This window comes from Tasmannia lanceolata, unplaced genomic scaffold (assembly GCF_043159265.1).
Source record: "Tasmannia lanceolata isolate RefF3 unplaced genomic scaffold, GAP_Taslan_0.1 ptg000037l, whole genome shotgun sequence".
Classification (NCBI taxonomy): domain Eukaryota; kingdom Viridiplantae; phylum Streptophyta; class Magnoliopsida; order Canellales; family Winteraceae; genus Tasmannia; species Tasmannia lanceolata.
Genome location: NW_027518714.1, coordinates 44,669,238 through 44,813,416, shown reverse-complemented (window position 1 = coordinate 44,813,416; position 144,179 = coordinate 44,669,238). Strand labels below are relative to the sequence as shown.

Genomic DNA, 144,179 nt, shown 5'->3' with positions numbered 1-144,179 from the left:
TCAGGTCCTTACATTGTTGATGAAGTCCTGCCTGGAAAAGCCGTTAGACTCCTTGATCAAAATGGTGAAAAGCTAATAGAACCCACAAACATTGATCAACTTAAAAACTATTATGCCTAAGACACCAGGAGGCCGTCCTTGAGCGATTTGAGCTTCAAAGCCAAAAACCCAAATGAAAAAAAAAGAGGAAAGTCAAAGACCATTTGCAAACCCTTTGAGCCAATAAGTGAAATCAAAATTTCTTTGCCACCCTCAAACTAGGGGCATCTTTTATGACTTGCGTCATAAAAGATACAGGACCTGAACTACGTTCAACCCTGATTCCTTTCTACAGGATACGTAGGCAACCTGAAAACGTCAGGTTCGGTCAAATCTTTCAAAGCTGTTTAAAAGAAAAGAAAGAAATGAAAAAGGAAAAGAAAGCAAATCCTTCAAATCTGTGGAGGAGAGAGAAAAAATCAATCAAACCAGTCAATTCAAAAACCTTAATCCAATTCTTTCGAACCCTAACCCACCTAAAAGTCCTCCTGGTGTGATAAGGCAAAGGTTTGTGGAGAAAAAAAATTAAAAAAAAATAAAGTCTTAGACCTGCTAGACTGAAAACCCGAAAGGGCGGTCTAGGCAAAAGTTAGGGTCATTCGCCCGCTAAGCTGAAAACACGAAATGGCGGTTTAGGCAAAAATCAGGGTGCGGAGCCTGCTGGATGGAAAAGCTGCAAGGGCAGGCGGTCCAGGCAAAAATTAAGGCAAGCGGTTCGCCAGATTGAAAACCCAAAAGGGCAATCTGGTCATGGCAGTGACTTCTCGTGAAGGACTAAATTTCAGAAGCTACCGAGACCTTCATATCTGTATCGGCATCACTTGCGAGGTCTGAATAGTGCCGGCAAAGCTTCCTTTGATATTCCTCTAAGCTAGGGGTTAAAACCGAGCAATCCAAAGGATATAATAACCAAGACTAAATACCGGAAAGAGGCGGAATCACCTTAAAACATGTTATTCAAAGAATTCTAAGAGTGGTAAGCTATACCATCTTAAAACAATTATCAAATTAAGAAGCAGATTCAGTCCTTCTTGAAAGTCAGTTTCGTAACTCGGTCGAGTACTCACCAAGAGTCCTCTGTCAAGCAGTTGTCAAGGTCATTCTTTGTCAAGTCAAAGTTATGTACTCAGTCAAGTCAGGTGTGTCCCAAATGACCTGTGTGGTCCAGTATCCTTTCAAAGGCTGGGGTAACACGTACCAGAAAATGGAGTCGTATCTCTAGAAGGTGAAATGACCTATACATGGTCCAGAAGCGCGGCAAGCTCTCAGACCCATTTGAAATTCCTGCAGCAGGCAGAAGGTTGAAGATGTGGCGAGCAGAATCAGTCTGTTGGGAAGTTGAAAACCATTGTAACCTGAAATTCTGACAGCTAGCAGAAAGTTGAAGATGTTTCAGGCAGAATCAGTCTCTTGTACATTTGAAAGCCTTTGAGGCCCGAAACCCCTGCTATTGCCATAAAAGTTGTAGACCTTTCAGCGAGAATCAGTCTCTTGTACTTTCAAAAGTCTTTACAACCCAAATTTCATGAAAGAAAGCTTGAATCTGTTCGAGTTTTCTTAAGACTCCTGAATTGGAAATGAAATTATACCAGGGGCATCTTTTATGTCCTGATGAAAGCTGGGCCATAAAAGATACCTAGCGTGCGATGATAGTTGAGATAGCAGTCTTGGCAAATCAAGATTTGAGAAACTTGAACGCGTTTTCTAAGTCAAATTTTCAAATTGGGAATGATCCTGATAATTATCTAATCATTTCGCTTTGTTGATCTGTCAAGAGGCCGTCTTCTCAGATCCTGGAATGGCTTGATCATGATGATGGTCTAATTGTTCCGCTTTGTTGATCTGTCAAGAGGCCGTCTTCTCAGATCCTGGAATGGCTTGATCATGATGATGGTCTAATCATTCCGCTTTATTGATCTGTTAAGATGCTGTCTTCTGAGATCCTAGAGTGGTTTGATCGCAATAATTGTTTAATCATCCCGCTTTGTTGATCTGTCAAGAGGCCGTCTTCTCAGATCCTGGAACGGTTTGATAATGATAATTGTATAACCATTCTGCTTTGTTGATCTATCAAGAGGCCATCTTCTCAGATCCTGGAATGGTTTGATCATGATAATTGTCTAATTATTCCGCTCTATAATCCTCAAAATTCCTTAGTGGCTTAATTAAAGGCCGTCTAATCATTCCTTTGTGTCATCTGTGAGAGTCTGTCTCATTATCCCCTTGAGAGTCTGTCTCACCATTCCATTGAGAGTCTGTCTACCATCTCATTGAGAGTCTGTCTCACCATCAATTGAGAGTCTGTCTCGCTATCCCTCGAGAGTTTGTCTCGCTGTCCCTCTGAGAATCTGTCTCGCTGTTCCTTCGAGAGTCTGTCTCGCCTTCCTTTCGAGAGTCTATCTCACCATCTATTGAGAGTCTGTCTCACCATTCTATCGAGAGTCTGTGTCGCCATCCTTTCGATAATCTGTCTCATCAACCCACCTTGTTGTCCCCTTGGATCCCTTTTGTTTGAAGCCTTGGGCCAGTCAAAATGTGTTGTCTGTTCGGCTTTGGCTTTCGTACGACAAATACACTCTGCCAAAGAGGGGCATCTGTAGACACCCCATTTTGATCGGACCCTAAAGTCCCCAAAATTGAATAAGAACTTCAAAAATTGAATAAAATTCCCAAATTTCGAGTCCCAAAATATCCCGAAATTAATCTCAAAAATTCCTGAAGGACTGGGCCCAAAATGAGAAGAAGGCTCGATTTTTGGGCATCTTGTTGTGCGCATTTGTGGGTACAAATTTCCCAGGAGATTGTTAGTGCTCTAGGGGATACCCCTGCAAAATTTCATGGCAATCGGGCGAAAAATGGAAAATAAGACAGGCGAAGTTTGTGCAATAATCAAACTGTGTTGTGTTAGGGTATGAATTATCAAAGGTTGGTTGTGTAGATATCACCCTCTTTTTTCTATAAAATACAAGAGATTTTGTTGAGTGAAAAGGTGATTTGCCATCTTTAGAAGGGTGATGTTGTAATTCTAATATTACTTAAGGTGTAAGCAATCTTTATTGGCCTTTGGATCGAATTAGATGGTTAGGATCATCTAAAGAGAAGAAAATTTCCGCCCCGTTGTAGTCATAAATCACTATGGGGCTGTCCAGGGCGTATAAAGGGGGGGATTTATCATTTTCCCTTATATATCTATCGGATTAGGGTTTAGAGAAGGGGTCTCTTCATTTCTCTTTGATATAGATAGCAGAGGAGAAAACAGAGAGAGGGAGAAGAAGGAGCCGCTGGCCATCCTTCCTTTCTCCGACAACCCCCACCACCATTGCCATACCCAACCCACTTCACCCCACTTGAGAACCCAAGTTGATTCCACCTCCGACCCATATCCGGCCGTGCCTCCCACCTTGCTCGACCCCCATTAGATCCAGATCCATCACCCCCAAACCCCCCACCACCATCTTCATAAAAACCATTTCGTCTTTTTTATCCCCACCATCACAGCCACTGTACCCCCATCAAACCCATTTCCCCCATTCCATTTCTCAGATCTTCATTTTTGTAAAACCCATCATCCCCATCTCCGACCAGCCTCTCCACCATCAAACCTTGTTTTGTAAACCCATTAAACCCATATCAATTCACCATCTCTTCCCTTGATTTCCACCTCCTCATTTTTTCCATCTCCACCATCTTCTCCTAAACCCCCACTTCAATTTTCATCTCAAAAACCATTTTAAAACCCAAACCATTCGTCTTCTCTGGCGGTTATCACCGGAATCCAACCACCCTTTCCTCTGCAAATTAAACCCCATTAGACCTCATTCCCAACACAACCCATCTCTAACCCCATCTGCTGCCTCTGCCATTTTTACCAAACCCTCTCTCGTTACAATCAAAACCCATCATCCCAACATCATCTTCCCCACCGAATCCGACCACAATCTCTGCAATCGTGGTGATTTCACGCGTAATCCGACAACCTCACGGAATCCACCCAATCTCGTAAATATCAATTCCAATTTCGTCAAAGGGGAGGAGAGAAATCATCTCAGTCAGGAATAGGTATTCCCCCATGCTTAGCTCTATTTCCTCTGTGATTAGTTATTTTCTACTCACTTTTCTATATTGGCTTGCTTAAATCTGCTATATCATGAGATATCCATCCCCTAGGATTTCAATTTTTCCATGAATCTTTTAGTTCTTACTTTAAAAAATGGTTGTGTTTTTGTCAGTCGATTGTATTTGGTTTAGTTTTCTTTTCTTTCTTTTTTCTTTTTCTTTTTTTTTTTTTGTTCTAAGGCTTGAATAAGGCAATAAGATTTTTGTCCCTTAAATGGTCCTTTCTATCTTGATCTTGATAACCCTGTACTTGAATACCAAGAAATTAAGAACTAATTTCATACTTCGTTTCATTTCGATCAAGCTTCTGTGTCATAGGGTTACAGTTGATTTGCATTCAAAAGATAAATTAGAGGAAGCTTCTTCTAGGGCATGTCATTCGAATTTTATTACATTCTAGAATTGATTTTCGGGTATCTAAAGAAAGACATGGAAAGCAATTTGTTCTACGATTCAGTTCTCTTTGTATGATTGATCATTGAGATCCGAGGTAAAGAGGGAGTGTAATCAGGATTCTATTCAGAATTTGGTTTTCGGGGTTTTGCGCTCGTAGAACATTAGAGGTGTGGTTGGAGATTCAAGATCACTCTTTACTTTGATTTCTTCTGAATTATGAGTGTGGTTTCAGCTTATGTTTTCCATACAGGTAGTAGAGAATGTTTGAAGTTTAGTTGTGTGGGTTCATCTCGCTGTTTCTTTTCTCATCTTTTATTAATGATTCTTGCTTTCTTAACATCATAGGATTAATTGTTGAGGCTGTACAATCGCCCCTACATTTCGAGTAGTGGCCTAAGAGTTCCCTATTGGAACTTCGTAGTTGGGCATGAATGGCTGGTAGAAGATAAGAATATTTGTTCCCTCCATAGAATTTCTTTTGCAAATCACCCTTAAGGTACATTTGCAGACAGGTTGTTAAGCAGGTTTCATGTGCAATCAGGGGAATGTCCTTTTCTCTGCCCAATCCTGTCTCTAGCAGGTTTCATGTGCAATCAGGTTTCATGTTAAGCAGGTTTCATGCACAATCCTGTTGATAGCATTATGTCAAAAACTCATGTCCTTATCTTCTTTTGGCATTTTGGGCTTTGAGAAATCGAAAGTATATATATATGTGATTAAGTGGTAATGGTTTTGAAGTTGTCCAGTAAATGCAAAGTGAGTGGGATTGGTAATAGTTAATGGTTAGGCTGAGAATCTAAAAGGTTTGTATAAGTGTGGGACCCGATCCCGCGAGAGGGGTGGGGCGTGAGCCGCCACGATCTCCCTTGGTCTCTCGTACCCACACGATTGGCGTGTGCATTTTTATTATTGATTTTAATTCATCTTTTATGTGAACTTGGGATCACTAAGGCAATCTGAATTCCACACAAAAGAGACTGACAGAGTCGCCACCTAGATGTGGGATCTAGGACCCATAATTAACCAGAAATCTAGACTCGCTACCTGGTTACAACAATGGAAGGTATGGGGATTTATCCACCACATGCATCATTCCTGCCCAATAATCGGTCTTCGATTCCAAAAGTTAACTCTTTTAAATTTATTTTAAATGGCTCATTCAACTCTTTGTTAATATGCGAACTATGTGACATGTATCCTATGATCTAATTTCAATATGAATCCTAAATGTGTATCTTGATTTCTTAATTTGTCTGGATTCAATCTAAGTGAAAGTTCTCCTAAAATTTTAATTTCATGGAAAATCCTAAGTGATTTGATTAAGCATTTACAAGAAAATTAATATACAAAACCCCACAATTTGTTGTGGAGCCGACTCGCGGTTGGTATGCCATCAGACATCCAAGCTGCCTACGTACCCAAGCCTCACTGGGATCAGAGTCGACGTAGTTCGGTGCACCTAAGCTAAGCTACTTATGCCTAACTCAACTAAGACACCGACCTAGACGGGATTGACTGTTTCAACAGTTTTAAAAGAAGTTATTTTAATTCAAGTTGAGGATTTTATTATCCTAGGATTTCATCTAAGATTCTATATGATTCTTATCTAAATGCAAGTTGTTCCTTAGACTAATGCAGGTTAGCCTACATCCTAGTTTACTAGGCTTGTCCTAGGGAAAGATTGGGTGACTAGTGTAACTAGACCTAGGGCACGGTTGCTATCCATAGCAAACGTACGTGATGAGGCTGGACTCCTAACTCTGGGACTCCTAAAACCTAAGACTCCCTAAAACTTAGGATAAGACACGACACCAGTGTTCCTAAATTGGGCTCTAAGGGTTCTTATGACAGAAACCGTAATCCAATGGTTCCGAAAGACATGAGATGAATCGATTTCAGTTCTTGAAGTTAATTAATTTTAGATTTCAAGGATTTTTGGTTTTTGGACATTTAAGGAATACCAATGGTTCTAGGGTTCACCAATTTCGGCCCAGAATGGCATCCAAGGAAGGGAATCGTGCGCTCTTTCCTTGTACAATTTAATACTTAGGTTATATCATCTTATTGCCTGGCATATCTCAGGATTTCCGTAGACAGTGAACCTCGGAGCCAACAACATGCTATAGCTTAAATATTCAAATTGTCAAAGAAAGAGCGCACGATTCCCTTCCTTAGATGCCATTCTGGGCCGAAATTGGTGAACCCTAGAACCATTGGTATTCCTTAAATGTCCAAAAACCAAAAATCCTTGAAATCTAAAATTAATTAACTTCAAGAACTGAAATCGATTCATCTCATGTCTTTCGGAACCGTTGGATTACGGTTTCTGTCATAAGAACCCTTAGAGCCCAATTTAGGAACACTGGTGTCGTGTCTTGTCCTAAGTTTTAGGGAGTCTTAGGTTTTAGGAGTCCTAGAGTTAGGAGTCCAGCCTCATCACGTACGTTTGCTATGGATAGCAACCGTGCCCTAGGTCTAGTTACACTAGTCACCCAATCTTTCCCTAGGACAAGCCTAGTAAACTAGGATGTAGGCTAACCTGCATTAGTCTAAGGAACAACTTGCATTTAGATAAGAATCATATAGAATCTTAGATGAAATCCTAGGATAATAAAATCCTCAACTTGAATTAAAATAACTTCTTTTAAAACTGTTGAAACAGTCAATCCCGTCTAGGTCGGTGTCTTAGTTGAGTTAGGCATAAGTAGCTTAGCTTAGGTGCACCGAACTACGTCGACTCTGATCCCAGTGAGGATTGGGTACGTAGGCAGCTTGGATGTCTGATGGCATACCAACCGCGAGTCGGCTCCACAACAAATTGTGGGGTTTTGTATATTAATTTTCTTGTAAATGCTTAATCAAATCACTTAGGATTTTCCATGAAATTAAAATTTTAGGAGAACTTTCACTTAGATTGAATCCAGACAAATTAAGAAATCAAGATACACATTTAGGATTCATATTGAAATTAGATCATAGGATACATGTCACATAGTTCGCATATTAACAAAGAGTTGAATGAGCCATTTAAAATAAATTTAAAAGAGTTAACTTTTGGAATCGAAGACCGATTATCGGGCAGGAATGGTGCATGTGGTGGATAAATCCCCATACCTTCCATTCTTGTAACCAGGTAGCGAGTCTAGATTTCTGGTTAATTATGGGTCCTAGATCCCACATCTAGGTGGCGACTCTGTCAGTCTCTTTTGTGTGGAATTCGGATTGCCTTAGTGATCCCAAGTTCACATAAAAGATGAATTAAAATCAATAATAAAAATGCACACGCCAATCGTTTGGGTACGAGAGACCAAGGGAGATCGTGGCGGCTCGCGCCCCACCCCTCTCACGGGATCGGGTCCCACAGTTTGGCGACTCTGCTGGGGACCACCTAACTTCATTAAAATTTCAAAAGATAACTCATTTGAATTTAATTTAACTGGCTCATAAAAACTCTATCCTTTCTATGCTTATTAGATTAGTTTGTATGCTTTATTTTCTCATCACATTTTACTCAAACTTAATCTAACAAAACCTGAAGGCATCATTAGATTGCACGAACTTATTGCACACACTTACATCACTCGCATCTAAACCCTTGCATCTCACGTGCACACACATCCTATTTTAGGAACCCGGAGTGTTATCTAGCATGGTTGACTGGGATTTCATCACCTGGTGCCTCTGTGCTAGAGAAGCATTCCACCCTTAGCCTAGCACCTTATGGTGCGTAAACGGATCTCTTGTTCACGTACTGATACGCCGGACACTGGTACAGTATATCGAACATGGATTCGCGCTAAGGGAACTCTTGGCCTACCCCTAGATTAACCCACACATGCATGTAGTATACGAACACATGTGCATCACGTGTGTGAGCCTAGCTTAGGATATCCTACCCTTTTATGTCTAGATTAGGCCGTAGTCTATCTTCCAATGGCTACGATCGGTCCTAGATACACAAACAAAGTCATGAGTCGAGATCCTATCTCCACTCCGCTAGATTAGGATTAGGGTTGATGCCTTCAGGTAACACTGTTAAAATGTGCGAAGATTAAAAACTTTCCCTTTGGGGTTAGGACATAAATCCCATCAGTTGCAAAGATCTCATAGGATTAGTCATTCATGATCTATCCGTCGAAAGCAATCTTATGCTATCTCATCTAATCTTTTGATCGTGCGTCTTTCGTTCTTCTGTCATACGATTCGATCGTATCTTCATGCCATCCTCTAACTGGCAGGAGCGGAATCTCACAATCTTTCGGTTATGCAATCTCATGATCTGATCATACCTGGTCCAGATGATCCGATCTGGCTTGTACCCTTGGTCTCTTCCTCCTCTAGGGGCTACCTTTTTCAAGATTATTTTGCTAAGTCCTTCAGAGTTCACTCTCATAATCCTTGAGCTAGGGGCATTCCCCACGTGCTATCATGTCATCATTGTTGTGTTTATTTGTTTTGAGGAACCATCACTTTACTTCCCATTCCTTATCTAGTCGTATCATAATTATCATGTCAATCATAGAAAGGAAAAATTTCCTGAATGTCAAGCTTACATCTCGCGTTTATTGTTTCTATGTCAGGATTGTTCACTGCTGAAAATCCAAGAAAGCTTCTTGGGTTTGAATCTATTCGTGGCCAGTGAAGAAGCTAATTCCCCATTTTCTTTGGAAGTCTCTCTATCCACTTTTTCCTACCTATGGTAGATTCTATGAAAAATTTTCAACTCTTTCATGTCACAGAAACCCTGGCCCAGCTAGTCCAACAGGTGAAGGAATTGAAGGAAGAAAATTAATTCATCAAAGCCCAACTTACTAAGAAATTTGGTCCAACCACTATTGTTTCTAAGGGCAAAAATCCGAGCCTCTCCATGGTCATGGGTTCGGAAGAACTAATTGTGAACCTCTCTAGACAAATGGTGGCGCTAACAGAAGAAGTTCATCAGATGAAGCAACAAATGCAAACCTGGTATTGTCAGTCCCAAGGTTCTGAACTTTTCGCTGGCAAAAATACCAAAGTCCAGGATGTTGTTACCGGAAGCTCTGTCTCCCAGCACCAGCAAGATTCTGTTGGGCCCTTAGTTCTTGAATATGACCAAGAGTCACCATCTGAAACTCCTAAAAAAGAATTCACTGATTTGCCTACCCCACGATCTGGTATCCTGAAAGGGTTTAAGGAAAAGGAAAAGGGAGTTAACTGGTCACAGGAGCCTATGGTAATCGAATATGATCAACCAATACCTATACCTCAGCAAAAGCCAGGTAGGCAATTCGCCCCCCTCCCGCTTCCACCATCTGTTATATTGCAACAAGGGTTGGCTTCAGGTGATGTCTATTTACCTCGCATTAGGGATCCTCCCAATCCACTCCCTAGGACGTGGAAGGCAGATGAACACTGCGACTTTCACTAAGGATCAGGGCACACCACCGATCGGTGTATAACTTTGAGGCGTGTGATCCAAAAATTGATTGATGAGCGCAAGCTATCATTCCAGCAAACGCCAAATGTTGTGTGGAACCATGTCGCACCATCGCCGGATAAGGCTTAGGCGCATCGAAGTTTGAGAAGCTCAGGTCTAGCTGCAGTAGAACAGGAATAATCCAAAATTGAAAGTATCAGCCATAATGATGATTCAGAACGAACCAGCCTTCGCCGAGCCTTCAACGCCAAACAGTTGCAGCAGTTAAAGTTTTAGTCACTTACTATTTTATGTTGAGTCAGTCATCATGGTCAGTACAATTGTTGAGTCCGGTCTTACAGTTCAAGGTTAATGCCTAGTCCAGGCAAGTTATCTTTTGCTTTTCTTTTTATTCAGAGTTATGAATCCTGAGCATGTTCAGGATAGGTCGTCAGATGTAATAGCTTTTTCTTTAAATAAAATTTCAGTTCCAATAGTTCACTTGTGTCTATTTCTTAAGTGTGCTTCTGATCTTAAAATAAGACTCCCTCCTCAAATGAAGACAAAATTGACGAAACTCCACTTGAGTCACAGCAATTACTTGAACAAGAGGAGGAGCGCCAATCACAGCCTTTCAAAGATGAAATTGAAATGGTAAACATTGGCACTGAAACTTTGATTCAGTGAATGCCGATTAAAAGTACATTACCCTCTGAAGAGTGTGAAGAATTGATAAACTTATTTCAAGAATAAGAAGATTGTCCAGAAAAGCTACAACCGATACCAGGGGCAAGACATATATCGAAAGCTCAAGAGAATGAAGAAAGTGAGAGACATATGCTGTACAAGGGGCATAGAGTGGAAACAACTTTCATATTTCCAATCAATGACCTTGGTTCTCAAATTCATAGCATGAAGCCAACAAATTCAAGATAAGAAGTTCAAGAGCAAGCATTGAAAAGTGATCATCAGATATCAAAAGTTACAAATCCATAGATGAAGGATGTCAAAGAACAAGTTTCGCTCTATGAAAGTCGAATGCACATATTAGAACCTTGAAAGAAGAAGATCCATTATCTCTTACCTGGAAATGCCGTCAAACTCCGTGAAAAAAAAAAGAAGAGAAAAAAAAATAATAATAAAAGAATCAGTACCAGAGGGACTCTAGTAACCTAGATTGATTCCCAATCTGAACATCGGAAGGCCTCCTTTGGCCGAATAGATCCCAAAATCAGAACCCAATGTCAAAAGAATACTGGTTTGCAAACCCTTCGAGCCTAAATAAAATTTTCTTGAAAACCCATCAAACTAGGGGCATTCGCCCCGAACTACGCGAGACCTGATCCCTACACTGGGGTACGTAGGCAGCTCGGTTAAACCGAGTTCGGTCGATTCAAAAAAAAAGAGGAAATTCAATCATTTCAGAAAAAATGAGGGACAAGTTCCAAAAGAAGAGAAGTCAATTATTCCAGAAAGAAAAAAAAAGAAAAATCAATTAACCTTCAAACAAGTTATCTTCAAACTAGGGGCATTCGCCCTGAACTACACACGACCTGATTCCTACCTTGGGATATGTAGGCAACCTGGTCACAGGTTCGGTCGAAATCTTTGTTGAACCTTAAGCCATTCTTTGAAAAGCCCTATCCTACCTATAAAGTCCTTCTGGTGTTCAGAATTAATGATATAGGTCCCGAAACACAAAAAGTAAAAAAGAAAAAAAAAACAGAACGGAGTTTGAAGATCTGCTAGACTGAAAACCTGAAAGGGCAGTCTAGGCAAAATTTAAGGTCCTTCCCCTGCTAAGTTAAAAACCCGAAAGGGCGGCTTAGGCAAAAGCTAAGGGGATAGCTTGCTGGATTGAAAACCTAGAAAGGTGGTTCAGGCAAAAGTTAAGGCTAGCACGGTCCGCCAAGTGAAAAATCCTGAAGAGGTGACTTGGTCATGGTAAGAGAATCATTATAAGAAGGCTACAGCCGGTATCAAGACTGAAGATCAACTGAAGTTCAAACAAATTCAAGTGACATCCTCAAAACTGGGGGCATTGAAGCTAAGCAATCTTAGGGGTCGTAATTAAATCCTTAAGGCATTACTGTTTTAAGGAAAAGGTCCAGTGTTTACCAATTGAAAAAAAAAAAAAAACATTCCTCGAAAGGATAGACTTACCAAATAAAGCGTTGACTAAGTCAGAAGCATTACTGTGTCTGTCAGTGTATTTAGTCATCTTTGTCATTCTATGTTCACTCCTTCAGAGCTGCTCAATCCTTTGAGTAGTGCCTTTTATCTAAATTTTCTCTTTAAAAAGAGTCAATCGTCGTTCTTATGTCTAAATGATGCAACTGTCTCGGTGAAGGAGGCCCGGCCTCGGCAGCTCCCTGCGATCGTATGAAAGAGCTCGGTAATCTAGTCAAGCAGCCTCATTTCAAAGAAGATCAACTCAGAAAAATTCAGAAGTAGAAACATCAGAAAGCCCAGCTTCCGTAAAAAGATCATACCCCAGGAAGGCACCTTAAGCTTGGAAGAGCCTCAGATGCAATGGTGGTTGAGCCAATTTCTCAGAAAGATGAACCATTAAAATTCAAAATCTCCTTCCAGTTAGTTAAATACTATCCTGGTCAAGAAATGTTTATCTAAACACCTGTCAAGAAGCAGATCCCGCTTTTCCATGTTAGTATCCAAGAGAGCCTTTGTTCTAAATTACCAATTTCAAGTATCTTGTTCAAGGTTGCAGTTATCAAAATCCCCAGAAGACAAGACCAGCAGTCTCTTTGAGAAAGATCTTGTTGAAGTTTCATAAAAGTGTCCCTAATCCATTCTTGTTAGTAATGGTTCTTCGTTCCTAAGGTTTGCCATTTCATCATTCGTCAAAGTCCTAGTTTCCAATATCTTTGTCGGGCACGATCCATAATATCCCCGATTTCATTGAGTTCAAAAAATCAAAAATTCATCAAATCCAATCTTACGTCAAATTCAAATTCATGAAAAATCTCTAAATTCTTCGTTGTTGAACTCATCAATCGAAGCTATCTCGTTTCTTTGAACCCGTTTGTGAACGGTGTCTCATCTTCCGGGTTCATTTGGGAATGGCCTGTTATCTTCTTCTAACCCGTTTGGGAGCGGTGCATCATTTTTTAAATCCATTTGGGAATAGTTTCTTATATTCTTCGAGCCCGTTTGTGAACGGTGTCTCATTTTCTGAGTCCATTTGTGAATGGTCTCGTGGTCTCTTTGAACCCGTTTGTGAACGGTGTCTCATTTTCTGAGTCCATTCGTGAATGGTCTCATGTCCTCCTTGAGCCCATTTGTGGACGGTGCCTCATTTCCCAAAAATAAAAAATTCATCAAATCCAATCCCCGATTCAAAAAATCCAATCCTACGTCAAATTCAAGTTAATGAAAATCTCTAAATTCTTCGAGCCCGTTTGTGAACGGTGCCTCTTTTCTCGAGGCCATTTGTGAATGGTCTCGTCTTCTCCTTAAACCCGTTTGTGAACGGTGTCTCATTTTCTGAGGCCATTTGTGAATGGTCTCGTCTTCTCCTTGAACCCGTTTGTGAACGGTGTCTCATTTTCTGAGTCCATTTGTGAATGGTCTCATGTTCTCTTTGAACCCGTTTGTGAACGGTGTCTCATTTTCTGAGTCCATTCGTGAATGGTCTCATGTCCTCCTTGAGCCCGTTTGTGAACGGTGCCTCATTTCTCAAAAATCAAAAATTCATCAAATCCAATCCCCGATTCAAAAAAAAATCCAATCCAACGTCAAATTCAAGTTCATAAAACATCTCTAAATTCTTCGTTGTTGAATTCATCAATCAAAGCTATCTTGTTTCTTTGAGCCCGTTTGTGAACGGTGCCTCATTTCTTGAGTCCATTTGTGAATGGTCTCGTCTTCTCCTTGAACCCGTTTGTGAACGGTGCCTCATTTCTCGAGTCCATTTGTGAATGGTCTCGTCTTCTCCTTGAGCCCGTTTGTGAACGGTGCCTCATTTCTCGAGTCCATTTGTGAATGGTCTCGTCTTCTCCTTAAGCCCATTTGTGAACGGTGCCTCATTTCTCGAGTCCATTTGTGAATGGTCTTGTCTTCTCCTTGAGCTCGTTTGTGAACGGTGCCTCATTTCTCGAATCCATTTGTGAATGGTCTCACCCTCCTTGAGCCCGTTTGTGAACGGTGCCTCTTTTCTCGAATCCATTTGTGAATGGTATCGTCCTCCTTGAGCCCGTTTGTGAACGGTACCTCATTTCTCGAGTCCATTTGTGAATGGTCTCGTCTTCTCCTTGAGCCCGTTTGTGAACGGTGCCTCTTCTCTCGAGTCCATTTGTGAATGGTTTTCTATCCTCCTTGAGGCCGTTTGTGAACAGTGCCTCATTGTCTAAGTCCATTTGGGAATGCTTCTTATCCTCGTCGAACCCGCTTGTGAGCGGCGTCTCATCTCCTTCTAAAAACCGTTTGAGAACGATCTTTGTCCTTTCCCTTCAGAATCCATTCGAAAATGATATCTCATTCTGTAATTGCCCGTTTGTGAACGGCGCCGCATCGAGTTTTTTTTATTATTATTCCAATTCTAGGATTTCATCTAGGGTCTTGCATTATAGTAGGTTGCATTGTGTCTAGGGAGTCCTTTGTCGATTAAAGCTACGCAAAATGGCTCTGTCAATTTTACTTTGGTATTCGATGATTACGTCATCTCTACCAAAGAGGGGCATCTGTAGACACCCTCATTTTGCTACACTTTAACCAATAATAACCTAATATATTGATCCGTGGAATTTCATTGGTAAAGTATGCATCCTTAAATTTTCTGAAAACCGAAATGATAAAGAGATGTACCTGGTGAGATGATTAGATCCGAAAAATTGAAAAATACCCTGATTGGTGAATTTAGTGTGTTAAATCCATGTGAGAGCCCTTCTATCATGGATTTATATGTTTTAGGTCATTAATATCTCGATCTGACTTTACGAATCATCAATCGGGACAAAATAAGCTAGGGTCACTTCACAGCCCGGGACCTGATTCCATTCCGAGACCCGATTTCCGTAAATCGTTAGATCAAGGGCAGATCTTAACCTGGGTGTCTTTCCTTACTAAGAATTTGTGATCATTTAGTCAAAATAGGATCGATCAAGGTTAATCTCAAATTCAGATTAAACATTGTGTCACTTAATTGAGCAAAAACCCAGTGAAAAATCACGGATCAATGTGGGTGAACGAGAGCCGTCGAAATAATTTAACCAAATTATCAACAACAGTGCTTTCAGTACTTTAATTGTTGTCAAAATTCATATTTCAAAGGTTAGGATCATTCATCAAAAATTGATTAAGTTGGTTGGATCAATCGAATCGTCAATTTGATCAACGGTTGGAAAAACGATTCGCTGTTAAAAACCGACGGCTCGCATTGGTCAAAAATTCTGAAAATAATATTTCTATGGCAACATTGGGCTTAAATGAAAGAGGAAAAATCAACGATTTTAATGGCGAAAGAATTATCGAAATCGGACTTCAAAATCTCCTGAAAACCGCGTTTTTCGATTTTTACATTCAAAATATTTGAAAAATCTTTTACAAGATTCTAGGAGATTTGGAGGCATCATCTCATCCATTCTTTCGATCGAAATTGATCTCAACCACCCAATCTTATTCCATATCATTGCAAAGATTTCAGGATATTTGGAGACCCGATCTCGCCCGTTCTTTCGATCACATGGAGATTGCAGTTAATCGCAACCATCCAAATCGTTGTCATTCTCTACAAAGGCAACCAAATTGGACATTTCCATTGCCTTGAAATTTGCTTCCAAAATCTACAAAGATTCCAAGGACAAATGGCATCATCTTGGACCTTGAATTGTTCCTAAATCTTTAGTACTTGATCCTGGCCGCATAAGTGCCTGCCATTTTTAACATAGCAATGGCTTAAATGGAAGATGTCAAAGAAGAGGGAGAATATTCTAGAAAAATCCGATCTTGGCCATTCTTTCCCCTTCCTTTTTCCATCACTCAATCTCCATCCTACACCTCTAGGCCCTAAAGATGGCAACCTGGCTCATCCCTCACCTATAAATACCCATGCTCTCTTCTTTCAAAAAGGAGAAAAAAAGAGGAAGAAGACTCAAAGAAAACTACTAGAGAAATCCTTCATATCCCCGCCTTCAAATCTTGTCCAATTCAAAGGATACCCAAAATCTCCATCACAGGTAGGTGCACTATTCTTAGATTTTTTCAGGATTATTTGATATTTTTTTATGTATTTTTGCACGAGTTTTAGCATTTAATTGAATTTAATTCAATATTATATGTGTGTGCTCAAAATCACGATCTACATGAGTGTTTCAATTCCGATTCGTCCCGAAATTTAATACACTGATCTATTTAAATAGACTAAAATAACCATCGGATTGGATTGGACATTGAATCAAAGAATTTTGAAAATTTGAGTGATGAGTGGAATTTTATTTAAAATAATGGCTGAGAAATTACAAAATTCGAAAAAATAGCCATCTCAGGATGATCTATTTTTTGGAATTTAAAATTTTTCTTGTGTTTATCATATCAGAACAAGATTAAAGGACGTTTTTCGGAGTCGTAATTTTCTCGAAAATCGTGTTTTAAAAATAGAAAACTCTTCAAAAATATCTTTTTGACGAAGAAAAATAAATTATATACTAAACGGATTCGAAAATTAATGGAATTTCGTGGGAAAATAATATGATACTGGTATATTCTACCATGAATTTGTGAGAATTTTTGGAATTGGTTTGGTATATTATTTTATGCTTTCTTTGAAAATTATCAGATTTTGGGAGAATTTTTACAGACATCCGATCACAGATAAAATTCCCAAAATTTTTATAGTAGTCTTATATTTCATATTTCTAGTTACTGTAAACTTTTTAAGTGATTTAGATCTTTTTTCATATGGGATGTAGTGTTAATTCATAATCTGGTCTGAAAATTGAAAAATCCGAAACTGATAGTAAATAGGTTCCAAAATTCATGAAAATCTCACAGCATGCTATATTTACTCATATCTTATTTCTAAAGAAATTTCATTGAATTTAGATTTCTATTTCTAGTAGTTTCTGTGTTATTTTTGCAATCTGGTCAATTAATTGTTAAATCAAAATTAAATATGAGCTTAATTTAAAAATCTGTAAAAATCTTCCAGTAAGCTACATTTCATCATATCTTGCTGCTGTAGAAGTTTCAACTCATTTCGGATTCGTTTGCAACAGTTCCACTTGTAAAAATCACTCATATGTTTAAAATTGATAAAATTCATTGAAAATCCGAAATTAATTGAAAATCATCTAAAAATCTCTAAAGAACCTTAAATCTCTGTCACATATTAACTCCTTAATCCATTAAAACAGAAATTTTATGGTCTTTAGATTTCCATGGAAAAATGGCCACTGCATCCATAATCGTATCCCAATTGCACTCGATCTTTGACAATTTGAATATTTAAGCTATAGCATGTTGTTGGCTCCGAGGTTCACTGTCCACGGAAATCCTGAGATATGCCAGGCAATAAGATGCTATAACCTAAGGATTAAATTGCACAAGGAAAGAGCGCATGATTCCCTTCCTTGGATGCCATTCGAGGCTGAAATTGGTGAACCCTAGAACCATTGGTATTCCTTAAATATTCAGAAACCGAAAATCCTTGAAATCTGAAATTAATTAACCTCAAGAACTTGAATCGATTTACTTTGTGTCTTTCGGAACCGTTGGATCACGGTTTCCGTCATAAGAACCATTAGAGCCCAATTTAAGAACACTTGTGTCAGGTCGTGTCCTAGGTTTTAGGGAGTCTTAGGTTTTAGGGAGTCCTAGAGTTAGGAGTCCAGCCTCATCACGGACGTTTGCTATGGATAGCAACCGTGCTATAGGTCTAGTTACACTAGTCACCCAATCTTTCCCTAGGACAAGCCTAGTAAACTAGGATGTAGGCTAACCTGCATTAGTCTAAGGAACAACTTGCATTTAGATAAGAATCATATAGCATCTTAGATGAAATCCTAGGATACTAAAATCCTCAACTTGAATTAAATAACTCCTCTTAAAACTGTTGAAACAGTCAAATCAGTCTAGATCGGTGTCTTAGTTGAGTTAGGCACAAGTATCTTAGCTTAGATGCACCGAACTACGTCGACTCTGATCCCAGTGAGGCTTGGGTACGTAGGCAGCTTGGATGTCTGATGGCATACCAACCGCGAGTCGGCTCCACAACAAATGTGGGATTTTGTATATTTATTTGATTATGAATTCTTAATTAAAATATGTAGGATTTCCTTGAAATTAGAATTTTAGGAGAACTTTCACTTAGAATGAATCCAGACAAATTAAGAAATCAAGATACAGTTTTAGGATTCACATTGAAATTAGATTTTAAGATGCATGTCACATAGATAGCACATTAACAAAGAGTTGAATGAGCCATTTAAAGTAAATTTAAAAGAGTTAACTTTTGGAATTGAAGACCGATTATCGGGCAAGAATAGTGCATGTGGTGGATAAATCCCCATACCTTCCATTCTTGTAACCAGGTAGCGAGTCTAGATTTCTGGTTAATTATGGGTCCTAGATCCCACATATAGGTGGCGACTCTGTCAGTCTCTTTTGTGTGGAATTTGGATTGCCTTAGTGATCCCAAGTTCACATAAAAGGCGAATTAAAATCAATACTAAGAAGCACACGCCAATCACGTGGGTACGAGAGACCAAGAGAGAGCGTGGCGGCTCGCGCCCCACCCCTCTCGCGGGATCGGGGTCCCACAATAAGATTATTTTTTCCTTCATAATGTCTTGCAAGAGCTTAGGTTGAGGGCGAGAAGTACTGTTATCGTCATGATGTGTTTGGGGCGAATACTCACGCTTCCCTTCTGACTTTTAGAGTTTCCTCATACTCTCTCGGGACCTTCATTAAAGTTTGAGATTGTTATCGGCGCTTGACTTCTTCATCGGTTTTCGGATTTTCTCTTGGGACAGGCTATGACGGAATGTATCTTGAGCCAACCCCTTCCCTTCCTGCCTTAGAGTTTACACAAGTTCAGGGGTTTCTTTCTTTCTTGGGGTCTTTCATAGAATATAGGAGTCTGCCCTACCCTACCCTAGAGTTAGGAGTCCGTCCTGCAGTCATAGAGCATTAGGAGTCTGTCCTACCGTCATATAGATTTAGGAGTCTGTCCTGCCTTTTATAGAGTTTAGAATTCTGTCCTACCTCTATAGTGTCATGGGATCCTGTCCAACCTTTATAAAGTTATAGGAATCTGTCCTATTTTCATAGAGTCATAGGATTCTATCTTACCTTTATAGAGTTTAGGAGTCTGTCCTAACCTTTTAGAATTTAGGATTCTGTCCCTCCTTCATAGAGTTTAGGATTCCATCCTTCCATCTTTCAGAGTCAGCCTTTGCATGTTCCTAGGCTTCGTAGTTTAGAAAAATTCCGAACTACGGATGGCTTGATCCTTAACTGAGGCGTACGTAGGCAGCTCAGGCTTGCAGCTGGCATCCTGAGTTCAGTCACAACTTCAAAAACTTCTATAAGCTTCAAAACCTTTCAAACTTTCCAAAACTACAAAAAATCTTCAAAATAACCTTGCAATTCATTTTTTCAAAAGATCTTCCCATAGAGTTAGGAGTCTGTCATAGGCGTGTGGGGTGTCTTAGAGTTAGGAGTTTGTCCTGGATGTTTTGATTTGCCGTGTCTGGTCGTGTGAGTGTCCCTAGAGTTAGGAGGCCTCGAGTCGTGGTCGGTTAGACACTTAGTCGAGCCGATGGCTAGACTAGGACGCACTTAGATAGCCCATTGTTCTCCTTAGGACACACAGCCTAGTCACACATAGGGTGTAGGGACCCCCTGTATTAGTTTAAGGTTAAAACTTGTAGTAGTTAGGGCATATAGGGTGTCCTAAAAATTACAATTCATTTGAACTTAAGCAATCTCATAAGAAGCTTTAAAACCTAGTCGAGTCTAGTTGATCGAGTCTAGGATAGCAGTCCTAGATGGTTAGGCATTGTAGTTTAGAATAGGCCGCCGAACTACGTCGACTCTGATTCTTCCCGAGGCCGGGATACGTAGAGCAGCCGGGATGGACGGATATCCTGGTCCGAGTCAAGTATCACATTAGAGTCTAGGGTTTGTCGTATCGAGTCGTGTGTGGAGTCGTGTTGTGTTGTGTTTTTTTTTTTGCTGTGTATTCTTACTTTCATGTACAGACCCTATACATTTAGCTTTAGCATGCATGTGTTTGCCCATCAGAACTTAGACACCAATTAAGCATGACACTCATAACCTAGCTATTCTTAGGTGGCACGTCTTTCATTTCTTTTGTGTGTGCTTATTGTTCCTCTCCGAGACATGCATGATTAGTTAGACGTTATCTCGGGGATATTCGTTCCAATTTCACATGATTTTCGCCCAAACTCTTCAAAGTTAATAATAAATGGCATAAGAGACCAAGTGGTTGCACTTGGGCGAATTGGGGGCGCCTAACCCCTTCCCCATTCGTCATCAGGGACGGACCTTTTGTATCTCTAGTTATCTGTTGCGACAGAGCACAGCATGGGATCCAGGGCCTACTTCCTTGGATGGCGACTCTTTATTTGTTTAAGGTACGCCTCGAATCAGGACTAGTCCCCGAAGCGAGAGGTATCTCACTTTACATCGCCACTCATGCTGTGAGAGGCACTCTTTCTAGAGTTCCTTGGTGGAGCTCTCCTTCACGTGGATGATCTAGAGACTTTCTAGGGGGCTCGTCTCCCGCCTCTCTCGGATTGGGGTCCACAATTGTATTCTGATCTAAATCAGAATATGTATATGGGAAAACACCTTTAAGATGATGGAGCTATGCTTGTTGAATGCCTTGAGTTAAAAACTCAAAAACTAGTTGAAGAGAGAGAGAGAGAGAGAGAGATGAATTAAGGGGTGTCAATATTAATTCCAGCAGTTTGGGCAACCCAATTCGTCCACCTTTGTGTTTGAATAATGTTGTGTGTTGCTTTTTACAATTCCCAAAAGTTGCTTTCACTAGTACCCAAAAATTGGAAACTAGTCAATGTTAGAAAAGTCAACAATGGAAACATATAAGCTAAATATATGGCTACCCAAAAAGAACGTGGCTTATTTCCCAACTCTCTTGAGTTTCCATCTTATATTAATTTTTGTTTCCAAAACTTTTGGTCAAAGATTCCATTCCTCTCTCTTTCCATTCATACAAGCTTTTTCTTTCCTTTTCATCTAACAAAGATATGATATGGACCAAGATATTATTTTATTTAAATAATACGATATTAATAACAATAATATCTTCCAAATCCACCCCTTAATTAATGGAAGAAATTCCATTTTTAGGGCACGTAGTCTAACAGGTTACTGTGTATCGAGTAGAGTTCCAATCTAGTTTTTCATTGAGGAACTTATGACCCTCATTGTAACTCTACAAAGTTAGGCATATATCACATGAGTTAAGCTATAGTCCCTGGTTATGAAATGGGAAGGGATTAGACACCAAATTTTACCCAGGACAGTATTTACTCCGTCGTCATATGATTTTTTATTTTATTTTTTAATGATAAAGAATGGAATTAATAATAGAAAGAAGAAGAAACAACGATAGGGGGACTCACGACGATCGAGATGATCACAAGCGATACAAGAGAAATAAAGAGAAAAGAACAGAAAGTTAGAAGAGCCACACAAAAATGAGAGCTTCAAGGGGGGAGAAAGTCGAAGACTTCCAGCTCCGCCGAACAGCCCTCTCTAGCTAGCCTATTGGCCTCCAAATTAGCCGATTGCCTCACATGATGATATACGATAGAAGATTCTGCTACCGATCAAAAATTTTGTCAATCCAATGAGCAAACCGCCTAGGAGTAGTTACCTTCCCTTCTAACCACTAAGGACGTTCAACGAGTCTCTAATGTCATATTCAAACATGCTTAGCTAATTGCTCTCTAGAACAGGCCTATAAATTGAGATATGAATGCTCATTAAAAGGCTAAATCAAATATAAAAAGAAAATTAAAGAAAACTTAGGCTAAACCACAGAATTATGCACTAGAATCTTACACATCGAGCTCCAAAAAGGTGGCCAACTATGCTTCCTGGGCGACCAACCCTCTTCTCAAGACGGTCTCTTTCCCAATCAAGATGTGTTAAAATCGGTCTGAAATTCTATTTTTAAACAAAACCTTCATCAAAACATTAATGAAAAACTATTTATTTGCATGTTATTGATGCACGAAAAATATGAACTTAAGCAAAACAAATGCTATATGAAATAAATGAAAATCAAAGATTTGAAAGGTAAAAAGAAAGAGGAGATTGTAATATGGACCATGTTTTTTGTTTGAGATTGCTCTCCTTTAAGGACAATGCTCCCCTGAAGGCTTTCAAATGGACCAAATTACGCCCTCTCAGAATTCAAATTGAAGTGCCAAAGTTTAAGTTTCTCTCCTCCAAAAACATTCAACTCCACCCTTCAGGCCATGTTTGACAACCATGAAAAATTATTCCATGGAATAATCGTGGGGCACAAGTGTGTGAGACTGGCATAGGAGGGAGAGGGAGAGACTTGACTTGCCCTCGCCTATCTCTCACAACTGGCCCACAAATATTCCATGGAATATTTGCTTCACGGTTGCCAAACATGGCCTTTGTCTACTCAAAACATCATCCTTAGTGTACCTTGACATTCATTCTATCATTGGATTACAACATCAAGGTTCCAACTATTGTTTAGGTCAGGCATTAACAAAATGAGGGGTCTAGAGGGTGTTGTTTGCGTAGATAGCCAGGGAAGATTCTTATGGTGGTTTTCTCTTTGGGTTCTGAATTTGGCCTCCTTTTGTCATTTTGCATCCATATTTTCTATCTAGAAAGCTCTTATGTTCGTGTAAAAGAGCAAGTGGTTTGGTTTTAAAAATCAATTCAAGAACCATAAATGACTTATAAATCCCAACCTCTAATGCAAACTTGCCTTCCTCTTGTAGTAAAATTTCTTAATCTTCCAATGTGCCACACATTCTTTTAACTATTTTATTTCCTAAAATCCCCTTTCTCAAATATATTTTGGCCCACACTATGGTAGCAAGCTCTAGCAACTTCATCTTCAATTGTTCTCAATTTTGGTACTTATTTTTTCTGAATAAAACTAATAAGGGCGATGATAAATCTGCACCCCCCCCCCTGTGGAATAATTCGTACCCTTTCACGTCAAAAAGCATTAAAGTTTGCCACATATGCTCCTTTAGAGGGGTGCGAATTATCCTACAAGGAGTGCGAATATATCATTGCCCAACTATAATTATTGGAATTTTTAAATGGAAGACCTTCATCTTCTAAGACAGCACTTTAACTCTTTTTTTTTGAATTGTAGGACAGCACTTGCATCATTAACACAAGAGAAGCAAAAAGAAAGAGGAAAACATAAAGAGTTGTGAAGGCTTCACTTCTCATCCAACAAGGGGTAAGCAAAACTATCTTCCCCTAAATTTTGGCTGCAACTAATTGGAAGAATCCATATCATCCTATGGAAAAGAAATTCTCTAGAGTTCTTGGCGTTACTGCATAAAATTAGAAGTAGTGAATATTATTCAAAATAGGAACTGTATGATTGGAATCAAAGTAGTACTGTTAATTTGGATTTGAGACATTCCAAGTCCAGCTTAGATATGAAAAGAGTGGGATAGTTGAGGCTTACAACCAACCTCACACGGGCACCCTTAACCAGGAATTGGCATTGGCAGTTCTCATACTGGTTTTGCCACTAGCTTATACTATACCAAGCAAGTGTTGGTTTGGATGTAACTTATCTTTTTGTAGGTAACAAGTGTCCTTGGAGGCATTTTGGCAGTTGTAATCTTGGCCTATTTATAGGCTAGAAACCCATGCATTGATGGGCATTGGGTATGGGGGATTTCCCAGGTGTAAGGGCAATCAGATGTGTTGCTTTTGATTTTGAAGAATTGAAGGACTGTAAAGTCCAAAGGAGATTTTACAAATTTATTAGCAGCATAGGTATGTGTCCTACATACAGCTTCAATATCGGATTATTCTAAAATACTCTGATTTTAAGCTACTCCCTTTCCATGGAAAACGCAATAACCAGATGTAGGGTTCAATCATTTGGCCTTCTTGCTCAATCAGCATCTGAAAAAATATATGCTTATTTATTGTTGATATGAATTTTATGTACCTTAAGATTCTGCAATCAAATGTTAAGACGTCATTTTATAGGAGAGTGCATAATATGGCACCCCTCATGATCATAGTAAAGGAATTTTCCATTATAACTATCAAGTAGATCAAGCTATCAACTACTCACCCAGAAAATATCGATATGATATGTGGATTCTTCTGAGAGGGTGAAATACCAATGTATGAAAGTGGCTTTCATCTATTCTTTTCGAAATTCTATTACATATTTACATTTACCATGGTTTTTGAGTTTTATATGTGTTGGTGGGATTTTCTAAAATATAGAAATACTTAGAGTTGCTTCAAGGCGCGTAATCGCTTTCCTTAAGACAAATTTAGCCCCCACCAGTTGTGTGCAAAAGGGGATCCATTAATTGCCTCCAAGATACAATGAAGCCTTAGTAGGAATATCCTACAAATGTTTGATGACACTTTGCACAAGTGGAATCAAACCCAAAACGTCTTTCAAGAACTTCAAGCCTTCGAGAAAAACACAGACACTGTTTCTGCAGAAAAGAGTCTTTTGTGCACTGTTTAATGAAGAAAACAACTTGATAAAACAAGGGAGTAGGAGATTGCTAGAGAGAGAAAAGAAAAATACAACAATAACTGATTTTCAGTATTTTGAAAAGACAGATTTCTGCTCTTTTTATAGAACATTAGATGTCTATTCATACATCCCTTTAAGACATATCTTGGATTGGTTTGAATGATCACCATTTGATCATATCCCTTTGTGATTTAAGTGGTTTGGATAATGCACAAGGTGTCCCTTGTGTTTGAAAATTATTCATGATTGTTGGGAAGCAAAAGACATGAAAAAATGTTGAAAAACGGAAGTGAAAAGTCATGTACATTTCTTCCCAACGGATAGTTTTTTAAACAGTCGCGGTCGACCGTGCTTCCGCGGTTCGCCCGCCGGCATGCTTCTGTCCACTTTATTAAATACGATCCAAGAAACCGCGATCTCCCGCCCATACCTTTCTGGAAATCCCTCAGAATTCCAGATACCAATCCGAGGTCACCCGGGATACCCCGGTCGACCGGCCGTGTCTTAGAATTGTTTTTATATTTTAAATAAAACTTGTGAAAACTCACTTGATTTTTTCAATATCATTTTGCAAAATCTCTAACAATCTCTCACAATTTTCAAAATGAAAATAATTTTCTCATCAGGCTTGGAAACCTTATGCATAAATGAAGGTATCTCTCGATTTGAACCTTCCACTTAGTGTAAACACATCAAAGTTAGTCAGAATTGCATAGTAGACATATCTTTGAATTAGCTATTCTATTTGACTAACCGGACAAATCTTCACACACAAGATTTCGTCTCTATAGGCAGTTTCTAAGAGTCGACACATGTATTGGCCGTGTGTCTATATCTTGGTTTCATGAGCGCTTTAGAGACTAGCAAAATCTCATAAGAAGCGGCACCACTTCCACACTCACATAGGTAGACTTATCAAAAGTGTCCCTGTAACTAAAACACTCCAACACCCCGTTATAAGCCTATTAAGGGCCTATTTGCTCATCCTTACCTTTAATCATTATAGGTACCAAGCACTTTACCTTGGAATGAAAATAATGAATATTATAGTGCTTGCAGTCACTCCATATGATGTACTTGGACTCACCGAACTCAAGACTTGATGTTTATTCAAGTGTTAAGTCTGTTTATTCAAGTGTTGAGTCGAGGTTCCATCATTGATGACTATTGGTTAATGGCTTTAACCCCATCCCTACTGACGTTTTACACATAAAATCTCTTTTGCAAGCGCTTTAGTCAACGGATCAGCCAAATTTTGGCTCGATCTCACATAATCAATGGTTACAACCCCATTGGTCAGTAACTCTCTTATAGTATTATGTCTAAGTCCTATATGTCTGAACTTACAATTATAAACATGATTATATGCCCTTGATAGTGTGGCCTGACTATCATAATGGACATAAATCGATGGCATTGGTTAAGGCAAAGTAGAACTGGAATTTACATCCGGCAAACGCCTTACTCTTACCGATATTTTTCATGTACCTGAAGTGAGAAAGAATCTAGTTTCTGGAAGCATTCTTAAGAAGAATGGCTTCAAACTTATATTTGAATCTGACAAGTTTATACTTTCTAAAGAAGGTACTTTTGTTGGAAAAGAATACATGTATGAAGAGATGTTTAAACTCAATATTAATAAAGTAAATGTCTTTGCTTATGTTGTTGACTCTTTATCTTTATGGCATTATCGTTTAGGACATGTTAACACTAGAAAAATGAATGATATGGTTTAGTTAGATTTAATTTCAAAATGTGAAATTGATTCAGTAGATAAATGCAAAATATGTATGCAAACTAAATTAATAACTAAACCATTTCCCAAAGTAGATAAAACTACTAATCTGTTAGACCTAGTACATAGCGATGTATGTGATATACATAGTGTTCCTATCAAGGGAGGCAAAAAGTATTTTGTTACTTTCATAGATGATTATTCTAAGTTTAACTATGTATATTTACTTAGTTATAAAGATGAAGTGTTGGAAAAGTTTATGATTTATAAATCAGAAGTAGAAAATCAATGTGAAACAAAGATTAAATGCCTAACATCAGATAGGGGTGGTGAATACCACTTTCCTCTTTTCTGTGAATCAGATGGCATAGTTCATGAAACTTCTGCCCCTTATACACCACAACAAAATGGTGTAGCAGAAAGGAAGAATAGAATTTTAACTGAAATGGTAAATGCTATACTTTTTAATTCAGGTTTGAATAAAAGTTTTTGGGGTGAAGCATTACTTACTGCTTATTACATATTGAATAGGGTACCAAATAAGAAGTCAAACGTAACCCCTTATGAGTTATGGAAGAAAAGAAAACCAAACTTGAATTATCTTAAAGTTTGGAGTTGTAGGGCCATAGTTAGAGTTCCTAAACCTAAATTAAGAAAATTAGGTGAGAAATGTATAGAGTGTATCTTCCTAGGATATGCTAACCATAGTAAGGCATATACGTTTCTAGTTATAGAACCTAATGATTTTCTAGAAATTAATACAATAATCGAATCTAGAGATGCCTTCTTCTATGAGAATAGGTTCACTTCAATTCCAAAAGAAGTTCAACCTAGGACTTCTGTAGAACCTCCTTTAGAACCACAAATAGAAGTTGGTGAACCAAGTGAAACAAGAAGTAAAAGAGATAAAAGGGAAAAGGGTTTTGGTCTTGACTTTGTTACTTACCTAGTAGAAGGGACAAGAGGAAAACTCAATTCTTCTATAATGTTAGATTAAAATGTAGAAAGAGACTCTCAAACCTATGAAGAAGCCATAAAGTCACAAGATGCTGCTTTTTGGAATGAAGCAATTAATGACGAAATGGATTCAATCATGGAAATAAGACTTGGATTTTAGTTGACCTACCATCTGGGTCAAAACGAATAGGTTGTAAATGGATCTTCAAGAAGAAGATGAGAGTAGATGGATCAATAGAGAAGTTTAAGGAAAGACTAGTTGCCAAAGGGTTTACTCAAAAATCCGGAATTGATTATTTTGACACTTATGCACCGATTGCTAGGATTACTACTATTAGAGTCTTGATAGCTCTTGCTTCCATATACAAACTTCACATTCATCAGATGGATGTTAAAACCGCATTCTTAAATGGTGAACTTGATGAAGAAGTGTACATAGAACAACCTAAAGGCTTTGTTCTGCCAGAGCAAAAACATAAAGTGTGTAAGTTAGTCAAATCTTTATATGGCCTTAAGCAAGCTCCCAAGCAATGTCATGAAAGATTTGATAAAGTTTTAGTGTCAAATGGCTATAGAATACATGAATCAGATAAATATATATATAGTAAATTTGAAGGTAATATAGGTGTTATAATATGTCTATATGTTGATGACATGTTAATTTTTAGTACAGATATTGAATGTATTCAAAGTACTAAGTTATTTTTGTCTCAAAACTTTGATCTGAAAGACATGGGTGAAGCAGATGTAATCTTGGGAATAAGATCATAAAAAATAACAATGGCTTGATTCTAACCCAATCTCATTACATAGAAAAAGTGTTCAAAAGGTTTAATCATTGCCCATGTAAAGAACAATTTCGTCTTCAACCGTTTCATAGGTTAAAAACAGATTTCTGTCCTTACAAACATGCCTCGTCGCCCCTGAGTCAATCCACCAATCATTATCATCTTCAAGGACATTCGCCTCAGAAATCATGGCAACAAACTTGTTGTTATCTGTTGGTGTTCCCGACTTCTTATCTTTAAGAAGTCGACATTCACTCTTATAGTAGCCTGGTTTGCCACAATTGAAACAAGCACCCTTCCTTTTCTTATTCTTATTATTCTTCTTTTCAGGGTGTTTGTTTCTTTTCCGATTGCCTTTCCCTTGTTGGTTCGATTTATTGTCACTTTCCACCAAATGGATTTTAGAGGATAGAGGTTCATGCTCTTCTTTATGATCTCTAATTCTTGACTCTTCCTCAATCCTGAGGCATTGAGCCAAGTCATCTAGAGATATTTCATCTGTTTTGTGTTTGATACTTTTTCTAAAGTCTTTCCAACTTTGTGGAATTTTGTCAATAATCGACGGTACAATAAAGGAATCACCAAGTAAAATGCCTTGCAAATGAATTTGACTCACCATGTGTTGAATTTCATGCAGTTGATCAATTACCAGTCTATCATCTACCATGCGATAATTCAATAAATAACTCACTGAAAACTTTTTGCTACCCTCTGCCATGTATTTTGCTTCGAGTGCATTCCAAATCTCGCTGGCCAATCCCATTCCCTGATATACGTCGAATAAAGTATCCGACATAGCGTTGATAATGTGCCATTTGCAGATGTAGTCATCTTGTTCCCATTTCAGCTTTGCACGAGCATGCGCTAGAGTGTCATTTTCAACAGCCACCGGCCTTGGACTTGTGAGAACTCGAACAAATTTCAGAGATGTATGGATGAAGTGCACCTTTTGCCACCGCTTGAAGTTTCATTTGTCAAAGTGTTCTAGTTTTACGAAATCTTGGGTCATTTGACGAACCGAAAACAACACCATTGAAGCAAGAAGAGATTTGTCTTAAGATTGTTTGTGGGATTTTCTAAAATATAGAAATATGTAGAGTTGCTTCAAGGCGCATAATCGCTTTTCTTAAGACAAATTTCACCCCCAACAGTTGTGCGCAAAAGGGGATCCGCGAATTGCCTCCAAAATACAATGAAGCCTTGTAGGAATGTCCTACAAATGTTTGATGACACTTTGCACAAGTGGAATCAAATCCAAAACGTCTTTCAAGAACTTCAAGCCTTAGAGAAAAACACAAACACTGTTTTTGCAAAAAACAGTCTTTTGTGCACTGTTTAATGAACAAAACAACTTGATAAAACAAGGGAGTAGGAGATTGCTAGAGAGAGAAAAGAAAAATACAGCAATAACTGATTTTCAGTATTTTGAAAAGAAAGATTTCTGCTCTTTTTATAGAGCATTAGATGTCTATTCATTAAGGGAAACATCCCTTTAAGACATCTCTTGGATTGGTTTGAATGAGCACCATTTGATCATATCCCTTTGTGATTTAGGTGTCCCTTGTGTTTGAAAATTATCCATGATTGCTGGGAAGCAAAAGACATGAAGAAAGGTTGAAAAACGAAAGTGAAAAATCATGTACATTTCTTCCCAACGGATAGTTTTTTAAACAGTCGCGGTCGCCCACCTGCATGCTTCTGTCCACTTTATTTTCTACGATTCAAGAACCGCGGTCGCCCACCCATACCTTTTTGGAAATCTCTCAGAATTCCAGATACCAATCCGAGGTCGCCCAGGATACCCCGGTCGACCAGCCCTGTCTTCAAATTGTTTTTATATTTTAAATAAAACTTGTGAAAACTCACTTGATTTTTTCAATATAATTTTGCAAAATCTCTAACAATATGTCCTACTAGTAAGATTTTTATATGAAAGTGAAACATTATAGTTAATTAAAATTCATAATAAAAACCCACTATACAATATTGTTTCATAAAAGTATTAAATTCTAAAAACTGATTAAAATAACTTTCCGAATTCACGGATCCTTCTTAGGTTTATCAAATTTGACACCGAGTATTTGTGTCAGATTCTGTCACTTGTACCCATACCATGCAACATAGTCATACACGGTAACACAGTTGTCTCTTTTTCCTTGATCAATTTAAAGCAAAAACAAAAAAAAGAAGAAAAAAAAAGAAGGATTATAAAGGAACACTCCAACATTAAGATAACGAATATTAGAATTTGACATAATATTCATGTAATGTTGGCCCATTTGTTTGCTTCTCCATGTATACAAGACATGTGAACTGGTGAATAGGGAAGGAAGATCTATTTCTTTTTCTAGAACTCAAGGAAGAACCAATATAAAGCGAATCCATCTCGAAATACCACATGACATTGAGCGTATCCCTTTTGATCCTAAGAGTTATTTTCTCTTCCGTACAAGAAAAGTCGAATCTCATAGAACAAATCCAACACATCCACCACAATTGCATATTTCTCCTGCTGGACTACAGGCGATCCTATAATTTTATTTTATAGGAGGTAAAATGTCCTTACAGGCTAGCATTCCATGCTTCTCTATTAGATACAGTTAATATTTCCTTCAGTCGAGAAATTATAAAGTGTAAGGCCATACAACAATAAGGCCCTTGTACCGTGGAGGTACCATCCTTGATATTTGATCCAACAGCAGCTTCTCAGAATGTTATATACGTGTCTAATCTATCTAAGTCAATAAAATGTTTAAAAAACTCAGATTTGGGATTTAACTCACTCAATGGCCAAGGCGAAAGATTTGGCGAAGTCAAATATTGACGACAAAGTCACAGGAGGCATCGGTTTACATTTCACAAAAAAAAAAAAAAAAAAAAGTCACAGGAGATAACTAAACAGCTTGACTGAGTTTTTGAACCTTTTTGATTCACTAGAACCAAAACAGAGTTTATGGGACTATGACAACAAGTAGAAGCGTGTACACTTCTCCAAATCACGGGAAAATTAAATTCCTCACGCTAAGTGGGAACAATAATCAGCGTTTCATGGTAGCAATAGAAATAATGTACTAAGGGGCATCCATGAGGGAGCAAATATCCCTTGTAATGGACACCATATTATCATGTGAAGCCTAAGCCACTATTCTAACATTCAAACATCCAACCATCCAATAAGAGTAAAGTGTTTCCTTGCTGATCTAAATTCTACTTAGAGCTTCTTAGATCTAGGTAGTGGAACAATGTCCCATGTATGACTCAATTCTAATGGTAATAGTTCATCAGGCTTAACTTATTCCGGCCTTGGTGATAAATAACTACGGTAAAAGATTCAGGCTCCGCAATAGAGACAGAAATGATAAGGAGGCATGTTAAAAGATGAAGAGGTAGGTAATGTTGTAAGCTCTTTATAGTTATAGCTCTAAGTATAATCACAACTATCATTAGCTACAATAGAAGGAAGAATATTGGAATCTAATTTCCATATTTGAGTGGTTAGAAAAGTGTCATTGAAGTTGGTAGCAGCATATATAATGTTGGTGATAATGTCAATACATTTCTGCAAAGAGAGGAACAGAAGCAGTAAGAGAAGAGAACCTAACTGCACAGATAATTATCAGCTTCCTTAAGTTATATTTATATACAATGAGTGGAAGGGTGAGTTGATAGAGGAGTTAGAACATGAAAACTAGAAATATGGTTAGAACATTAAGGTTTGCTACTTTAAGAAAGCCTGGGTTGGTCCTTGGCAATATATATACTTCCCCTCTCCTCTAAGGAGACAAAATAGAAGTATTTTATATTGATACTCAAAAAGAAAAATGTCCTTAGTGTAAAAGAAGACTGAAGCTTGTTGGAGATACCAACATACTTTCTCACTTTCCATTTTATTATGGCTAATAATCTGAGGATGCAGATTCAATTCCATTTATTTACTAAAAACAAGATATCCACAAAACATAAGAATCCAGCTGACTTTTATGCTCTCAGTATAACTAAATCAGATAACTTTTTTTTCATTTTTTTGAGCAATTAGATTCATCACGATCTTGAGGAGAACATTAAACAAACACTTGTGTATGACACCATTATCAATGTAAGCTACTTGAGAGCTTTGACTCAGATTGGGCAGCACTAACCATGGAAACTAGCCATAAAAATGCAAGAGATAGTAACTAATTATACAATTAGTGAATTTATTTTATTTAATATCGAGGTATGACATACAAAATTTTAATGTTTCATATTAGCATTCTTCCCTCGTATCCATATCTTGCATTATTTTCTTTTTAATACATATTATCACTATGACCACAGGAGAAAAAGACAGATGCATGTGACGATTAACTCTGAAACGGAGAAGAGAACCTCCAATGACAGTTCTTTGGGATGAAAGAGAATAAATAATAAGTTCACTTATTCTGGAGGAGAATCCATTTTCTTAAACACTAAAAAGCATTGAGTTTAACTCCCAACACAGTGCAAAATAGAGAAAAAAGAGAAAAATATCTGTAACAACAGCATAAATTTCACCAACTACGCAGAGTTCATTTTCCTAAAATGTGTTGGGTGTATCTCCCAACCCATTGCAAAATAAAGAAACAGAAATGGAAATATCAGACTATCAGTAACAACAAGATAAAAGTTCCCCAAATGTGCACACGCAATTGAAGCACCATTTCAGATTTTCATACAATAAACGATTTGTTGTCCTAATCAAGCTTCAATTAACTTAAGTACCAAGCAACAGAGAAACAGAATTACATTGATTCATCATGCATTTGCCAAATAATCTAAAGCAAAAAACAACACATAAAGCAAAAGAAGAACAAAACTGAAAACTATATAACATGAATGTAACATGGGTTCTTCCATCACTCACCAATTATCATCAAATTCAGCACCACTGACATCTAAAAAAACGCATTTTGCTCATTCAATAATAGACTGGATGACTCCCGCCCCAACTGTCTTGCCACCTTCCCTGATCGCAAACCTCATTCCTTGCTCACAAGCAACCGGCATAATAAGCTCCACCTCCATCTTAACCCTGTCCCCTGGCATCACCATCTTTGACTCCTCGTCCTTATCATTCATAATTTTCGTTACCTTTCCAGTAACATCAGTAGTCCTCATATAGAACTGAGGACGATAACCCGCGAAGAAAGGCGAATGCCTACCCCCCTCCTCCTTCTTAAGCACATACACAATAGCAGAAAACTTAGTATGAGGAGTAATAGTTCCAGGCTTAGAAAGAACCATCCCTCTTTGTATATCAGCCTTCTGGATACCTCTCAAAAGAAGCCCCACATTGTCACCAGCCAGCGCCTCATCAAGAATTTTCTGAAACATCTCCACGCCAGTAACGGTAAGATTCCGGGTCTCACGAAGACCCACAAGATCCACAGTTTCCCCCACTTTAACAGTCCCTCTTTCAACCCTTCCCGTGGCCACGGTCCCGCGACCAGTGATCGAAAAAACATCTTCAATTGCAAGTAAAAATGGTAGATCAGTCTGCCTTTGGGGGATTGGAATGTAACTATCTACTGAGTCCATTAACTCATAGATTTTATCCACCCATGGGTTATCCCCCTTCTTAATAGCAGGATTTGCCATTAAAGCTTCTAGAGCTAAAAGCGCAGACCCAGAGATAATCGGAATATCGTCACCGGGAAATTCGTAAGACGATAAAAGCTCCCTCACTTCAAGGTCAACCAATTGAAGAATTTCCTCATCATCAACCTGGTCTTGCTTGTTTAAAAAAACCACCATATTTGGGACCCCAACCTGTTATATTGTTTTTCGAGAATTAATAATGAATAATTAATAAGAGAAAAGGAATATACAACATTGAGAAGGTCAGTTAAGAGAAAGAACAGAAAAGTACAAGCCAAGGAACATAGTTTTAAATTTAGGCCCAAATCTGAAATTTCGGCCGAAATATTTTGGTGTCGGTTTGGACTGTAACAGAAAGTACATTAAATCAGAAAAATACAGGATTAGACCAAAAATCCAAAATTCCGAAATTTCTCCTTTTTCACCCTTATTTACAAAATTTCCCCTGAAATCAGGAGCGGATCTACGTGTAGAATAAGGGGGGCAGCTGCCCCCCTTGAGTTGGGCAAAAGCTCCTTTATACTAAAGAGGGCTGTCTGAAGTAATATACGGGGGGGTGGATTTATGAAATAGAAAGGTCGACCAAAACTGAAAAAGCCCTAAAGGCCTAAACCTCAAAACGCCGTTGCCGTGGCCCATGAAGAAGAAGAAGAAGGAGAAGAAGAAGCTCGCCGTTACGTCGCCATCGCCGTTTCCCTGTGAAGAAGAAGAAGAAGAAGACTCTGTCACAGGTACTTATTTTTGGGTTTTTTTCTTCTTTTTGGGGTATATTTCTCTGATTTCCAGTCTCTCTCTCTCCCTTTTCTGTGGAATCTGTTTGTAGGGTTTTTTTGCAACCCTAATCAATGTCAAGCTTGATTTTATCAACTAAAACCTGGATTTTACAATCTTGGATTATAAAATCACAGTTTTCAACAATGAGCTTTCTGCCCTGGGCAATTGCTACTGCCATGGTTGATACTATTGCATAGATTTTGAAGAACAATGGGTTGGCTATTGAGAAAAGTGTAGAAATCATCTCTAATGGTTCTGTTCTCTCTGAATCTTGTTTCTTTTTGAATCTTGTATTAGAACATGTTTGTTTCAGATTATGACAACTGATTGTCAGACCTAATACTATCATTGGACTCAAATTTAAGTGTAATTTTGAGCCCAATAATAGGTTTTGGACTTACAATCGGTTGTCATAATCTGAAACGATCAGGGCATTAGTTTTCCCCTTAAGCTAGTTGTTGGGTAAAAAAAACTGGTTTCAATTTATTAATTTTGGTAAATTTAACATGCTCATGTTGGTGGAAGAATCATTGAAAGATTTTTTAACATTCTAGCAATTGAAACTAAAAGTGACAGTTCTATAGGTTTCTAGATTTTTATAAACTATCCATGTAACAAGTTCTGGTTACCTTTACCTGGACATCCTGGTAGTGTAAAAATACAGCATGATCTAACTTGTGAAAAACAAGAGTATGAGTCTAAATATAGGATATAATTTTGTAGCTTATTAAATGGATGCCTATTATATGAAGTGGGCTATTTTCACGATCTTGCCTTTCATTTTTTAAGATGCTTCTCAAATAAAGCTTGCATAATCCATTTTTCTATTGATTGCTCTCAGTGCACATTTCATAGTCTCTGTAATCAGAAACTGTCTTGCATAATCCCTGATGCTACACGTAGCTTAGCTCCGTCCATGTATAAAAGGGATTTGTTCATTTCATAGAATTAACTTCTATTTTTGAAGAGTTTGGATTAAATATATTATCTTATTTTGCCCCCCTTATGTATAAATCCCGGCTCCGCCACTGCCTGAAATGTTAAAGATTTCAACGGAAATTTTAACCAAAATTTTATATATTTTAGGGCACGATTGGCTGCCAGGAATTTGTTTTCATGATAAATGCATGAAATCCCTAAAAATCAGGAAACCAAATCCCAGTGTTTGTGATGAGTTGCTGCTTAAAAATCCGGAAAAGGTCGTTCTGGTTTTGAGTAACTTTTCCTTTTCTGGATATTTAGCAGGATTTGGTATCCTGATTTTTAGGGATTTCAGGGATTTCAGCCACTTCTTCCCTTGGGAGATACCGATTTATCATGAAAACAAATTGCTGGCAGCCAAACGTTCTCTTATGTGGAAATTTTTAAAAACCCAAAATTTTTTATCAAGGGTTCACATGATTTCCGCAGAAATTTCAAACCAAACTGACCAAAACCAACACCAAAACCAACATTTAAATCCTTGACAAGGAAAAAAAACAAACTATTTAGGACCCGACCTGTTTGGCTAAAAGAATGTGTTCTTTAGTCTGGGGCATGGGGCCATCAGCACCAGAGACCACCAAAATCGCGCCGTCCATTTGAGCAGCCCCAGTAATCATATTCTTCACATAATCCGCGTGACCAGGACAATCCACATGAGCATAATGGCGATTTTCAGTCTCATATTCAACTGTAGCAGTATTGATTGTGATTCCTCTAGCTCTTTCTTCTGGTGCAGCATCAATTTCATCATATTTCTTAGGAGCACTATTTCCCATGGAAGCTAAGGCCATGGTTAAGGCCGCGGTTAGAGTGGTTTTGCCATGGTCTACATGGCCTATTGTACCTATGTTGACATGGGGTTTTTTGCGTTCAAATTTGCCACGGGCTGCGCGAATTGGTAAATGAGAGGGGGGTTTGGAACGATTTTGGTTTTGGGTTGGGTTTAATAGGCGGAGTGAGGAGAGGTTTGTGAAGGAGGATGAAAGGAGAGGGGAGAATGAGGGTTTTTTAAAGGATTGTGTTCTGTTTTTGTTTGGTGTTAAAGATGGAGATGAGGAGAATATGAACTTGGAAGAAGATGTGGATGATGATGATGATTGTGGTGCTCGTAGCATGGATGCCATGGCCGATGGTTTGTTTTAGAGAGAGGAGAAAAAGAAAAAGAGAGATGCAGTGAGAGCGTCGGAACAGATGATTGAGTTTTGTTAGGTTATGAGAGGATAATGAGACTGGAGCGTGCGAGTGTTACAGCCACACACATAGAGCAGGGATAATATAATACTCTATATTTTAAGGAAGGGAAATGATATCGTCACTAGTGTTCTGAGATTTCCGCCATAGGTTACAGCTGTCGTTTAGTGTTTAAAGGGCTGTCAAAAAAGGTTTTTACCCTTAGGAAAAAGCTCTCACAAACCCTTTAAATAGGTTTTACCTGGACTCAACCCGACTTAACCTGACCCGATTTGGATAAAAATAGGTTAGACAGGTTGGCGTTGCACCCCCACTTGATCTCGGCACACTAATTAATGATAGGCCCTATTTGGATTGAAGGAAAAACATTTTTAGGCTGTGTATGGCAGCCATGATAATTTATTCCATGGAATATTAGGGTCAGATTTTGTCTTATTCATTTAACTAGTGGGTTGGAAAAATATTTTCATTTGAAAAGAAATGCCAAGAAATTAAGTTGAGTGAGCTAAAGATGATAGCAAATGCATGTTCCACTATCCCCATCTGGATGATTTTCTTTCTTCCCTATTGATCACCTGAGTGGCCATCTGATGCTGCAGCTGGCTATGGCTTGGGCTGGGTAGAATAAAATTTCCATGGAACAAAAAATTTGTAGTTAGAAAGAGACGAAAAGATACTTGTATAGAGAGGGAGAGGGGAGAGGAGGGTGGGAGTTATATTACGACAGGAGATGCGTTTGAAAAGAGATCCTGAGAGAGCCTTAGAATGGGGTGCAACTCGGGTCGGGTTGGAACAGGTTGAGGCCAAGCCTAACCCAACCCGAGATAGCACTCCCTCAACCCTAACCCAACCCAACCCAAGCCTCGGGTTGAGGATGGTCAACCCTAACCCAACCCGCCTCTAAATCTCTCAATCATAACTGAACCAATCTAACCCGAAATCAGGTCGGGTTGGTTCTGGTTCACCTTGGGCCAAACAGAAAAAATACATTAACACAAAGAAAATCAAGATAAAAATAGAGGACGGAGGTCCGGTTCGGGTCGGGCCGGGTTGCCAAAGCCTCAACCCTAACCCAACCCAAAATTAAATTTGGTTGGCTTTTCCCAACACTAAGCCATCCCAACACGAGGAAATGCCAACTCAACTCGGGCAAAAATCGGGTTGAACCCGTCAGGTTCGGGTTGAGCCCGACCCAAGTTGCACCCCTACTTAGAATAAATGGGAAAGTCTTTATGGGAGTTTACTATTAAATAGGGAGATAAGAGCATCCCAAAATCTTGATATTCATAGGGCCGACCCTTAGTGGCTGTAATTGTTCATCAAGTGAGCCCCTCAAGTGTACATGGTGCAAATAAATGGGAAAGTCTTAATGGGAGTTTACTATTTAATGAGATAAGAGCTTCCCAAAATCTTGACATTCATAAAGCCCACTCTGAGTTAAGTTCGAGAGATTGAGATAAGGACGGACCTTTTTAATCGGAAAGATAGGGAGATAATTTTGCTAGAGAAATAGTTGGTGTTAAAAGGAATGAAATTGTGTAGAGAGAGAAATTCGGGATTCGCAGAGATTTTCCTTTTATTGAAATCCTTTTGCGTTATGTGAAAAGGATGTCACGTAGGATTGAAGGGAGGATGGGGAGGCTGTCCACGTCGGCATGAACAGTGAAACCCATCTTGCTATACTATAATAGATTTATTTGAGGTGGTTGCACTCTCATGCAACAGCCGTTCCATGAAATACCTTCTGGGTAACTAGCAAATCCCTTTTTCTAATTTTGAGCAACCGGTTTTGGACTGCGAGAGCCCCCAAAATTGTGGACCTTCAATCGCCTTTGTATGTGGTATGTGGCATGCATCTGTTCATCTTGGCACATTGAGCACAATTACTAGGGATCAAGGTAGAAATTAGGTGGTTAATGTTAGGCCCTAGACATGGAACTAGACAGTGTGATCCGTTTAAAATGGAATTTGGACACTAGTTTTAATCCAAGGTAGTCTCTGGCTAGTGTGATCCGTTTAAAATGGAATTTGGACACTAATTTTAATCCAAGGTAGTCTGGCTAGACCAGATTTGGTCCAAATCGTTTGAACCAGAACATCCTACCATTTTGAACCCAAGCTCACCTAGAAAGTCCTTCTAGTGCAAGCGAAAGTTGAGACGAGTGGTCTTTTAGACTGAAAACTTGGAAAGCAAAAGTTGTGACTTCTTTTGAAGAAAGAAATCAAGGAGACGGAGAAGTAACCTCTACGCAGAGCAGGATCCCGGAATCCGAGTAGTGTCGATAAGACTTACTTTGATATCCTTTTAAACTAGGGGCATTAAAACCGAGCAACCCAAATGGGTAATAACCATGACGGATTTCCGATGGAGGAAATTAGAGCCTCTTGACATTGTTTTCTAGAGTACTCTAAGAGTGGCTAGCCTTACCATAATAAAATAACACATTTTATCTAAGGGTGAATCAAAAGTGAGTCAAGTCCCTTGAGTAATTTGAGTCTTCTTTGATTGAGTCTTTGGAAGTCTTTTTTTTTTATCCTTTTTTCTCTCAATATCCAAAGTGTTTGGCACTGGAAGAGCGAGAGTACATCTTTTGAAATGTGAAGAGAATTCAAAGTGGATCCTGGTTAGGAATCACAGAAGGGCAAAATACATTTTGTTCAAACTTGCCAGGACATCAAGCCTCAAGTAGTGAGCAGGAAAGAGGAAATTTACAGACTCATCCATTGTGGATATCCTTTTACTTATAAACAAAAGAAAGAACCCATGCAAGCTTAAACTTTCTTCCTAATCCTGGTTTTGTTCTCCTATGAATCCTGTCATGGAAGTAATCATACTAGGGGCATCTTTTATGACTTGCGTCATAAAAGATATCAAGCATGTTGATAATTGAGATCGATTTTCTCAGCAGATAGGCTTGAACACTCTCTTGAATCAAATTCATCAATTGAACACATTCTTTGAAAGAGTCAATGTTTCAAAAAATCTAGTCCCCAGCAGAGTCGCCAGCCTGTGGACCCCGATCTGAGAGGACCGGTGCCGAGAGACGCGAGATCCCTCCTGCAATCATCTAAGATCTCCACAACGTGAATGAGAGCTCTACCAAGAAACTCTCGAAACGGTTGCCACCCTCATAGCATAGCACGAGTGGCGATGTATGAGATAAAAGAGATACCTCTTGATCCAAGGATAAATCCCCAAACCAAGACGCACTTAAAAATAACTCAGAGTCGTCATCCATGGATAGGCCATGGAACCCCAAAAACAAATGCTTTGCTTGCAACAGATAACCAGAGATACAGAAGGTCTGTGCCTGATGACGAATGGAGAAGATCCGAAGAGCACCCCCGATTCGCCCGAGTGCGAACACTTGGTCTCTTATGCCATTTATTTATTAACTTCGAAGAGTTTTAGGCGAAAATCATGTGAAATGGGAACACGCATCTCCGAGAAAACGTCTATCTAATCATGCATGTCTCGGAGATGAAAATAAGCACACACAAAAGGACCGAAATAAATGTCACCTAAGAATAACTAGGTTATGAGTGACATGCCTAATAGGTGTCTAAGTTCTGGTGGACGAACACATGCATGCTACAGCTACAGGTATAAGTCTGTACTGAAAATGAAATCTAAAATTAGCAGTTAATCATGAATAGTAAATGAAATAAGGAACAAACAAAAATGCCAGGCAAATAATAGAATAATGACATAAAACCTATGGCGTGCACATAGCGCCTATCGACATTGGGGCGAATACATAGCGCCTAATATAAAAAGCTAACACATCCCATCTAGAAAGCAGTAAATGACAGATAGAAAATGCAGTAATAAAAACCTATGGCGTACACATAGTGCCTATCTACATTGGGGCGAGTACATAGCGCCTAATATAAAATCCTAACACATCCCATCTAGAAAGCAGTAAGTGACAGATAGAAAATGCAGTAATACAGTAAAGTGTTACAGCTAAGAAGATAAAACTGTGCAATGAGCAAACGTCAATAGATGATAGTAAAAAGATAATAACCAATAACCTAATAACGATAGAGAATTACAGCTAAGCACGTAAGAACTACAGCTAAGCAGGTAAGAACTACAACTAAGCAACTAGGTAAAACACATAAGCAGGTTAATGCTACAGCTAAGTACGTAAGTAAGCAAGGAAATGCACACACGCTGCTATGATCCTACGCGAAAATCATCAACAAAATGCAAACACAAGCCCTAAAGTACTATCAACAAAACCTAAGACTCTAATGCTTCAGCCCGAGTCTTTAGATGATCTGATATTCATCCAAAGAAGCCTACGTATCCCCGCCTCCACGAGAATCAAGGCAACGTAGTTATTCACGCCTATTCTAAGCTAGGATGCCTAAGACACCTAAACCTCTATCCTATACTCGACCTAAAAGACCGGACTAGTTATTAAAGCTTCTTGAGCGATTATTTAAATTTCAATGAATTGTAGATTTTAGGACACCCTATATGCCCTAACTAAATGCAGGTTAGCCCTAAGCTAATGCAGGTGGTTCCTACAACCTATGTATAACTAGGCTGTGTTTCCTAAAGAAAACAAAGGGTAGACTAACGTATCCTATTCTAATCATCAATAGGCGATGTTGATCGCCGACTGACCGGACGGAGGCACTCCTATAACTCTAGGACGAACCCCTAACTCTAAAACGAACACACACAACCACAACAAATCAAGGACAAACCCCCTAACTCTAAAAGAAACTCTCTATCTAGGAGAAACTCCTAACTCTAAAGGAAGAGCTTTTTGAAAACACGGTTTTAAAGAAAAAGGGTTAAAGCATATTTATTTACAAAGTTTGGCTGAACTTAGGACATGGATCCCAAGCTGCGCTACGTACCTCGTGGAAGAGGATCAAGCTAACGTAGTTCGAAACGAAAGATTGTTGCCGTATGTATACACTAGTGCGTTTCAGTGTTACTTTGGTAACACTATGGCCTATATATATATATATATATATATATATATAGAGGAAAGTGAAGCTACACCGCCGGTGTAGCTAACTTAGCTACACCGCCGGATTAAAATACAATGGGCCCACATTGTTTTGGTGATCCAAACCATTCATTTGATTGGCCCTCACATAGATAGGGTGTCCACCAAAAATCAGCTCCATAGGATCATCCTAACCCTTCAAACTGTGGAGGCAAAAATGGACAAATTTGTGAAGGTTTTTACACGTTCATTTTTGCCTCCACAAATCGTAGGGTTGGGATGATCCTATGGAGCTGATTTTTGGTGGACACCCTATCTATGTGAGGACCAATCAAATGAATTCTTTGGATCACCAAAACAATGTGGGCCCATTGTATTTTAAGCTGGCGGTGTAACTTCACTTTCCTCATATATATATATATATATATATATATATATATATATATATATATATATATATATATATATATATATAGTAAACTTACCACATGCAAAAGCATGTGAGGTTATGAAGAAAAAAGAAGAAGAAGATTATATATAACAGTGTGTATACATGATGCAAATAAATAAGAAATTGTTAGTCTCTTGATTTAATGTTTCTTTTCATCTATTTGATATTGTTTTGACTACTGTGGGACCCGATCCCGCGAGAGGGGGTGGGGCGTGAGCCGCCACTGCCCTCTCTTGGTCTCTCGTACCCACGCGATTGGCGTGTGCCTTTTATTATTGATTTTAATTCATCTTTTATGTGAACTTGGGATCACTAAGGCAATCCGAATTCCACACAAAAGAGACTGACAGAGTCGCCACCTAGATGTGGGATCTAGGACCCATAATTAACCAGAAATCTAGACTCGCTACCTGGTTACAAGAATGGAAGGTATGGGGAGTTATCCACCACATGCACCATTCCTGCCCGATAATCGGTCTTCGATTCCAAAAGCTAACTCTTTTAAATTTATTTTAAATGGCTCATTCAACTCTCTGTTAATGTGCAAACTAAGTGACATGCATCCTATAATCTAATTTCAATGTAGATCCTAAGTGTGTATCTTGATTCCTTTATTTGTTTGAGTTCAATCTAAGTGAAAGTTCTCCTAAAATTCTAATTTCATGGAAAATCCTAAGTGATTTAATTAAGAATTTCAAGAAAATTAATATACAAAACCACACAATTTATTGTGGAGCCGACTCGCGATTGGTATGCCATCAGACATCCAAGCTGCCTACGTACCCAAGCCTCACTGGGATCAGAGTCGACGTAGTTCGGTGCACCTAAGCTAAGCTACTTATGCCTAACTCAACTAAGACACCGACCTAGACGGGATTGACTGTTTCAACAGTTTTAAGAGAAATTATTTAATTCAAGTTGAGAATTTTATTATCCTAAGATTTCATCTAAGATGCTATATGATTCTTATCTAAATGCAAGTTGTCCCTTAGACTAATGCAGGTTAGCCTACATCCTAGTTTACTAGGCTTGTCCTAGGGAAAGATTGGGTGACTAGTGTAACTAGACCTATGGCACGGTTGCTATCCATAGCAAGCGTCCGTGATGAGGCTGGGCTCCTAACTCTAGGACTCCCTAAAACCTAAGACTCCCTAAAACCTAGGACACGACCTGACACCAGTGTTCTCAAATTGAGCTCTAATGGTTCTTATGACGGAAACCGTAATCCAATGGTTCCGAAAGACACGAGACACATCGACTCAAGTTCTTGAGGTTAATTAATTTCAGATTTCAAAGATTTTCTGTTTCTGGACATTTAAGGATTACCAATAGCTCTAGGGTTCACCAATTTCGGCCTAGAATAACATCCAAGGAAGGGAATCGTGCGCTCTTTCCTTGTGCAATTTAATACTTAGGTTATAGCATCTTATTCCCTGGCATATCTCAGGATTTTCGTGGACAGTAACCTTGGAGCCAACAACATGCTATAGCTTAAATATTCAAATTGTCAAAGATTAGTCGCAATTGGGATACGATTATGGATGCACTGGCCATTTTTCCAGAGAAATCTAAAGATCCTAAGATTTCTATTTCAATGGATTAAGGAATTAATATGTGACAGAATTTTAAGGTTCTTTAGAAACTTTGTGATGATTTTTAATTAATTTTGGATTTTCAATGAATTTTATCATTCTTATACCAGAAGAGTGATTTTACAAGTGAAATTATTGTGAACAAATTCGAAATGAATTGAAACTTCTACAGCAATAAGACATGATGGGATGTAACTTATTAAAAGAGTTTTGCAGATTTTTACATTAAGCTCATATTTAATTTTGATTTAACAATAATAAGACCAGATTGCAAAAATAACACAGAAACTACTAGAAATAGAAATCTAAATTCATTGAAATTTCTACAGTAGTAAGATATAAGTAAAAAGAGCATGCTGTGAGATTTTTATGAATTTTAGAAACAATTTACTATCAATTTCGGATTTTTCAATTTTCAGACCAGATTAGGAATTAACACTACATTCCATATGAAAAAAGATCCAAATGAATTGAAAATTTTACAGAAACAAGAAATATGGAATATAAGATTACTGTAAAAATTTGGAGAATTTTATCTGTGATCTGATATCTGTAAAAAATCTCACAAAATCTGACAATTTTCAAAGAAAGCATCAAATAATATACCAAACCAAATCCAGAAATTCTTAAAAATTCATGGTAGAATGTATCAGTACCATCTAAGTTTTCCACAAAAGTTCATTATTTTTGAATCTTTTTAGTATATATTTTATTTTTCTTCGTCAAAAAGATGTTTTTGAAGAGTTTTCTATTTTTAAAACACGATTTTCGAGAAAATTACGACTCCGGAAAATGTCCTTTAATCTTGTTCTGATATGATGAACGCAAAAAAAATTTAAAATTCCAAAAAATAGATCATCCTGAGATAGCTATTTTTTCGAATTTCGTAATTTCTCAACCATTATTTTAAATAAAATTCCACTCTTCACTCAAATTCTAAAAAACCTTTGATCCAATGTCCGATCCGATCCGATAGTTATTTTAGTCTATTTAAGTAGATCATTGTATTAAATTTTGGGACGAAACGGAATTGAAACACCCATGCAGATCATGATTTTGAGCACACACATATAATATTCAATTAAATTCAATTAAATGTTTAAAAATCATGCAAAAATAGAAAAAAATACCAAATCATCCGAGAAAAATCTGAGAATAGTGTACTAACCTGTGATGGAGATCCTCGCCGAATCCGAGAGCCGAAAAGTCCGAAAATCCCGCCTACGTGCGATCCGATCCCCTTTATTCTCTATATTTTTATTTTTTTTGTTTTTTTCTTTGAACTGTTTCTCTCACTGTGGATAGGGAGAGAGAGATAGGGAGGGAGAGAGTGAAAGTGATTGAAGGTGAGAGAGTGAGAGTGATTGAGGAACGATAGAGAGAGTGATAAAGGGATACATAAATGGTGAGTGAGAGAGATGGAGAGTGAGAGAGAATTGAGAGATCGAGAGTGAGAGAGACAGAGAGGTGGTGAGTGAGCGTGAGAGAGCAGAGATATTGAGAGTAAGAAAGATAGAGGGGTATTAAGTGAGCGTGAGAGAGCAGAGAGGGAATGAGAGTGAGATTGAGAGAGAATGAGATTGAGATTGAGAGAGAGAATGAGAGTGAGGGAGACAGAGAGATTGATATTGAGAGACAGATAGAGAATGAGAGTGAGGGAGTGCAACTTAGAATCAAGAGCCTCGCCACCGGAATTCTGATTTGTACCTCCAATTCGGTTCTTGACTAGTTGAGAAGTCGATCCAGCCTCTATGACCTTCTTAAGTTTATAATAACAATCATCACAAACACGATAAGGCTTGTTAATGTTTGGAGCCAAAGAAGCTTTTATAGATTTTCGGCTGCTACATGCTTTGCAAAAGACTAGCCCACAATTATAACAGTTATGGCGTTTTCTTCTGAAACCAAAAGGATTACGGCAACTAGAGCATATGGAAAGATAGAGAGGGAGTGAGAGAGAGAGAGACAGATAGGAAGTGAGACGGAGAGAGATATAGAGGGAATGAGAGTGGAAGAGACAGAGAGAGGATGAGACACTCTGTTTTTTTTTAGAGAGATCGAGAGGGCTGTTGAGGCGGGAGATCAACGTTGAAAGGCCGCTGCTGTGGGTGGTTTGTGGAGATGTAGAAAGGGGGAGAGTTGGCTGGTGATCAAGGTGAAACCGATACTCTGTTTTTCTCTTCTTTTCTTAGAATCCTTGTTGGTCTAACCAAGGAGATGGTAAGAGAGCAAGAGACTCCAAAAAACAGAGTATCCTCCGAGAAGGGATAATATAAGCCCGGCTATAAACATAAGCATCCATCCTCTAAAAAAGAGAGGGTCGGTTTTTTCCTTTTTTTCAAAATCACAGCGAGATGGTTGCCCTTTTTTCCTTGACCGAAAGAATCCCGAAAATCAAACTTTCCTCGGATGGCAATTATCCTCCTTGTCTTCAGTATTCCTTGCCCTTTTTAAGCTTCAATTTTCGGCAACCAATAAGTGAATAGTTTATTTCCTCTATTAGCTCATGTAATTGATTTGCTTCCAATTCTCATTCACATCTAATATAGAAGCGTAGCCAATTATAGCAACAGGATAAGGGCATGTTGATGAATTAAAGGCCATTATTCCCCAATATCATTCTCCATTTCCTTTTTCTTTTAACATGCAAAAGAGAATAATTCCCTAAATGAATGCCATATTATTGCACGTTATTAGAAGCTTTCTATCATGGCGGGTCCCACTCAATTTTGGACAAATTCGTATGCCCCTTGGCTTCAAATATATGGACTTGTTCAATACTAGCTAAATTATGCATCTTCCCCCATGATTCTCAAAATCAGTAGGGCCCACTCCAAGCTTGGCCGAATGACCTAAGATCATTATGAGTGTGCACTCATAGGCTAGACGCATGGGCTGATCCGACCCGTCCAAATAATGCGAGCCTTAATACATGAGCTAGTTGCTCCCCCCTCCAATCGATTTCATGGGTTGATCCAAACCGCTCAATTGATGCATCACAATTTAAATTGGTTGTGCTCCCAAAATGATCTCCATTGACTAATCCGAGCCATCCAATTAATTGCACCTAGCAACCCACCTCCATAAGATAAACCGAATTATCTGTTTGATGTGCCACAACACAATACATTGTGCTCCAAGAGTCTTCTCCATGGGATGATCTAAACCGTTCATTAGGTGGACCACTTAGCACAAACGGCTTGCGTCCCATAAACTATTTTTGCGGGCTAATCCAAGCCGTTCAATTACTAAGCCATGACACAAATTGGGCTTTGAAGTGATTTAGCAGGGCACTCCCCTAACCCTTTTTATAAGATGACCCTAACTGTTCGTTTAATGGGCCATAACACAATTTGGGCATGCCCCCACTCTGAACCATTTCCGAAAGATGATCCGAACCATCCAATTGATGGGTCACAACATGAATGGTCATACCCCACAAATCAACCATTGGATGATCCAATCCGCCCCATTAGTGGGCTGCAATACAAATGGGTTGGGCCCTCAAATCATTTTTCATGGGATGATCTGAACCAACAATTTATAAAATTATGCCTCAAAATTATTTCCTTGAATGGCATTAGATCGAAGTAGGCTTAACACTCATTTTTCATTAAAACAATATGCGGGCCCCCTGGTTGATCCGAATTTAAACAAATGTTCAATGCGGGCCCACCGAACGGGTCCAAATTCTCCCTTGCTCGGATTCTTTTGAATAACCCTTCTCAATACTTGGCGAAAAGAAAGATGCAGAACATTGCGGAAATGATCGGAAAGATCGAGAAAACATAAGAAGCGGACACAGGAATAGAAAATACTGAAAAAAAAGACTGATAATATAAAACATTAATTTCTTTGTTGATTAGAGCGGAGCAAAATGGGGTGTCTACAACTACTATATTCCTTGGCATGATATAGTGACCTTCTTGTTTCTCATATTGTACATATCTTTTGGGTAGTCTAAATGCTTCTTATAGAAACTTTGTATTCTTGTTTTGCTTCAATTCCTTTATATATCCTGTTAAAACCTTATTATAGTACAAGCTCATTAAATTGACTTTTATTTTATGAGTCAGCTTTGCTCAGTTTATACTGACCCCAAATTCATCCACAGGCGAAAATGATGAAAATAATGAAAACGATGGAGCTTTCGTAGACGAACAAATCTAAAATCACAGTAGGATGGGGATGAGCGATCCGTTTTGGGAATGACAGTATAGTCATACCCTAGAGATTTAGTGTTTGTTGAAAATAAGTGTTTGTTGAGCTTCCGCTGTTTTATTTTAAAACTATGTACTGTTGTGTGAAACAAAGATCGCTCACTCTCTTCTTTTCTTTTTTTAAAACTGTCCTTTTATCGATATTTTCTCCGTAGTGACCCGATGTGGAAATTGGGTCTTTATAATATTTTTTTGAGGTTTGGAATATCTTGGGTTTTCCCGTCATCTATTCCGGAATTGATGCATCAATGGGAGTTTGTGCCGTGGAGAAAGAAAGGAAAATTGTTGTGAAGAATTTGTTTGCTTGCAGCATGGTGGGTGATTTGGAAAGAGAGAAATTCTAGAGTCTTTGAGGGGGTTGCCAAATCCCTGTATTGGCTATATATGAAAATTATTGACCTCTCTATATCGTGGGCGAGATGTCTTCCAGCATTTCGATTTGTTTCGGCCTTTTGATTTATGGGAGGGGTGGAGGGAAGTTTGCTTTAGTAGGGAGATTAGGTCTCAGATTGTTCAGATTCCCAAATGGAATGTTCAAAATTAACTTCGATGGGTCGAGTTTTGGGAATCCGGTCCCGGCTGGGGTAGGCGGTTTGTGTCAAGATGATTGTAGCAAAATTGAGTGGGCTTATTCTAGCCCTCTTAGGGTTTGTGATGCTTCAGAGGCTGAGGTGAAGGAGGTATATCATGGCATTAAAAGAATTGATAGAAATAGCATGGGTCGCTTTATTATAGAGGGTGATTCTCTCAATGTGATTCGTTGGTTGAGGGGGGTAGTGGTGCTTCTTTGGAGATGTTCTACTGTTTTTGATGAAATTGATTATCTAACATCGGGCTCTGCGATTGTTTTCAATCGCATGCGAAGATCTGCTAATGGGGAGGAGGATAATCTGGCTAGGGGTGGGGTTAGTCATTTGGATTTGGAGTGGTTTGACTTCCTCCCTCCTTGAGAGGTTTTCTGTTTTTATTGTTGTTTTGTTGTTTTTTCTATTGTACTTCCGGGTGTGATCCTACTGTCCGCTCCCCTTTTTAATGATATCATTCTGCCATTTCAAAATAAAATAAAAATGATAGTGTAAATGTTTTACTTCATTCGACTGGTTACACATTGCAAAATTTGTGCAATAGGCTCCGTTTCTTTCGATGTAAAATGTAAAACAAATTTTATGGTCATTTTTAAGTGTAAAAATGGGTGTATAATCAACTTTTATGCCCATTTTCATTAAGGCTCTGTTTCTTTCGACGTAAAAATGGCTGTAAAATTTGTTTTATGTTGTAAAAATGAACATAAAACAATTTTTTACATCCAATTTTACTTCTTTTACAACATAAAACAAATTTATTGTCCTTTTTTACGTCGGAAAAATAGTTTTTACTATTGCTCTTGGATCCGAATGGAATTGCAAACACAGCCTAGGATCTGAGGAATTCTCTAATTTGGATTTGAAAGAACCAGAATGGAATCTATTATTGGCTAATTCAAGGAATGTATTATGTGCTTATTTCTATTGAATACATATTTGCACTACTTAACAATGTAGGAATGCCATGACCAAAATGTGTAAAATGGCAATGAAGGCATTTTTGTCTGTTTTTGGTAGGGCGCTTAGGTGAAACCGTGAAATCAAATAAACCACCACCCACCTGTCGTTTCATAAATAAAAACAATGTTTTTGTAAAGGGTAACAATAAATTCGCACCCCTTTAAGGGACGGTATGTGGCAGACTTTACTGCTATGGGGTTGCGAATTTATCATTGCCCTTTCGTAAATTACCGAAAATTTCTTGTAGCTTTTTCCAAGGCCATGTTTGGATTGGAAGAAATTTTTTATTGATATAATCATAAATTAAATATAGATTAAAGGTCCTTGTATATAAAACCTGAGATGCAGTAGTTCAAGCTATTTATTTTTCATCTGTAATCAAACAATGTAAAAACATGAAATTTTGGAAAAGTTTTTCTTTTCCAAACTTTTACATAAAAAAATAAAATAAACACTCCTGCAATCCAAACAGGGCCCAAGTGTAAGGGTAGTTTCCATATCTAATAAGGAATTCTTTCTTTCTCGTTTGGCTAATGAATGTCTACAGAATGACCCAGTTCAGTTTCACAGAATTGGAAGTCCTGAGAAACGGTTTCACAAGGTAGGTTGAATGACTTCATCAATAAAAGCCATAGAACATGTTTCTCTTAATGCCGTCCCAGAGGACAAGCAGTGACATTCCCATGTATAATGATATTCAGCTGATATTTGGCATCCTTAAACCTCTCTCAAATCACCACCTAATCTCAATAGATGAACTTTCTGCCAAGCATATATTTCCCATGATTAACAAAATCAACATTAACAGAATAATAACCATGAACAATGCTGGGCATGTTCTACTTACAGTTTGGTTTCTTTTGAGGTAAAATGGGCGTAAAACAAAATTTTACGGTCATTTTTTTGGAGTAAAATTTGTTTTACTCCCATTTTACGTTGAAATAAACAGAGAAAAGGGGAGAATGAAAGACGCAAAAATAGAAATGTATAGACATAACTACAGTACAACTACAAATAGGAATCGGGCATTTTATAGTTTTATATACAAACTATTTCACAGGGACATGAAAAGTTAGATTCGTGATCCAAATTAAGTTTCTGTGAACCACAGTTATACAGTAGATTACAAATTCACTGACGATGACCCTCTGGAAGTGGGACTACCTTGTGGATTGGTACATTCCTTTGGGGTAAAGATCCATCTTCTTCATCATCATCAAACTCCAGCAAATAGCTACACAAAACAAGCAACACAAATATGTATCCTTTTTTCAGTTTATATTAGCAAACACACATTTACATGATAATATACCATTATATATGAAAAGCTTTTCTCAGAGATTACTGTAAATCTGAAGTGAAGAACCACACCATGAGAGTAGTTTACATTCTTAAATGTGGGCCATGATATAGCTACGAACCATGGTAATCCAATGCGGATCCACCCAGGGGAGACGTGTGATCAGTCTCCATCAGGGATTGATTTCCCTTGAAGACGTGATTGATCATACTACATTAGCATTATCAAACCCCGTCAATGCTCTGGCAATCCGAAAGCACGTGTGTAGTATACATATATGTGCGTGAGTGTGAGATAAACGTATGGCATTTAGGGGTTACTAACCTAATAAAAGCATTTTGGAGCGCTACTTAGAGCACTCTTAAGAAGCCCAGTCGCGCCCTTATTTGGTTAGCAAGCCACACACACATATATAAGGTTTGCTACGCAAATTCGTGGAAGGCCATTTCACGGCTAACTTTTGCAGGAGAGAATAGCCACCTCAAATGCAGATGAATTAAATGAATAAGACAAAATCTGCTAAAAATATGAGCTGGTGTCGCTGTTCTCTCCTAAAAAAGTACAGCGAAATAGCTTTCTGTGAAATTGCCTAGCAAATCCCTACACACACACAAGTATGAAAGCGTCTAGGCAATTTTGCAAAACCCAATTTCGTGGGTCCTCTTTTTCACGAGAAAAGAGGCAAGAATTACTGAATTAGCTAGCTTCAAGTACTCAAATATATTCAGTAATGAGGTGGCTCTTCTCTCGTGAAGAAGAGTTGCAAAATTGCCTACTCCATACATACATGTGACGAATGCAAGACCGAAAGGTGCCCTTGCAAAAAATCAGCCACAAGGGCGCCCCCAACAGTATTTATAATTCCTTTAATTTTGCATTTTTCAGGGCCACTGTAAATGCAGTTGGATGACGTGGATCCAATGGGGCGCCGTTGTGGCAAGGATTTTGCAAGGGAACCTTATGTGTGTGATGTGCCTGAGGTTGAAACATTCCATCAAAATATACAGAATATATACTCCAATGGACAGGTTTCGCGTCCCATGTGGACACAAAATTATGTCCTGCCCATCACATGAACAATGGTCATAGTGTGGATTTACTATGGTGGAAAAATGGCACCCAATTGGATGGTCCTAATTGTCATTAAAACAAGAAAGGCCGTTTTCATTTTGGCTTTTAACTGCTGATTAAAGGACCACAAATCAAACGGCCTTTCTGGATATTCCTCAATGTCCCGGCTATTCACGGAACGTGAGAAGCAGATGAATAATCATCTGCGCCCACTGGGCGATTGATTCTATTCACTAACCAGTGTAACACCTCCCTTTACCCTTTTAGATTAACCAAAAATGTTTTTCTAGCAGATAATGTTAGAGCTGAATCTACATGAGGGAATATAAATAAAAATAAAGAAAGAAAGAATCGAAAAGAAGAGCAATTTTTTTCAAAATGTCGTAAATTTCTTCTAAAGATTTAAGTTTTGAAATAAGAGCAAAAGAAACTTACTCGTCAGTCCTCTGCAAAATCGTAAAATCATCAGGAGCGTCCCACCACATGGAAAATGTAATAGCAGTCAGTTGGGCAGTAAACTTACTATAACATCTAAAGACATGGGAAAGAAACAAACCTATTTTCAAGAATGTAAGAGTTAAGTGCCAAACAAAACAGAATACAATGCTTACCCAGTCAAAAAGCATTTTGGGAATCACAATAACCATAGACAGCTGTTTAAATAATCTCATATTAACTGTTTAGATATATGCCAAGATAGAAATAAAGCTGATTGATGAAGCAAATAACAGGATTCAACACGGGAAATATGAGGGCAGTTTAGTTGTTTCCTGATGAAAAATGATGAAAATTGAAGTGACCAAAAACATTAGCAAATAAAGGATGCACACATCCTATAACATAGTTTAGAAAAACAACGAAAATTTTACAGATTAATGAGGTCAGAGTCAGACAATAAATAAACTGGATGAGGAAGCCCATTACAAAATTGGGAATACGATACCAAAGAGCCTTCTTTCAGGATTTATAAAACCATTTTGGGTTCTTGTAATCCTTTTTTTTTTTTTTTTTTTGAAATATTGGGTTATTGTAAACTTAAGAAACATAGATGAAATAATAATAAGAAATTATCAAGGCATTAAACATGTTGACTAGTGATGCCATTTAGAATTACAAATATTCACCTTAAACTTTGGCATACACCTAAAATGAGTATAATGCAAACATCCAGTTCAATGAATCACTGTATGACCCTATATGTAGTAAAAGAAGATACACGATTCCCCTTTAGATTGTAAAGATGCCACATACAATGCTGACAGGTGATGTTTATGATAAGAGGAATGATTAAATGAAGGGCGCCCTTGGAAAAATCAGCTACAAGGGCGCTCCTATTGGTTGGTTTCAGCAAAGCGCGTCTATTATGGTGCAGAAAAATATGGAAATAGTTTGCCATGAACGCACTTTGCGAAAACTAACCAATAAGAGTGCCCTTGTAGCTGATTTTTCCAATGGCACCCTTCATTCTATCATTCCTCTTATGATAAATGGTGGGTTCCAATCAGATTATTTGGGGCCCAGGAAAGGGAGGTTGCAAATTTTTTATGATGCTCGAAATAAATACACTGTATTTACCTTACGGTGGGGAGGGACTACAGTTGCTTTATACAATGCTGTCGTTCCAGGGTATACGGCTAAAACATGCCTCCCAGGTGGGAAATCGTGTCCAGTAGAAGGATCATCTCGCTTTGGAAAAGGAATAATCCGTGTCATTGGCAGTTTGTACTTTCTGAAAAAATAAAAACCACTACCATCATCTAGAGCATCGTTTAGGCTAACTTATTACTTGAAAAATAAGCACTATGGACAAAAAATAGGATACACTAGACTAATAGTATTAGATCACACTTTCCACAATCTTTAGATAAAAATTGCAAGAAACAACAATATTTAAATGGAGATATCGGAGATAAATTCCCAGATACTTTTGCATTGACACTATGGTGGCACCTGACAAAAATTCTGTGCCATCCCATGTAATAAAATGCAATAATAAATAATTAAAAATGAAATAATAAGTACTCGGTAAATTAATGAAAAATCACGAGTACCAGAAGTCGCACTTCAGTAACGTGGACACCACTGAGCACAAACTTTGACCTAACCATGGAGAACTTTAAAGTAGAGTAATATGGTGCTTACAATAAAGAATTATGAAAATACTCTGAGCTAGTTGTATGGAAGATCCAGATTAATCACTGACACTGTTAACACATTAACATATCAGCTAAATGCAAGCATACAGGCAGACTCATGGATACAAACACGCTCATGCATTAAGTTGAGGAGAGAACCGACAGGATAAATCAGAGTTAGCACATCCTCAAAAGTGTTAGAAAAGGTCCCCTTAGAAATTGAGAAGAACTTGGAAGCCATAGTTAAGTCTAGGCAAAAGAATATATAGGGCAATGTTATTCACGACCCAACTTATGTTGATCGCAACAGTGCAACAAAGAAAAACATGAGACACATACAATTAGGTAGATTTTCGCCTGATTCGAGGGCAGGCTACAGAACCATACAAAATAAAAACAATGAGAACATCCAATATACTAGATGAGACACAACTACTGTAATCACCACCATGTCCCCCACAATACTGAAAGTTAGGAGAATCAGCGACGTAGAGCACCCACCTCCTCAAGGTAGCTTCCATTTCCTCATATGGTGAAGAAGACAAACAACCCCAACTCAAAACAAAGCCAGTGGATAAGTGAAAGTAAGGCATCACAACTATCTTACTGAAAAATATAAAGGACCACACATGGAACACGTGGAACTGTCAATTGGGCGTTCTCCACCCCATATTATACCAGCATCTCTTTCGGTTCTTTGGTCATCGAGAGGTGTATATTCCCATTCTGCCTGGATCCGGTATCATAAGTCATATCGTATCGACTTTTCCGGGGACGAGATCGAGGACCACAGATTGATACACCCATCTAAAAGCGGGGAATCAAATCTTCCTTGTTAATGCGGAGTCTTTCAATCGGGTGGCGGAAGGGAGCATCCTCTGCAAATGTGAAAGGGAGTCAAAGCCCCCTCTCACATGACTAACCTAATAAGTTTATGGTGCCAGCCCCTCTTAGCCCTTATTAGATTAGCCCAAGTAAGTAGGCTTTTGAAGCTGGGCCACCCACCCACACACATAATCGACAGCATAGCCGTAAGCTCTAATGGTGGAGCGAGGTTTGTTGAAAAGAGTGGTGCCACGTCCTTACTAGACCCCTTTTAATCGGCTTTCCCAATCCACTTGCACGAAGCTCGGTATTTTATAACATTTTCCAATCCCCTATCAGGGGAAGAGGGGAAGCGGTAGCTCGCTGGACTCCGCGCTGAGGGAAGACATTCGAAGATATTTTTGTTACTACCTCCGCTCTGGCTTCTGAGCCTCCTTGTCCTCAGGCTGTCACTTGAAAGGAAGGGAAGGTAAGTACTGTTACATCCTTTCTTCTGGGCAAAGAAGGAAGCAAGAAATTGATTAATATAAAGAAAGAATATCAGAGCAGAAACAAACAAGAAAAAATGAACACCCCTCTTTTCGCTTTTTCTTTCTCGTCGACGTAATCGAGTGGGTTCTTGCTATCTGCTCCAATAACGAATCATTGGTTTAACTGAATAACTAAAAAAAATAGATAGACCTTTCTCTTCATCTCAGATCGATGGATCTTCTCAATTGGAAGATCTCCTATATGGAGAATACACATTCTAGTTGACCGAGCCTAATTAAAGCTAGAGACGTTCAATCCATGCTTTTTTATGACAGCTATTTCATCTTGGTCGCCCTAGAGAGAGGTCAAGTGTCAATCTAGGCAAAGCTCCAGGTCATTACCAGCAACTAGATGCTACAAGAATTGAACAAGAACTCCTCACATGGCATCAAAGAACAGATAATTGTTAATTATTAAATCAGATATATTAATGATGTGAATGAAAGTAGAAGAGATGGACAGTCACACATAGGAGAGTGATGCAAAACCGGGGATTCACGGGTTATTCTGGAGAACTTATAGGAGGTATATGAGTCAATCTACCTTCACAGCTTGATGAATCGCGAAAGGCTAAACGGGTCAACAAGGGTCTCACTTGCAGCACTTTTATTTTTAGAAATGGTCAATCTCCAAGTAAATTAGCACAAACTCGTCCCAAGATTCATTTAAGATTTCGATAGATTAATCAAATCATGTTATAGTGTTACTTTAAGTCAACCTTTGAGATAATTTACCAATAGACAAAATTCAGTTCAAACATCATTTGCATTAACAACTCACACCGAAGATATCCAATAAATAATTATGGGCAGCAATAACTATAAGGTCTGAATACAATCCGAAAATAATACAAGTTCAAACTTTAAGGCTAAAGGTAATAATAAAAACCACCAATCTAAAGGAAAATAGTCTCAAGAATAAGGCTAAAGGTAAATCTAGTCTCAAGAATAAGGCTAAAGGTAAGGGGGCCGGTCAATGTTATCAAAGGAGAAATCAAGTTCAATTAGGTAGAAATGGTGTAGCTCAGATCTCACCCAGAAAATCAGCACATCAGCCTTGAAACTCATACGCCAGAGGTCCAAGAGGGAGGTGGAGCAGCCCGGAAGCCCCAAACAGTCCCAACGCATCAATACTCAATAATAGATGATGCCCGAAGTGGAAAATAATCAAATACAGTGAGAATCTGCTCGTGTGCAGCCCAAACGAAAAGAACTGGTATGAGATGAAAAATCTGTGACAAGGCAGTGCAAATATAAGAGGAAATTAATGAAATATTTCCACAAAAAGCAGGGTGCCTCTATGGAGTAAGTAAAATACATCAAGGACTTAGTGAGGGTACTAGGAGGAAGATGGGAAAAGGGGGACTATTATGATGAAAATTCTACAAACCATTCTCTAACAGCCCCAACAGTCTGCAGGTACAGCAAAGAGAGATGGAGGTGATCAAGAAAGAAAGAGTGAGCAGCCAGGAGAAAAATAGAAGGGATGTAGAGGAGAGAGGAGAAAAGAGGGCTCGTGCAACTGGATGTCGTAACCAGTCACACGGTTTTGGAAGAAGATCAAACTATGGAGAGAAAAAAGAAACAAGAGAGAACAGGAAAGAAGAAAAGAGGGAAAGAGGAAGAGAAGAGAAGAAGGGGAGAAGGGGAGAAAAAATAGAAGAGAAATAGAGAAGGGAATTGGAGTAAAGGGAGAGGGGATGGATACCTTGGGAAAAGTTGGAGAGATTTTTCTTATTTTTGCATCTAAGAGTGTGGAAAAACTCCACTTCAGGCTGCTCCTTGGGGGTGCACAAAAATCACTTCAAAATTAGGGTTTCTCCTCGTAGGCCTCCTTTTATAATGTTTGTAAGAGATGGGTTGGTGGACCTTCCCTACTAACCAATGAGCCAATAGGATATAAGATAACTTATGTCGTTGATGAATGACTTAAATATCCATACTTAATGGAAAAAGGAATAAACACACCTAAGGCTAATAAGGTCTAATGTGTGAGATGAGTTGGTGTGGGACATAAGTGATGTGTACAACTCCCACAACTAGGCTAAAAATGGCAACTAAAATAGAAAGTGTGATTTTGTACGTTCAGATTTGGTATCAGAGCGAAGGACCAGTCCTTCCTTCGATCGTGCTGCATCAGATTTGGTATCAGAGCTACATCTTAGTTCTTCATTTGATCATCCTACATCAGTTTTGGTATTCGAGATAAGGTTGGAAATATGTCGTATAGATGCAGTACTGATCGAATAGTTGGGTAATTGGAAAGCTTAAACATCAAATTTGACGGGTTGCTATCGCATCTGGAACGCATGGATCGTATTCACTAAGATTTTCATGCACTTCTTCTACCCTTGGAAACTTCACAAGTTGCAAAGAGTCAAGAGTTCAGGCCAGAACAATCTTTGTTGATACCTTCAATGGAGAGCACAGAATTAGAGCAACGGATCAGAGCTACAATCGTCATACAAAGTTGGTTCCGATGATACTTAGCTCATACATGTTACATGAGGAAAAAGACGGCGACAATCTTTATTCGACATGCATGGAAAAGAAGAGTCGTTTAACAGCGTCTGCAAGACATTTCAAAAAAAACAACAGCGTCTGCAAGAGCTTCACTAAGCATTAAAGGAAACAGATGGTGATACAAAAGTAAACACGATGTTGTTTGCTCAACCAACAGTTTTTAAGCAAAACGATTATTTTGAACCTGAATTTGTAATCATCCAGATGGTGCTCATCAGAGGATATGATCGTTTGAGATACTTACTATGATGGAAATATTTAGTTCGTTGGAAAGGACAACCGTATCCAACGCGTGTGACGATCAAAGCTAACAAATTCTCAACACTGAAGCTGCCAATTATACTTGACAAGGTCGAGTTCTCTAAAGCGGAGGAGCGATGGGGGAACATCCAAGATACCATGAAGAATCAAGGAATTAAGAAGATATGGTACATCTTTGATGATAAAAGTATTTTATTTAGTTTTTAGAGTGTTCTTTATGTATTTTTAAGTATTAGGAGGTATTAGAGTTTGTTCCCATCAAAATCACTAAAGTTCTTTGACTTATGTCTGTTTTAAATAGGCCCCACACATGTATTGCAGGATTTTTAGTAGGAAGCAAGTCTTTTTAGTCATTAGAGGGTATGTTGGTCCAAAAGTATTAGGTATTTTTAGGGTTTTTGGTTCTCTTCTTTTTCTTATATATTGTAAGCCTCACGATACTTTTCTTTTATTCTACGTTATTCTATGGATGAGTGAAGAAAAAAATTGTTTTCTCTTGCTTTCTTGCAAGTCATGGATGTGAAGTCCGCTTTCCCTAAGATGCGATGCCTAGGAACCCTTAGGTGTAATGCCTTAAGTTTTGGTTGGTGAGATTCCAACTTTCCTATCTATCTCTTTCATGTTTCTTTTTTTTCTTTTTTGGTATTTTTCCCATAAATCACCTTCCCGGGAACCCAAAACCTCCATTAATCTCACCCAAAACCTCTCTTGCATTATTTTTTCACCTATCTTCTACCCAAAGCCCCTAAAATATCCATAAAAATATTTTTCCAACCTTAGAAATATTATTCAAATCCATCCCTATCTCGCGTCTCTCGTTTTGCCCCAAAACTCATTTTGCAGCTTCTCGGGATCCTTCGATAGCTTCCCAGCATATGTCTAAACCACTCCAAACCTATCATAAACCTCGTAGAAATATTTTCTCAATCTAATAAGCTATTTTAGGAGCCAATCCTTAATTTTCACCCATTTGTTTCACTCACATTCTTTACTACAACAGTCTACACCAGCCCTACATAGATCTGCAACTTCCTAACTTGTGTCTGCAGACCTCTAAACGAATCCAAAAACCCTCTGAGGTCCAAAATCTTCCACATTGGCATATTGCTATTGTTTTGAGACCTTTTTAGATTTTGAACGTTCAAATTCGGTATCTGAGTGAAGGATCAATCCTTTCTTCGATCATTCTGCATCAATACACCTCCTGATTATACTGCTTCAAATCAACGAAATGATTGCCCAAAGCTACTTGTGCATTGGAAGTACCTAGTTCATTGGAAAGGACAAACTGTATGCGACACATGCAAAGATTCCAGCTGAAGAACACCCACTTGTCATGCCAATCATTATATTCAACAGGGTTGGACCTTTCCAAGTGGAGGAGTATGATGGGGGCCATCCTAAGGTCCCAATTTTAATTTGTAGGTGCCTCTTAAGTCCCTTAAGTTATAGTAAAGGTACCATAGTCTTTTCCTATCAAAAGCACGTAAGTTTTTTGAGTTATGAGTGTTTAAAATAGGGCCCACATATATATTACAATATTTTTAAGAGGGGAGCAAGTTTTTAAGTTTTAGGGATATTTTAAGTTATTGGAGGGCATTTTAGTCCAAGAAGTGTTAGTTTTGTGTTTAGGGTTTTAGAATTTTCTAGTTATTTTTCTTTTCAAGGCATTTTTCTTTTAGCTATGGTGATAAAATTATGAATGATGATTGAACAAATATTTTTGAAAGGTTCAACTCTTGTGTGGATATGATGTCTACTCCCTGCCAAGGTGTGATGCCTTCATATTCTCTAAGTTGTGATTGCTAGGAACCCCTCGGTGCAATGCCTTGGGTTTTGGTTGATGAGATTCCATCATTGTTATCTATGTCTTTCATATTTCTTTTTTTTTTTTCCTAAAACCACCTTCATGGGAATCCCACCCTCTGTTAATCTTGCTTAAAACCTCCATTGTATTATTTTCACCTATCTTCTACACAAAACCCTTGATATACTCATTATAAAAATTAAAAAAAAAACTTACCTTAGAAACATCATTCAAATCCATGCATACCCACGCCCTTTTTGTTTTGTCCAAAAACTATTTTACACCTTCCCGGCATACATCTCTACACCCCTCCAAACCTACCCTAAACCTAGTGGAAATACTTTTCCAATTTAATCGCAAATTTTAGGACCTGAAACCTTAATTTTTACCCATCCTCTTCGCCCCTGACGCCCCTTCAATAGATCCATCCCGCATCTTATTTTGTATCAGAGTGGAGTATCAGTCCTTCGATCGTCCTGCATCAAAGATATTCTCTTCCTTCTTAAAAATCAATTTAGGTGGGGTGTGTGTGTGTGTTGGGGGGGGGGGGGCTTACCTCTTGTTCCTTTTTTTTGTGGGGAAACCCCCTTGTCAACTAAAAATAGGATTTCCCATATAGGTTTCAAAAAATGGACTCTCTAGTCATGAAATTTCTCTCCCTCTTCTTTACATATGGAAATAAAGAGAAGAAAATCCTCTTCTGTGGAAAATCTATTTCCAATCTCACTTCCCCTTGATGAAATTCCCCTCTTCCCTTTGATTTTTTAGAAAAAGAAAAAGGTGATCCCCTCTCTTCTATCTCTCTTGTTCTCTTATATTTGGAAGGATCACCTTCTTCTTAGGGCTCTTCATCCAATTTTGTAAAAATGGTGATTTCCCAAGGGAAGTATGAGAGAACAAGAGAGATAGAAGAGACGGGATCTCCTTTTTTTTTACAAACTCAAAGGGAAGAGGGGAAGGATCATCTTCTTCCTATGGCTTTTGATCTGATTTTGCAAAAAGATGATTTTCCAAAGGGACGTTGTTGATGTCAGTAATCTTCCACATTATACAGTGTATTTTCAACAAGATATTTTATAAAAATCTTCTACAGTGTATTTCAACATCATATTTTATAAAAATAGCTTTTTTTTATTAAAATAGTTTAGAAAACTTATTCTACTATTGAATCTTGTTGACAAGTGAAATCGTTTTATACCAAATGATTAAGAAAATTGTTTTATGTGAAAATCATTCCTAAATCGTTTTAGGTGGAAATTGTTTTGAAAAGTGATTTTGCTGTTGAATATCATTTGATATTTAAATAGCTTTGAAAAGGGAACCTATATTGAATCTTATTTAATAAATGGAATTGTTTTGAATCAATTATTCAGATCAAGTGTGCAAAATAATTATGTGACATGAATGAATCATTGGAAATTACTTTGATTTCGATGCTTAAAGTACTGATTCTAGATTGTTAACGTATTAGCTATTGTGATTCTTGTACTTTGGAAATGCTTTATTAATCTTTGGATATGTTATGTTCTGTATTGGGTTTAGACTCTCTGCCTAACTATGAAGTGGACCCTGCTAATGAGGATTAAATGTTTGTAGCATGATCATGCTCTCTACACCACGTGGTATTATTGTAGTGGACCCGTTACACCATGTGGTATTATTGTAGTGGACCCGACCAGAAGAGTGATATGTGGTATTTCTATAGTGAACCCTACCCATGGGTCAAATGTGATTTTCTGTAGGCCCTGCTACAGGGATGAGGGTGGCCGTAGTCACAAAGGCTAGAGATTTCAAAAGTGTTTTAAAATTTATGAATCGTTTTATACAAATGGAAACGGCAAATAACGTGTATGATTTGACTAAGAACTCATTGTTTTCCAAAGAATATATATATATATATATATATATATATATATATATATATATATATATATATATATATGAGGAAATGGTTTGTGTGCAGCTGCACAGATAAGCTATCTGTGCATGGCTGCACAAACCATAGTGGGGGCCACATTTTTGGGGGGATCCATAGCATTCATTTGGAAGGCCCTTCCATGGATAGGGTGTGTACCAAAAATCAGCCCTATAGGATCATCCTAACCCAATCAAAGTTAAAGGGGAAAATGGACAGACACTGTTTCTGCCCATTTTTTCCCTCCACAAATGGCAGGGTTAGGATGATCCTAAAGGGCTGATTTTTGGTACACACCCTATCCATGGAAGAGCCTTCCAAATGAATGCTTAGGATCCCCCCAAAAATGTGCCCACCCCCATGGGTTGTGCAGCCATGCACAGATAGCTTATCTGTGCAGCTGCACACAAACCATTTCCTCTCTCTCTCTCTCTCTCTCTCTCTCTCTCTCTCTTTCTATATATATATATATATGAGGAAAATGATTGTGAGCTTGAAGCTCATATAGCTTATATGAGCTTGAGGGCCCAAACACATGTGGGCCCACATTGTTAGGATGATCCAAAGCATTCATTTGAAAGGCCCTTACATAGATAGGGTGTGTACAAAAAATCAGCTCCATAGAATCATCCTAACCCATCCAAAAGTGGAGGGCAAAATGGACAGACAACGTTTGCCACAAATCTGCCCATTTTTGCTCTCCGCTTTTGGAGGGGTTAGGATGATCCAATGAAGCTGATTTTTGGTACACACCCTATCTATGATGGGGCCTTGCAAATGAATGGTTTGGATCACCACAAAAAATGTGGGACTTTACCAGCTGGATGGTTACTATGTACCAAAACAAAATGGTTGATGATTACCGACTGGGCTGTCTACATCACTCTATACTTATCTTGTTTCAAATGATTAGTCAGGTTAGATCACTCCGAGACTGATGAAAATACATAGAGGAGATTCTTAGAAGCTGAAAAAAACTTACTTTTAGGATTGTAACTTTCGTATTTGGGAAGTCCATTTTTTTTTAAATGAATTTTTGGTAAGTCCATATTTGATTTGATTTGATTTGATTGAGGAACGGTTTGAGAGTCGTGGATTTATTAAGAACTTGACACTGTTATGAAAATGAGTTTATTAGATTATCAATAATATTATCCAAAAAAATTCTATTATGAAGTTTGAAATGTGCACGCTTATGGGACTAAACCCATGGGTCTGCGATCGCTGCCACGCCCCTGACTTGTGTAGCTTGTTGGGGGCATGACAGAAGTAATGTGATAACAAGCATAGTTGTCAAACTCTTACGAGTCAACTCTCGAGTCGAGTCGTTGGGCTTTTGAGTCGAGTCGCATGGGCGACTCGCTTCTGTTAAAGACTCTTACGAGTCATCTGGTGACTCTTACGAGTCATTACGAGTCGAGTCATTAGCCCGGGCTTTCTTGTTTTGATGGTTGAAAACTTAGAAGTTGGAACTTAGAACCTTTTTTTTTTAATGGCAATTGCATTAAATGCGAAAAAAAGACCGAGGAGGTCTATACAAATAGAGACAGAAAAAGAAAAAGAAAGACAAGAACAAGCCCCACTCCAGGGGTCAAGGAGCAAGCAAGTCAAATAGCTCAACTCTCTCCCTAGAGACACCATCTTTAGCTAAACTATCCGCCACACCATTAGCTGACTGCCTAACATGATGGACATAAATCAATGCATCTCTCACCCTGTCTTGGATCTTATCGAAGAAAGAGGCAAATCTCTTCGGGAAGGAATGAGAGCCACTAAGCCACCTTATCACATTGAGTAAGTCTCCTTCTACCACTACCTTATTCAAATCTGTATTCTCAAGATACCTTATTCATTGGTAGATAGCATGCATTTCAGCTTCATTAGTGCCAACGACTCCAATGGGTTCATAGCTCCAAATTCATCCCTCAAGACCACCCCCCCAATTCCAGCAAGTCCAGGATTCCCCATGGTAGACCTGTTAAAGTTGCTTCAAAAAACCATGTGCAGGAGGCTCCTAGTATTGGACAATCTTGGGTTCTTGGCCTGAAGCACCACAAATTTCCTTCCAAACATACCATAAATCCTGGGCGAATACAAATCTAAAGCAAGGAAGGGTTTTCACCCATGATTAAGTTCTAACTAGAACTTAATTATTTTTGTGCATGCAAGTTACAAGCATATAGTTATTTATATTTTTGGCTTAGTGCATTATCTATGTGCTATTGGGTTATATTTTTTACATGCTTCATCTTTTGATATATAAGTATATTTTTTCAACTAAATTTCTGTTCTTGTCAAAAATTCTTACGAGTCACATAAGAAATCGAGTCACGAGTCGAGTCACGGGTTGACAACTATGGTAACAAGGCCCACGTTCGATGTACTCCTTGTACAGTGACAACTTAAGCAGGAAAACCCTGGTTCTTTTGTTTCCTTAGGTCTATAAACGTTCGCTCATGCACTTCTGATTAAGTAGTAAAAATTCGGTAGAGATCCCAACACTACGGGCAATGACTTTGTTGTCAACTTGTCGTGAACTAAAATTCCTACTAATTATGTGAAAAGGCTTTTCTCTTCTACTCCTGTTGTATGAGGATTGTTGCCTTATTGATCACCAGATAATGTTCACAGGCTAACTTTTGACAAAACCAACTCTGAAGGATGATTGCCGCTATTGAATCTTTAAGTAAAATGACCAAGCCACGTACTCTCGGTATTGACTCTTGACGACAAGTGCAGCTATCATCTGTCACTTGACGCAAGCACTTCCCACATTATCAATTCCTGCACACAAGCCTAGATCTGAATGGCTGAAGTGACTTGTCTTTTGCATACTTTCTTGGCACAGTACCTTCACCAAGTATTCTGGATCCTTAGACAAACACAGTCTTATTGCACGAGCTTCAGAGCGAGTTTTTCCAAAAATAGATGCCTCATGTTAAACCAACGAATGACATGTGATTTTCTCATTACGTTTCGTTTCTGCGTCAATGTTAGCCACCACTCTAAGGCAAGCCAGACCAAAGCTGTCATGTAATAAAAATCATTTGGTCATTCGCCCATATTATGCTTCCATATATGTCTCCAACACTTCTACTCAATCAAGACATTTCAATCCATTAACTTCATAAGCACATAGTATATCTCTAGCCTTCATAGTGTATTGATTATGATCCATAAGTTGGGATGTTCTTGTCATATTCATGTTTTCCCAAGCAATCATTCGAACCTCGTCTCTGATAGAAAATTGATAAGAACCTGGCTCGGATACCATATTGATATGAACTTAGAGTTCGCAAGTTGTCTTCTGAGAATTTAGGAATAATAAAAGGTTTCTAATTCAATTATAAAACAACATGGAACTTCAAACCATCATAAACATAACATGAATAATCAAAATAACCAAAGGATTTTAAAGAAATTCTAGGTTGAAAATTCCAACCCTCAATAGAAATTAAATTATCCATATCATATTACATGCTATAAGTCCCAACAAGATATAACTAATCAACATGGAACTTCAAACCATCATAAACATAACATGAATAATCAAAATAACCAAAGGATTTTAAAGAAATTCTAGGTTGAAAATTCCAACCCTCAATAGAAATTAAATTATCCATATCATATTACATACTATAAGTCCCAACAAGATATAACTAATCAATATGAAATAAAAATAAATATGTTACATGCTGTAAATTCATCCCAATAATCAGATTTATGAAATCCAACTAGCATGGCCTTCAAGATGTCTAAAGGGATGAAGACATGATAGGTGAATGGTAAAAGCAACGTAAGTGATATGGGCAACAATTGTAGGGGTTCCATCTGGGTAAAATAAGAGTACAAGGGCTATTGAAATGGTTCGAAGGGTTAGAGAAATACAGGTAGGCTGCTGACTATGAAAGTGAAGGTATTCTATACCTAGGAGTGACATGGGGATGTCTAAGCATGATCTTTTGTCGCATGATGTGTCCAAGAGGAGAAAGATAGATTGACAAAAAAAGGGTTGATCTCAGCCAAGACAAGGAGAGATGAAGGAAAGAATTATCAAGATCAAGAATGATCAAGACTAGAGTGATCAAAATCAAGAAACAAACGAAATTGGGAAGAGAAAGGAAGATCAAGTTCTTAGAAAGATCAAAATCATAAAAAAATCAAGATGCAGTGAAGATGAAGATCAAGAAAAAGGAGATCAAGATCCAGGAAAGATCAAAATCAAGAAAAAGGGGACAGATGATAGGGGGAATAAGGAGGGAAAGGGGGAATAGTTCATAAAACCAATAGAGAAAGGAGAAAAAGGAAAAGGGAGAAATGAATGTAGGAAGTACGAAGGAAGAAAAGAGAATGGTTTATAAACCCAATCAGGAAGGATAGAGTGAAAAGGGGAGAAAAATGAAGGTAGGATGTAAGAATAGAAGAAAGGGAAGGAGTAAGAAAGGAGGAGACGGTAGAAGAAAAGATGGGAAGAGAAACGGAGAGGAGGTAAGAGAAACAAACCGCAGGGGGGATGTATCTAGAATAGAACTCAAAATTTTCATGTAGAAAGCAAACAACCTAGTAAATTAACAAAAAAATAGAAAATTGCAGTTCCAAGGAATAATGAATAAAGAAGAGAATCATACAGATGAACACCATAAACATTATCTTTGCCGACTTTCTGATATGACTCGATTAGCAATCATTAATCAAATTTTTTCCCCTGAAATTAAATTATACAATTTGGCAATACTTTCAAAATGTAAATCCTATAAACCAAAATTAATCAAAGAGATAAACTTTTTAAGAATAACATGGCATTTACATTTAGATGGGAACAGCTGCTAGGATTTGAAGAACGCACCAACTCAAGCAACATGGAAGCTGTTATAAGTAATAACTACATGCTAAATATACAGTTGTATAATCTTGTATACAGAACCCTTTACAGATTACCCAACAACCAGATAATTTTCAGGTAACCTATCCAAAAGTACAGATATGATTTACTGCTGAGATGGAAAACATAACAAAGGTAAGCCAATATGAAGCCCCATAGATGAATAGACCAAAGAGTGCTTTTACAATACAAATTAGTGTTATAAGCAAAGGTGACCTTTGTCCACTCTCTTCATCATCACCTGGTTCCTCATCAAGTACTTCAAATCTGCATAAAGATTTTATTATAATTAATCCTGACAAACAAATAAAAGATGAACTCTGGAATGGAAGAAGACATTCTAGCGACATATAAACCTTTAAGTTATTTACATTGTATTTATACTTACAAAAGATAACGAAATAAACAGTAATGCACTTCTTATCAGAAAATACTTGCACGAAAACAAGAACTGAAAAGAAAAGGGTGATGTATTGTTATGTGGATATAACTATAATAGTCATGATCTTATTTGATGAAAATAATAATAAAGCAAGTTGAGGTCAAAATTCTAGATAACAAATTCAAAGGTGGAGGCATGCAGAGGGGTGCATCTTGGGTCGGGTTGGATCAGGTTGAGGCCAACCCTAACCCAACCTGAGATAGCATTCCCTCAACCCTAACCCAACCCAACCCGAGCCTCGGGTTAAGGATGGTCAATCATAACCCAACCCGCCTCTAAATCTCTGAACCGTAACCCAACCCATCTAACCTGAAATCGGGTCGGGTTGAGTCGGGTTCACCTTGAGCCAAACAGAAAAATACAATGACCCAAAGAAAATCAAGATAAAATTAGAGGACAGAGATCGGGTTCAGGTCGGGTCGGGTTGCCAAGGCCTAAACCCCATCCCAACCCAAAATTAAATTGGGTTGGCTTTTCCCAACCCAACCTGAGGAAATGCCAACCCAACCCGAGCCAAAATCAGGTTGAACCCGTCGGGTTCGGGTTGAGCCTGACCAAAGTTCCACCCCTAGGCATGCAAGGTCAAATCTCAAATAAAGGTCATATGCTGAATAACATTAATTAGGGATCAAATGTGGAAAGTCTCCACAACATCTAGCATAAGACAGATAAATCTTGGCGATAAGAAATGCAATACTGAAGGCTATACGTGTTATTTGTAATGGGGGAAAACAACACAACCACGCCCATTGTGTAATATGTATGTGAGTTTTGGTGTGTCTATTGCAGAAAAGCAAGATTCAAAACCATGCGAGGAACTTTTGTCAACATTCATCTAATGAAATAGATATTACAAATGCATTACTGTAAGACCCAAGTATAAGAACACAATAGAAAATGTATTCTACAAAGATAAACGATGTGTAAATTTCATTCGTATGACCAAGTATAACATCAGAACCTCCCCATCAAATTGGAGATGGAAATCCAGCATTCATAGCTTGCTTATCAGAAAATATAGTGTGCTCTTTCGTTCCAGTAGGTGATCACATCAGTAAATTGGTTGCTTGGTCCTCGCTATTGACATAAAGAGTTATGATCTCAGAAGCTGTTACATTTCTTTAAAATAACAGCAGTCAAGTATTTCTTTAAAAAAAAAAAAAAAAACCAGCAGTCAAGTATCTGTTTCCGTCCTTCCTTGAAAAATTTAAGTACTTTCTATAGCAGTGTAAATTTGTTCGCCACACATCATTGCCATATCATCACAAGTGAAAGTACCTATCTCACTTAATAGTTTCCACCACGCTGGTTCATCCTAGGTGGCTGGCATTCCATGACGCTGCCACGTCTGGAGCCGTCTTGTAGCATCTTCCATTTACATAAGATATAATCATCTCCAACGAACATACATATATGGTTTTTTGATTTCTTATCGTTAGGATTCCTGCAGTCAGAACCATTGTTACATGGATTCTTCTAAATGGGTGAAGAATCCGTGTCGGACATGTCTCGGAATCCAATACTTCAAGATTCTCAGAGACACTTCTAGATTGCTTTTGTTTTCGAATACTATTACCATTACTTTACAATTACCATTTGTTTTGAGCTTTACCCATCCTAATATTAAGTATCTTAAATGGAAATAAAATATCATATCTACTTAACCCATTAAAATATTCAACATATTACTTGTTATAACCATATTACTATGTAAAAAAAAAAGAATTGAGAATTAATTAAAGTGTTTTGGCGAATCCACGAGTCGTTCTTTTTTAGGTTTGCCAAATCCGACACTCGATACCCATGTCGGATTCTGACACTCGTATCCATACTGATGCAACATAGGTCAGAACACTTAATTAACTATGTGTACAAATCATTCTTTTTAAACAAGATCCCTTTGGCTGGACAAGATTTATGTACTATAGAAGTCTCTACACTTCTTCCTGATGTTGCTTCATTCAAAACTACATGAATTTACTTACCAAGCCAAAATAATAAGATAGCATTTGGCCCTGTGATAGAGAAGAACAGACTAGCATCATTATGTCTGACTCTTCACTCAATTCATTAGTTACTTATTTCATAAATTGAACATAACATGGCTTGTGCTGTACATCGCCCCTCTACCTCCTAACTGTTCCTTCTTCTGGGCATGCAATTTGAATTACTATGAACTAGTTCAGACTTCCGAGCTCCTTGATTTCAAATTTTAACTCTGGATGAGCTGTAAGTTTGCCAGGTCTATTGACGTCAATATAAGAGACAACTATATCATCAACGTATATAAGTGAGCTATTCTTTAGTTAAAATAACATGAATTTCTCTGTAAATTCACCCCTCTACCTCTTAACTGTTATTTCTTCTGCCCTGTCCCTGCAATTTCAATTTCTATGAAGTGAACTAGTTCAGACTTCCTAGCTCCTTCGTTTGAAATTTTGACTCTGGATGAGCTTTGAGTTTGGCAGGTCCACTTGCGTCAGAGACAAATATGTCACCAACATCAACAAGAGTGAGAGCTACTGCCTTTATATCTTCTTTATGAAATGCAATGGGTCAAGATGTTTAGAAAGTCCTGTAGAGTCCTATGTAATTTTGTAAACCATGCTAAGCAAGTTTCTAAACCATAGACGGCCTTTTAGAGATGAGAAGACAAGCTCTACTTTCTTGACTTGCCAAAATCAAGTTGCACGACCATAAAAGGTTTCTCATGAAGCTCAAAATATAAAGGCATGTAGCATCAATTGATATGAAAGCCATATGAACCATGCAATTACATGAAATAGGCAATTTGCAACCAGAAATAAAAAAAAGAACCCTTTATCAAGGAGAATGATGTATAGATTTTTTGTTTTCATTGCTTCCTTGCTTGCTCTTTTGTTGCTTTTGGTGAGTTATGTAAAAGAGCATCCTCCTTTTCATCAAACTTGCATAACTACTTTCCAAAAATGGATCTATTCCACAATCATATTTACCAATGACAAAACCTACATACTTTTAGGCTTGCAAAATTCCAATCAAGAGATGCTTGAGCTTCTTTCCTTCTCATAAGAAGTCCTCCAGTTTTTCCATTCTAGCCGTGATTGTTTTATGTACCTTGAATTAAGGCAATGAAGTATACTGAAATATTTCAGAGAAAATTATTGCGAGGTAATCCTCCCACAACAGAAGAGGTAGCTTTTCTTCCATGATCTCAACTTTTTCTCCATTCTTTCAAAAATACTGGTTCCCGAAGAGACTTCAATGGTCTCATTTTTTTTTTTTTAAAAAGACTTCAATGGTGTCAAACGCAAAACAGACCTTGAAAATAAGTGATCACCAGTTTCATGTTTTCACCCCAAGATACCACCAAGAACATCTAACCTCTCCTCCTAAATGTTCAACCCTAAAGTGCCGAACGAAATTTCAAGACCAATATTAAGAAAAACAACACATTTATCCTCATATATATGAAAACATAAAAAATATAAAAATAAGAGGAAAGAATAATGCATGAGTTTCATGTCTAGAAAAAGTGTACTCCATATTTCTCTTATCTGCAGCGCAATTTTAAACCTTTACAGCTGGCACTTAACCCCTAATTGTAGATGGCTATATCCATCATGAGCCTGGACAGTTACCTAGAAGATTGCATTGAAACATAGGCAAACACTTTGGCTTAGGTACCTCAAGCGACTTGAGCTTAGGCGTACACCCCATCTAGATGCATATCAGTCATATCAGCACCTAGTAAAGCATCTCAAACAACTAGATGACTTCCAATGGGAGTTATGGTTGGTAGTTGCAACTGATATGCTGTAACGACGACCACTTTTCTCCAGTATTTAAATTAATAATTTTTTAAAAAAAAGAGTTGATAATGGCACCCTAAATTAAATTACTAGTCGTAACTGATAAGACAATAATAACCTTAGCTAAATTACTAGTTTTAAAAGAGGACATAAGGGTATTTTAGGCATTTCACTATTTCAGATGGAAAATAGAGTCTTGGGAGCGGAAATTTAGGAATTTCAATTATCCCTTCCCTCTGATATTGCTGCCCACTCCAATTTGGAGTTTCGTACGGCAATGTTCTCTCTATCCCTTTTTGAGCGCCACTTATGGGCCCCATATTGCATATATATATATATATATATAAATATATATATATATATAAATATATATATATATATATGCATGTATATATTGATATATACAAGGAGGGGGAAACCGACTAATTTCCACCAAAAAAATAGCTGTACGCCCCCATAAAAGGGCAATCGCACGACTTTAATAGGAAAAGGAGGGCCAACTTGCAACACACTTGGAATTTTGAGAAAAAGAAAGACTTTCTATCATAGCATGATACGTATATAGAGAGAAAATATAGGAAAGGAAAAGAATAACAATGAATAAGGGATAGATTGGGAACTCATCTCACCTCCTCCCTATAAAATATTGCCGCCCCTCTCTCTCTCCCTAAAATTTTCATTAAGAGAGAGAGAGGTGTATGGCCAAAAAAAAAAGAGAGAAAGAAAGAGAGAAAAAGAGAGAGGGAGAAAGAAAAGAAAAAGAAATAAAGAAAGAGAGGAAGAGAGAAGGGAAGGAGAAGTAGAAAAAAAAGATCTAGGACTCTTCTTAACTCGCTGAGTAAGTACCGAAACACGTCCTTTTGTGTGTTTTTCTCTTCAAATAGTATAGAAATTGATCAAGGATCAATATTTTTATAATAATAATGATAAAAACTCAGATCTAGGATCAGTTTTGTACCCATGTAGGTGCAAAAACAAAATTGATAACCGCACAAGCTAATCTTGTCTTATTTAAAATTTAAAAGAATTAGGGTGAAAATTTAATAGAAAACAACTTAGAATAAAGTATACTTGCTGGAAAAACTGTAAATTTATAGATCTGACCCAAGAATCTGAAATTGATAATCGCACTCGCACAAAGTCGGTTCGTCCTATTATAAATTTAAAGGTGTAAACTTTAGAACTTTATTTTCTTCAGAAAAAAAAAACTACAGAACTTTATGAGAATTACGAAGGACATCTTATATATGCTGGGATTTCAGATTTAAAAACAGATTTAATGAGTTTCATATTTTAATAACGCACCAAATTCCTTCGTCCTATATGAAATTTTAAGAGTTAAATATTGATTTTTAGTAGTGAAATATCTAATTTACTATACTTTCTAATTCTAGATTTTCAGATTTTTCGGGGTTTATTTATGCCAATTTTCAATTTTCGTTTATTTCATTAAAGAAACAAAATTAGTTCGTCTTATTAAAAAAATTTATAGATTTGGGGCTGATTTTTACACGGATTATTCTAATAAACAGAGCTTTTAATTCTGAGATTTTGAATGATTTTCGCTGATTTTCAGCGAAAAAATAGTTTTGATAATTGCACAAAACTGGTTAGTCTTATTTGAAAATTTTGATAATTTAGCTATCAGATTTTATAGATATGTAAGTATTGTATGTATATAACAATAGGTTAGGAGTTTAAAGTTGGTAAAATTAAATAAAAGGTAAAATACCTAGCCTATGGATAACTTATGAAAAGATGTAAAGTTAGAGGTGCCATACAAAACTAATAGTTCAAACGTAGATCATTCTTGTGGCCTTGTTGCAAACAGTATTCGCTCCTAACTTCGAGGATCATTAAATTCGTTCGGTAGCAAGTTAAGGCAAGTATTGGATTGACTTAATTAGTAAGGCTGATTTATATTACTTGAGTTTATCATCCTAGTTACTACCATAATGTTTGTTATTTATAGATTTATTACACTGCTTAAGGGAAATTTATTTAAAATATTTGTGTTCTTATAGATTCTTATAATCAATAAGATGGGATTAATTGTGAGTGAGTTGTATGCCATGCGATTTCAAAAAAAAGATTTAAGATTTATAAGAAAAGAGAAAAGTATTGCTATCGGGATATTGTGTGTCATACTTAGGATTGGAAAAATGGGAGGGATGACTAAGGAAAAACCCTTGGATCCAACCTTGGGCGAAAAGCCAAAAGCTGACCAGTCTGAGAGCGTACGACATCTGGTAGGCGGTGCATTTGAGTAGAACCTTTAAGGTGACCCGATAGAAATCCTAAAGCGTATCACATTCCATTAGGGAATGGGGGGTCCTTGATAATCAATGATCGCACATGCATGACAACACATCACTATATTCGATGTAGTTAAACCAGGGAATGGGGGTTTTTTCTTATGTAATAGTTTTTTAGTGGCCATTAAAACAATGGTTTTTTAGTGTGCATTTATGCTCATTCTAGCACTTTCTGAAGTTACATCTTAAATGCCCATTATGTTTCCATAAGTTTTCATCATTTTAAAGGATTTTCACCGAGATTTCAATCCAGAACCAAAATGTTTCCATTTTTGTCTTGAACGAAACGCATATCAAAACTAATACCTGAAAACTTGCTGGTGGAAAGTTACAAGGTTAGTAACTAGATTGACATACAGTTCCAATAGCAGATCTAGAATTGCAATGAGTTAATCAATTTTATCAGTATTCTACAGTTTAGGAAAGAAAATCTTGCTTAGCGAGTATAATCGAACTTTTAGAGTAGATCTACAAAGAATTATTTCTTTGAGAATTAATGGGGAAATCTCTCCAACAAGTCTTTCTTTCCAAAACTCTCCAAGAAAGTCTTTAGAGCTTCAATCCAAAGAGTTCTATGCAGAAATCTTTTTTATTTGAAAACACCAGCTTAATAAAGACACTTATCAATATTCCATTGAGAATTAATGGGGAGCCAATTGAATATGATATACAAGATGGCTTTTGTGAATCTGCAAGGGAAGAATGGATGGGTAAATGTCACTTTTACAGAGAGATCAGTAGATCTCCAATGTATAAAACACAATCAATCAGATCTTCAGCTTGGGTTTCCTTACTCTGATAATATAGAAAATTTTGAGAAGGTAACGCTCAGATCTTTTCATTCACTATGTGATACCCGCATGAGATAAAGGGCATCTATTAATAAAAATACCACTGAAGGTAAAATACTAATATTTTAAAACTAAAAATTCAAACAAGCACCCATCTTTATAAATATATTGTTATTAAGTTATACAAAAGTTAAACCATCAAGTCCTAACCAGACACCTTTAAAATTAATGATTTTTCTGAGGTCATGTTAGCCAGAGTCTCAAAATCAGAGGAATATTTTTTTTTCCCTTAATCCTCATAGGAATAACAAATTAGAATTATGTTTGAGATTCAGAATAAGAATACTATCAAAAGTAATCACGACTACAATCGATGGTGTCACAGCCATGACGTCAGATTTTCTCCAATGAAATTACGAGGCTAGTATGCCATATTAAAGCTTGTATAAATAAAAACAGGGCTATTACTTGGGAGAGCAATAAATTCTGCAAAATACAAAAAACTCCTGGAACTGCCATTCAATACTTAGGCTCATAGTTTTAAAATAGATTTGAATCATGCTCTTTATTAAGCCTAAAAGTGAAACCAAAAATCCCCCAATCACCACCCCCCCCCCCCCCCCCCCCCCCCCCCCCCGCGCGCTCATTTTCTTCCTCGACAGCTATAATAATTTCAAGTAAGACAACTTCACTTCAATGTTACCTATTTCAACATCTCAGGGTTATGTAGCCACTACAATGAACCAGAAGGGACCCCATAGAAACATTTTATAATGATCTATCTAGTACGATGGAAGAACATTTCTTTTATTGATAAAATCAGTAACATAAATTATGAATCAGATAATTATAAAAGGGCGGCCCAGTGCACGAGCCATTGTGGGGTCTGGGGAGGGCTAGATGTACGCAGCCTTACCCCTGCTTTGCAGAGATGCTGTTTCCGTGACTCGAAACCGTGACCACCAGGTCACAATGGAGCAACCTTACCATTGCGCTAAGGCTTGCCCTCTATTAATCAGATAATTATAAAGGAAACTATATTCTGGTAACATAGAGGATAATTTATTTCTAGGCAACGTAAACAATAAGGTGTAGGTTGTTGAATTGATGCAAACAGACTTACTCTTTTGCCTCCCTATCAAAATGTATTACTTTTACCACAAACCACTCATCTTTTTCAGCATCATCAGGTGTCACCCTAGCAGCTACCTGAAAATATACAGTAGAAGAAACATAACAAGAAGTTCAGAGTTAATCACTTCTACATGGAATTAAACAGAAAACACAATACAGAGAATTAAATAGCAGGAAACTTTCATTACAATTAGCAATGAAGAACCCATCTTCTTTTAAATGGAACCAAACAATGGATCGATTAGAAATATGTGCTATTGATCTCCAAAAGTGGAGAAATTTCAAGCCGTGGATTTTTTCCCTAAAATAATGACATCACCTGCTCCCCCTTGAGATTAGCCAGATTCTCAAGTTGGCGCATGGAAATAGCAGGAGAATGCCTGGCGTTATCTGAATCAGCTTTCAACCTTTTCTTTTTCTGCTCACTACCTTCTGCAAGAAATTAAGCACGATCATAAAAGAAATCGATAGATAAATAAATAGAATTAGAAAATCTTGAGTGTCAGAAAAATACATCTAATAAGTATATAAAGCCAAATGTTTTTAGCAATGCTGAAAGGAGGATTCCTATAAATCAGCACCGTGTGCCTTCTATTGAATTAAAGGCTTACATGTCCAGGGTCAAGTCAAAAAGATACCCATCAATGCTTTTAGGAGAAACACTTGAGTTACCAAACCTGGGGTGAATCCCATAGATCGATGATCGAATTGCTTGATAAGCCAATCCATCAATTGAGGAATTAGAACATGGATCGATGACATTGTGCATCAATCGAAGGTTTGGCAGGTCAAAGATGACAAGAAAGTTATGGATGTTATTTCCTTTTTTAATGGCATTATGGATGTTATTTTAATATTTTCAGCATGTTTTCTTTCTTCTGGGATGAATTCATGTTGGTTTAGTGTTTTCGTTAGAGCTTCCACTATAGAAACAAGCACATGAGAGGGTTTTGACTTTTGAGTTACTCTTTGAAGACTAGTGAATTTGCATTCCTTGTTTTAAATAGAGATAGAAAAAGAAAATATTTTTATTTTTTTCTCTTCTTCATTTCTTGTTTTCTCCTTTGATATCATGATTTGGAACCCGGATTCCTTGATCTGATTCGTGCTTCAACAACCCCACTGCCTCAAAATGGTATCAGAGCAAGAGTTTCATTCTTGGAGATCAATCATGCCGCCCCGATGCACAGACAGAGTGGAAGGAGAAGCCGGCGAATGGTGGAAAGAGGAAGTAGCTGAATTACGTCTTCAAGTTGAATCCTTTACGCATCAACTTTCATGTCAACACCAGTTATGTTCAGATAGTAAGAATGATGTGAATGACAATATGGAAAATCCATTTCACGAGGACTCATCTCAATGACGATATGGTGACTGTGGAGTTTATTTTCGTACAAGTTCTGAAAAATTGAAAATGGAGATCAAATTAAAGATTTATATTCCTGAAATTTTTGGAGGATTATGAGCCAAAGAATTCATTGATTGGCATGTAGTTGTCGAAACTATATTGGAATTTAAAGAGGTTTTAGAATATATGAAGGTTTATCTTCTAGCTACACGATTGAAGTAGATCTTCAGCATAATGGCATCAATTGAAACTCACACGTGTCCACAAGGGAAAGCAAGCATTACTTTTAGGGTGCGTTTGGATTACAGTGAACAGGAATCGGTATTGAAATAAGATTCCAATCCTAATACAATTTCCTCTATAAAGGGAATATCAATTCCGATCCGATTGTTTGGGTATGCATTATAGTAAAAAATCTGTGAATAGGGAGAGATTTCTCCCTAATGCCAGCAATGCCAATCCAAACGCTCAAATTCAAGGATACACTCAGACGCCAATTCTTATTCACTATTCCGGTAATCCAAACGCGCCGTTATGGAATCCATGAAAAAGATGAGAGGTAACCCTTTTTTCTAAAATTATCTATCTATGGTGAATTAAATATTTCAAAATTTTTCACAAGAATATAGAACCATTGATGGCTATACGGAAGATTATTATCAATTATCCTCTCCACGGAAATTAGTCAAGTCGAATGAAGAATTAGTTGATCCATATATTGGAGGATTGGGGCAACAATTTCAAGATAGTTTGAACGTGGTAGATATATGGAATGTATCTGATGCATATCAATGGGCAATTAGTCGTGAAAAACATATCAATATTACTAGAGGCAGAACAAGTATCACTAGATCGACTCCTTCAACTAGTTCTCAATGAGCTCCTCTAACAAACACAACAAGAGTTGCACAACAAGAACAGCAAATGCCTAATTCTGTACACGAACAGAAGTGCTTCAAGTGATGAAATAGGACATAGGGACGTCTAGTGTCCTAAGAACTCTAGCCAACCCAGAAAACAACTTCTTAGTGAGGAGTCGGATGAAGTTCTTGATGAGATGAATCCTCACCACTTTGACAACTAAGATGATGAGGGTGATGATGATGAAATTCTTACATAAATCCGTGGGTGAAACACTTGCGGTAAGAAAATATCTTCTTGCACCACAGACAAACTTAGAAGAAGATTGACTTCACATGAATATCTACCATACTACATGCATAATTGGTGGAAAAGTGTGTTCTTTGGTGATCGATATCAGGAATCGCAAGAATTTCGTATCGGATGATGCCATCACAAAATTGAAGATAGATACTATAAAGCATCCACACCCCTACAAGCTCCTTTGGTTCAAGAAACACAATGAGGAAACCATATCCAAACATTGTCTACATGTCATCTTTTACTTGGACGTCCTTGGCAATAAGATCAAAGTGCAATGCATGATGGTCGACAGAATACATATTCCCTCATTAAAGACAACTTGAAACTCACTTTAGCCCCGTCAAAGAAGTCGGACCAAAATGTAAAAATGAAGGTGTTAGTCTGCTTTTAATGGCTACATCTGATGAGGCCATCAAAGAATTAGGAATAGTATTTTCTGTCATCTCAATTTTTTTGCAGTTCATTGATCAAGGATGAGAATCATTAATCGATGAGCTAATGTATTGATCAACGGTATGACCATCGATCAACAGTCCAACCCATCGATCAATAGAGTTCAAAGAACGAAAGTGTTTCGGAAGTTGGACGCTGATCTCGAAAGAATTTCAAGACATTTTCTGGAGGATTTATCCCTTGGATTGCCTCCTCTTAGAGATATTCAGCAACATATTGTTTTGGTTCCCGCTACCACTTCACCCTCTCATACACTATATAATGAGCCCCAAAAGAGCATGGTGACTAGTGTCGGCAAGTGAATGAATTGTTGGAATGTGGGTACATCAGGCAAAGCTTAAGCCCATGCGATGTAACAGCCTTACTCCAAGGAATGATGGTTCTTGCAGATGTGTTAATAGTCGAGCAATCAACAAGGTCATGGTCCTAATACCCCGATTGGATGAGATGCTAGAACAACTATCATGAGCCACTATTTTCTCTAATGCTTGATATGAAAAGGGTGTACCATCAAATTCAATTGAGACCTAGAGATGAGTGGAAGACGATTTTCAAGACTAGGGAAAGATTGTACGAGTGGCTGCTTATGCCATTTAGACTTCCCAACGCACCAAGCACTTTTATGCAAGTGATGAACCAATTGCTTAAGCCTTTCATTGGACGAAGATCTGTTGTATGCTTCGATGATATTTTGATTTATACTGTTGATATGGTTCTAAAAGAACAACACCTTAGAGAGATTCTAGCCACTTTACGAACGGAGCAACTTTATGCTTGGAGAAATGTAAACTTCTTGACTCCGTAAGTGCTCTTAATGAGTTTCATTATACCAAAAGATAGTTTTAAGGTAGACAAATCCAAGGTGAACGGCTGAGGCCCAAATCCATAACTGAAGTTTTCTCATTTTATGGCCTTGCTTCATTTTATCGGTATTCTATCCATTATTTCAGTAATATCATGGCCCCCATCACGAATCACATGAAGGGGCAAAATGTCCACATGAGCACCAGAAGCTAATTGTAGCTTTAAGGAAATCAAAGCTCAGTTGGTGGTTTCACCAACATTGGCCTTACCCAGTTTCGTCAAGCTCTTTGAGGTTGATTGTGGCGCTTCAAAAGTTGGGTTAGGAGCCATCCTCAATCAAGGTCACCCTATTGCATATTATAGAGAGAAGTGTAATACTGCAAAACTTCAATACTCGACCTACGATATAGAGTTTTATGTGGTTGTAGAAGCTCCAAGGCATTGGTGACATTATTTAGTGCAAAGGGACATTGTTTTATGTTCAGATCATGAAGTTATAATGCATCTTCATAGCCAATAAAAACTTAGTCGAGACATGCAAAATTGCTTATTTGCAAGAGCAAGGTTTAAAATTTCAATTTTGGTTTCGGACATAGCCAAAACTAAAATTTCGGTTTCAGGATAGGTTTCGGTCCAAAATTCCGGATTTCAGTCCAAATTTAAAACCATGTGCAAAGAGTTTACTTTTATATTGAAGAATAATTCATGAGATCAAAACTGTGTGACCGATACATTGAGCCGGAGAGAGTCATTACTTTACACTATGCATGCAAAGATAAGGCCCTCTTTGCCTCAAGATTATTCATGAGTTCCATGGAAGTGAGGTCTGCCAAATTTCCATGGGAATTGCAACTAATGTCGAACTTTACATGCCATTATCTCTACCAGAAGCTCCATGGACAGATGTAAGCACGGACTTTGTCTGGGGTCTTCAAAGGACTCCAAGGTGTATGATCTCTGTGCTGTCGATCAATTTTAGAAGATGGCACATTTTATGGCTTGTGGCAAGACTATGGATGCATTACACATTGCTTAATTATACTTCCCTAAGATTGTTGGTTTGCATGGAGTGCCAAGTTCCATAAATTTGGATGGTGACAGAGAAGTCATCAATCACTTTTGGCCATCTTTGGAAACTATTTGGTACCACTCAATCTTTTTGTAGATCTACTATCATCCACAAATCAATGGGCAAACAGAAGTTGTGAATGAAAGCTTTGGTAACAAACATCGTAGCCTTCATTCGAAGCAATCCTAAAAAGTAGGATCATGCCTTATCTCAAGATGAATTCGCATTCAATAGGTCTACTAATGGATCTATGGGTTTCAGTCTATTAGAGATCATGTTCAGTATACCTAAAATTGCACTTGATCTTATTCCATTTACAAATATGAATAGGCTGCATTATAAAGAGATGAAATTTTCCAAACCTTCATGAGATCCATGCACACGTTCATGACCAGTTAGAGCGTGCCACGGAGATTTATAAAGCCATTGCCAAAATGTAATGATTGAAGTTGGAGATTTTGTTTGATTGCTCTTGTTAGAAGTGTGTTTTGTGTGTGTAAGATGCCTAAGGGCATTCTAGTCTTTGTATCTCTCTCCTTATATAAATACATAAGTGAGGGGGAGCTATCTCCAACTCACCATTTTCTTCTCCACTCTCTTCTCATCTCTTCTCTCTTCCTCAACATGGTATCAGAGCCCTAGGGCCTTCATCCCTTAGGGACCCCATTGCTACCCCCTTTCCCTCTTCTCCCTTTACCTTCTCCTAACCCTAAACCACGCAACCCTAACCTTTATTCTCGTCCCTCCACGCTGCCCTAAGCCTCTCTACCCTCGCCCCTCCCCTCCACACTGCCCCTATACTCTCACCCCTTTTCTCCAACACCAAATCCACCCACGCCTCCTTCTCCCTAGCCCTAAACCCATTCCTCCAGCTTCAGACGCCCCCCCCCCCCCCCCCCCAAAAAAAAAAATCAACCCTCCCAAACCCCTCCTCTCCACCACAGACACCTCCACCATCCATTTTTCCTAGCCCTCACCCAATCCCCACCACTTCTTGCTTTTAAACCCTCTTCCTCTCATCAAAAGGGTCTTCTACCCTTCTTCTCCTTTCTCCCTCATGGTCTAAATCCTTATTGAGGGTTCTCCTCTTATTTCCACGGCCCCAAGTTTCCTTACTCTTATCTCCTAGCCTTTCTATCTTCTCTTTGGCTAATCTCCCTATGGCTTTTTTTGTTCTACTTCTTCCTCGGACAGCAGCATCATAGTGGGATCCGCTCTGTGATTTGATTTCTCCATTTGTCTTTTGTCTCTTCTTTGTCTCTTAGTTGCCGGTGTGGTTGCATCTCTATCTTTATTTCTATGATTATGGATCCTCCTGTCAGCCCATCTCCTGCTAGCAGCTTCAATGCTCCACCACCGCTACTCTCCTTCCACTCACTCTCCCTCTGTGGAGCACTCTTACCCTCAGATGACTTCCGAGAAATTGGATGGATCCAATTATCTCAACTGGCATATGGCCGTTCAGACCTACCTCCTCGCTAGAGGTAAGGTGTATCTTATTGTGTGATCCTCCTCCCTCCACAGATCCGTCATATGATAGATGGCGCCAGGATGATGCATTGATCCGCACTCTCCTGTGGCAGAGCATGGTTCCTCATGTGGCTCGCATGATGATGTGCCCGGACACTGCCAAATCCATTTGGGACCACACAACTCTTCTTTACTCTGGGGTTGATAACCTTACCCGTATTGGAGCCACGTATTCCGAGCGGATCCATCTTGAGCGGGTGATACCCCTCTCTGTACTCATTACAACCGCTTCGCCTCTCTCTGCCAGCAACTGGATGCCTTCATGCCTCTTACCTCCGATATGACTAAGAGGACGCTGATCATGTTCACACGCCCACAGTAGACCAAAAAGTAGTGATCTAACCACATCCTCGTTAGCATCACATATGCCACATGGTCCCGAATACGTCATGACAAGTGATCCAGTGGAATTTCTAATTATTCCTCCAACCCCTGCCCTTCCAAGATTGCCCAAAGAACTGCCATCGAAGTTCAGTTTCAACCACCCAGCCAATGGACTCCTCCATTTAGGTTTAGGCTTGGATCTGATAGTTCTGTCCCATATTATCGACCACCAGTTCCTAATCAAGTCCCCCATCCCATAAGGGGTTTTGTTTCTTTACCCTTGTCCAAGAAACCAGTTCCACCTTGATATTGACGGCAATACGAGCGACAGTTCTACTCTTTTCTTGAAAAATGCGTCTATTGCGTTCTTTCCAGATATTCCACACTATGACATAAGGGGTTGTTGCCCAGAGATATCTACCCATTTCTCCAAACGGCCCTGTGCGCCAGCCTGATAGAAGGGAACTAATAGATTCCGGGCAGACCCAAGAAATCCCAAAAGCTCCAATTGCTCTTGTCCATAAATGGTAAGCAAAAGGGCAATGCAGCATTAAGTGGTCCAAAGTTTCTTCATCTTGGCGGCATAGGACGGACATGCTCGCCATACTGAAGTGTCTTTTCTTTAGGCGATCACATGTGTTAATCTTGAGATGTATCAAGGTCCATCCAAACGCCACCAATCTTGGTGGCGCCAGTGATTTCCAAATCCGCCTCATCGGAGAAATAGGACCGCCATTTAACAGATTCAAGAAAGACTTAGCATCGAAATCCCCATCAGAAGCTGGAGTCCAGATTCTTTCATCCTCCTTGTACTGCGAACAATATGTCAGTTCGATAAGTCGGAGCAATCTCTCGAATTCCTGAATTTCTTCATCCTTAAGATTTCGACGCAAACGAATATCCCAGAATCCTCTCCCCCCCCTAACCTTCTCTGACCAGGTAATCTGCAATTGTAGCTTCAGGGATCGAGGCAATTCTGAATAGACTCGGGAATTCCAAGCATAACTTTGATTGGCCACACTAAAGATCGAGCCAAAATCTAACCTTGGAGCCCTGTCCAACTTTGTAGCGATTGCTTGGTCAAAATCATCTTTAACAGAACAGATAGATTTCCACGCACCTGATCCCTTTCCTCCCACTAACTTCTTAAAACTCCAATCCCCCCATTTGGTCCCGTATTTCAATCTAGTAACCCGATGCCACAAAGCAGATTTCTCCTTGCCATATCTCCATAGCCATTTGCCAATTAACGATTTGTTTCGCAATCTAATCTTGCCAATACCCAGGCCTCCGTTCGCCTTAGGCTGTGTGACTTTGTCCTAGCTTATTGAATGCCTTACCTTCTTTAGGGTCCCGTCTCCGTCCCATAAGAAGTTCCTTTGCAGTCTTTCAATCGTCAAAGCTACTTCGACTGGGATTTTGTACAGAGACATAAAATATACTGGCAAATTAGATAGGGCCGCTTTGATCAGTGTAATTCTCCCCCCAAAAGAAATATACTTCTTTTTCCAAGTTGCAAGCTTCCTCTCAATTCGTTCAATTACAGGGTCCCATTGGGACGCCGATGGAATACCAAATCCTAAGGCAGGCCCAGATAAGAAACAGGAAAAGTCTCCACGGAGCACCCAATAAACGCTGCCAATCTTTGTACTTCGAGGTGGTCCAGGCTTTTGTTGAAGTTAACTTTGAGGCCCGATGTCACCTCAAACCACTTGAAGATTTTCATTCTGTTAGGAATAGCCTGAGGGGTGTATTGAAGGAAGACTAATGTGTCATCTGCAAATTGGACGTGAGTTATCTCTTCAGCTAAGGGTCCCACTTGGAGGCCCCTTATCAACCCCAATCTGTTTGCTTTTGTCAACATCAGACTAAGGGCCTCAACCACCATGATGAACAGGTACGGTGCCAATGGGTCTCCCTGACGGATCCCCCTTGATGCTTTAAAGAATCCTTCCGATGAGCCATTAATGATCACTGAAAAGGAATTGAATATTATCAGTGCTCTAACCCACTTCTGCCATGATGACCCGAAACCCATTTTTTCTTGGATGAAGTCGAGGACATCCCAGTCAACATGGTCATAGGCCTTTTCTATATCAATTTTGAACACAAGGCCCGGGTGTCCACTTCTCTTCACTGAATCAATAAGTTTGTTAGCTATTAAGACACCATCTAGGATCTGTCTAGAATCAACAAAGGCCCCATGAACTGTGATATAATATCCCCCATAAAGTTTTTCACTCTTCGGGCTAATAACTTGGCCACTATTTTGGGGATACTATGCATCAGGCTGATGGGACGAAAATCCCTAACTCCAATCACCCCTTCCTTTTTGGAATTAGAGCGATGAAAGTGGCTTTCGCTGCTTCACTGATGATACCCCTATCACCAAATTCCAGGAAGAAAGCCATAATGTCTTCTTTCAAAATCTTCCAAAAATGTTGATAAAAGGCCATCGGGTAGCCATCCGGCCCAGGGACCTTGTCGCCTACCATTGAAAAGATAGCTTGTTCAACTTCTTCCTCTGCAAAATTTCGATCCAAATTAGCACTCTGTCCATCAGATATACATTTGAACTGAAGGCCCTCCATTTTTGGACGCCACTCCACATATGGCATATTAAAACCAACCATCACTCATTACATGGTTTTCTCCTTAAGTTCACCAATTGTCAACTAAGATTGGAGACCCTCTAAGATATGAAGGTTCAAAAATATGTCCAGACAACCATGTCATGGAAAATGAACAAAGTAGAATGAGGAAAAATGGTAACTACACCTCCTGGTGATGGAGATCGGCGCCCTTTTCGCGTCTATTCGAGATGGGCCCGCCCTCCGAGAGGCCCATAGAGTTGTTTTTGTTATTATTTAGGTCCCACATGGGCCTTTTTATTATTATTAGCTTTGTTAGGGATATTTTAGCCTTTTATCTCTTAGAGTTCTATTTTAGTAGGTTTCTAATTATTAAAGTTCTAGTTTTAGTATGATTCTATTTTTTTGGGTTGTATTTGGCTATTTAAAGCCATAAACCAACGTTTATTGGTACCTTTGGATGAATATTGATTGATATTGAGAACTCTTCCTCCCCTCTTCTGTTCGTCTCTTTCTCTTCTCCTATTCTTCTCTCTATTCTCCCCCTAATTCTTCTTCTTTCTTCTTCTTCTTCTAATTTCCTCTTTCTAGCCTACATCAAATTGGTATCAGAGCAAAAGATCCAAGCGTCACTGTGAAGATCACGAGCCTTGCAAGTCCTCTGAACACCAACATCCCTATTGGTACAGGTTTGCAAGCCTCTTTTCCCCAACGATCTGCTGCAAATACAGCCCAGATTTCTGGGTTGTGCTGCTGCCCTGAATTAACCCCATCTTATTTCAAACCCTACCCTAACCTGCAACTCCAAGTATAACCCTTCAAAACCCTAAATCAGCCCTCAGTCTTACCTTGAAACCCTAACCCAAGAACCACATCCAATCACATATTGCTGCCTCTTTGCAACTGCAATCAGCCCACCCTTTATATCCTACCAGAGACTTCTCTTTCCCACCTATTTTCAGCCCCTACATCCCCTTCATAGCAACAGCCCTTGCAGCCAACCCACCTTACTGCCTCTCCCAAGCCTTCTTCCGGAGCTTCCACCTTCCACCCCTTTGCCGGAGCTTCCCCCGTGACCTCGTGTGTAGTGCGCCACCGCCGCTGCCTTCGAGTAGAAGCAAACCCGTGAGAAGGAAACCCTCGTGGGTTTCTTTTTCTGTTCATGAGATTAAAAGAGGAAAGTCATCTTTTATAAAAGATAACTTATATTGACAGCCCCCAACTCCCCTTGCCACCTCATATAAGTTGAGCTAATATAACCCCTTATATTTACCAAGGCACCCCCCCTCTTTTTCATTAAGTTATTCATGTGACTTTTCAGTCACCTGAGATATCAGAGTTTCTATCTCTCTCTTCATTCTCTCTCTACTTTTTCCCACTTCTTACTCTCTCTTCATTTTGAGCTATTTCTGCTCAAATCTGGCCCTCGACCTCAACACAGAAGTTGTTCGTGACAACTTCTAGAATACATCCAGCCTATTTTCAGCAGCACAGTGATTTTCAGCACAGTTTCAGAGCAATCACAGCCGTCGATCACGTTCCTTCATCCGATCATCAGTTTCCACACATCCGATCGACGATCCGTGACAGATCTGCTGTCAGGAAGACCACCCGGACTTCTTAGGCTATTCGTAGGCTTCCGAGGTACGCATCTTCTTTACTGAAATTAAGATTTAATATTCCTATCAGTAGATAGTCGTTAAATTTGCACATAGGACCCATATTCACCTTGTTTTCATCAAACCCTTATTTCCTCCACATTAAAACCCCTTTTGCCTTGATTTTTCAAACCCTATTTTTACACCAACCTTACATAGTTTCCTTTATTACGTACTTGTTTCCTTGCATTACATCAGCATAGCTTAGTTGCATTACTTTTAGTATTTGCGTTGTATATCAGCCAAAACCCCATCCTTTCCTTACCTGTAGTTCATGAGCATACAAACACGTTCACAAACCAAAATGGAAGAAAGAGTCACCGCCTTGGAAAATGTCGTGAACACTCTTAGGGGAACAGTACAACAAATGGCAGGACACATAGAACAACTAGAAGAGCGCCTTACGCAGTTGGGTGACAGCTCTACCACTCACGTGGATGGACCTGGGCTCCAGGCAGGCCAATCCGGCAATGTTCGTGGACATCCTGACGGTCCAAGAGGTCTTCTCCCCACCCCTGCGAGACTTCGTCCCATTGCTAGAGAAACCCCTGCCAGGGAAAGTCATATGCAGGGCAATGATAGGAGAAATCACCATGTTGGCCATCCCTACCATGAGGGATTTGTTAACGAGGGACAATTTCAGGAAGACGACCCAGAGAATTATGTCTAGTCACCTACCCAGGCTAGGTATCTTGATAGGCATTTTGCTACTCGACCTCCGAGACAGAGTCCAGATTTTCACCGTACTGATCATATGGATATAACTAAAAAGGTCAAACTGGAGGTTCCTAGTTTTGATGGAAAGTTGGATTCCAATGCTTTCCTCGATTGGTTAGCAGACTTGGAAGCCTACTTTGCGTGGTATAAAATGGATGATTTTCATCGTGTGCAGTTTTGTCAGGTTAAGTTAGTGGGATCTGCCAAACGGCATTGGCAAACTGTTCACAAGAACTTAGTGCGTTTCGGACAGCCATACGAATTTACCTGGGATGAGATGAAAACCAGGTTAACAGATAAGTACGTGCCTCCCTTTTTATAAACATCAACTGCTGGACGAATTGCTAAATTTGAGGCAGTCGACTTTTACAGTCACTCAATACTTGTCTAAGTTTGAAGAGCTTTCGCTGAGATGCGATGTAACTGACGAGCTTTCCATGACTATCCAGAAGTTCATAAATGGGTTGCGACCCGAGATTAAGCGAGAAGTCAAACTCCATTCTCCTGAGACCATGGAGGAAGCCTATCAAAAGGCTCTCGCATTTGAAAAATATCTCAAGTACCCCAACCCTAGAGGTGGATCATCCCAAATGACAGAGACCCAGACGAGTAGATCATGGTACTCACAGCAGACTGGTAGAGTCGCCCAGTCCAGTCCGTCTGCTTCAAGAAACACCACCACTGTTTCTAGAGGAAGCAATAACTTTGATCCAACAGTTAGCACTAATCAAGATAAAGGACCGGTAAATCCTACTTCTCGTCAAGGACCTGTAACTTCCAATTCCCGACAAGTACCCCAAGGTCCTGAGTGTTTTAACTGTCACCAGAAAGGTCACATTGCCTCCCGTTGTCCACATCGCACGCTTACTATAGAGGAGGAGCATGGTGAACCCTTCGAGGACCAAGATGATGAGCAAGAAGTAGAGCCTCTTGATCCTGTCGATTCGGCAGATGAAGATGACTTCGATGGCACATGTGTTGGTGTAGTGCGTTGCATTTTGTCTACGCCTGCAACAAAAGATGATTGTCACCGCACTAACATTTTTCATACTTATCTTGCCTGCGGAGACACAGTGTGTAAAATCGTCATCGACGAAGGTAGTTCCATGAATGTTGTCTCTCAAACGGGTGTTTCTAAAATGAAACTCAAACCTGAACCACACCCACAACCGTACAAAGTCGTTTGGGTTGATAAGACATCCTTACTTGTTTCACAGAGGTGTCTTGTCCCCATCAACATGGGAGATTATTCAGATAAGATATGGTGTGATGTCCTACCCATGGATGTTGCCCACATCTTACTCGGCCGCCCTTGGCTTTATGATATGGACGTACTTCATCATGGGCGAGAAAATTCATACGTCTTCAAGCATCTTGGTAGAACAATTAGGTTGAAATCCGCGCTACCTGTCGAGAAAGTTAAGAGTTCTAAGCCTACTCCACCCTCAAAGCCAGCTAAACAAAAGAGTCTCCATATCCTGAACCGTAAAGAATTTGAAGGAGCAAGTCAAGAGACAGGACACATGTTGGCTTTGGTGGATGAAGGAGCTCTTCAGCTCTCTTCTGAGCAACCTGTTGACCTACCACCTGAGGTCAACCAGATATTACAGGAATTTCACGACGTGATTCCTGATGAGCTCCCTGCAGAATTACCACCTATGAGGGATGTTCAGCATGCGATTGACCTGGTTTCAGGTTCTCAATTGCCCAACCTTCCACACTATCGCATGAATCTTCTTGAGCGAGCAGAGTTACGTCGACAAGTAGAGGAATTACTAGAGCGTGGTGTGATCCGAGACAGCCTTAGTCCCTATGCTGTACCCGCTTTGCTTACACCCAAGAAAGACGGATCATGGAGAATGTGCGTGGATAGTCGCGCCATAAATAAAATCACAATCAAGTATAGATTTCCCATTCCCCGTCTTGAGGACATGCTTGATTTATTAGCCGGGTCGCGTTGGTACAGTAAGATCGACTTACGTAGTGGATACCATCAAATTCGGATTCGTCAAGGAGACGAATGGAAAACCGCCTTTAAGACACCAGACGGATTATTCGAATGGTTAGTCATGCCCTTTGGTTTATCTAATGCCCCGAGCACATTCATGAGGGTAATGACACAGATATTACGTCCGTTCTTAGGCACATTCGTGGTGGTATACTTCGACGATATTTTGATCTTTAGTCGATCAAAAGGATTACATCTCGATCACCTTAGGCAAGTTCTTGAGGTTCTTCGAGAATCTAAATTTTATGCAAATCTCAAAAAGTGCTCCTTTATGCAAACCCAAGTGATATTCTTAGGCTTTATCGTCTCGGAAAAGGGTGTATCTGTAGACCCTGAAAAAGTGCGAGCAATAGATGATTGGCCAGTTCCTACTACACTTTCTGAGGTTCGAAGTTTTCATGGATTGGTCACATTTTATCGCAGATTTGTTACGGTTTTAGTACCCTTATGGCTCCCATAACGGACTGCATGAAGAAAGGTGAGTTCCGTTGGACCTCTTCTGCTACACGAGCTTTTCAAAATATCAAGCAAAAGATGATGGAAGCTCCCGTCTTAGTCCATCCTGACTTTTCTAAAGTCTTTGAGGTATCATGTGATGCGTCAGGTGTAGGGATAGGAGGTGTTTTAAGTCAAGAAGGACACCCTGTAGCCTATTTTAGCGAGAAACTTAATGAGGCTAAACAACGTTATTCCACATATGATAAAGAGTTATACGCTGTTATACGGGCATTGTTCTATTGGAGGTATTATCTTTTGCCTCAGGAGTTTGTCTTATATTCTGACCACGAAGCGTTGAAATACCTTCATTCACAGAAGAAATTAAGTCAATGTCACGCTAAGTGGATAGAATTTATCCAAGAGTATAATTTTGTACTCAATCATCGGGCAGGAATTGAAAATAAAGTAGCCGATGCCTTAAGTCGTAAAGTTATGGTCTTACAGTCCATGAGTGTCCAAGTCATAGGTTTTGATAGGCTGAAGGACGACTATCCTACGTGTCCTGATTTTGGCATCATTTTTCAAGATGTCCATGATGGTAACCGTCGAGAACATGTTGATTTCTTGATAATTGACGGTTATCTCTTTCGAGGTACTAGGCTATGCATTCCCCGCACTTCCCTTCGCGATTTCTTAGTTTGGGAAATGCATGCTGGAGGCCTAGCAGGACACTTTGGCCGTGATAAGACGATCGCGTTAGTCGAGGATAGATTTTATTGGCCATCGTTAAAGAAAGACGTAGCGCGAATCGTGTCACAGTGTCGCACATGTCAATTAGGAAAGGCTAAGAAACAAAATACTGGATTATATACACCTTTGCCTATTCCCCACTCTCCATGGCAAGATATCAGCATGGACTTTGTCCTTGGTTTGCCTCGGACAGCTCAAGGACATGACTCTATCATGGTTGTGGTGGACCGTTTTTCACGGATGGCACACTTCATTCCGTGTAGCAAGACAGCTGATGCCGTACAGGTAGCTAAGCTGTTCTTTAAGGAAGTTGTTAAACTTTATGGGCTCCCTCTCTCTATTGTGTCAGATCGAGCTGTAAAGTTTGTTAGCCATTTTTGGCGAACACTTTGGAAACTTTTTGGCACACGGTTGAAGTTTTCATCAGCATTTCACCCACAAACTGATGGTCAAACAGAGGTAGTTAATCGTAGTTTAGGTGATTTGTTACGTTGTTTAGTTGGAGATTGTCCTGGTACATGGGATTTGTTGTTACCCACTGCTGAGTTTGCGTACAATGGTTCCATCAATAGGACTACTGGAAAGAGCCCATTTGAGAGTGTTCATGGCGTCAAGCCTCGTCAGCCTGTTGATCTCATACTTTGACCACCTGATGCCCGTCCCTCTCAGTCAGCCGATTCTTTTGCCCAACACATCCATGATCTTCATGCTGGTATACATCGCAGGATTGCTACTAGTAATGTTGACTATAAGCTAGCAGCTGATGTACATCGTAGGAACCTTGAATTTAATGAAGGCGACTATGTAATGGTTCGTGTTCGTCCCGAACGTTACCCTCGCCATTCTTTAAAAAAGTTACATGCTAGAGCCATCGGACCTTTTCGTATTCTTCGTAAATATGGCCCGAATGCTTATTTAATTGAATTACCTGCTGATATGAATATTAGTCCTGTTTTCAATATTGAAGATCTAATCCCATATCGAGGTACCTTTGAGCCTCCTTCTATGCCTACAGATGTTTCTACAGGTCGGACTGCCAGCTCTTATGTTCCAGCACCAGTGTCAGTGGTTCCACCAGTGCCCCCACTTCCTTCGGACCAAATCGAGGCTATACTTGACGATCAGATCGTTTCCTCCCGCCATGGTGGTTGTCAGCGTTACCTTGTTCAGTGGCGTGATCGTCCTCCTTCAGACGCTACTTGGCTTACAGAGGACGACCTTCGCCGTTTAGATCCTGACATCCTGGAGCAGTACCACTCTCTTCACTCTCCGGAGGAGAGTTCTTTTCAGCAGGGGGAAAATGATGGAGATCGATGCCCTTTGCGCGTCTATTCGAGACGGGCCCGCCCTCCGAGAGGCCCATAGAGTTGTTTTTGTTATTATTTAGGTCCCACATGGGCCTTTTTATTATTATTAGCTTTGTTAGGGATATTTTAGCCTTTTATCTCTTAGAGTTCTATTTTAGTAGGTTTCTAATTATTAAAGTTCTAGTTTTAGTATGATTCTATTTTTGTGGGTTGTATTTGGCTATTTAAAGCCATAAACCAACGTTTATTGGTACCTTTGGATGAATATTGATTGATATTGAGAACTCTTCCTCCCCTCTTCTGTTCGTCTCTTTCTCTTCTCCTATTCTTCTCTCTATTCTCCCCCTAATTCTTCTTCTTTCTTCTTGTTCTTCTAATTTCCTCTTTCTAGCCTACATCACCTGGGCTTCCCCAGCCTCTTTATCTCAGTTACATTTAATTGCCTTCGTCTTCTGTATCATTTTCCAGATCGCTAATAAATTTACTTATCTCACTAAGTGGATGCTTATCAGCTTCCATTTCATGATTATTTTGTTTGGCTGCAATTTCTACAGTTAACATGGTATCGCAGTGTATCTCAGATTATTGCACGACATTTTTTTTTTCCTTTACACCCTGTCTAAGATCTTTATTTGCCTACCATTTTACATAGAATAAAAAATAAAATGTGCCCTAAGTCCTAACATCCTGAAAGTGTTGATGGGGTGAACAGAAGGCATATGAATAACTAGTACTCCAAAAGTAAGCATTTGTGAAAATGATTACTAGCTGATCCCTGTCCGATTTTCCGAAGGTTTTAAATTTCAGTTTCGATCACCACTAAATGGAAACGTTGCGGTTTCGGTTCAAAATTTTGATGAAAATCTTGTAAAATCATAGAAATGTATGGAAACATATGCAAATGATACAATTTTAAGACGAAACTTCGTAAAATAAAAAGCACAAATATACACTTAGAAACCATCACATAGCAGCATAGCCATCCATAATGGTTAACAACATCGAATACTTAGAGACAGTCATTGTCGTGCACGTTTGATCATTTAGTATAGATCACATTTCACACGTAATTCATATAAATATTTATATATAATATGCATACACCATTTCACATTCAATTCATTGGATATAATTATGTAATACATACTTACAGTATACCACTAATACACTTAAAATGGAAACATTTTGGTAGTTTCGTTTCAGTTTTGGTGGAAATTTAAAACCATGGGTTTTCAAATCCTCCATATATTCCAGGCAGGTTAAACCCCCAACCTTCCCTAGTTTGAATGAGATAACCAGTTGAGTTGCCAAAATATAGAAGGCATATTCGACTATCAATCTACAATGGACAAGAGTATATAGTACATACATATCCCGCCTTAATTTGGATAGGCCTCTCTGTTCAGCTGACAACTGAACACATTTTGAAGTATAAGAACAGTTACATATTACAGTTTCCTATATAAAGCAGAAGACAAAATCCACAACAATCTCTGCAGAAACTAAATATGTGTGTGTGTGTGTAAAAAATGACTCTTGCTTTTTGGACATACCTATCTTTTTCCTCTGTGCTGCCGAAAGTCCTGATTGCATTAGACCATCCAATTGAGCGATCAAAACATTTGAGACACTGCAGTAGAAAATAAAACATCAGTTCCTGAAAAAAGAGTATAATGTAAGGATGCTAGCCATTTCTATAAAGTGATGACAATCCTGAAAACAATCAAATCAAGTGGCCATTGATCTGCTATGCAGATAAAAGAAAAAAAAATACAACAAACCAAAACTTATACAGCCACAACTTAAGCAAAAAAGGAACCAGTCCTTTCTCATTATTACTTTCATCAGGAAAAAAGAGACAACGTTGTGTAGGTTTTGTTCAAAATAGAAAATACCCGCAGATAAAAAGAAAAAAAATATCAACAATAATTACAAATCCATCAAGTATGAGTATGGACATTTGAACTTAGAATTCATGAAGCTCACAAAAGTTATAAGCAATAGGAATAGCCCAGATCAACAATGTGCATGGGTTATGAATATTTGAAACTTGAATTCATGAAAACTGAGCATCCTAACAGAGAATTGAGTATCTGTTAGCCCAATGGTTCAAACCTTAGCTACCTTCCATCTTGTTTTGATGATTTCAAACACGTGATTTTAAGTACTAATGTGTTTGGTGATTAAGTTGTAGATAGTTGAAGGGTATTATAGTCTTTGTACATGTAAACAAGGTTTGAAATTTCGGTTTAATTTCAGTGGTAATTTCGGTTTCGGTGTAAATCTTACAATTTCGGCCGAATTTTTAAATTTCGGTTTCGTTTTTAAATTTCGGTCCCAAAATCCGAAATTTTGGTATTTCGGCCGAAAATTTGGTATTTCGGCCAAAATTTAAAACCATGCATGTAACCCATCTGGGCAAATATATATATATATATATGAGAAAATGGTTCTGCGCTCGAGCACAGAAACAGGAGAGGGGGGGGGGGGGGGGGGGGGGGAATGGATGGGTGATCCAAACCTTTCATTTGGAAGGCCCCATCATGGATGGGGGGTCTACCAAAAATCAGCTCCATTGGATCACCATAGGGTGTCCATTTGTGGGGCCAAAATGGACAGTATGTCCACATATCTGTCCATTTTTTGCCCCACAAATGGACACCCTAAGGTGATCCAATGAAGCTGAGTTTTGGTGGACACCCTATCCATGAAAGGGCCCATCAAATGAATGCTTCGGATCCCATCAAAAATGTGGCCCCACCCTTGTTTTCACGACTGGTCTGTCGCACATCAGACCAGCCACCACGTTAATGGAGACAACAGCTTTTGTCTCCATTCACGGCGTGGCTGGTCTAACGTGCAACAAACCAGCCGCGAAAAGCCTTTTGCGATGGAGCTTAGCAACTCCCTACATATATATATATGAGAAAAGGATTCAAAAGGATTCCTACACACTTGTGTAGATAAGTTATCTACACACTAGCTTAAAATACAGTGAGGGCCCACATTGTTTGGGTGATCCAAACCATTCATTTGAAAGGCCCTCACATAGATAGGGTGTCCACAAAAAATCAGATTCATAGGATCATCCTAACCATTCGAACTATGGAGGCAAAAAATGGACTAATTTGTGAAGGTTTATACTAAGGAAGCAGGATTCTTCCTTGGGAGCCTTCGATTCCCGCTCTGGCAACCTTGAGCAGGATTCTTCCCTGGGAGCCTTCGATTCCCGCTTTCGATTCCCTCTTCGGTAACCTTGGTTTATACACGTCCATTTTACGTCCACAAATCGTAGGGTTCGGATGATCCTGTGGATCTGATTTTTTGTGGACACCCTATCTATGTGAGGGCCTTTCAAATGAATAGTTTGGATCACCCAAACAAAGTGTGCCCCCACTGTATTTTAAGCTCGTGTGTAGATAACTTATCTACACAAGTGTGTAGGAACCCTTCTCTCTCTCTCTCTCTCTCTCTCTCTCTCTCTCTCTCTCTCTCTCTCTCTCTCTCTTATATATATATATATATATATATATATATAGGGAAAATGGTTTTTGCGCTCGAGCACAGAAACAGGAGGGGCATTGGATGGGTGATCCAAACCATTCATTGGAAGGCCCCATCATGGATGGGAGGTCTACCAAAAATCAGCTCCATTGGATCACCATAGGGCGTCCATTTGTGGGGCCAAAAATGGACAGATACTGTTTGTCCACAAATCTGTCCATTTTTTTCCCCCACAAATGGACACCCTAAGGTGATCCAATGGAGTTGATTTTTGGTGGACACCCTATCCATGAAAGGGCCCATCAAATGAATGCTTCGGATCCCATCAAAAATGTGGCCCCACCCTTGTTTTCACGGCTGGTCTGTCGCACATCAGACCAGCCACCTCGTTGATGGAGACAACAGCTTTTGTCTCCATTCACGAGGTGGCTGGTCTGACGTGCAACAGACCAGCCGCGAAAAGCCTTTTGCGATGGAGCTTAGCAAATCCCTATATATATATATATATATATATATATATATATATATATATATATATATATATATATATATATATATATATATATATATATATATATATATATATATATGAGAAAAAGGTTCCTACACACTTGTGTAGATAAGTTATCTACACACTAGCTTAAAATACGGTGGGGGCCCACATTGTTTGGGTGATCCAAACCATTCATTTGAAAGGCCCTCACATAGATAGGGTGTCCACAAAAAATCAGATCCATAGGATCATCCTAACCATTCGAACTGTGGAGGCAAAAAATGGACTAATTTGTGAAGGTTTATACACGTCCATTTTACCTCCACAAATCGTAGGGTTGGGATGATCCTGAGGATCTGATTTTTTGTGGACACCCTATCTATGTGAGGGCCTTTCAAATGAATGGTTTGGATCACCCAAACAAAGTGGGCCCCCAGTATATTTTAAGCTAGTGTGTAGATAACTTATCTACACAAGTGTGTAGGAACCCCTCTCTCTCTCTCTCTCTCTCTCTCTCTCTATATATATATATATATATATATACTATATAGGAGAAGAGAAAAGAAGAGAATTTTTTGAATTTTTGGAAAATTCTATGAGAATTACATATCACTTTTTTTGACTTTTTTTAACAAATGCACCCATTCAACTCATATATTTTCAATCCTACCCCCTCCTTTATGCTTTTTAACAAATGCACCCATTAAAGCCACATAATTTCAATCTTACCCCCCTCCTTTATGGTTTTTTAATAAAAAATCTATAGGGTGATCTTAACCGTCCGATTTAAGAGGAATTATGGAAACCTCTATAGATTGGACGGCTAGGATCAACCTATGGAAATGATTTTTGGGGCACAACCTATTTATGTTGTGTTCTATAACATGGACGGTTTGGATCAACCTATGACGTGGTCCGTACAGTTCTTTGTCGGCCCGTGCATCGCACGAGGTTTTTTACTAGTGTATATATATATATATATATATATATATATATATATATATATATATATAGGGAAACTGTTTGTGCGCTCGAGCGCATATAAGCTTATATGCGCTCGAGTGCACAAAACAGGGTGGGCCCACATTTTTGTGGTGATCCAAACCATTCATTTTGAAAGGCCCTTACCTAGATAGGGTGTCCACAAAAAATCAGATCCTATGGATCGTCCTAACCCCTCCAAAAGTGGAGTGAAAAAATGGGCAGATTTGTAGACAAGTAGTGTCTGTCCATTTTTCCCTCAACTTTTGGATGGGTTAGGATGATCCTATGGATCTAAGTTTTGGTACACACCCTATCTATGGGCAAGGTTTTAAATTTCGGTGGAGAACGAAACCGAAATCGTGTGAACCCGAAACGTTACAAATTTTCGATCGAAATTTCATTTTTCCCGAAAAATCACAAAAAAATTGGGATTTTAACATTATTTAATATTCTACTAAAATTTGGGGCGAAATTTCGTAAATTTCGGCCCAAATTTCGTAAATTACGTTATTTGTTTCGATTGATTTCGTCCGAAATTTTGAAAATTTGGTTGAAATTTCGGTTTCGGTGAAGAACGAATCGCATTCCAAAACCGAAATTTAAAACAATGTCTATGAGAGGGCCTTCCTCGGAATGGAATTAGGGCTCGAACTGTGAAGTGACAATGGCTAATATTGATCCGATTAGCGATTGGAATGGTTGGATTATGCTTTAAATGACCCAAAGTATATAAGTACATGGTAATAGGTCTCTCACATGACTCTGTATCATAAATAAAGCATTTTACCAATTTTTCAGGTCAAACTAGCTTACCAGGTAAATTATGTCGCCTGTTGCGGACATTTTGGATTCTGAAAGTGTGAAAATTAATAAAATTCCAAGGATCATTTGTGGAATATTGTAAGTTAAAGTGAAGCAAAATGGAGGTATTTACAGAAACCAGCCATGCTGTACGGCTCAGAATGTTGGGCCACCAAGAAGTAGCATGTGCATAAGATGAGGGTAGTGGAGATGCAAATGCTTAGATGGATGTGCGGCCACACAAGGTTAGATCGAATTAAAAATGAAGACATTTGTAAAAAAGTGGGGGTGGCAATTATTGAGGAGAAGATAAGAGAGCACCGCTTAATATGGTTTGGGCATATCCAACCTAGGCCTTGGATGCTATAGTGAGAAGAAGTGATTCATGCTAAGTTGATGGAGTAAAAAGAGGTAAGGGTAGCTCAAAAACAACTTGCGTAGAGACAATGAGGAAAGACTTGAGGGCTAGGACCATAGAGAACATGACCTTGGATAGGAGACAATGGAAGAAAATGATCCATGTAGACGAACCCAACTAGTGTCAGGATTAGACATAGTCAACTTAAGCCCGGTAGATCCTTTCACCTACTTTATGAAAATTTTCTAAAGGATTCATTAGCCGACCACAACTAGTTTGGGACAAAGGCTTAGTTGAGTTGAGTTAAGTTGTAGGTTCTCCATTGATACAACTTGGAGGCTAGCAATTAGAGATAGTATTCCTAATCAAGTTGATAAAGGGGATGCAAAAACTAGTGTCAGGATTAGACATAGTCAACTTAAGCCCGGTAGATCCTTTCACCTACTTTATGAAAAATTTCTAAAGGATTCATTAGCCGACCCCAACTAGTTTGGGACAAAGGCTTAGTTGAGTTGAGTTAAGCAATGGGTTCTCCATTGATACAACTTGGAAGCCAGCAATTAGAGATAGTATTCCTAATCAAGGTGATAAAGGGGATGCAAAAACCAAAACAAACCAAGACCCCCAAGAAAAAATCCCATCTCACTCGATCTTATGCTTTTACCATATCAAGCTTAAGCACAACATTGCCTCTGAACAGCTTCCTATCCAGACTCTACACCATCTCTTCCACAATAGAAATGTTATCAATGATGCTTCTTCCTTTAACAAATGCACTTTGTTCTGGCGAAATAATTTTTTGAATGATACAATGTGATCATTCCTGGCAACACCATCTTCCGACCAAAGGTTTTATGATCCTCCACCTACTCACCGATCCTACAGTCTACTAATACTATTTATAAGACCTTTGTTTAATCAATGCATGGAAGAATTTTGTATTTGTTAGATGGCTACATGGTGGAAAGAAGAAGAGAGAATTGATGAGAGAAAGAGAGACAGAATAGCATGAATGGAGAAGCCAAAAAGTTACTCTCCACCCACGATTTCACTTATGTATTAAAGATATAATACAAAATGAGAAGTTTGCATTTAACACTCCCCCTCAAGATGGAATGTATATATCATACATTCCTAGCTTGCTACAAGCATCCTTTAACTTAGCAGGCCCTAATGGTTTAGTGAATACCTCTGCAAGCTGAACTGGTGATCGAGTAAACATAGTACATATTTCTACTCTTTGAATTCTCTGACGAATGAAGTGGCAATCCACTTTAATGTGTTTCATTCGTTCATGGAAGAAGACCGGGTTGGTAGCAATATGAATGGCAGATTTATTGTCACAATACAACTGTGCTAGACCTGTAGGTGGAAAACCAATTTCTGATAGAAAAGACCGCAACCAAATCAGTTCTCCAGTCGTATATGACATAGCCCCGTATTCAACTTCAGCACTTGACTTAAACAAAATGTCTTGTACATATTTCTTCTCTTTGAATTCTTTGACAAATGAAATGGCAATCCACTTTAATGTGTTTGGTTCGTTCATGGAAGACCGGGTTGGTAGCGAGATGAATGGCAGATTTATTGTCACAATAAAATTGTGCTGGACCTGTAGGTGGAAAACCAATTTCTGATAGGAAAGACCGCAACCAAATCAGTTCTCCACTCGTATATGATATAGCCCCGTATTCAGCTTTAGCACTTAACTTAGATAAAATGCCTTACTTCTTCTCCAAGACACCATATTACCTCCAACAAAGGTACAGTAACCCGTTGTGGATCTCCTATCTACTGGAGACCCTGCCCAGCATCAATGAACCCCTCTACTCTCTCATGGCCATTTTCTTAAAACATAAGCATTTCCCTGGTGTACCCTTCAAGAATATGACAATCTGAATCACTGTTGCCCAATGGGATGTGCAAGGAGAACTCATAAACTGGCTAGCTATCCCTAAAGCGAATGACATATCAGGACTGGTAACTATCAAATAAATCAATTTTCCAACCAACCTTCTGTATCAACCTGGGTCATCCAACAGGTCTCCTTGATCTGGAAAGAGCTTCACATTAGGATCCATAGGCGTAGATGCTGGTTTTATCCGCATGGAACCTGTCTCCTCTAGGATCTCCAAAGTGTACTTTCTCTGTGAGAAAGAGAGACCATAACGAGAATGTGCTCCTCAATTCCAAGGAAGTATCTAAGAAGACCCAAGTCTTTTGTGGAAAACTCTCCTTGTAGGAAAGTCCTTAATCTCTGTATACCCTCTCTGTCATTCCCTGTGATCACAATATCATCCACGTAAACGATCAAGAATATAAACCCAGCAGTGGACTGGTGGCTGAAAACAGAGTGTCAACGGCACACTACTTCATGCCAAAGCGCAGGACTGCATCACTTAACCTTCCAAACCAAGCCCTCGGAGATTGTTTTGGGCCATAAATTGTGCTTTCTTAAGGCGACAAACAGAGGAGCACATCTCCCCCTGAGCAATATACCCACGAGGTTGCTCCATATATACCTCCTCAGTGAGATCGCCATGAATCAAAGCATTCTTCACACCCAACTGATATAAAGGGCAGCCACGATTAACAGCAATAGAGATCAAAACTCGAACAGAAGGTATCTTGGCTACAGCCCACAGGTTAGAGCATCTCTTGATAATCCACCCCAAAGGTCTAAGTATAACCTTTGCCCACAAGATGCGCTTTTAGACGTTCAACTGTCCCATCTGGAAGATACTTAATAGTAAAAACCCAACAGTCTATGCTCCAGGAGGAAGATAAACAAGTTTTCATGTTTTATTAGAAAGGAGGGCACCCATCTCGGACTCCATTGCAGCCCGCCAACCAGGATGAGCAAGAGCCGCTAAAACTGTCTTAGGTACAGAAAGAGTAGATACACTAGAGACAAAAGAACAAAACAAGGGTGAAAGATGCTCATAGGAAACAAACTGTGAAATAGGATGAGTAGTAGTACGAGAGCGTGTGCGAGAAGCAATAGGAGAATCAGAGGCAGTAGGAGAAGTACCTGATAGAGAATCATCCAACAAAGGAAGAAGATAAGTAGGCGGAGATGATGGCTTGGCAATGGGAAGAACAACCTGACGCGTGCCATGTGTGTAGACTTTCGGCTCAGAGATAGGAGGCCCTGCTGTGGTCTCTGTAGTAGTCGTCACTGGAGGATTTTCCTTAGCAGTCTCCAGAGGATTAGACGGGAGTGGAAATAGCACACAAGGCACGTCAACAGGAGATAAAGGAGGATCAGAAGAGTACGGAGTATCCCCAAAGAAAGTGACATTTGCAGACACAAAGGTTTTTCGTAGCCTAGGACGATAACACTTGTATCCTTTTTTAGTACGAGAGTAACCAAAAAAGATACATTTCTCAGCTCGAGGATCCAGATTGACAAGTCTAAAGCTAATTTGTGAACAAAAAAGGTACAACCAAAGACACAAGGGAGCAAGTGAAAGGGATCACATAATGTAGATTGTACAAAAAACAATGTTTGTCCAAACAAAACAGAAAAAGGGACACAATTCCCTAAGAAGCAAGTCGTGCGGGTTGCATCACCCAAATAAACCTTAGGTACTCGCATCTGGAACATGATAGTGCGATTCATATCCAATAAGTAGCGTATCTTCCTCTCAGCGATACCATTCTGTTGCGAGGTATAAGGATAGGAAAACTCATGGATGATGCCACGTGACTCAAGAAATTGGTGAAAAGCATTACAGGTAGAGAAATATTCTTTGGCATCATCAATGCGCAAGCAAGAAGTAGAACATTTAAATTGATTAGCAATTTCAAAGTAAAGCGACGAAATGCATTAAAAACTTTAGAACAGTCTTTAAGTAGAAACAACCATGTAGCGCACGAGACAATACGTGAAGGACCCCAAATGTCGGAATGAACAAGTTCAAAAGGACTCAACAAACGACGAAACCACGTGAAGGAAAAGACACTCGATGATGCTTTCCCAACTCACAAGACTTAAAGGAAAAAGACTCAAAAGAACTAGTAATAATAGGACATTTGTGAACTTTCTCAGCAAGAGGGTGGCCCAAACGACAGTGTCACTGATAAGTAGCACCAGCAGGTCTCGAAACAAGATAGTATAAGCCACCAATTTCACGGTCCAAACCAATCCTAGTCCCATTCTTAAGATCTTGAAAGGTGCAATAAAAGGAAAGAAGGAAACAAAACAGCTTAGAGTTTTTGTCAATTTACGCACAGACAATAGACTAACAGGAAATGAAGGAACATACAAACTAAAAGATAAACAAAGGCAAATAGAGATGGAGACTACACTAACCCTAGAGACAAGTGATGTAGTTCCAGTTGCTAATGTAACAGAATGAGGGGCACTAGAAAGAGCGGATTGGAAACAAGTAAGAAGACTAAAATTATCAGTCATGTGATGAGATGCTCCTGAATCACTGGGCCATGATCCAGAAGCAGATCCAGAAAGAAAACAAGGCGAACTACTGGCTGGGCAAATGTTGCAGTGGGCTGCTTGCCTCTATCACATAGGCGAACAAGCTCCTCATATTTAGCACGATTGACAAACATAGAGCCTATAGGGGCCGATGTAGCAGGTGCAACAGGAGCAGGGGGAACCATGGGAAGCATCAATAGAAGCAATACTAGAGCGGTAGGGATGTAAATCATAATAGTAGTCAACATTGTGGTCATCCATACGATAGTGGGTACAAGATCGCGACCCACAACCACGACCTCCCTCTGAATCACGACCACGGCCACGATCCATAACAACAATCATCGGCAACCACAAGAAGAATGCTGAGAACAACTAACAGCAAACAAGCTCCAATATGCGTGAAGGCAACACCATCACCCCAATGTCAATCCACGAACAATAGGAATGTCATAAAACATCTGACAACCACCAACAAGAATGAAGGCCAATCACCAACCCGGGAAGACCATCATCACCAACAACCAACAACCAACAATCACCAAAAGCTCCACCAACAACAACACCAACAATAATCACAACCAACCAACGATCACCAAGAACCAACAAGTATCAACAAGTCCACCACCAACAGCAACCAACGATCACCACTAACAATCACCAACAACTCCACCCCTAATCAAGACCAACAACCAAGTGTAGAAGCAACCAGCGAATCCAGAACAATCACCAACAAATCCACCATCACCACTAGCCAACAACAACAAACAAACAACACCACCAACAATCACCAACAAATCCACTACCAACACCACAATCAACAATTATCAACCAATTCACCACCGAAAACAACCACAAAGCACCACTAACAACCAAGTGTAGAAGCAACCAACCAACAAAGCGTAGAAGCAACGAACCACCAAGACCATAAAATCAAATCACCAACAACCGATCAACATAGATCCACCACGAGGTCACCAACGGAAAAACCAACAAATGATGTCACCACCAATGCCAACTACAAACCAATCACCACCAACAACACGAGTAACGAGGCACAACCGAGCACTATCAAAGCCAACAAAAATTTCTCTCAAACATTTAATCAAACAGTTTGCGTGTACTTATATCACCAAGAAATCACTATCGAAGACACCAATACATGGCTTCGACATCTAACAACTACAACCGAATAAACACAAATATGACAATCCAACACGAGACTATCAACTAAAAATCCAACAAAAGATGCCAGACACGTCAACAAGTGGCTTCGAGAAGGAAGGAATCAATACAACGAGTCAAACGCACTGCCATGAGGATGAAATCACCAACCGGCCCGAAGCCAATGCTACGATGAAAAAGAAGCTTAAGGGTTTGTCTAGAACATGATTATGAGTGAATCGAGATTGATAAAATAGGTTTTAGGGACTCATTTGAAGAATTAGGGTTAGGGTTTGGATGTAGAAAACAACGAACAAGGTTGCAATAGCGTAGGGTGCGGTAGGGAGGGTGCGAGTAGGGTAGGTGGGAAAACGAGGGGTGCGAGTGGTGCTGACAGAGGAAAAATACTAAAAAGAAAAAGAAAAAAAAAAAGAGGTTCTGATGAAGAAAAGGAGGGGTACGAAGATGCTGATGGAAGAAAAAAGTGAATTAAGGTTAGTGTTATGGTTGATTAGGATTAGGGTTAGTGCGGTTTGATTTCTACAAGGATGAGAGGCCCAATATTCAACCTTGATGCTGATACCATGTTAGATGGCTACATGGTGGAAAGAAGAAGAGAGAATTGATGAGAGGAGAGAGAGACAGAGGCAGAATAGGCATGAGACGTAGAGAATAGCGTGAATGGAGAAGCCAAAAAGTTACGCTCTCCAACCATGATTTCACTTATTTATTAAAGATATAATACAAAATGACAAGTTTGCCCTTAATAGGCGTGAATACATTTAACAGTATTATTATCTCCTTCTTTCAGCCACTTTTCCTTAGATATCTGCCTCATGAATATATCTTCTTTAAGGAGAGCTTGATGGAACTTCTCTCTGGCTTGAGCCAATAGTTCAGCATTATAACTCATTAGTCCCTCTTTATATGGAATAACTTGTCATATTTTTGCCTTTATTGCATTTTTTTATTAAATTTTGAATTGAAAAGATACAATGTACTATGATTTTTATGGACATCAAATTCTTCTAGGCTTATGATGTGTCCTTGCTTGCTGCTGTAAATAGTGGTTACTAGACGTATTGGTTGTTGAATTTACATCTTCCTGTCGTCAAAAGCTTGATGGTGGGAGCTCATTTCTGTCTCATAATAGTGACTCTATCTTATTCTTTTTGAAACCTTTGGCTGAAATATGAAATAATCTGCATTTATGTCATAATAGTGATATTATCTAAATGGAGGTGTCTAGTACTAGTTTGTTACGAGTGAATGAGGAGGAAAATAAAATCATAAGTATAAGATGTGGACAAGAGGTGATCTTTAGCTTCTCTAATTTTGCTCATAGTGTAAATGGTAAAGCACATGAGAAATGAAGTCTAACGACAGCATTTCTTGTATTCAAGAGGATGGTGGTTCAAATCCTCCAAGATCCTTAACTTATGCAATTCTTGTATTCAATTTAAGAGAATTCGAGTTTTTACCCACTTGTCGGGCTTACAAATATTTCTTTATTTGGACCTACTTGTAGGACCTACATAGACCTACTAGTATTTGAATCCATTAGTAGGGTCAACACACCTCCACTACTATTTTGGATTCATTACTGAGCCATAAAACCCTCAGGGTAACAGTAAAAATTGAATGTTATGCATTTCTTGACAACTAACGTGCAACTTTAATTACCACATGACTCTTTTAAGTTCCCGTTGAAGTTGACGGGAAGTCCAAGAAAGTTTAGATGTCCGTGCATTATAAGTTCGAGTCCCCAAGTGTCATGGACGGTTTGCGAGAGTTCACACAACCTGTAAAATCCCGCATGACTAAACCACCTAGGTGAGACGAAAGCTATTGAGGCGGAGGCTAGGGCACTCCTACGCGGTATTTGAACAGTCTTGAGGGACCAGCTTTAGTATTTAAACATTGAGAAGAATTCGCTTAGTGTGGTCAGATGGATGAGGGATGGTGCGAAATTTTTGTGGTAGTTTGCAAACGCCATAGAGGAGATCAGGCACAGTCTGGTGAGGAGCCGGAGATGAACTCGAATATAAGACATTTGTAGAGGTCGGCGAATAAGGTGAATTCACTAACTCGAGTGGGCGTAAGTAGAGAGCAGTTCCAAATATTTGATTCCCCTTATCTTTGAAGGGCACTGTTCAGAAAGAGTTGGAGAAAGAATGAAATGAGTTAGGGAGATCTCCCCCTTACTCATATATTTATATTAAACCCAAAAATGTACAAAGTCCGTTATGCCCTTAGGCTTATTACATATTCCAACACTCCCCCTCAAGCTGGAATGTAGATATCATACATTCCCAGCTTGTTACATATATCACTCAATTTGGCCCTGTTCAAGGACTTTGTAAACATATCTGTTAACTGGTCCACTGACCGAGTAAACACAGTGCAAATCTCTCTCTTCTGAATTCTCTGACAAATAAAATGACAATCCACTTCAATGTGCTTGGTGCGCTCATGGAAGACTGGACTGGTAGCAATGTGTATTGCAGCTTTATTATCACAGTACAGCTGCGATGGAGAGGATGAACCAAAACCTATCTCAAATAGAAGTGAGCGCAACCAAATGAGCTCGGTGCTTGTCTGTGCCATTGCCCTGTATTCTGCCTCTACGCTGGACTTAGCCATAACATCTTACTTCTTGCTTCTCCATGAGACTAGATTACCTCCTACAAATGTACAGTACCCTGTGGTGGATCGCCTATCTGCTGGGGATCCAGCCCAATTTGCATCGGAGAAGCCTTCAATTTTCATATCGTTATGTCTTTTGAACAACAATCCCTTTCCTGGAGCTCCCTTCAAGTATTTAAGAATTTGGACTACTGCAACCTAGTGAGAGGTACGTGGAGAACTCATATACTGACTGACTACTCCCACGGCATATGAAATATATGGCCGAGTAACTGTGAGATATATCAGTTTACTGACTAGCCTTCGGTATCTGCCAGGATGTCCTAACAAATCACCTTCCTCTGGAACCAGCTTCACATTAGGATCCATGGGTGCTTATGCTGGTTTGACCCCAAGATTGCCTGTCTCTTCTAACGAATCCAAAACATATTTTTTCTGTGATAAAGACAAGCCTCTGGAAAAACGAGCTACCTTTATCCCCAGAAAGTACCTGAGATGGCCCAAATCCTTGGTGGAGAGTTCCTTTTTCAGGAAATTTTTAATTGTTCTATGCCTCGTGAATCACTACCAGTAATGATGATGTCATCAACGTATACTATCAACAGAATGCACCCAGCTAAAGAGTGATGACTGAAGACGGAATGATCCACTCCACATTGTTTCATTCCAAAGCGCATGACTGCCTCACTAAACCTTCCAAACCACGCTAGTGGAGATTGTTTGACGCCATAAAGTGACTTGCACAGGCGACACACGTAGAAGGACATCTCCCCCTGAGCAACATACCCTGGTGGTTGCTCCATATACACCTCCTCAGTGAGGTCGCCATGAATGAATGCATTTTTCACATCCAATTGATGTAGAGGCCAACCATGATTCACGGCGAGAGACAGAAGTACACGGACAGATGGGATCTTTGCAACAGGGCTGAAAGTCTCAGTGTAATCTACGCCAAAAGTCTGAGTGTATCCTGTTGCGACCAAGCGTGCCTTTAATCGTTCGACAGTATCATCAGGTAGATATTTAATGGAGAACACCCATCTACATCCAACAGGATGAGCAACAGGAGGTAGTGGTACAAGATCCCATGTCTCATTACTATGAAGAGCTCCCATTTCAAGATTCATGGCATTGCGCCAGCTAGGATGTTCAAGAGCATCAGCTACAGACTGTGGTAATGACATAGATGACAAAGAAGAAACAAAACTCTTAAAGGCATGGGTTAGTTTATCATAGGAAACAAAATTTGATATTGGATGAGCAGTAGAGTGGGAGCACGTAGGAGAAGCAATAGGAGAGTCGGAAATCACACCTGAGGATGGGATAGATGATACCTAGGAGCTAGAGACTGGGATCACCGTCTGAGAAGAAGACGGTTTGGTTGGAAGTGGCAAGGATCCAGCATTCTGCTTGCGGCACTGATACTACTTTGTAGTTTTAGGAGGAAGTGTATCTTCCGACGGAACAATAGGATGAGTAACAATAATAGGAGGCGAAGGTGGAGCAGGTTGAAATGAGGCAAACTCGAGCAGCACCGGCAGTGGAAGAGAAACCGTGGAATCAAGAAGAGAGTTGCGCAGGTCCAAGCCCTGATGAAAGAATGGTTCAGACTCAAAAAACATAACATCAGCGGAAACAAACTAGCATCATAGGTGGGGGCTGTACTCTTTCTGCGTACGTGAGTACCCCAGATAGACACACTGTTCTGATCGAGGATCAAGCTTATCCCTGCCTTGACCTAAGTGATCAACAAAACAGACGCATCCAAAAACACCAGGCGTTAGAGGGAATGGATCCCGACCAGGAGTCAAGATGGCAAAGGAGGATGCACCATCTAGAACTGATGAATGGGGACGATTGGCTAAAAAGCAGGCAGTGAGAATGGCATCACTCCAGTACAACTTAGGAACACCCTCGTTTAAAAAAAAACTTAGGAACACCCATCTGAAAGAGGAGAGTACGCGCGACTTCAAGTAAGTAACGAAGTTTTCGTTCTACGACACCGTTCTGTTGGGAGGTGTACGCACACGAGGACTGGTGGAGAATCCCATGATAGGAGAGATAGTCCTGAAAACCATGTGTGCAAGAAAATATTCCATGGCATTATCGGTACGAAGGCATTTAACATTGCAATTATATTGATTCTTAACTTCAGAATGAAATGTGCGAAAAGCAAAGAACACCTCAGATCTGTTTTTAAGTAAATACACCCAAGTCATACGAGAGAAGTCATCAATAAAGACAATAAAATACTTAAATCCAGTAGAAGATGCGACCCTAGAGGGTCCCTATACATCATAATGAACTAACTCGAAAGGACTAGACACCCTACTAACAACCCGGGATGGAAATGACACGCGATGGTGTTTCCCGAGTTCACATGACTCGCACTGAAAAGAGGAAAAAGGGGTTGGGACTAGATGGGTCTGCTGAAGCCGCTGAAGTGAAGGATGTCCGAGGCGACAGTGCCATTGAAAGGAATCCACATAGCTATGTAACACAGTAGTCGGCTTGCAGTCAAGACGATAGAGTCCATCCACCTCACGACCCGTTCCAATCGTCTTCCCAGTCGAGAGATCCTGAAACAGACAATAAGAGGGGTAAAATGAGACGTAGCAGTGAAGTGCTTTATAGTAATCTGACTAACTGAAAGTAAACTAAACGGGGATTGTGGCACACACAAAACAGAAGATAAGGTAAGAGTAGGATGAGGGAAGATAGTGCCAACACCCGTGATGGGTGTAGTGGACCCATCAGCAAGGGTGATGGATTGAGAAGTAGATGGAAATGAATGAAAAGAATGAAGTTGAGAGGAGTTACCAGTAATGTGGTAGGAGGCTCCAGAATCAATGATCCAGGAACCCAAGCTAGATAGAAGGGTAGTAGGTGAGCTACCTGGCTGTACGAAACCTGCAGTAGGAGGGCGAGCACTGAGACGAAGTCGCTGGAACTCGTCGTAATCGGCACGGGATAAGGTATATGTGTCATCCACTAGCGCAGGAACATATGCAGGTAGCGGAATGGGCTCAAACGGAGTCGCGGCACCCAAATGCGCCGAGCGTGACTGATGAAGCTTGGGGTGTAGAGTATAACAAATATCAATGTGATGACCGTCCCTCTGACAAGGAGTGCAAAACCATCGTCCACGGCCACGGCCAACGAGTGCTCTACCATCGGAGGCTGCTAGAGCGGAGCCATCAACAGGGACGGTGATCAAAGGACCACCAAGGGAGCAATATTGAACCCTAGAGTAGACCTCCATGAGGGAAGGGATATTCCCAGATCCAATAATCTACTGGCGGAGATGTGTGTACTCCGGACCCAGACTCTCAAGATACTGTACAACACGACTCTGTTCCCTCTGACGAGCAGAAACAGTAAGATCTGTCGTGAGGGGCATAAAGACATCAAGTTGCTGACATAAAGCCACAAACTAGCTGTAGTGAGTGGCAAGTCACAGATCATCACGGCGAAGGCGAACCCACTCCGAGTAAGTGGAGCAGATACGATTAATACTGGCAACACCAGGGTAAAGGAGCGTAATCTGATCCCAGATCTGTTTGGCGTTAGGAAGAAGCATTAGAGGACCGGCAATGTGAGAAGCCATGCTCTGCCACAGAAGAGTACGAACAAGCACATCCTCCTGCTCCCATCGATCATAGGTAGAGTTGGTCTTCAGAAGAGGATCACGACGAATAATGTGGGCTTTGCCACGAGTAAGTAGGTAGGTTTCGACGGCGGCCTTCCAAGTAACATAGTTTGCCCCATCCAACTTAACAGTAGTCATCTGTGGGAATGAACCATCCAGAGGTAGAAGACGATGAAGAGGATGCTAGAGAAGTTGTCTAACGGACAACAGGGACCACACCGGTCGATGGATTCTCAATCACTGGATCCATAATAACAAACGACAAAGGAAAGACCAACTCTGACAACTGTGGGGCATAGCAAACAGCTAAAGGCCAATAGAAGGGGCAAACTAGGGAAAGCCGAGAACACTACACGCGGCTCCAACAGGAGCATACATCAAAGGAACACTGCCAGATGGAGGTCATAGATCACATGGGACCGCGACCAAAAAACGAGAAGGAGAAATATAACGTGAAGATCTAAAGCATCAAGGAACTACAGGCAGGAGAGAATCACTCTTCTTTTCTAGGTCAAAGAATGGTGGAAGGTCTGAAACAGTCAAAGGAAGGGGGGTGCGAGAGATTGCAGTGGGGGTGAAGGGGAAGTTGTAGAGGAGAGGAGTGGGAGGGGATGCGAGAGATTGCAGGGGGGTGGGGGGATGAGGGAAGTGCGGGAGATTGAAGAGGGGTGGGGGGTTGTACGGCAAGGGGGGGAGGGGCGGGAGGTTACAGAGGGGTGGGGAGGGTTGTACGGCAAGTGGGGGAGCGGCGTACGGCAAAGGGGGGGAGGGGCGAGAAGTTGCAGAGGGGTGAGGGAGGGGCGTACGATAGGGAGGGTGAGGGGGGTTGGGTCGGGGAGTGCAAAGGAGGGGGGGCGGCAGATGGAGGAGGTTAGGGTTAGGGTTAGATTAGAAAAAAAAGGAAGAAGAAGAAGAAGAAAAGATTAGGGCATGGAGATGAGCAGTGACTGCACGGAACCCTTGGGCTCTGATACCCATGTTGAGAACAAGTTGGAGAAAGAATGAAATGAGTAAGGGAGATCTCCCCCTTACTCATATATTTATATTAAACCCAAAAATGTACGAAGTCCGTTATGCCCTTAGGCTTATTACATATTCCAACAGGCACTTTGGGGTCATTTGTGTTAGGGGCACCTGTGTTCTATCTTCTGCTTTTTCCGTTTTCATTTTATCGCACTCCACCTATGGACCACCTTGGTCATAGAGCTTTTGATTAATAAAATCATCGTTCAAAAAACATTCATGTCACTAACATTGTTAATGGTCGAGCAAGCATATAGAAAATTCCTAAATTAGTATACAGAATCAAAGGTATTCATACTTAGCTATGTCACAAATATCGTTCTCGGGAATTACTCAGATCTTAAGATTTATTTTTTTTTACTTTTTTTGGGTTTATATTGGGGGAAACGATAAAAATAAAAATATTTAAAAAATATCATAGAAATATTTAAAATTTTAAAATTTAAGGAAAAATATCATAGAAATATCGTAAAAATATCGCGATACTATCGCGGTAAATGATTAAAATGAAAATATTGCTATATGTTTTAAAATCTCATTATGATTTTGAGATATTGACATAAATACTAAGCAAGCTAAGAGCAAGTTTCAGAAAATCGGAATCGAATCGTAAATCGTAACAGGGTTCGAATCGTATCAGATTGTAAATCGTAAGATTTTTTCAGATTTATATATATAAATGAGAAAAAATATTAAAAAATATAAAAAGGTAAAAAGTAAGAATAAAATGAGTAATTATCTATTTTCCATTTGAAACTATTAAATTAAATTTAAAATCCCATGATTAGTAATCCGAAGCACAAACCATATTCATCGTACAATAAATCATTAAACAAAGCACAAACTATATTCATCATACAATAAATCATTTTATAATTTATCACAACACTAAACAAAGCACATACTCAAATCTATAATAACCATCACACAAAGAAATGCCAGCAATAAACGAAGCACGTTGAAATGATTTTCATTTTGAAATCACAATCAATTCTCAAAATTCAAAACAGACAGAATCGTAAAAAGAATCGTAAAAATCGCATGATTCAAAGTCGAATCGTACTTGAATCATATGATTTTTACGAAAAATGATTCTTCTTCTGATTTGAATCGTTCAACCCACGATTCGATTTGAATCATACGATTCAAATCGTAAATCGTACGATTTTAACAATAGTTAGAGAATATAAAACAATAGATTTAAAAACAAGGAACTAGACGAACAAGCAATAGATGCCTAAAATATCATATCACCCTTCACAAATCAATCTTAGATGTCAAAACAGTAATTAGTCATTGCCAGTCATACTATGAGTAGCTTCCTAGGTTCAACATGTAGGGAACTTTAGGATGCATAGGCATGTATCATGTAGGGAAATGATGGTTGGTGATGCAGGAGTATCCCCTTTGACATTTTCACATCAGCCTGCATTTCTACTAAGAGTAGGATTTGCTTTGTTTCCTTTAGTGATAGTCATTTTAGTGTTTTTCAAGTAATTTTGTGTCATTTTACACTAGGGGTAGTTTGGGCATTACATTTTCATTAGGGGTAATTGTGGCATTTCATGGGCTAGCTATATACACCTCTTGATTTACTCTTTCATTAGTTTTTGCTTGAGTTTGAAATTGTGTAGAGATTCCTCCTTGGGAGAGAAATTAGAGATAGAGAGAGAGAGAGAGAAAGATTTTCTCTTCTCTTTTATTTGGAAATGGAGTTAAGATTAGGATTCTTCTAATCATGTCTCATTTTCCTCATCCAATAATCTTGTTTAAAGCAAAATTAATATCAGATTTAAGTGTTCTTGCATCCCCTTGCTAGAAACAAGATTTTTCACCAAAGATCCGATCATCTTTCGAAGAATCCGAAGGCGATTCGGCGGCCACTTGCATCAAGTGGTATCCCCTTTGGCATTTCGACATTTGCCCTCATTGCCCATTAGTGTAGGATTTCTCCTTTCGCTTCTTAGTTTAGTGCTAGTTTAATAATTTGTACTTGTTTCATGTACTTTTATGTCGTTTTGGCTTGGTAGGGATAGTTTGGGAAATTCTAGTTTCATTAGGGGTATTATGGGAATTACATGTAATGAGCTAATCTATATAAAGCCCCATCACTAGTTATTTTCCTAAGTTTTTTAGTTTGATTCGAGCTGTGTAGAGATTCTCTTTTTGAGAGAGATTTGAGAGGTTTTTTTTCTTTTTTTGTTGTTGAGAGAGAGTTTTCTCTTCTCTTTGTATCCCCCCTATGTTCTTCCTTAGGATGTGGAAATTGAATATTAGGGTGAATCTTTTTCCTAAATCTTTTATTTTCTTTTATTATTGTTGAATGCGAGAAACTGTCACTGATTTCCACACTTGATCGAGTTCTTGTGTCCCCGTGCACGTAGCAAGATCAAGATCTACCATCTTCCTACAAAATATCAAGAAAAAGAAGAAAAAGACAAAATTTTCAAATCTGGTTCGTTTTCCTACACATCTGAAAATCGAGATTCGAAAATCAACAAATGCTTCAGCGGCCATTTGCATCACCTGGTGAACTGAGCAATGGATTTTTAATACAATGGTACAGTTTTAGTATGATTTTAGTTTCTAACTATGCTACTTCTGTCTTTCTAACTTGAAAGTTGTTCTTATTTCATTTTGTTAGGTAGCACTTGAAAATTGAAATGGATCGCATGTATGTAGGGATTCATACCATCCATAGTAAATTGTATGTATGGGAAGTCTATATTGCCTACATACATTGCAAAGGGAAGAGTAGAGCCAATAGTTTAGCTATTTTAGGCGTGGGTGTACTAATCTAAGAGTGTGGGATGAAATCCCCGAGATATAATCGGCCCACTTGGGCCGATATTTGTATTGTAGTGTCAGATGGCCTAGAAATGCTTTCCTTGTTTTTGAAAAAATTTCAGTTAATTGTTAAAAGAAAAACACTTTGTAACTCCATCTGAAAACCCAAAGCTAGATCAAGACTTTTACCAGTCAATGCGTCAAGTTGACCAGATGGCTAGATGGGTCAAACAGTGGGTCATATGATACTTATTATAATTTATAATCACTACTATGTGCATTACAATTAGTTGTAGTTTGTAGGTGTACTCTGTACCTTTAGTTTTAAATTTATAGGTTAAAAAAATAACTATATTCAGTAAATAAAATAAATGAACATCACCACCCTTTTTTAAGTTAGATGTTCCTATTTTAGAAAATTAGAATTTAAAATTTTAATTAACAGATTTATTCATTCAGAAACTATTTTGGGAAGCAGGCCGACTGACCTGAAATCATCCAAGTTGACTCAGTTGACTTTGTGAACACCCACTGGGTGAAATGGAGCCCGTTTTCTTGACACATCACCAATTAATTATGACCCATCAACAATTAATGAACAGGTCAAGTCTGCAGTATTTTTGAACTATAATCCATAGGGACTTAATGCAAACAGCTAAGAAACTAGTGATTCTTAACAAGTAGATTGATGTATTGTTTGGAAAGTTGCAGTTTGGACTTCCTAATCAATCTTACATACCATCAAAAACTCATAATGCAAAAAAGTTTCATAGATTCATAAAATCATGACATATAAATTGGAAAATGTCAAAAAAAAAAAAAAATGAGGAATTCTAGACTGAAGGGAGCCCTTGCAAAAAAGAGGTGAAAGGGCTCTCCCATTGGCTGCACATCACCATCATGCATTAATAACTGCCAAAAAGTCAAACATGATGGTGATTTGCAGCCAATGGGGGAGCCGTTTCACCTCTTTTTTGCAAGGGCTCCCTTCAGTTTAGACTTCCTCAAAAAAAATATAAGGAAAAACTAAAAAAAAGTAGGTGGTAACATTACTTAAACGATGAATTACACGTCAAGATAATAAGGACATGTTATATATCACATTTTCTTGTGTTCCTTTTTTAATGCATAATGATTAGTTCATATTTTTTCCCTGTTATTCGGATTTTTTCTGAACCATTTTGGAATTCATCCAAAAACAAATTGGGTGTATCTTCCACATGTACACGGATTGGAGATACATGACATTTTTTGTCTGACCAATAACGTATTTACCATATTTCCAATACTTAAAGCAAACACCACAGATGCAACAATTTATTACCACCGTAAGATTCATTAAAGTTAAGAAACAGGCATACTTTAATTCATTTTCTGAAAGATCTTTTGCCTGAAAATATAAATCCCTGAGTCTCAACAAGACATTATCCCCTGACTTCTCAATCAACTCGGGAGCTGCATCGACATGCCAAAAAAGGTAAAAATTTAAAAATTTCCGACAAAATATTTACAATGAACTCGTAAGGGAAGAATATAAATAATAACGTGGGCGTGCAATAAAACACAAAAATGGAAATAACAGATACAATCAATATTAAGAAAAGACAATATCATAGACAGACTAGCATTCAGGGTGAGGAAACATATGAGCCAAAAAAGGAAAAAATTTAAAAATTTCCAGCGAAATATTTACAATGAACTTGTAAGGAAAGAACATCAACACGAACACAAGCGTGCATTCTAAGTCAAAAATATTGTTCCCGTGAATTTCTCGGCAAGGAAAAATCTCGGAATATATTATGTTATTTATTTTTTTGGATCTATAATATTTTGCGGTGACTGATTAAAACAGAAATATCACTTTATTTTTAAAAATCTCGGGATTATTTTGGGATTTAGTCGTTTTATCCAAATGTCATGATAAAATCGCTATAGTTTGAAAATATCGGGGAAATTTGTAAAATAGACGTGCCGTAGAACACAATAAAGGAACTAACAAAGACAATCAATATCATAGACGAAGACTAGCATTCATGGTAAATGAACAAATGATCCTCTCAAATTCTAGCATCAAATGATGGCATGGAAACAAATGTACATAGAAATTATAAGGAATTAACCAAAAGCAAAATGTGGATTAGTACAAAAACCTAAAATTAGTATTCAAACATGGTTCTATAATGTCATCAACAGATTCAAGTGTAATAATACATCGATAGATCCACTGCAAAACAAAGAAAAAACAATCATTAACCAAAATTACTAAATTGCGAAAACGTTCCATTTGGTGGCTGAATTAAAATTAATTGCTAGGGTTTGGGCATAACTTTTCCTAAATTAAACGAATAAATGTAGAGAAAGGTGAAAAAACCCTTTGAAAGATGATTAAGGATCCCACAATTTTATAAAGAGAAAGTAAATTGAAATAAAAACAAAGGAAAAGGGTGGACAGTTGAAAAATTTACTCGCTTGGAGTTTCTTATGGATTTTATTGATCTCAAGAATGACTTCCTCTTGCTCTTTCCTCAATCGATCGAGCTCTCTAGCGTTTTCCAAGAGGCTGCCGATATCAAAAGTGGACATTTTGTCTCTCTCTCTCTCTCTCTCTCTCTCTCTCTCTCTCTCTCTCTCTCTCTCTGTGATTATTTCTTCGGAATCGGAGATGGATTGGGAAGAAAGGGCGTGAAGAGAAACTCTTGAGACTATTTTATCATTTTTTAACAGTGGAAAAAAGAGTTCATATGGGCGAACGGAACGGAAAAAAGGGTGGGTGTACGGATTTGATTTGATAGGTTGATGAGGAGGGGTGGCCGTAGAAAGTGGAGATGGTGGGTTTAGTTATTGTTTTAGAAACACCCTGGCGCTGGTTAGTATAGTGCGCTATATTCTTGTTCTCCGTGTTGCATTTGGAAAACCGGTAGCTAAGACAGGTACGGCCACCCCATCCGTTGGTAACATTCGAGTAAATATTAAACAACTGGTTGCAGCCAGTTGAATGCTATTTTTCCAGGTTGCAGCCGGTTGAACTCTCTCGCCCTGGCAAGGTTGGGAATTATAAAAAAATATCTCAGTGGAACCTTAGCGGGCCGTCGTGACTTGTGACTTGTGACTTGTGACTTGTGAGACATGGGCCAACAAGGAGAGAATTGAGGGGTTGGGAGCGAAGGGAGGATGAAAGCCCTCGAGAAACAAAAAACCCAATTTGAAGTAGCCTGATATTTTTCAGGGCTCCTATTTTACAGTTGGGCCACCAATTTTTAGTGGAATAATTTTGGGCAGTGATATTCGCCCCCTTGGATATTTCCTCCCCGCCACCCGGCTCCGTTTGGTTGCCCGTATTTTTTTTGGTTCTTGGGACTTTTGTGGAACAAAAAACTTCTTGGGAGAATGGTGGGAAAAAAAACTCCCTGGAAGTATCCCGGTAAAATAAAAATCTCATGTTTGGTTGACCGGACTATGGTGGGAAAAAAAATCCAGGTAAAATAAATATCCCTGCTTTGTTTGGTTGCTTGAACTGTTGGGAAGAAAAAAGTTATTCTTTTGGTTATTTTGGTTCCTCGGATTTCATGCGGGATTATTTTGGTCCCTGGAATTTTTTTTCCAGCTTTGGGTTTCGTGCAGGGTTATTTTGGTTCATGGGATTCTTTTAGGCCCACTATATAAGTAGCAACCAAACGTGGGTTTCCTGCGGAAATTCCACAAAAGTCCCAAGAACCAAAAAAATTCCAGCATCCAAACGGAGCCGGGTCTGTTCACTTGTCGTCTTAAGAAAAGAAAGGAAAGGAAAGTAACCCAAATTTTCTCAGGAATCCACTTATTCATATGTTCTCTTGCTTTCTTGAGAAAGTGGCTATAACGACGTGGAAATTGAAAACAACGTCAAAAAATTACTTGGGAAAGGAAATTTTCTAGCGAAATCGTAACTAATTTTCTTGCCGAATCGATAGGAAACGAGAGTGGGTAGAGCCTCGGGAAAATCTATCGGGTTCCCTTTCCTCGAAACAAGAAAACCCTCGACGAAACTTCTCTTCTCGCAACAAAACCCTCGACGAAACCCACCGGCTCCATCACCATCTCCGGCGAGCTCTCCCCTCCGGCGAAGCAAAAAAAGGTTAGATTTCGTCTCCGTCTCCCTCATTTACTCCTTTTTTCCCTCTTGTTCTTCAAATAGGGGGAGCGTTCTTGTTTTTTTCATTTCTGTGTGATTTTTTTCAGGATTTATAAGCTTTTAGGGTTATTAAGACTCGGATCTATAAGCTTTGAGGGTTTTCTTCGGCTTGTAGGGTTCTGTTTTGGGTATTTTTTTCTCAAGGGTTTCGATTTTAACGGTTTATATTCGATTTAGGGCTGGATTTGTATTTTTTTCTTGGAAATAGGGCTCGGATCTAGAGCTTGATTTCCATATGCTAAAACCAGCTGAATATTAATCATCTCAAGCTTGTAAAATGTATATTTAGCTCGAGGGTTTTCATCTTTTTCTAATTCCTTAGCCTAGATAGCACCATGTTTAGACGATGTGTGGGAACCTGACCCACATTCATGAGAATTAAGGATACCAAGTCGTTCTTCATTGTCTTCTAAAATTTTCTCAACCTGATTTTTGTCATTATCACTAGTATGATAACCTGCTATGTTCTTTCGGACAATCGAGTGTTCTTCAAACAGACCTTGGATAACAAGACCACTCGAAGGTTGAGAAATCCAATCTAAATGCTGATCTCTCTTTGTAGTCCATCTCTGATTTTCTGATTTTATAATATTTTTGGGGGGTTTGTTCATATGTTTTTCCGATTTTACATTTGTGGTTGTGGGTGTTGATTTATGCTTGTTTTGGTGGTTGGGTGTTGATGTATGGGTGTTTGGGTGGTTGGACATTACTGTATGTATGGGTGTTTTGGTGAATGGTTGTTTCGGTGGTTGGGTGTTGATGTATTGGTGTGTTGGTGGCTGGATGTTAATGTGGGTGTTGATGTATTGGTGTTTTGGTTGATGGTGATGTGGGTTGGGGATGTATTTTTTTGGTGGTGGATTTGAGGTGCTGATGTGGGTTGGGGGTATATTTTTTTTGTGGTGGATCTCAGGGGCTGATGTGGGTTGGGGATGTATTTTTTTGGTAGTGGATTTGAGGTGGATTTGAGGTGCTAATGTGGGTTGGGGATGTTTTTTTTTTTTGTGGTGGGTCTGAGGTGCTGATGTGGGTTGGGGATGTTTTTCGTGGTTGGGTTCTTATCTTCAATTATGTCATTTTTTTTATTATTTGGTAAGGCTACCATCATGCCTCGACAACCAGCAAATAGGCGCATGTTGATCCTTCAAGCTGCAACTGTAGTAATCTTTGTGGCGGCTACAGTTAGGCTTAGGGTTCGACTATACCTTGAGCAGAATATTACAAGAGCCCCTTATGAAAGTGGGTACTCAACCTATAGGACATTTGTTAGACATATCACGCAGGCAGATGACCATGTGTTGCTCTTCTTTGTATGGATGTTCGGTGCTTCCGCACCTTCATGGGCCTTTTCAGAAACACGACCTTGCTAGAAGACACAATTCACTGCACTGTTGAGGAACAGGTGGCTATTTTCTTAAGTGTGATTGCACACAATAAAAGGAATCGTACTATTAAGGCAACCACAAGAAGGTCAGGGGCAACTGTTTCAAAGTATTTTAATAAGATTCTCGTTACTGTTCTCATTCTACAATACATGTTCATGTTACGTCCATCAAGGAGGCACTACGAGCAATCCTTGATAATCCTAATTTTATGCCTTACTTTAAAGTACGTTTATGATAGCTACACATTTCGACTGTAGGTTGTTAGTAATTGAGGCCGGTATGTTTACACATATGGTTGACATCTGAATGTCCTTATTATAGGATTGTATCGGTGCAATTGACGGGACGCACATTCATGCAAAAGTATCTCAGGATATTCAAAAAAGATATATTTGTCGTAAGCACTTCACATCCCAAAATGTGTTACCCTATTGCGACTTTGACCTAAAGTTTACATACGTCATTTGTGGGTGGGAGGGGTCGGCATCGACCGAACGGGATTCCTATTTTGCCAGGTAACAGTTAGCTTATTATTCTGTTTGTATCGATGCGGTTTTTCTGGGTTAATCCTTTCTTTGATTGTAGGAAAGTTTTACCTTGGTGATGCCGGATATCCGTGTCTGTCCCATTTTATAACTCTACTCCGAGGTATTGGTTACCAACTCAATCAGATTAGAGGGTGCAGACCTAGAAATAATCAAAGGCATTCTTCAGCCAGGAATGTAATTGAGCGAACTTTTGGTGTCCTGAAGAAGCGATTCAACATATTAAATTCAGCACCCATGTACTCATATTCCAAGCAGATCGGCATAGTGTTGGCATGTTGCTGTGTCCACGACCACATTAGGAGGGAGAGGCCTGACGAATCCTACACTCAGGTTGTTGACGATGAGCTAGCATCGCTTCCAGCTGAAGAGGAAGAGGAGGAAGAAGGACCTTTTCCTCTTCCTCCTCCTCCTATGACCAGGGCCGAGGATGTAAGGGAAGGTCGTAACATTCGAACCGCAATCATGAATCAAATGTGGAATGATTTCTAGGCACGTTGTCGTCGTTAGGAAATGACATGGTCGCAATAGTTGCGCACCTGTGTTTGGATGTGGATTTCATAATTTCGATGTGTAGTTTGCTGGAACCATAGCTTATATTCCTTTCTTTGTGGTGTACTATTTTTATAGATACTCATTTGGTATGCTTTGTTAAGATTTGTGGATATAATTTCTATGTTTGCATTAGTACTGGTTAATGTTACTTCTATGTTTGCATCAGTACTGGTTATCTATACTTCTTTGAATGAATATTTTTTATATGAAGGCTTTCGAAAATTTGCAGGCGAGATGGCAACAAGTGCAGGTACGACCAAGAAGAAGGGGAATGTCACATGGAATGGAACTATAGATGGGGTTCTCTTGGTAGCCCTTAAGAATCAGATAACTGAAGGGTAGAAGACTGGTGTCGGGTTCAAGGAGTGCGCTTACAATGCTGTTGCGTAGGAAGTGTCTAATGTCCTGAACAAGACATTGACAAAAGATAATGTCAAGAATCGGTTAAAGACACTCAAGACAAGCTACAGGACTCTGAACTCCATTATTAATCTCAGTGGCTTTGGTTGGGATGAAACCTTGTGCAAGGTATCGGTTGACGAAGAAGTGAAGAATGATTACTTGAAGGTAATAAATTTTTTTCGTATATCGTTGTGTGTCATTTATAAGTTACGTGTTTAAATCATCTCTTCGTGACAATGACAATTATTTTTTGCAGATACATCTAGAACACCAGAGGTTCGTTTCGAAACGGTATCCACTCTACGAAGAGATGAAAGCTGTCTGCAATGATGATTACGCACATAAGGAGGAGGTGAGAGATAGGAGAGCGGACCCCACTCAGGCGACTCAAGACACACCGGGTGCTTCTTCATCAATCATTCCGGTTGGGCTCGATGATATGGATGACAGCTTCCTCCGTACTCCGCCTCATGCTAGAGCTTCTTTATCTACACTTGCCGTAGATGTTAGTAAGGGCTTTAGTGACTCCTCTCCTATCAGGGGCCCAACTTCTGCTAGTGGGGGGAAGAAGTCAAAGAAGCGTCCTAATGCTGCACTTCTATCGGAGTTGCAGGTTGTGTCTTCCAGCATTAATAGGGTTGCTGATACCATAATTTCTACTAGTGAGGTGCATAGCCTCCCTAACCTTAAAGATGCCATGCTGAACATTGGTGATTTCGCCGGAGGTGAGCTCATTGATGCTTATGACTACATGTATGGGCATCACAAGGAAGCTGATGCCTTCCTTTTTCTGGACGAGATGGACCGAGTGGAGATGTTGGGGCGCATTCTGCGGCGCTTGGCTATGCAGTGATGAGTACCTTTTATGGTTGGATGGTTTTTTGGGTTGTTGGATATTTTTGTTGAACCGTTTATATATGAACAACTTTTGTGATGTTTATTTATATTTTGGGTGTATGAGATTGATGGAATTGTTGTAACTTATAGATGGGTTTTATGGGTTTGTAAGTATGAGTTTGATGGACTAACTTATGTATGGGTTCGATGGAATTATTATATCTATATTTTGGTTTTATGGGTTTGTTAGTGCATCATTCTATCTCTTTTTAATGAATGGGTTTTATGGAACTATGTGTAGACCCCCCATTTTGACTGGGCCCTGAACCTTCTAATTTTGTGCAAAGACCCACCAAATCAGTCCATTAGGGTCCCAAACTTCACCCTAAGCTAGCTTAGGGTCTCATCTAAGTCCCTGCCAAATTTCGTCAGAATCCGAGCAAAATTACCTAATAAGACGAGCAAAATAAGGAGCATAGTGTAACCCTGAACGGGGGTGAATTTATCTTGGAAGGTACAAATCAAGTGTCGAATAAGACACGATGGAACCGTGCGCCTATAATTGTTTCCGTCAACCGCGCGCCAATCACAACTTATAGTGCCGTTATCAACCCCCAAAAAATCTATAAATACCAATTTATCTCTCATTTGTCAAAGGGTAGGATTTTATTTTCCCAAAATGAGAGAGAGAGAGAGAGAGAGAGAGAGAGAGAGAGAGAGAACAGGCGATTCTCAAATTCCGAAACCCTAACTTCTGCTTCATCTTCTCCGATCGTTTTCGGTCAATTCTCCGGCCAGAATCTCTTCTTCGGTCAGATCTGAACACTTGAACCCTAGAAACCTCAGATCTAAAGGTTTTAGCTTAAGGTAGAATCTCTTTGTTGCTAAAGCAAGATTCGATTTTCAAGGAGAAGAGAGGATTTGATTCGAGCTACAGGTCAGATCTTCTTATTCGAGATCATATTGAAGCTCTGATCGTTTGAGCTTGATTTTTTTTTCAGTAGATCCGATTGTCTTCTCCAGTGGAATCACCAGAAAATTCGAGTTCTCCGGCAAGATTCCGGCTATGTTTTCCTCCTCCTTATTGTTTCCTTGAGTAATATCATCTTTTTCTCCTTTATTTGCTTCATTTTAACCCTAGTTCTCTTCTCAAAATCCTAGTTCAAATTGCAAAGCTCGGATCTGAGCTTAGAGGCCTAAAATCTGAACCTATTTCTTACATATTTAAGCTAGCTGCATCTCCTTTACTTAAGCATAATCATCCTTGGTTGTTATTCCTCGGATTCGATCCCTGCAAGTTAGGATTTTATCACTCCTCCCTGAAATTTAATCATTCTAGGGCAAAATTTCGAGAAAAGAGAGTTTGTTGAGTTAGGATTTGTAAAGATCAGAGAAAAGAAGAAAGAAAGAGCGGCCATTTGCTTTCGTCATTCCAATCATTTCATTCCGAACCAAGATTCCAGCACAGGAAAAGGCAATTTGATTGTTATAACTAAAAAAAAACTGAGATATTTTTTATTTTTAAAGTGTTTTGTTTAATAGATTTCCTCATGCTAACTTTGATTTGGAAGAAATCCAAGAACTCTGGTTTTATCTTATCACTAATTTTGATTTTTAGTTTGAGTATTATGCTAGAATTCAGGATCTGAATGTGCTATTCATTTTAGTTCTATTTTGGTTTGAAGTGTCTGCATTAGGACCTAAGATTTCATTTTTTTTTATTCTGTTCATAAAAAAATATGTGTACGCTAGCATCAAATAGACTTTCAAGTAATGAATGATGGTTTGTTACATTCTTAAAAGTTATCTTCATTAGGTTAAGGTTCATGTTTTGATCATTGAAACACATTTATATACCTTGCATTTTCAGTTTTTTGTGTAAATCATATAGGGTGATAGCTTTGGGGAAATTTTAATTTTTGAGCTATTAAATGATGAAAATTTACTAGAGGTATAAACTGTACTATAGGTAACATATTCTTAATGTATTGATATGGTAGTTCATATTTTTGAATGATGAGTACTTGTTACAATATGATCATTAGTTGAACCAACCAATGCCTCTTCAGATGTTGGAATTTAACCTGGTTTCCCCTGTTCTATTAATGAATAGGGAACAAGGGTGTAGGTTTTTGACTTTAACAGTTATGGATTGTACGCTATTTGAAAGGGTTATTTAGGGGATATTAGTGTTACTTTGTTCATGTGTACATATAGAAATAAGGAATTGCATTTATTCTAAGGTTCAGTTGTTGATTCAATTAAAGAAGAAGAATGTATAGGTAAGATGTCATCATTAGGGTGTAGTGCCATTACCACCCCCTGTAGAGTTAAAAGAATAGTCATAAATATATTAGGGGGCTCTGTCCAAGGAGCAATGAAGGGGTCGATTTTATTATTTTTCTTTAAGGCCAGTTGATTAGGACTCTTAGGAAGGGGGCTTCATTTGCTGATTTTCAGGGTCAAAAGAAGGAAAACAGCAAAGAAAGGGAGGAGAGAGATCAGCCATCATCTTCTATCCTAACCTGCAAAACCCAAATTCATTCCCAATTTCATATCTCCGACCAATTTCCGTCTTATACTCTATCAACCACCCTAAATTTCTATTTATATCTACTCTCTTCAAAGTGATTTTCTCTTTCCTTTTGGTCTGTAAAAAAAAAGAGACAAAGCAAGGAAATATTAAAGCATGTTTGTTGATCTGTGATTCTTCCTATGACCCATGTTGATCGAAGCTCCCAAATCAATTGTCAGTCTCGGCATATTGATTTTTTGTACTCTCATTTATCTCTAACATCAGATATAGTATTCTAAGCTATAGACTCTTCCAAGCATGCTCTGCAGGTTGAATTCCCATTATCTTGTTTGGTTTAGCTTTGTAGTTGAGTAGGGAGGTTTATAGGATGGTCTGTTGTGGACATCAGTGGAGCTTCTTGAATCTATGATCATGTTTTTCATTTACCAAACCGAATTGAATGATGATCACTAGAAACTATGGTAACTGTTGTGATTTCTTCTTAGTCAAAAGCAAGTAAGAACAGTGTTGTTGTAGGATTATAGTGTCTATGAGAATGTTAAAGTCAAAACATAGAAGCATGCCATAATTTCACTTTTTTTTTACATCACAAATCATTTTAGTTTTTATAGGAATCTTGGTTTAAAAGGGACTATTGCTTGTGAAGTGTTTTCATGATTATGTTCTTCTTAAGTTGAGAAGAAAGAAATAATAGTTTGGAATTTATTGAAACAAAATTTCAAGGAGAAATAGATCAGGTAAATGTGATTGTAGCTGAGAAGAAGATGGTTTTTGATTGAGATTCTTTAGTCAAGTAGAGTTAATGGGGATATAAATAAGGGTTGTCTTTTACAATATTAAGTGAAGTTCAGGGTATTAATGGTGTCAAGGTCGTAGTGTGATTTAATGAGTTGGTAATCAATGTTTATGGTTGTATAAGGGTGCTTGATATGCCGTTTGGGAAAGAGCATGGTATTTGATAGTTGTGAAGGAAGAGAGGATAGATTTGTACTATAAGAAAGATGTTCATGTTTAGTTTTCTTTTAGGAATGATCTGTAATGAGATTGGTGGTTATGTCTTTTGATTTATCATGAGGATGCTAAAGTTTTGGATATATTATTAAACTAGTGAATTATGACCTTGCATTCATCAGTTTTGACATTTGGGCATAACCCAAACTTTGCTCTGTTTGGTTGCCGGTTTTTTTTTTTGTTCCTGGGAGTTATGTGGGAGAGTTAGTTAAATTTTGGTCCCATCCCATGTTTGGTTGCCTTTTAGCACTAGGTTTATTTTAATCCCACTCTTGTAATGATTACTTGTGGGGTGAATTTTTTAATCCCACTTTTGTAATGATTACCTTTTCATCCCATCCCAAGATAACCCCAGGGACAAAAATAAACTCAGAAACCAAAAATAAGCTTGAGAAGAATTTTTTTCTACCCAACAGTTCAAGCAACCAAACAAAGGTTTTTTTTTCCCCCACCATAATCCGGTCAACCAAACATGGGATTTTTATTTTACCAGGATACTTCTAGGATTTTTTTTTCCCACCTATCTCCCAGGGTATTTTTTTCTCCCACATAACTCTCAGGAACAAAAAAAACCCGGCAACCAAACAGAAGAGTTCAAGTCAATATGGTTATGAAATAAATAGCACTCCCCTCTTTTATTTAAAAGACTTGCCCAGAATTTTAGATGTGTACCATAAACATTAAAATCCATTCATTGCAAGGGCAACGAAAGAGTCATCTAGAGCCCACCCTTTTAGGAGACAAGCTATGTCTCATGGAGAAAAAGTCATAACCTTTTCGAGACATGCTTTGTCTCATTATTGAGTCATACATATGAGATTTACCTAGTCTCATGTCAGAACATTCCTCATTAATTAGAAGCTAACTTAGTCTTTTAGATAAATACTCCCATTTATCATTGCAAGGGCAATGATAAGGATACTTGGAGCCCACCTCTGTGTTTAGGAGACTTGCCTAGTCTCACTAGCACCCTTATTTGTTTTCCCTTCTTCTAGAAGACATGCTTTGTCTAGATAGAACCCTCTCTTAGAGTCACTAGTCTAGGAGTCAGTCCTTTAGCATAGGAGTTTGTCCTTAGTTAAAGAGTCAGTCTTTAGCATAGGAGTCAGTCCTTCAGTCTTTCAGGAGTCAGTCCTATCATCATAGGAGTTAGGATTCTGTCCCACCTCTCATCAAATCATGTGATTTTATCCAATCCTCACAAGGCATAGGATTCTGTCAAACCCTTGGAGAGTCGAAATTCTATTTACCTCCTCGCAAAGTATAGGATTCTGTCCAAACTTTGCGGGATATCAGGAGTCTGTCATACCCTTATGATGATAGGATTCTGTCCTCTTGAGTCAAAACTCAAAAAAATCTGAAAAATAAAAAATCTCAAAAGTCTTGAGTCATTAGGAGTAGTTAGGAAAGTCTGTTCCGAACTACGTTGGCTTGATCCTCTTCCACAAGGTACGTAGACAGCTTGGGATCTATATCCCAAGTCCAGTCAAACCTTTCAAAATAAACATTTCAAACCTTCCAAAAAAGCAAAAATTCTTCAAAATCTTTTCAAAAAATATCTTCCCCTAGAGTTAGGAGTCTGTCTTAGATGTTTGGGGTGTCTTAGAGTTAGGATTCTGTCCTAATTGTATTTGTTATAGAGTTAGGAGTCTGTCCTAGCTAGGAGTAGGTTACGCCTCCGTCCGGTCAGTTGGCGATATTTTTCGCCAGCTGATGACTAGACTAGGATGCGTAGTGAACCCATCGTTTTCCCTAGGGACACAACCTAGTTATACATAGGATGTAGGGCCCACCTGCATTAGACTAGGCTAACTTGCATCTAGTTAGGGCATATAGTGTGTCCTAAAATTCACAATCCACTGGAATTTAAATAATCGCACAAGAAACTTTAATAACTAGTCCTGTCTTTTAGGTCGAGTCTAGAACAGAGGTCCAGATGTCTTAGGCATCATAGCTTAGAATAGATGTGAAGAACTACGTGACTCTGATTCTCGTGGAGGCGGAGATATGTAGGCTTCTTTGGATGAACATTAGATCATCTAAAGACTCGGGTTTAGGCATTAGAGTATTATGATTTGTTATTAATACTTCAGGGCTTGTGTTTGTATATTGATTATGATTTGTTGCATAGGATTATGTTAGTGTGTGATTATTTCTTTACTCACTCACATGCTTAGCTGTAGCATTTACCTGTTTGCTTAATTTGATCATATGTTTAACTGTATCTCATATATTTTTGTAGCTTGTCGTATTTGTTATATCTTGTGCAGACCTTATACCTTTAGCTGTAGCATGCATGCGTTTGCACACCGGAACTTAGACATCATGTAGGCATGACACTCATAACCTAGCCTCTCTTAGGTGACACTTCTTTCATTTATTTTGTGTGTGCTTATTATTCATCTCCGAGACATGCATGATTAGGTAGACGTCTTCTTGGAAATATATGTTCCCATTTCACATGATTTTCGTCCAAACCTCTTCAAAATCGATAAATAAATGGCATAAGAGACCAGGTGCTTGCACTTGGGCGGATGAGATGCTCTTCGGACCTTCCAAATTCGTAACCAGGCACGAACCTTTTATATCTCTGGTTATCCATTGCAACAGAGCATAGTATGGGATCCAGGGCTTACTTCCTTAGATGGCGACTCTTCTTTGTTTAAGGTACGTTTTGAATCAAGGCTAGTACCCGAATCGAGAGGTATCTCACTTTTACATCGCCACTCATCCTGTGAGGGACATTTTTTTAGAGTTCCTTGGTAGAGCTCTCCATTACGTGGATGATCTAGAGACCTTCGGGGGCTCGTCCCCCGCCTCTCTCGGATCAGGGTCCACACTATGTATGTGTTGTTGAATGCTCTTTTTGGGTGGATGGGTTTTATGGATCTACGTAAACATTGTTTATCTATCATTTGTTGTTGCAACTATGTATGTGTTGTTTATGTGGTACCAGGTAATGGCAAAGGATAAGTTTTATGTGGTTTTCAAGGGACGACAGGTGGGCATATTCGACAATTGGGCAGACTGTCACCTTCAAGTGAACAAGTATAGTGGAGCATCTTATCGCTCCTATGCAACAAGGAAGGTGGCAGAAGCAGCCTTAAATGCATATGATGAGCGCCATGAGAAGCATCTGAAAGATAAGCATGAAGAGGACATCCACAGTGTTCCTTGGTGTTTGGGGTTAGCCATTGGTGTGGGGTTAGTACCTATGAAAGTAGCATTTCAGACTTTTTCCCCACTTGTTTATGAGGTATGTTGACTCGCATTATGGTTTTATATGCAGACTTGGCATTAAAATGGTTGATGATGCCAAAATTACTACTGGTGAGGTATATAGCCTCCCTGACCTCAAAGATGCCGTGCTGAACATTGATGGTTTCGCCAGAGGTGAGCTCATTAATGCTTATGTGTACCTGCACGGGCATCACAAGGAAGATGAGGCCTTCCTTTCTCTGGACGAGATGGACCGAGTGGAGATGTTGGTGCGCATTCTGCACCGAATGCGCCGTTTGGCTATGTGATGTTTATCTATTTTTTGTTGAACCGTTTATATATGAACCATGTAATGTTTATCTATATTTTGGGTGTATGAGTTAGGTAGAAATATTATAACTTATGTTTAATTTCTGTTGGTGGATCATACAATGTACGTGTTGTTTATGTGATGGCAGGTAATGCCCAAGAATAGGTTTTTTTTCATCGTATTTTAGTATTTTTTTCTTGCAGAAGCTTTCACGACCCACGAAGTTCCGTAAAAGCTTCTGTCGGAAAAGAAATATTTCATGGAACTCCGTCGGTATCCCACAGAGTTCCGTGAAATCTTCTGTCGGGAAAAAAATATTTCACTGAACTCCGTGGGCATCGACGGAGTTCCGTGAAAGCTTCTGTTGCAAAAAAAAATCTGGTGAAAAAAATCTGTTTAATATGATTTTCTGCATATTTTTTCTTGCTTTCTGGGCAACTGAACAGCGAGAAAACAAGTTTCCTACATATTTTCCCTCACTTTCTGGGCAAGTGAACAGAGAGAAAGCGAGAGAAAATGACAGTTTCTTTTCTTTTTCTTTCCATTTTGCCACGTCAGATTCCTTTCCTTTCTTTTCCTTTCCTGCAGCGGGAACACAAGTGAACAGAGCCTAGTGGAAAATAAATTTAGGGTTTTCGAAGAACTGTAAAAGTTATATAAGAGGAGTAAAAAATTAAAAGCAGTAGAAGAGTTTTAAAAGTAACTCTAAGTTAACAACGACAATAAATTTAGAGCGAAAAAAGTGATTTGGAATGGTAATTTTTTTTAAAATAATTTCCTTCTCTTCTTGTTCTTCATGATCTTCTTTATTTCTGTTATTATTTTCTTTTTCTCCTCATCTTTCACATCAAGTTTTATATTTTCTCTTATATTGTTATGTTTTCTTCTCTTCTTGTTCTTCTCGATTCTTTATTTTTGTTTTTATTTTCTTTTTCTCCTCATCTTTCACATCAACTTTTATATTTTTCTTGTTTTATTGTCTGCAAAAAGAGAGTAAGGAAATAGAAATTGTTAGTGTCAGAAATCTTTTCTCACCTTTCTCTCTTCTCCTTCTTCTTTTCTCCTTAATATCATCAATGATATTCTGTAGTGATTTTTCCTATTTTCCTTCATTTTTTATGACATAATATGTTTGTGAGACGCCGCATTTTTATGGTAAGTGTCTTTATAAGTAAGGTGGAACAATGAAAAGGGAGAAGTGAAAGAAGAAAAAGTAGAATAAGACTAGTAGAAAAATGCAAACACATTTGCATTACCAACAAAATTTATAGATACATGGCACGTGTCCATGAGAAGAGCAAAAATTAAAGTAGTCAAACTATTGGGGAGAAGCTATTTAGATGAGAACATGAAAAAACACCATTTATTCACGAGTTAAGTTTCAAGAGTGAGAAAGTAATCTCCATAGGACAAGACTGATGGAAATTATAAATCAAAATTAATATTCTTGGTTTTGTGGATAGACTTTGTAGTCTTCTTGGGTAGTTATTGTGTGTGAAAAATATAAGGAGTCTTTTGTGTTTTCTATAGTCTAGTCTAGCTAGATTATCAAAGAGTCAAATGGTGAATTCCTATATTGTTGTTTAGTCTTCAAGGATGTAGTAATTTTTTGTGATATATATATATAGGCATTTGCTAAGGTCCATCGCAAAAACAATTCGCAGCTGGTCTGTTGCATGTCAGACCAGCCACCTCGTGAATGAGGACAGGAGCTTTTGTCTCCATTCACGAGGTGGGTGGTCTGACATGTGACACACCAGCCTCGAAATGCCTTTTGCGATGGACGCTAGCAATTCCCATATATCTATTGGTGTTACAGTTGGTTTTTTGGTGGAGCTTTACATGTGCCCTTTTGGTCATGTATCTCTCAAGCTCCCTTACCTTTGTCTTATGATCACAAAAGACATAATCATTCCATTCAAAGAGGGCCAACATAGACATCACCAACACGGATGAGACTCACTGTTAGGAATTAATTCCTAACATTGGATGTGGCCTTTGTAAGATCAACGGCCCACATCATTTTGGTTAGTTAGTTGTTTTTGCATTCCTTCCCAACAACATCTATAAATTCTCTTCCGGTACCTGCTTGTACACATCATCTTTTACATCCTTCTCTTGGCAATCCACAGAAAAAGAAAAAGGAAGTCGGTCCCCATCACCGTCTGTTGTGGATCAAGGAGAAACCGAAGAGGAATCCCTCACAGCGTGTAGAAAATACTACTCATGGCTTTTGGTATGTCTTTTTCCTATTTCAATTCAAAACCGTATTGTAATTGTGTTTTCTCAATATTAGACCGCCAAGATCCTTTGCACATGTTCCTATTGTGATGAACACTAATATTGTGGGATCAGTGCCATGGTTCCGGCGAGAAAATCGCATTAAAATGGTGAAAATTAATTGAAATAGGGTTTTTGTTGAAAAAAACCCTCGTATTTTAATTGCTGCCATCAATTCACAAATTGAATCGACATTTAAGTGGCGTTGGAACATTGCTTATGATCATACGAGTCAATTCGATGTCTAGATTGCATTTGGCGGCGATTTAAAATTCGAAAAAATACTTTTGGGGGACTTTTTGACGTTGCCAGAAAACAGAATGCCACCGGAGACCGGTTACTTCGACCGGTGATTTTTTTAGCATGAAAGTGTAGTTCGTCGTGGTACAAGTTCAACGGCACTGACGGCGCTTCAATTGGACGTCAAATGAACCCACAGTGATAAATCGAAATTTTGGGTGTTTTTAGATTTTTTTCTGAAATTTTTCAGAAAATATTAATATTTTAATGGGAGAAGACGATGTATAATGTCGGGATTCACTGGCCCAATAAGGATCCGAACAGCATCCGCACACCAAATGAACAGTGCCGGGCCCTAAGGCCCACCAGACTCACCAGACCCGGTCCAAACTGTCCCCAATCACTATTTTTGGCCGGTTAGATCTTTTTTTTGTTTGGATTTAGTCCCATATTAGACTGTTTGTAGGGGTTTGCCTCCCCTCTAAACCCATTTCTGAGGTCGGTTTTGACGTTTGAGAACTATATAATGAACTTATAGTGTATTTTTAAGTCTTTTGACTTTATTAGTTTGATTTTGAGTCAATTTTTTGCGGGTTTTGGACTGGGGAAATCTAGTTCTTAGGGTTTTTGACCCTTTTGAATCCAATTTTGGGGTTCATTTTGATATTTGAACACTATTTGATATGTTTCTAGTGCATTTTCAAGTCTTTTGACTTTAAAAGTTGGTTTTAGACTTTAAAATTTGGGTTTTGGGTGAAAGCACGAACATATCTGGAGGTTTTGGACCCTTCTGAATCCATTTGTGAGGGTTTTGGATGCATTTAAGACCTGTTTGATATACTTAGTGTATTTTATATGACTTATGCCCATGTTAAGTGGTTTTTGAGTTTTCATTTATTTAAAAAAGACCCTACGTGAATGCTCTAAGCGTTGTAATGCTTTGTTATGATGAAATGGGGTTGATTAATGTGTTATTAGTCAATCAATTTCAATGTAAAGCCTCACTATGGTTTCTTTTGATGCAAAAAAACTCTAAGTGGTTTTTGTTTTGAGTTGGAAAACTCTAAAAGACTAAATCACATGCCATTAAGATAGGTATGAGGACTCGGGTTTTGCTAATGGGGCAGTAATAATCAATGATTATTTTGAACACATATGTGAATGGCTAAAGTCTTATGGAATGCATTGGTTCTGGTTGGTGCATAAAAGTTGGTCATTTAGCCTTGTTGGTTTCTGATTTTAAAATCTAAAATTCTAGAGTTAACTATATGTGCCTTGGTTTTTTGCACGAAACATCTAGGTTATCCTATCAATCCAAACTTCGAACTTGTAAACACAATCGAAACCCTTTGCTTATAGTTCTTGTAACTTGATTGTGTATATTTTCAAAAACCCCTAAGGCATCGATTTGATTTATTATGGAACTTGATATTTGCTTTTATACACAAGTTTACTTATGTTGTTCATCATTTCAAGTTGAAAATAGACTGTATGGTTAGTCATTACATGAATGAACAAAGAACTCTGATTCTGTCTGGGAAAAGGAATCACTTAGGGTTAGTGGTTAAACTAACAGTGTCATATATCGTGGCACCTTATGAACTATGAAACCACATTCGGTTGCGTCTGTCTGTCCAAGAGCAACACTCAGCCCAACGGATGACTGTTGCTTTGCACAAATAGGCGGTGTGAGGAGGCTAGGTCTAGTAACTCGGCTTGGGGTTGTGCTTCTGCCCAACAATGATTTGTGGTCTTGGTACTAAGTTATTTGGCCCTAGTCGGTCTCATGGGTGAGAGCCAATTGTGTACCGTGGCACGGCCCAACGGACAGCCCACGGTGACACGCTTGATATCTCGTCAGAATCATAGCATTGTGATTGCTTGAATTGAAAATTGTCTTTGTTGTTGCACGGCCAAACGGAAGGCCCACAATGACAAGTCTGATGTTTTGTCGGGGTCACATATTTGTGTTTCGGTGGTTCTGGGCAATCCAACTAATTTCCCCTAAAGATAGATTGACTGATTGTTGTATTTGAGAACAAATTGTGTATCGTGGCACGTCCCAACAGATGACCCATGGTGACACATCTGGTGTCTTTTCAAATCCTGCTATTGTATTTTCTAGAGTGGACTATAATTGTGCGTCGTGGCACGACCCAACGTACGGCCCACGGTGGCACGTCTGGTATCCAATTAGAAGCACACTTATGTATTACCATGGTTCTATATATTTTGGTCATTGTTTTGAGTTGGATTGGTTGAAATCGTAGATTGAGTTGAGTGAACTCCATTTGTGGACTGAATAAGTGTTATAAGAAGTGAGCATGTTTGGAACTACAAGTCTGTGTCTGTGGCATTAAAATTGTTGGGATCTTAGTGTCTTTTCTAGATGCTGATTATGTCGAGTACTTTAGCGGGTCAAAACCTTAGGAAGTGATAGAATATATCCGCATAGTTCTAGATTACATGAATCTAGACTGTGCATTATATGACAAGCTCGCTAAACTCACATCTATAAAATGCTTATGAATAGTGGGAGTGTAATGTCAGTATTAGTATATTGATCATGAAGGAGCTTCTTTTTGTTGCAATCTGAGATGCTATACTGACTCTGAAACACAAAGAAACTAATAAGTATAAGTAAAGAAGATTTTTTAAGATCATTTGAAGAACTTGCAACTATCCTTATGATGTGTTTTGATAACCTTAAAGTATATTGACCAAAGTAGTAGTTGTGAGCACATTTTGAAAGGCTTAAGATTCAGAACCTTTGTTGTGCACACTTTACATCTCTTGGTTATTCTAAACGGCAACATTAAGTAAAGTGGTCAAAAGGGTCCTGGTAAAGGCAACATTAGAGTCCCGAAGATATAGACTAGTCTTAGCAGGGTCGATTAAAAATAGTGAACTTGATATCAAGTGCCTTTATCTTGAGTGATAGATGACAGATAAAATATGGATGCCTTAAGTTCAATATGGCTTGGAAAGGTAAGGTAATACCATATCATTGTATATTATGATTCCTATTTAGTAAGTACTCCAGAAAATATTGGTGGATAGATTAAGGCATTAATATTCACATTTCGAATTCTATGTAAGTTCTCTTGCGAGTCAGGGGCTTAGTAGAGGAGAGTGGACCATTATATCGAGAAATAGAATAAAGGTGGTTGTTGAATCCATTGTTACTATCCACTCCTTTCTGAACATTGGTTTCATATGGATTAGAAATCTTATTCTTGAAAACTTGATTCCTTTGGCTATGAATCAAGGTTTAGAAGTATAATGGATTCTCTCTTGTTTTAATTTTCTATTTAGTGAGTTTGGTTCTCTTCCTGGCAATCCTTATAGACTTGGATTGCACTCCTCTCAAGGTCAGACTTGGCCTAGCTTGCATTAGAATGAGATAATCAGTAATGTTAGAAATAAATGAAATCGAATGGACAAAAATTCATCTAATCAGTGTCTCAAGTTTTTAAACCACATATCTGAGCATAGATTGGTAAAAGAAAAATTATAGATTCGCTTGATTTTACTGATTCTAGTAATGGTACGGGGTACATTGATGGAAAATAATCAAAGATTAATCGGTTTATGGTGTCAGCTTGAATATCGGTCCACTAAAGGTCATTCACACTGACATCATGGATATTTTGACTCTAACAATTGGTGGCGGAAGGTGTTGCCCTTTGTTAAGTTTTTTTAGTCATACTTATATGCGTCTCTCTAATCATAGGAAAAATACCGTCTTTGTTTGTGATCTATAAGGTAAGAGTCGAGAATTAACTTGACTTAAAAGATCAAAACAATAAGGATCATCTATGTAGATCTCTGTTGCCTAAGATTGTGGGTTAAAACTCTAAAACACCCATGTATATTGTGATCCAAGTAAGGTTGTGCCTAAGACTCCTTAAGATTTATGGGTCAGAAGGAAGCTTAGGCTGGGAAACGTGTACATTCGAGTTGTTTAGCTGAAGCTAGAGTTTATAACCCACAAATGAAGGAAATTAGTCATATGACAGTGCGTTGCTTTTCATAGGTTATCATAAAATATTTAAGGGTTTTAGGTTTTGTTGTTTGACCAATAGTACGTATATTGTCTGGATTATATGCGCCAAGATTTCTAAAGGATGGTGAACTCAGTGGGAGTGTAGTGCCTTCTGTAAATTCACCTTTGAGGAGAACCAGGATAAAGTACAGGTACTGGTGATCCAAGAGAGGGTGGTGCCAATGCTCGTTGGTACATTAAAAGGCACATATAAGTTAACAACCTGCATTATAAATGTTTTGGTGGTAATAACCACCGAATATTCTTTGTTATGGTCACATTAAGTGAGAATGTCAACTTTTGTCAATGAATCTTTCTGAGTGGGTGAGAAATGACCAAGCAATTTCATTTCTTTCAGTCAAGCCCTAATGAGTAATCAATAAACTCAATGGCTCGAAGCCATGAAAGAAGAGTTTCTCTCAATGAAACTGTGTTGAAGACTTAGGAGTCAAGCCATTTGACTGTATATGGGTCTTTACGACCATGAGAGACTCCATAGGTAGAATTGAGAGATGTAAAGTAAGATTCATTAAAAAAGGCTTCACTCGGAAAAAAACCAGAAGAAAACTTTCTCTTATGTTTTGAGAAAAATTCTTTTGGAATAGTCTTGATGTAAAGTTCTTTAATGATGACTCATTTGAGGTTATCGACTTGTCACAGCTTGACGGTTTTGAGGCTGAAGGAAAGACGCACATAGTCTATGGGCTTAAGGGGTCTGCTTAAAGTTTAGAGTAGGCTTCCTGACAATTGTACATAAAGTTTTGTCAAGTACCCTATGTTGGATTTTAAGAAAATTGCCATAGAATAATGAATATATCTTAAGGTAAGTGGGAGTAATATTATCTTTCTTATGTTATGTGTTGATAATATTATACTTTCGAGTAGTACTTACCCATGTTGGGATGATATTCATACAATAGAATTCAGGTGAAGGATCTTGTATGACAGGAGTTTGTATTCACCTGACTAGAAAATTAAGGATTGTTGAGATTCAGAAAGCTTATATTGGTAAAATCCTTTAAGTATTCAACAAGGATAAATTACTCCATTGGTAGTGTTCTTATAGTTAAGGATGATATATTCAGTAAGTTCCAAGGTCCCAGGATCGATTTAGAACAGGAGCAGATAAAGAGAATCTCCTAATAGTTCTGCAATTGGGGGTCTCTTGAATGTCTAAATCTGCACCTGTCAGGGTATAATCTATGTGGTGGTAAATTTAAAAAGTACCAATGTTATTTATGTATGGACCATTGGGAATTTGCCCAAAGGTTATGCATTGTCTGGAAGGGACTAAAAATTTAATGCTCACATACAGTAAATGAGATAACCCTAATGATTCTGACTTTTTGTTGTTGTCGGGACATCTAGAGTTCTGCATTGAAATGTTTATGCATAAAGTCCTAAATCGTGAAAGAATGTCAAATTGACACTATCTGTTGCTTCCACCTTAGCTTCGGACTTTATTTTATATTTTAAGACCTTATATTATTATGCCTTATAGTTGTGGAATTTCACCTCAAGGTTTTATCTTGTTGATAGTGAACATGTCATTGAGAATGTATTGTGTTAATCCCGCTACGGTTTTACAATTCCAAGAACGACAAATCCAATAATGGGTCAATGTATTGACATATTGTCGTGAGGAAGTGAGATCAGAATCAGTGTGTATCTATGGAGTACATAAGCACCGCACTTATGTTGGCGGATCCTTTTACTAAGGGCTTGTCACCAAAGCTCTTTAGAGAGCATGGAGTGCACATAAGTTGGTTGACACTTTTGATAGCCTGGGACAGTGGGAGTCTGCATTAGGTATTGAGATACACTGTTGTGATCAAGGTTTTAAATTTCGATTTCTAAGGTAATTTCGGTCCTATCCGAAACCGAAATTTTAGCCGAAATTTCGGTAACAAGCTCTCGAAATGTCATTTTTTGGGCCGAAATTTTGTAAAGGAATACAAAATTAATATTTTATCTTAAATTTCGCAGACTGAAATTTGGTACATTTCGAGAATTTCGCTTTCGGTGTTGACCGAAATCCGAAATTTTTGGTTTGAAATTTAAAACCTTGGTTGTGATCACATTGTACTTTTCTGATTCTGATATATATATATATATATATATATATATATATATATCATGATGATTATTTTCTATCGCTCCATTTGTGCACATTATATGGATTGTTAGTAAGAGGTAGAACGTCTGGAGACTATTTTGGACCATGTTTACATCTTATGTGTATATGTTTTTCCATTCATGTTGGTTAAAACTACTAATAATATTACTGTGGGTTAGGCTATTGGGTAGAGTTGGTGACCCAATGGTTACAAGATTTATTATTTGTGATTTTTGTTGAACGGAAAGCTATGTTTGTTACTTAACTAACTTAAAGATATGATCCTTAGGTTTAGCACAATGATCTTGATGGCCAAGTGGGAGAATGTTAGGAATTAATTCCTAATAGTGGATGTGGCCTTTGTAAGATCAACAACCTAGATCATTTTGGTTAGTTAGCTGTTTTATGAAAAGGCATCAAGTGAAAGCCATAAAGTGAAAAGGTGTAAAGTGTAAAGAGACGTTTAGGGAGAGGGATCAACGTGATGAGGAGTTGTATCCCTTCCCACAAACATCTATAAATTCTCTTCCGGTCCCTGCTTTCACACATCATCTGTTACATCCTTCTCTTGGCAATCCACGGCAAAAGAAAGAGGAAGTCGGTCCCCATCACTGTCTGTTGTGGAGCAAGAAGAAACCAAAGAGGAACCCCTTATAGCGTGTAGAAAATACCACTCATGGCTTCTGGTATGTCTTACTCCTATTTCAATTCAAAACCATGTTGTAATTGTGTTTTCTCAATGTTAGACCGCCAAGATACACCAATACTCTCATCATAGTTTGTTTATGGATGGACATCAATTAGCAAGATGGCCTCATTTTGATTTACAAAGTATGGGATAATCAATAGCTTAGAGAAAGCAAAAAAGATGCCTCTTTATCACTCTTCAAGAACATGGTAATCATTTAAGAAAAAATTTACTTTTTTCTTACCATTTTTTGTGATGATAATAATATTACTATAAAAGAAGTGTTTAGTATTTATTTACTCATATTCTAACTTCAACATGCAGGCTAATGAGTACAGAAATCATATAGTGTTCTACTCCTTGTTCTCCTCCCTTGTAGATGCAAAATCAGTCTTTCGACTAGACCTGCACATGGGAATGGGCTTCTACAAAGGTCTGCACCTGTTGGACTTAACTTGGCATATGGTGATTGGAAAACCACATGAAAAAAGAGTTTGGTATTCGGAATCCGTTCAAGTTTTGTCTGCGAGCTCTCTTTGCAAAAAGGCCCAAGTTGAGTTGAAGAAGAGTGAAACTAACAACCTCGGTGGAATTAGTTTCGAAAACGGTGTCCTCAGCCTCCCTATATTTCAAATCCACTCTCCCGCTGAATCAGTGCTCCTCAATCTTGTGGCCTTTGAGCAACTTCATGTGGGCGCAACCCACCGAATGAGTTCCTATATCGACTTCATGAGTGCCCTCATCAATTCGGCCGAGGACTCATCGTTGATCAGAAGTATAAATGTCATGGAAACCATAAAGAATGATGAGGCACTCCCCGTATACATCCAAAAGATTAGACATGACATGGGATTCAACCCTTGCTATAGTGTTGAACTATTTGTTATAACTCTGGAGTTGAATGAGTATTACAACCGGAGAAGGAATAAGTGGAAGAGGCGACTTCATGAGCGAGGTTCTAACCTCAAGCAGACTTACTTCAAAAATCCATGGAGTTTCATAGCTCTCATTGCAGCAACTTTGCTTTTGGTTTGCACCCTCTGCTGGATTACTATCTTTAAAGTCTAACCATAATTGACGGATGATGACTAAATGAAGATCCCATTTGCATGTGATTCTATTCTCTAATTTTCTCTATGGAATGAACATTAATAATAATATCATTTATTATGCCTCTGAGCTTGAAATGTAATGCTTTATACAGTTCCTTCTAGTCTCTTAGCTTTTAATGTGCCATCCGTCTTCTGAGAGAGAGAGAGAGAGAGAGAGAGAGAGAGAGAGAGAGAGAGAGAGAGAGAGAGAGAGAGAGAGAGAGAGAGAGAGAGAGAGAGTCGCTTTTACGATCAAAATTCAATTTTTGGGTCTTATAGGTAGGCTTGTATACATGTGAAATCAAGACTTTTGATCTTGTAGAGCATTCCGACACAATATTAGTCCCATCCTAAACTGACATCCCATGCATAAGATAAATGACCGAAAAAAAATGACAGTTCAGCTTTTGAGCTTGGGTGAAACTATTATGTGCCGTTTCTTCCTCATCATAATAGGTTTCAACCAAAATCAGCAGAATAAACATTCGAACATACTATGTACTTTTGTACTCAAATTCGCTTTTGATTTCTTTTAGGGGCCATTTGATTACGTGGATTTTAGAATCCAGGTTTTAGCTTGAAAACAGTGTACAAGAGGGTTCATATCAAGCTGATGTGTTCTGTCCTGACAGCATTTCTTGGATTTTAAATAAGAAATCCAGGTTTTAAAAATCCAGCGTTTCTTCGAACTATAGATAATTTTTCGCAACATTCTAAATGGAACTCTCCAGGCTTTCAAATATCATAGGTTCAACCTAAATTAAGCCATGGACATAGGTTAAGCTTCAGACTTGTAGATGAAAATTGAAAAAAATAAAAAATTTGGATCAAGCAACCTTGGTTTTCCTGATGGAATGCCATTACAGCAACGATGAAACATACATATCAAGCACCGGCTTCAAACAGCCTCTCCCAATAAAAAGAAATGGCATTCTTAAGTTACTTGTCAAAATTGAGAAATGGGTTGATAAATTGTGCTACAAAACTGCCACAGAAAAGAACAAAGATGAAAAACAATATATAAAAGAAATGATAGCTCCAATATTTTTCTTTTTTTGGAGTTGGGAGATTTGCAACATGTAGATATCACATTCCATATTTCTCTGTTCATCACTCTGCTTTGATCAGAAAGACCTCATTGATGACTGAATGGAGTTAAACCAAACACTCCAGAAGAATGTAAGTGAAGCCAATAATCATTTAGATCCAAGAAAAAAGGGTCTTTGCATCTCCAATTGTACCTAAACAAGCCTCAAATGTGCAGTATCATTCAGCCTCTTTATCAGCCAACATGTTCTTAGTGAATAACGTAAAACTGTCTTTGAAGATTCATCTATACAAATCCTATGCGACATTGCCGGACTACACCCAGATTGGCCTGTGAGAATACACTTGATTGGCGTTTCATGAGTGAAAAGCCCTATTGAAAATGAGCTTCCATTCACTAGTGAAGGGCAAGCCCGTGGTTGGTTTCTTTAGGAGAGAACTCATCTCCGGCCTCGTTATCTCCCATTGTCACAAATTGGAGCCTGCTCTTGCCAGACTCTTTCCTCGAAAGTCCTTGCCGGTGCCTGTGAAGCAAATACCACTGTGGAAGAGCAGCCCATCTCGGTCTGGAATTGAGTTGGACAGAATCAGTGAGTTTTTGTTTGAGAATCCCTTGGCTTCGATTTGATGCAGTGATGAATCTCATGTTCTTTGTTTTTCCCGTACTCTTATAACTACAATGTTAAGGAATTCGATAATCCAGAAGTCCACCTGCCAGAGTGATTCTGTAGAGGGTGCACGGAAATTAGGATGGGATCTATCAGTCATCCTTATATTATCGGGTGCATATATTTCTGATCGGACACATCACTCCCACTGACCTTCAATCATCTCAACCAGTGCATCCGAAGATTGTATTTGTTCCTCAGAAAAATTCAATTCCTGTGAAATTCCATGCCTATATCAGTGGGTTCTACTGGAGGCATAGAACAAGGATGACCACAGCTACAAAGTTCAAGGTTGCAAACCATATAGTATCTCATTACATAGTATGAACTTATAAACAAGTACCAGAACATATCAAAACATTTTATTTGGCAGACCACATTTTATTTGGCTGCCCTCAATCCACATGCTTCGATTTCCGTACCAAAATTTTAGATCTTCACCGTCCAAAAATAATATATGTCAATGTAAGTTTGTCACCTTTTGTGGATCTCAGACCACATGTGTAGAAGGCCTCAATCAAATGATCAACGTGCTCCCAACAAAAGGAACCACAGAGGGACTGATTTGGTATTAAGAGGAAAATGGGGATGGTTCTGTCACTTTTGGAATATGGGGTAGATTTACTAAACAAAAGGTGTGTAAAATAATAGCATCCAGGAGAAAAAAAGAGATGTCGGTTTAGAAAATAGATATATGGTTTGTGAGGTAGAGCTAGCTAGAGCTCACAAACCATATCTCCCATAGTTGTTTGAGTCATCCAACCCATTCATTCTATAGGTTATGATTAGGATTATGATTTGTGGTTATGGTTAGGATTATAGGTTATGGTTAGGGTTATGATTTGTGGAGGTTTAAAATGGATGGCTAGAAAATGTTCTTCTATAGATCGAATGGTTATGATTATGGTATGGAGATGGTTTGTTAGGAACACCTTATCTATGTGAGGTCTTATAGAATGAATGGGTGGGATGAGCCAAACAACTATGAGGGATGGTGTATTTTAAGCTCTAGCTCAGGCTGAGCTATAGCTCACAAACCGCGCCCCCTTAGAAAATTTTAGAAACCAAAAAGAAGAAACTACTTTCTGGCTTCTTATTCAATTAACATTCAATTGTTAGTGGACCCCACACCCTTCTTCTTATCTTCTTCAACCACACAAAAAAAGGGAATAAGAACCGAAAAAATGGTCTCTCTGTTTGGTTTTCAAGCTTTGAATCCGGCGAAAAAAAAAACGGTAAGGGAGAGACATGGAGGCGATGAACAACAAATCTCTCTGTGATTCTCGGACAGTGAGAATACTACTGTAATTTTCAGAAAGTAAGTGTTAATCTAAACATTACTTTATGATCCCATTGGATCTTTGGCAATGAAAAACAAAGAGAAATTTGATATTAACGAGATGAGTTTGATGTTCCTTTCACCATGACCGCCGTTTAGAAGCTTGAAATCCGACGAGTCTTCGATCTTTTTTTAAGCACTTGAAGGCCTAGAAACGCCCCTTGATACTTCTCTTACCTTGCACACCAATAGGTCCATGGGAAACCTCTCAAAAGTGAACTCTCTCTCTCTCTCTCAATGAGTTCTAGTGTTGTAGTGTGTGGCAAGAGGGACCAAGGGTCTCCTTTATAGGCAAAAAGCTCCCATAGAGCTTCCCTTAATTGTCCAAATTCATTTGGCAATTATACCCAAAATAGAAAGTGCAATTTGGGCTAACTTTCCTTCTCTAAACATTTTCAAATTCAAGGAATTACCCTTATGAACATGAAAGGTTACTGAACATGCAAGGCCACACTCAAATTAGCAAGCATAAACATAGCAATCCTTGTCTTTTAGGGATTCCATCAAGTTTAGAAACTCTAGACTTTTAGAAACTTTCCAACAGTCTCCCACTTGGCCTGCATGGGCTTTATGCCTTTCATATCAATAACTTTATATTCCGTTCAATAAGTTATACTAACAACGGATCATGTAATCATTGGATTCATTACCCAACAACCTCCCCATGGTCACAAAATTAGCAAACTTACCAACATAAATAAGGTCTACTTTATGTCATTACCGACATTCTGCTATCAAAATATCCATTTAATGTGCACAATACAAAGAATGGAAAAGCAGATGACTTTATTTTATAAGGATCAAAAACTCAAAAGTGATCACAATACAATGTCTATAAACTCTATGCAGACTCCCACCAAATAACATAATCGGCCTTACCTACCAACCTTATATGCGTTTTATGGTCATTGATAACCTCAAGTGGTAAGCCTTTCATTATTGGATCTGCTAACATAAATGCGGTACTTATGTAATCAATAGACATTAATTGATCCTGAATTATCTTCCTCACGACAATATGTCAACACATTGACTCCTTACTTTATTTGTCGTTCTCGGAAAAGTAAAACCGCAACGGAATTATCACAATACATTCTCAGTAACTTGTTGATTATTAACAAGGTAACACCCTGAGTCAAAATTCTACAACTACAAAGCATAGCTTAAGGCCTTGCAATACACCATGAATTTCAAACCCAAGGTGGAAGCAACTAATAGTGTATATCTTACGTTTTTTCACGATTCGAGAATTTTTGCCAAAATATACTTAAGCAGAACTCTAGGTGTCCGACAATTACAAAGTCGGAATTAGATCAAACAATTTTCTTAGGGTCATCGGATCTATTGTATGTGAGCTTTCAGTCCCTTACACACAACCTTCTTGGCAGCTTCCCAATGATTCATCCATAAGATCACATTGGTACCTTCTAAGCTGGCCCACCACATAGGTTATGCCGAGACAAGTGTAAACTCAAGCATTTATAAGATTCCCAAATGCAGAACTATAGGGGATTCTCTTTACATGCTCCTATTCGATCCCAGGATCTATAAAACTTAATTGAATATATCATCACTAATCACAAGAGGAACCACTAGTGGGGCACTTATCCATGTTGATAATTTAAGGACCTTTTTATTATAGGCTTTCTAAGATAATATCAGTAATCCTTGAGTCCTAACTAGGTGAACATGAACTAAAATGTTCTACCTAGATCTTTTATACTAAGTTTCCTTCCAAGACATAGTCAACACGGCACTAAAGTAGTTCATCACCTTTGCGCAGAAGAATTACCCAGGCTAGGAGCCTGCGCATGCTTGGTTTCAATACAATATGGACAAAATAATACTACTAGAGAGTAGTACACCATTAACTCACAAATATTAAAGTGATGGTATTACTCCCACTGTCCCCAAGATGTATTCATTTATCTATGACATCTTTATTGAACCCAAATCCTATTATTAATATGTGAAAACTTTAAGTGCCACTACCGAGACACCTGGTGCTACTCCAAAATAAAAGGAGACACAAAAATCATGACTATACATAAAGAGTATTTCTTTGAAGCTGGAGAGAAAATCTCTTTAAATTGCATCCCTCCCTTATGTAGCCTTTTGAAATCCGTCTTACTTTAAGCATCTCAATGTCATCCTTGGAGTCAAAAATTGATCTTACAAAATCAACCTATAGCCAACTGGCATGACTCCATTTAGCAACTCACTGATTTTCCAAATATGGTTCCTTTCTATTGAGAGCAGCTCTTCCTTCATGGCGTCAAGCCACTGAGCCGACTGATCACCCATTATGACTAGATGGGAAGAGATGGGATCATGGCACTCCCACTAAGGTCGGCGTACCTAGTCTCCAAGATATAGGTACTATCTGTAGGACAAGAAAACCAAAACCTTTAAACCTCTTAAGCTAACCACTTAAATAGCAACTAATTGTT

General features: G+C 38.7%; 3 protein-coding genes and 1 long non-coding RNA gene across 6 annotated transcripts; 2 read left to right on the top strand and 2 right to left on the bottom strand.

The window, feature by feature from the left end:
• Window positions 1–32,820: 32,820 nt before the first annotated feature.
• Window positions 32,821–36,790, bottom strand: RABE1B (RAB GTPase homolog E1B). The gene is made up of 2 exons (XM_077370601.1): window positions 36,065–36,790; window positions 32,821–33,962 (listed from the first exon to the last, which is right to left on the bottom strand). The coding sequence occupies exons 1-2, from the start codon at window positions 36,671–36,673 to the stop codon at window positions 33,108–33,110; spliced, it is 1,464 nt and encodes a 487-aa protein (XP_077226716.1). The 5' UTR covers window positions 36,674–36,790; the 3' UTR covers window positions 32,821–33,107.
• Window positions 34,270–48,112, top strand: LOC143860088 (uncharacterized). The gene is made up of 2 exons (XR_013239586.1): window positions 34,270–34,522; window positions 47,868–48,112. It is a non-coding gene; the product is annotated as an uncharacterized LOC143860088 (long non-coding RNA).
• Window positions 48,113–50,482: 2,370 nt separating this feature from the next.
• On the bottom strand, window positions 50,483–116,099 carry LOC143860622 (SAGA-associated factor 29 homolog A-like). Of its 3 annotated transcripts, none has more exons than XM_077371356.1 (9): window positions 115,713–116,099; window positions 114,609–114,702; window positions 92,954–93,030; window positions 75,559–75,668; window positions 75,229–75,314; window positions 66,983–67,033; window positions 53,464–53,617; window positions 52,324–52,334; window positions 50,483–50,751 (listed from the first exon to the last, which is right to left on the bottom strand). In XM_077371356.1, the coding sequence occupies exons 1-9, from the start codon at window positions 115,828–115,830 to the stop codon at window positions 50,649–50,651; spliced, it is 804 nt and encodes a 267-aa protein (XP_077227471.1). In that variant the 5' UTR covers window positions 115,831–116,099; the 3' UTR covers window positions 50,483–50,648. The 3 variants fall into 3 exon arrangements, with proteins under 3 accessions (XP_077227471.1, XP_077227470.1, XP_077227472.1); XM_077371355.1 differs by having other exon boundaries at window positions 75,559–75,671; window positions 115,713–116,096; XM_077371357.1 differs by lacking the exon at window positions 52,324–52,334 and having other exon boundaries at window positions 75,559–75,671; window positions 115,713–116,093.
• A 2,422-nt stretch (window positions 116,100–118,521) lies between these two features.
• Window positions 118,522–121,155, top strand: LOC143861472 (uncharacterized). The gene is made up of 4 exons (XM_077372399.1): window positions 118,522–118,738; window positions 120,112–120,209; window positions 120,291–120,467; window positions 120,559–121,155. Exons 1-4 carry the CDS (start codon window positions 118,522–118,524, stop codon window positions 121,153–121,155), a joined length of 1,089 nt encoding a protein of 362 aa, XP_077228514.1.
• The last annotated feature ends 23,024 nt before the right edge of the window (window positions 121,156–144,179 follow it).

What these genes read in the sequence shown, in the direction of transcription:
- LOC143861472 (XM_077372399.1), top strand. Translation starts at nt 118,522, where the DNA reads ATGCCTCGACAACCAGCAAATAGGCGCATGTTGATCCTTCAAGCTGCA. An exon ending in CTATAGATGGGGTTCTCTTG is followed by an intron (nt 120,210 to 120,290) that starts GTAGCCCTTAAG and finishes GCTGTTGCGTAG; the next exon opens with GAAGTGTCTAATGTCCTGAA. An exon ending in TGAAGAATGATTACTTGAAG is followed by an intron (nt 120,468 to 120,558) that starts GTAATAAATTTT and finishes TATTTTTTGCAG; the next exon opens with ATACATCTAGAACACCAGAG.
- RABE1B (XM_077370601.1), bottom strand. Translation starts at nt 36,673, where the DNA reads ATGGCATCCATGCTACGAGCACCACAATCATCATCATCATCCACATCT. An exon ending in ACATTCTTTTAGCCAAACAG is followed by an intron (nt 33,963 to 36,064) that starts GTCGGGTCCTAA and finishes ACAATATAACAG; the next exon opens with GTTGGGGTCCCAAATATGGT.
- LOC143860622 (XM_077371355.1), bottom strand. Translation starts at nt 115,830, where the DNA reads ATGTCCACTTTTGATATCGGCAGCCTCTTGGAAAACGCTAGAGAGCTC. An exon ending in TTTGATAGGGAGGCAAAAGA is followed by an intron (nt 67,034 to 75,228) that starts GTAAGTCTGTTT and finishes ATCTTTATGCAG; the next exon opens with ATTTGAAGTACTTGATGAGG. An exon ending in GATGAAGAGAGTGGACAAAG is followed by an intron (nt 53,618 to 66,982) that starts GTCACCTTTGCT and finishes TTATTTTTTCAG; the next exon opens with AAAGTACAAACTGCCAATGA.